The sequence below is a fragment of the Numida meleagris genome, chromosome 2, assembly GCF_002078875.1.
Source record: "Numida meleagris isolate 19003 breed g44 Domestic line chromosome 2, NumMel1.0, whole genome shotgun sequence".
Classification (NCBI taxonomy): Eukaryota; Metazoa; Chordata; class Aves; order Galliformes; family Numididae; genus Numida; species Numida meleagris.
Genome location: NC_034410.1, coordinates 80,046,808 through 80,190,986, shown reverse-complemented (window position 1 = coordinate 80,190,986; position 144,179 = coordinate 80,046,808). Strand labels below are relative to the sequence as shown.

The 144,179-nt window shown below is 35.9% G+C and overlaps 2 long non-coding RNA genes across 7 annotated transcripts; one reads left to right on the top strand and one right to left on the bottom strand.

Annotated features, from left to right (window-relative positions):
* LOC110394852 lies at positions 45,191–51,661 on the bottom strand. Of its 4 annotated transcripts, none has more exons than XR_002435966.1 (4): positions 50,979–51,661; positions 50,079–50,152; positions 49,098–49,293; positions 45,191–48,120 (listed from the first exon to the last, which is right to left on the bottom strand). It is a non-coding gene; the product is annotated as an uncharacterized LOC110394852 (long non-coding RNA). The 4 variants fall into 4 exon arrangements; XR_002435965.1 differs by having other exon boundaries at positions 50,079–50,149; positions 50,979–51,658; XR_002435964.1 differs by having other exon boundaries at positions 49,098–49,276; positions 50,979–51,653.
* Positions 48,117–95,202, top strand: LOC110394853. Of its 3 annotated transcripts, none has more exons than XR_002435967.1 (7): positions 48,117–48,238; positions 48,861–48,960; positions 50,081–50,128; positions 86,287–86,469; positions 91,977–92,077; positions 93,554–93,792; positions 95,060–95,202. It is a non-coding gene; the product is annotated as an uncharacterized LOC110394853 (long non-coding RNA). The 3 variants fall into 3 exon arrangements; XR_002435969.1 differs by having other exon boundaries at positions 48,117–48,309; XR_002435968.1 differs by lacking the exon at positions 93,554–93,792.

The window sequence follows — 144,179 nt, the reverse complement described above, 5'->3', positions numbered from 1 at the left end:
TATGGACCAACATACTCTTCCAAAAGATATAAGAGTGGTAGTACTACTGCGTATCTGTACTACAAACAGCAGCAAGACATAGTGCAGACAGTGACTTCTGACTTTGAAGATAAACTGCCTGAGCAGTAGACAGACTCTTGGGATAGCTCTCATAATGCAACATTAATGCATGGAGATGATTAGGGTTGCCACAGCAAGCTTGCAGCTGTGACGGGAAAAGAAAAAGTTCTACTTTTTTGCCTGAAAGCAAGTCAAGTGCTGTTTGCTGCTTAGAACAATACTCCTCCAAGTGATCTCTGCAGTATTTACTAAATCTTCATTAAGTTTAACATGTAGAATCATTGTGGAGCTTGTATATGGGTATGTTAATTCACTGACACAGTTTGTTTCTGTCGGAGAATACTGTGAGGAGCATCAGTGCTGCGTTTGGTGAGAAGCAGAAAGGTCAGGAGCTGAAAAAGTTCCTCATGACCAAGGAGATAAGTATATTATTTTATCTAAATTTTTGAAGTATGATGAGGAGTTGGGATTAGGAAGTGGAAAAAGTTTTTACTTTCTCAAGCTTACTTATAATACCAGAAAGATAACTTTTACAGGGTTTTCGTAGCTGGCTTAGCAAATTACTTCAGGGACCAGAATCTGAAACCGCGCAGCAGAAATCAGCTGGGTATTAATATTCAAAGGAAGCATTTTATCCTCAAAAGGAAGCTGCGAGTACTCACAAATGACCATGAAAGGAGTGAATTCCATTACTTTTCTCAGCGATGATGATTTCATTTCAGCTAAAAATTATGAAGCATGCACTGCTATTGTTCCTGCTTTTCAGAATCAACAGCATGGAAACTGTCAGACTATATGAGGGTTTCAGAAAAATAAAAGGAGTGTTTCTTTTCAAAGAACTTCAATTGTAATTGCTTCATGGAACAATAAAAGTGCTATTACTGGTAAATATACTGCCCAATCAGAGCCACACACATCTAGCAAAACACAAGAAACACTATCATTTAAAAACTGCAAAAGAGCAAGTATATTGAGTAGCCAGAAACAAAACTTTCCATATAAGCAAGGATTGTGATATCTACTAGAGTCTAAGCAGGATTACACTCATTGCCAGAAATTCAGTCAGAGGAAATGTTCCAGTATTCTGTATCTTCTAGTTATGCCAGCAAGTACAAAAGTCATGAGAAAGACAAAAGTAAAGCTAGCTTAAATAAAATGTTTGTAAATGTCTGCAGAATTCTGTTTAAACTAATGACTACAAGAGGAGAATTTCAAGAAATAAAATATTGTGTGATACTAATGAGGTTGAACTAGTTTAAAGATTAAAAAAAAAAGGATAGCTGTGACACCCATTTTATTTCTGGGAACTTTCCCAAAGCTTTTTATAGTGACTACAAACAATTTCCTCCAAAATCTTTTACCTTCTACTATTTATGCCTAATTAATCACTATCAGTTTATATACAGTGCTTTGTGCAGCAAACAAAATCACCAACTAAATAATTTATTTAATATAAGCTATAAGCAAACGTAAATGTAACTTTGCATACTTAGTCCAGATATAAGCTCTTAACTAGGGCTTTCTTTTGTTATGCACTCATAGCATTAAGGTGGCAGCTGAGGAATAAATGACAATGCAAAGGAGGAGGACTACACATTCTAGTATTTAGTGGAATCACTACATCCTTCTGCTGCAATTTTTTTTCCATTGCAATAATTAAGCGTGCAAACTTAGTTTTAAAGGATATAGCTGAAAACATGATCTAATTCTTCCCTGATCCTGCATAAAGTTTAGCTATCCTACATATACTCACTAGGTATTAGAACTCCTTAGCTGAAAGGTTTGAGTCCTAAAATCACAGTAACGTATTTCATTTCTCTGTAACCAGGAAGCTGATTTTTGCATTGTCATTTTGTCCTGCTGGGATATCCCTCCTGCTATCTTCAGCTTTTCACCAGAGAGGTAGAATTGAGCACTACGTATGCTTCTCACTGTTTCACTCAGCCAAAGTACAAGGGTAAAGTCAGAGCCAGTGATGAGGCTGCAGCCAAGGTGTAGAGGGATCTGGACTCTTCTGTCCACATTTAAAACAACACAACTGCTGAGGCCTCATGAAGTGCAAGGTAAAATTTTGTTAGCTATGAGCTCCTTTATTTTGTCAGTGCCATGAGGAGGGAAATTTTATGCTAGGTCATGAATAGTATTACATTTTCTGTAGCCCATACTATTGACTACCAAACACAGCAAAGTTGCAAAATCAAGCATTGTATCAGAACACCTCAGCTAAAAATAAAATTTGCTAATGCTTAATTAACAGTAATATTTCCAACTACAAATTAAAATATGAAGGGAGAATGAGGATAAAGGGAGGAATTTAAATAAATTCAGACTGCTAGATAATTTCAAGGTACTTGCTGTGAAATCTGGTCCTACTGAGCAAGACAGTATGGTGGGTTCAGAACACAGCCATTCTGTATTGCTATAAGAAACACTGACACCTACATGGGGGATGATAGCTTGTCACACTACTAGTGCTAATGACTTCCACCAACGGATTCTTTACTTACAGGCAATCACAGATGTCATTAAATCCAGTGAGCTGGCCAACTACTTTTTCAGGGCCAAATGGAAGGAGCAATTAAGCCCACAGAGAAGCACACATGACATGTTAGCAGCTGTGTACAAGAAGATATAAGTAAGCTTGCTTCCCTCATCTCTCTTAAAGCAGTGTCTATCTAATGTCAGCTCCCTTTGGAGAAGGTATACGCAATATGTTGAAGGATGAGAACATGGAATTACATTAGAGTGAGCAATATTACTAAGACATGCTGAGAACAGCATATTTTCAGAAACTCTTATGGCAAAAGAAGGAAAACAGGAAGGAAATGAATACATAGTGATCCCAAGGAGCAAATAAAAATGTAGCATCCCAGAGGGACCCCAAAGAAGACAGATTTTCTAATCCTTCAAGGAACCGCTGAACTTTCAAGGAATACATGTCAACAAAGAGTTCTATATCTGTCATTCTAATTCTGAATCATAGAATCACAAAATCCTAGGGGTTGGAAGGGACTTCTAGAGATCATCCAGAACAACCTCTCTGACAAAGCAGATTCCTTAGAGCAGGTTACACAGGAAAGTGTCCACATAGGTTTTGCATATCTCCAGAGGAGACTCCACAGCCTCTCTGGGCAGCCTGTTCCAGTGCCCCATCACCCCAGTAAAAATGTTTTTCCTCATGTTTGTACAAAACTTCCTTTGTTCTAGGTTGTTCCTGTTCCCCCTTCTGTCACTGGGCATCACTGAAAGAGCCCGGCCTATCCAGTTGGCTCTCACTCATTAGATATTTATAAGCATTAATAAGGTCCCCTCTCAGTCTTCTTTTCCCCAAGCCAAACAGACTCAGATCTCTCAGCCTTTCCTCAGAAGAGAGATGCTCCACGCCCCTAAACATCTTTGTTGCCCTCTGCTGGACACTGGAAGGTGAAGGGAAACTGCTGGTTCTATCCTGCTGAGGTTTAAGACACAGATATTTCTTGCAATCCAATCTCTTACATATTTAGAAAATGTGAAGGTATTATATGATAAGTAATATCAGAAAGAGTATACCCTAACTCAAGCTGAGAACGCAAGTATAAGAGAAAGTGGAAGGCTTGCAGTTAATTCTATGCTCTTTGTCAATATCTATTGCTGCTGTAGAGACCTAGTGTTTTCAGAAGTGATTCAGTGCTACTGCTACACATGCTTAGAAAAATGTGGGATGTCTGCTGGATTTTAAGCATGTATGCTCCAGTTTCAACAGGATAAACCTTTCTCTCCTTGTCAACATATGAACATGGTAAATACAACACTAACATTGTAGAAACAACAGCAATCCTGTCAACATTTACCTAGATTAAATCATGCCACTGAAAAGGTGCAGATGGGTAAGCGCCACTTTGGGGAAAACGGTGCTTGTATGTTGATGTAAAAACATCAACAACGGGCATGCTCAGTCTTACTTTGGGATTAGCAACAGTGAATAGAAAAAGAGTGACATATTTGAGAAGGCTGGATTATTTTATTGCTATATTACTAACTGTAGAGAGGGGACCATAAGGCACTAGGAATGAGGGGTGTCCCTCATGCAATGTAGTGGAAAGTACAGGAATGCTGACAGGGCGCAAATGGCTGCTTAGTCAGACAGGGAGCTGGGTCAGAGCACAGAGTGGCATTGCAGCAGGAATGGGAAGCAGAGGCTATAAGGAACTAGCAAGCTCTTGTTTCGCTCAACTTGGTGTCATCTGCCAAGAATTCCATCCCAGCTAAGAATTCCATCCCTAAACTAAGATGCTCCTATTCCTGCTGCCTGGTCTTATTCAATCCCCATAAAGTCTAAAATCTTTTAATGAGATTTTTCAGTGAGCCTATATCACGAAGGATTACTTCAGTGCAGAGGGTAGGTGGCATAAACCTCCTCCAGACCATTCTCACACTACCAATTCAAGGTGCATGTTGGCGGGGAATCAGATTTTCTCCTGATGATAGAAGGGGAAGGGGGAAAGGAATCATTCAAGAGAAGCTGTTAAAATGCTTTTTGCCATATTGAAATTCCTGCTGGAAAAGTCTTCGATAGTACTGCAGTCTGGTATTACTGTTGTATCTCCTTAAAATCATAAGTTATTACAGACATATGAGCATGATTTATTTATTTTTTTAACACATGCCTAATTTATGCTTCCAGAACATTAATCTTTCACTATAACGGAAACCTTGAAAATTGTTGTAATTTTCACAATTTCAGAAATTCGTAATCAAGAGAGGAAATGAGTCGTCGTCAACGGCTCTATGTCCAGGTGGAAAGTGTTGATAAGCAGTGTCCCCCAGGGATCTATTTAGGAACAAATACTCTTTAACATCTTTATCAATGACGTAGATGATGAGATCGAGTGCATCTTCAACAAGTTTGCAGATGACATCAAGCAGAGCGTGGTGAGGCACTGGAACAGGTTGCCAAGAGAATCTGTGGATAATGCCCCATTCCTGAAGGCGCTCAAGGCCAGGTTAGATGGGCCCTGGGCAGCCTGATCTAGGAGGTGGCAGCCCTGCCCACAGCGGGGAGATTGGAGCTCTATGATCTTTAAGGTTTGTTCCAACCTAAGCCATTCTATGACTCTATGATTACATGAAATAATACATATACATATAATACATATTTTAGTTTAATCTGTAAGTAACTTTGTGTTATTGTTTAAAAGCATTATTAAGATCAATATGTTGCATATATTTCGTTTAATATTCATAAATATTTTAATGCAAGGTTAAGTAAATGCTTTTTATATGAAGGATGGAAGTATTTAGGAATAATGATCCTTGCAAATAAATTCAGTTTAATACTGAATCACACTTTTAATAAGATTACATATGCCCAAAATGAAGAAATACTCATTTAATTAGAATGTTAATTGTGAAAATATAAAGAATGAAGTTGAAGATTTTATATTAAAAATACCAACATCAACAATAAACATGCTACAAAATGCACTGAGACTGTTGCTGGTTTTGAAAGTTTCAAATCGAATTCAACAACTAGAGACCTAGATTTCAAAGCAATTATCTTTGCATTAGCTTTTCATTCATTTTTTTTCTGAAAAAAAAAACAAACAAACTCAAAAGGAATTTAGAATGGGAGGGAGAGGGGGCAGGCACAATCAAAAGCTGATGAAAGACAAATAGCAAAACTTTTGAGTAGTGGAAAATATAGAGCAATTACTGACCATTGTACATAATCAAAAATATCACATATAATCTGAAGACTGTCCCCAGACTTGTGCTGCAGAGTGAAGAAAGTAAGAATGTCAGTGACGGGCCTCTTCAAGATGAATGAAACAACAAAATTGGCCCCACGGTTCACAATTCTGTGACCTCACAACCCGAAAGCTTTGCAGATCTTAGATTTTAAAGGATGCCTCTAAGGCATCCCTTAGTCACACTGATCACTGTATATGTAAAGATATTTAACAAGTCATTTATAACATAGATATTTGTTCCTTACTACTATTAAATACAAGGACAATTCTCACTAAAATAAGTGCCATGACATTAAAAGAAATGTAATTCAGGAAGGCGCAAAACATTTTAGCAGATGATCTTAGCTACGAGGTATTTCTGTCTGTTTCAAATAAATATGGCTTTTTTAGCTTTTTTATTTTTGAAAGCTTCTGCCAATATTGATAGCTTCTGCTTTATATGCAAAGCTCTTTGGATGCTTTTCTCAACTGATTACTCACTGCAGGGTAGATATCACCTGTAACACCTGTGATGGTAAAGTAGTAGCTTCATCTAAGGATCAAGAGTTTCCAAATAGAGAACAATCTCAATTCTGAAACAAGTCAAGAATTAATTAACTCCCAAAGAAAACTGGAGAAAAGTAATTGTTCCTCTTTCAAAGATAATTTTTTCCAGTGTTAAATTTCTGAAGGATTTGGGTCTAGTGTCATAAGCACTATCCAGGACAGCATGTGCCTAATGAAGAGTTCTCATCTTAATCTCAGTGTTTTGGATTTGCTTGTCTGTGATCACAACAAATTTTTGTCAACAATACTTCCTGTGGGATAACATTCTCAAATCAGCAGGTAGAAATTCTACTTTTTCAATATTGAATATTAATTTCTTATTAAATTGCGAAATGCAGTAAAAATGTAGGTTACTTTTTTTTAAATAGATCATAGAAAACAGAGATGCAGACACTACATTATAATTCTCAATAGGCATTGTTGTATTTATGTGGCTTCTAAATGAAGGAATTATGACTAATTTTTCCATCACTATATCATTTATATCAATTTTGAAAGTTTGATGTAAATAATTCAAAATTTGACTAAGTTGTATCACATTTAAAAAGGGGATTAATAAAACCAAGCATAGGCAAAAATCCAGGTTTTTTTGCTTGAATTTCTATGAGTCAAAGATAATGATGTCTGTGAGAGTTTATTGTGATGACAGAATTATGCAGGAGCAATAAGGTAATACAATATATACCTAATATTTGCCTATTGAATTCTGTCTAGCATCTTTTCACTTGGTTTTATGTATGCATAGACAAAAGAATGACTGGACTCTAGACCCATCTGAATGGTCAGGAAATCCTCTATATTGTGACAATAGAGGGCCGCAGACTTTATCTTAAAATCCCAGACTCCTATTCATATTTATTATCTACATGCTGGTTTACATTGTGAATTCAAACTGGGTTACAATCTATGAGAAAGATTGCTTCTTTTGCTGTTTGCCACAGTAGTATGCTCAGAAACTCCAGTTTTAGACTATAGAGCACAACAAATTATTCAAAATATTTAATACAAATCATTTCTAAAAGATGATATGTAGCAAAGAAAAAAAATAATTTTAAATAAATTCTGAAAGATTTTTTTCCCTAAATTAGTTCATCCAGGAGTTGTTCTGAGCAACTCTTAAGAAAAGGAGGCATCACAAAAATGTTGTCTTATTACAAAACCACTTTGAAGCAAGGTCTTAATGATAATATGTGACTGACTGAGTTGGCTAAGTATGTGTATACATTTAGTCTACAAATTTTTCCTGAGAAAGTATCTGTTCCAAGGCAGCTTCCCTCTTTTACTCAGTGGCCAGTGTTTAGGATCTTCTCCCTAGAAACACATGTATGGCGGTTAAGGATATGGACATAGTGGCTAGGCAATATCTCTAAGCAGTGGAACAGGACTATTCAGGGATGGTTGAAAGAGGCAACACATTTTAAGTCATCTTATCTACCAATGATTAAATTCAAAGGCAGATATTTGCCATGAAAACATACGTGTTAGGATGTCTCACATAGATGGCCTTACACATTCTTATTAGTATTCTGATTAGTTCGTGGTAGCAGAAATGAAACTGAACATATCACCAATTACCAATTACCTTGTTCTCACGAATTTTGCATGATTCATCTGAAATTCTGTATTGCTCATGAGTTAGCCTGTTGTCCAAAAGACTCAGAAACTGTACTACTAACAGACAGAAGTAAAAGTGATAACCTCACAGAGGCATCTACAGCATAATATGCAGGATACAATTGTAGTTATAAATCTAGCATTTGCAGTATGGAAATGTACCTTTCACCATATCCTCTTGATATCTGTAAATCTGTGGCATAAACTCAACCAAAGAACCTGACTAAAAGTAACTCCCAAAGAGTCATTCTTCATGCAGAATAATTCATAGAATCTTAGAATCATAGAATCATAGAATGGCTTGGGTTGAAAAGGACCTCAAAGATCATCGAGTCTCAACCCCCCTGCCAAGTGCAGGGCCGCCAACCACTAGACCAGGCTGCCCAGAGCCACGTCCAGTCTGGCCTTGAATGCCTCCAGGGATGGGGCATCCACAACCTCCCTGGGCAACCTGTTCCAGTGCGTCACCACCCTCTGAGTGAAAAACTTCCTCCTAATATCTAACCTAAATCTCCCCTGTCTCAGCTTAAAACCATTCCCCCTTGTCCTATCGCTATCCACCCTCACAAACAATCGATCCCCCTCCTGTTTATACGCTCAATTCCTAACCTTCTTCATGGGACAGTGATGTGAAACGTGTTCCCTTTATGGAGGATATACATGTGGGGAATGGAGAAGACATATATTTCCTTCCAGTACCTGAAGGGAGCCTACAAACAGGAAGGTAGTCAACACTTTACAAGTGTTGATAATGACAGGACCAGGGGAAATGGTTTTAAGTTGAAGGAGGTAAGATTTAGGTTGGATATCAGGGGGAAGTTCTTTATCAAGAGAGTGGTGAGGTGCTGGAACAGGCTGCCCAGAGAGGTTGTGGATGTCCCTTCCCTGGAGGTGTTCAAGGCCAGGTTGGATGGGGTCCTGTGCAGCCTAGACTAGTATTAGGTATGGAGGTTGGCAACCCTGCCTGTGGCAGGGGGATTGGAGCTTGGTGATCCTTGAGGTCCCTTCCAACCCAAGCCATTCTGTTATTCCATGACATATTCATGGCTCTGCAAACAGTATTAAACTTGCCTGGATACTGGAGAATTAAAATACTCAGTCAATTATCAACTATCACAGCTTCTGCAGATTTCAGGTTCACTATTCTAGCTTGAACTGGTAGATTCATCCCTGGTGTTTGATCTGACATGAGGAGGTGGAATATTTGAAACATTTAATGCGAGGTTGGAGCAAGCTGCATTTTTTCTGGTTCATCTTTTGCTTTTTGACAAAGAGCAATCCAGGATTGCTGCAACATTGTCTCATTACCACTGCTATTCTTTATACAAGTGTGTCGAGATACCTGAATTTCTTATTTTCAGATGTTCAGGGATAATTTTTCAGAGGGTCATTCAGTGTATCTTCTAGCTAAAGAAATAACACTTCAGTAATGTAAGACTGTTGACCAAAGCCAGTGTATTCTTATTAATCACCTGCCTATCACATGTGAATGAAACTCAATTTTCTTTCTGGTGTTCTCATCTTGTTAGAAGATTACATCCTACAATCATTCACACAATTTTAGATTCTTCAGGCTTCTGAGGAATAGCATTCTTGATTGTGTCATGTTTAGAATGAGATATGGGAAGAAAGAAAAAAGCATTGGAGGCGCTAATCTTCAGAACGTTATTGCAAAGTTTGGACTGTAGCTTCATGCTGCCATTTGACATGGTTTTTTTTTAGATCACATAGTTTGGTATAAAGCCAGTTGTCAACTGTTTGCTAATATGTTTACCACACAGCATGCATATTTATACATACAATTCACAAGACAATTTAGAGTGAGCTCTTCTTGAAAGAAAAAAAAAATCATTGAAAAAGAAAAAAATACAAAAATGAGGAAGAAACAAGTGTAACTGATTCAGTACAAAATGAAGTGGTCGGAGATGAATACCAAAGGTAAGGCTGTCATACAGCATAAGGTCAAGAAGAAATATCAAGGGAACTACATACTGTATCACTACACTTGATGACTGAAAATGACAAAGTTACAAAACAACAAATGTCTCCCCAAAATCACCAATGGTTTTCTATGAAGTTTCTTACTGACTTGTGTAGTTTATGAAACTAAATACAAAAATATGGAAAAAGTATTAAATACCAAATATTGTAAGTGTTCTTGCTGAAGTTGCAGATTGTCACATTAAGTATTTGCAGAACCAATTCAAAAATTTCTGTTTTCTGCATGCATTAAAAACTTCACTAAATGTATAGACATTCATATGATTGAATGTTCTCAGTACAACTCTAAAAGATGCTTTATCTCCCTAATTCTACAGCCACAACTGACTCATGTGTGCCAGCAACATCTGAGGGAGTTGGCTGCAGTTCACTTCAAAGTAAGACCATAGAGCAAGAAATACTGCACCACACTGGCATCCTCATGTATAACAAATGGCTATGGTGGGCATGCTGTATTTTTACTCCACAAGAATAAGGGTATAATGAGGGAGAGACCATAGGGGATTATTAACAACACCTCTTGATTCATGGATTTTCCAGATTTAATTTTCTTGATTTTTCTTTAAAATGTGTTAAAAATAAAATATTTTGTGTTATGTAACAGTTTTCATATGGGAAAATCTTTGTTGTCTTCAGCTTAATTTTGAAATTCAATCAGTTTTCAAAGAGTTACCACCAAAAAATATTCAGCTGTAGTAAGACAAATATGAAAAACTGCCTTCACAAGATGCTTCATTCCAATATCTTAATTCCAGTAGTAGTGTTGAGAGTAAAACTGATTAGCACTTGAAGAAATTTCTCCAGGAGAAGTGGCTGGAAATCAGCAATAAGTAATGTCTTGTATCTTGATTGCTTAAGAGAATAACAGGATCAAACTTTATTTCACAGAACCACAGAATCACAGAATAGCAGGGTTTGGAAGGGACCTTAAGAGATCATCAAGTCCAAACCCTCTGCTAAAGCATGTTCCCTACAATAGGTCACACAGGTAGGCATCCAGCTAATTTCATAAACTTTAATAATTATTTTTAGCCATAAAGTTATTTTTACTCAGTAAGTGACTGTGCTGAACAGTATTTGCCAAGTTTCAAGAAGATTAAGCTATCTTATAGTAGAAGTCACTTAAAATCAATTAATCTACCTAATCAGCTAGTCTTTTGTAAAAATTACAGAATTACAGATATTTGATTGAGTAGAAAGGCACAGTTGGCTGGACTGGCAGTGCTGTGGTTTGCAGATCACGGATTTCAATCTATTTCATAAAGCAGTCCTTCATTTAAAATATACAGCACTTTACGCTTATTCAGCTCATTTGATTTCATAGCTTCTTGAAAGTTGTGTGTTACCTTTTGTTATGGAAATCTTTTCATATCTAGATAGAGGAGGATGCCCTGTACTACCAATGAACAGATACCATGGTATCTGAAGACAATTCTAAATTTCGACCTGTCAAATTTGTTGGGGCTGAAGACAGGACCAGCAATTCCGACAGCTGTCTTTTCCCAAATTTCAGCTGGCTGTCTCAGAGAAGGCAGCAAACATCTCTAAGAGAAATTAAGGAACCGATGGAGGAGAGGCTGGGTGAAAGGTCATACTGGTATTCCACAGGTGAACTTAAAACCCATATGGAAGACCAGGGCTTTTGTCAACGGTTTACGGGCGTTCGGCCTGGTTCCATGACAAATGGGATGGGGGACCCACGGACCCACGCCCCGGGAAAAGGGAAAAGGGGAAAGGGCAAGGAGATGGCCCTGAGAGCAAAGAACAGCGGCAACAATCTGAGGAGAAACAAACTAATTTACTAAATAAGATATCGGAATGCAAAACAACACACTATAATACAATATAATTACAATTTAAGCTGATAAATCCAATACAGAGAGAGAGAATGTCCCAAAATCAAGGTAGGCCTTACTCTACTACCGATGATAAGATGGTTGGAGAGCAAGGTGCTGCCAGGACGAGCGACGGGCGGAAAGAGGGGATGAGGTCTCGTGATCTGCAAGCTTTTATCTTTTCCCTCTGGCCAGAAATGGTAACAGAGGAGCAAAGTACCGTGGGGACTGTAGTAGTCCTTCTCTTCTGAGAACCAGGTACATTCACTACATGATGTTATGATGTGGAATACTAATAACCGAAAATCATAAAACCATGACAGTTTTCAATTGGCAAAAAAAAAAAAAAAAAAGGCAAACTTAGTCTAAATAGTTAGAACAGTTGAGTTAAAAAAATCTTTTCTGTAATTCTGGAGGTAGCAAGCTACCATGACCTATGAAATAGAGGGAATAGACATTAATACTGTATATACCTCTCACATACATTGAGGACAAATGTATCAGGCAGTTGTTAGTAGAGCTACATTTTTGTTATCGTATCTACTCAGTTCACTCTCCACTCTTGCCTATTAGCTCTGCAGCAGGCCTCTCACAGAGTTTTCCTGAATTGCCAAGGTTCAGAACTTGTTTTCTGCTTGGATTTTGAGGAGAAGAGTAAATTGACAAAAGATAAATTCTATGTACCTCTTACCAAGCTCATCAGATATTTATGTGAATATGTATAATTACTATTGTGTTAAAAAAAAAAAAGCTACAATAAGTAACATTTCCCAAAATTTGTCTGTAGGATCTCAGATTAAGATCTACATACTACTGTTTTATAAGTCCATATCTCACACTCGCTCAACACTTGTCATATATTTAGACAAAAGTTTTCTTGAGCAAAAGACACTTTGTTGGAAATTACCAATGTACAACCAAAAAAAAGCTGGTGTTTGATTTGTAAAATATTATAACTTTCACATCTCCTGAACACCATGATAGAAATTACAGATAGCTACTTCATAACATAAACAGAACATATGAACTGAAACAGTAGTTTTAGATCAAAACAGCACATAAACTGCAAATATTTAGTAAACAATTATTTTAATTATTTTAACACCTCACTTACTTCTGGTAAATCCTGTGTTTGCATTTAGCGAGTTATGGTTTTGCAATATTACAGAACATATGTTAAACTGAAAATTACAATTGTTTTGTTTTTATAAAGATCAGTTTAATGTCAGTAAAGTTATGGCTTTAAATTTTCCCAGTTATTTTACTTTTGCATGTGCAGTTGTTTTGGGAAAGAATTACTTCTAAAAAGATTTTGAGTAGACTTGTATAAGAATTTCAGTGAGTGGAATTTTACATTACATGGATGGAGATTTTTGTTTTCCAGTGTTCATTGTGCTCACTGTAATGATTCAAAAAACAAAGGTTCCTTTTTTCCAATCACATTTATGCAGTAGGAGAATAAAAAAGAAATTACAGCGACTTATTCTGAGAACCTCGCAATTAAAAGGATCAGAATACTGCTAGTAACAAAAAGAATAGATTTTGAATTGGACTGTTTCATGAAAAGATTCTTAACATTACAGTAAACACAACTTTTGATGAAGTAAACTAAGCACCCTCTTGGTAGGAAGGATGGCTCCAACAGTTCTCTTTGACAAAATTTCAGTAGAAATAGTGGGTTCAGAGGAGCAGAAAGGGGTTATCTTTCAAAATGAAAATGACAAGTCTAGCCATCAGAGCTTCAAGTTCAGTGACATAACCTGGATTGCCTACCCTAGACATTGCATTATCCCCTGAAATATACACCTGATACATGAGTATTTCTTGCAGTAGCAACAATAAAAATAAGGCAAATCAATTTTATTAAAGTAATATCACTTGTTTATGAAACATAAAACTGTGTTAAGAGCTGACGACAAAGAAGAGAGGTATCTTTTAAAAAATATTCTATCTGCCCAAATTACAATTGAATTAAAATTTTCATGGATAAAAAAAACCATGACATTAAGGCAGGCTTTGAAGATTTGGGAGCAGAATTATTGACCTGGAAACAGGCAAGTACAGAAGAGTAGTATTAGGAACTCTAACACAATAAAACTAAATTGCTTAGGTCAGGAGGGGGAGGAGAGAGAGATCTTGCAGAGGAATTGAGCTGTGAAAGAAAACAGAATGTGTGAATAAAGGGTTTCCCTGAAGATGTAGAAAGACTGAAATAAAATTTCTAAAGCTTTATTTTGGCACATTATAAAGCAGGAAAGAGAATTAGAAATAACTAGGGGGAGATCCCATCACATCTTATTTCCTTTATTAACATAAAACCACCAAGGGACTTCTCGCGAAACCCACCCTTTGAGCAACAATAACAAAACAGAATGAGAAGAGACAAGAACTATCTGTAATAAGTCTAAGAAAACCTTTTATACAAGTTAAGTTGTAAGAGTTACTAACTTTAAAGAAAAGTAGCACGTACAAATTTTCAGCCTCCTGGAGGGCAGACTATGTAGGATATTAATGGGATTTCCTCCTTTAAGCTCATTGCATCAAGAGCAGCAGTAAATCTTAAGGCAATATTGGTGGACTGAATCCCTTACAATATTAAATCTAGTAGTTCAAAAATCCTTCTGAAAGTCAGGAGGATTCAGAATCAAAGCATGAGACAATTTTAACATTTCAGGGTCAAGGTTGGAACAATGTAAATCATCCTGGTCATATTCATGGTCATGTAGTAATAACTGGAGGGAAGGGATAAACATACCTTCCATGAGTCCGAGTAACAAAAGTTTTATTGTGGTGGTAAGGCAGACAGATGTGGTTGCCTGTAGCAAAGAACCCTGGTAACCACGGGTTTTATGGTACAGAAGGTGACAACCAGCAGCTTTCTCCCAGTGTTGCCCTCAGTGAGCATCACATGAAATCCTACTTCATCCATGTCGGCCTGATCCTTTTTATCCTACCTTTTCAAATCTTTGAAGTAAAATCCCAGGGCTTCACCATAAGGACTAGGATACATTGAATTTAGATTCAAAGAAAACTATAACAAACTGCTTTTCTAAATGAAATAAGATTTGGGCACAGAAAGCAGAAAGGTTGAAAATGCAAAGAATATCTGTAAACCCTAAAGTATTGAAATCTCTGTGCACCAGATAAGATAATGAGTTTCTATGTCTGTTACAGGTACGAATGTTTGAAGTATGTGGCCGCTTACTAATCAATTAGAAGTGCAGTCTGAAAAGAAAATGGTTTTAGGACATATTAAGGATGTATTCATAGAACAGTGGTACTGGTGAATCCATTAGATGCAGTGTTAGGAAGATACATTGTGAGAAATGTTGAGAAAGACAAAAATAATTAGTAGAAAGAAACCATGCATCCTGAAAGTTAAGGAAACTGGGGCACCTTCTATTTTAGAAACTCCCAGCAGTATTGCAGGAGTCACATAATTATGACATATATAGAACTGTAAAAAAAAAAAAAAAAAAAAAAGTTAAGACTGCATGTAACTAATAGCAACAGTTATCCAGTTATCTTCCAAATGCTTCCAAATGAATAAGTTCATAGACAGAAAACAAACTCAGTGCATTCATATGAGTGCGGATCCATTCACACTTCTGTCCTGTGACACTGATGCTTCAATTTAAGATAATTTTATATTAAAAGGAAACACAATTATTGCCTGTGCTTGATCTAGCATTCTGCCCTTGAGCCATGATTATGACTTAGATATAACAATGCATAGGCAACAGATTCAAGCTATTAATATCTATCCTTATTAAGAATAAACATTGACTGGAGCCACATGGGAATAATCTTTTCTAAATCATAAAATAATTTATTAAAGAATGAAACACTGGGTTTCATGTCATTTAAACTCCCAGTGAAAGCAAAGCTTTTTGTGCTAATATATTCTATTAGCAGTATTTCATAATACAGTATGTATTTTCCAAATTCAGACTATATTGTCTTGTTAGAAATTGTAGAAGAGAAAAATACGCTCTTAATTCTGTTTGCCCAGTTGTTGCTGTTGTAATAGGGTTTAAATCCCTGACTAGGTCTTCTAGATGCTACGATACACGTAATACATTTCTTCAAAGATAAGTGTATAAAACATTGAAGTCTAGCCCTACAGTGAATGCTCTACCTAATACTACTCTAGATTGGCTACCCTCAAAAGGTGCATAGCAGAATTTTTTTTTACCTCTTAACAAAGAGCAAAATTATACATGCAACTACAAGAATACAAATACCATAAAATAACTATAGTAAATTGTAAGGATAAAGATATTAACATTTCTGTGCAATTAAATTAAACTTAATCTTTAAAGTTCATTTATTTTCAAATAAGTTGTGTAGTGAAATAACAGATCAATGTCCTGGGAATGTTTTTTTTTATCACATTAAGTTAGGAAATGTTTACTTGATTTCAGCAAGTTACACCAGCTTTTAGCTCTTACTATTGACAGTGGCTGGAATGTCCTTATTTGTATTTATTGTTTGTACTTTTTCATCTATTGGTAGTATTATTAGTATTATTAGTAGTATATTCGTTTTATATTTATTCCTCCCTTTTTTGAACTGTTATTTTTTAAACAAACCTCTTCTGAAGAGTTGTGTTTATCTAAGTATATATTTGAAGTGTGATGGGAATTGAAAGTAGTGTACTGCATGGAAGATATCATTTATTATTATTATCAATGTTGTTACAAAAAACAAGAGCTTTTGCAGGTTCTTCTACCATAGCTTCTCTCATAGGGACCAATGTGTTTATCTCATTTGTTTAAGATGGACAAAATTCTCAAATTAGAATATATTTATTTCTCATTTTCTTTCCAGACAGATTGATACGAGCCAAGGTCTGTAAAAAAAAGAACATAAGTGCTTTTCAATATTTTGAAGTGTAATCGAAGCTGAAGTGGAACAGTAACAAAGAACAGCTTTCCTCAGTAGGAAATTTAGAGAACTTCTGCAGTTCCTAATTTTCTTGTTGTCTTGTTTTAACAAGCAGGATCATGTGGGGCAGAGCTGACCAGATTAGTATATATTTCATGCAGAGTCGTATCAGCATCCAAAATGTGAAGAAAACAAAAGCAAATAACTATGACAGGAAATGAAAAGCTGTAGTTAGTACAATGCTGTCTTACAGCAGGTGATCATAAGCTGCCTTCACGTACCTTTTTTTAGTCTAATACTGTTCCAAAGGCAATTTTTCCCAAGAGGAAAAACTGTTCAAATGCAGGAAGAAAAACTGAACTACAGAGAAACCACGTATTTGTCAACGTACACTTGTTAAAACAGATTTCAGACAGAAATTTAGTCAGAGGAAAACATAGTCTGTTCCATATGATTCCCAAAAATCTGGATACTATTTCAGATGCCTAAGATTAGTCTCTGGGCAACTCTGTGAACACCTAAGATAAAAGTTTTTAATTTCATCTGCAACCAGCAATTGCCAAGTGTTTAAATGTATCATACATATTTTCCTGAATCAATTAAGAGGTGATAATTTTGAAACAACTGATCTATTATTTAGTCTGCTTGGAAGAACTTTCTCTCGTGATCAGGAAATCAAGACTTTTTGACATTAGGACAAGTTAAGACATTTGTCCTCATATTAAAATAATGTTTCCGCAAATTTGCTGTTGTAAAAACATCTATTTCATTCTGGTGTTTATCACGAGGAAATCTGCAGAAAGTATGTTAAAAACCCTTTTTATTATTATTATTTTTGCTTGGTTTTGCAGCTTGATGTTTAAGCAGTATATTTTGAATATTTTGAATGTTGCTCTATTTTTATCATGCATAAGTGTTTAAATTTATTAACAGAAAGAATTTTTTTTATCCATTTATTCATTGTTTCTGATACATAACAGAAAAAAGATATTATTACAGTTGTACTGAATAAGAGCAAGAGGTAAAGGTCTTTTACATTGCTGATAGTTTTAACAAACACTACACAGTGAAAATTCCAGTTGCAATTAACATTTGTAGAAGAGCCATTAACAAAAATCAGAAAGATTTACATATGCACCTTCAACTCCTACTTCTTCCTAGCATATTCTAAGCAGTTTTTTGAAGGCAATAAGTTCTAAAAGTTTTCCAAATATTTGTAAGGGAAAAATATCCCAGTGAGGCAATTTTTGTGAAAACAAGAATTATCAAGAATAGAACATGCTGAATGAAAAAGAATCTTAAATGGGAACTTTTCATTAAAAAGCTCATCATGCAGTCAGTAACAGTCATTGAAACTTTTTCATCACAGTGAAGTAGACTATATTTCGTTTTTCAGGAATATACTGAAAGTTCAGTTAAAAGCCTACAATTAAGTTAAAATTTATTATAGTGAGGGAAGGGAGAAAGGGAGGAAAACTTCCAAAGTTCTCTCACAACTCTATTAAACATATAAAACCTGACTCACTGAACAACTCATATTGTGTTTCATGCTAAGTACTTGTTAGTTTGAAAGCAACTGAGTTCCACCTGGCTCACATAACTTCCAGATTTTTTCACACCATTTATAAGTGTGTATATATAGTCAGTAAGATGTTTTGATTCTACAGCTACAGTTTTGAATTCTGAGAAAATTCTAGCCCATCTTTGTCATTTCTCATATATTCCACAAGACCTGTGAAAATTTATCCCAGAGGTTGAATATATGTTTCTATTCTATAAGATTCCTTCACCTACAGGATTTTTCATCAATAACCATGGTTATGAAACAGTGAAATCTCCAAAGTATATTACTTTTGTTTGCATAGTTAATCCTACCGTGAAAAAAGAGCTAACCATTTTCCAGTCCTGCTTGTGCTCTGGAACATTGCCAAACTGTTTTACACATCATGATGATGAATGTGTGTATGTTCATTTAAAGTTTATTTATAGGACAAATGTTTCCCAGAGCACCATCATGCAAATGGTGCTCTACTAAGAGTGGTCTCTCTCTAATAGAAATTAGATGTGTGTTTGTCATTATTCATAACATTTTATTCATTGGCAAACAGCAGCCAAAGGACAGAGTAAATCAATACACAAATTTCAATGGTACTGCAACCAGACATCTTTTGTTACCCAAGCAGTACTATTTCAAAGATCATTCCTTATGGTGTTTTGCATTGGGGAAAGATTACAACAAATCTTTATACATAAACAGAAAGACACCTTTCTTTAGCAGATGAGCCAAGAACACATAATACTCTTCCAGTAGTCTCTGAAACATAATTGCACAACAGTTGTCATTATCAGACAACTGAAGAGTTTTGTTCTTTCATAGTTTGGTAGCATTGCTGAAGTTTTTTAGGCTAAATACTTCCCCATTTAAAATGAGGTAGTGAGGCATCTAGTCAGATCATTCAAGTTCTTGTGTTCTTATAGTTGCAGCAAAAGTCACCAGAGAAAGTGGAAGTTATTTTCAGAACATCTAGCATTTTTGTGTACACTTTTCACTCAGGAAGAAGGCAGAGTTTAACAAGAAAGACTATCTAACCCAAGGTAGAATAAACACAGCATATATCAGTCAAAAACTGATTGCAATACGTTTTTTTTCAGTTTTAGTTCTCCAGTGTTATAAAAGACACCCTTTATAAACTTAACATTACATGAGGAAAAAACAGGTTGTTGTGGTTTAATCTGGCAGACTGTTAAGCACCCCGTCCCCACTGGACGGGGAAACGAATTGAAAAAAGAAAAAAAAGAAAAAAAAAACAACAACATGAATTCATGGGCTGAGGTGAGGACAGTTTAATTAAAAAAAAAAAAAAAAGAGGGGGAGTGGGTAGAATAAAGAAATTAAGTGATGCACAACATAACTGTTCACCTGTTCATCACTAGCTGACTAATGTTCAGCCAGTCCTTGAAAAATGACAGGCCACCCAGGCAAACACAAAAGCTTTTATTGTTTAGCATGACATCATATAGTATGGGATATCCATTTGGACTCTTTGGATTAGTTGTTTTGGTTCTGTCCCCTCCCAGCTCCCTGTGCACCTCCAGCCACCACACTGACAAGTCAATATGAGAAGCTAAATAGTTCTTGATTCTGTGTAAGTACTGCTTAACAAGAAGAAAAATATTGGTGTGCTATCAAGATTATTCTCATCTTAAATGCAAAATACAGGACTGTACCAACTACTAGGAAGAAAATTAACTCAAGTCCAGCCAAAACCAAGACACAGATTTCCCTAGAACTACATAATCTTTCTCAGAGGCTCTGCTGATGTCTATTCTATATTTTCTTTATAACAGTCTTCCTTTTCTGGTTTCTCTGTTTTAATCCAAGTTCATACACCTGCAATTTCCTATTCCTCCTCCTTGTTGGAGGAATAGGCAGATCCTGCAATCTGCCTGACCCTCTTTCAGACAGTTATAAATGCAAGTCTTTTATTCCCATTATATCCCAATAGAAACTCACAGGATTCTACGACTGCTGGGCTAAACAAATGACAGATTCCTTCTATTTTGGGCAGACACCATGTTGCAACAATGTCTTGAATTTGGTCTCTGGCAAACTTTTATTAAAATAAAAACAGATAGATTAAGTAGTAACCAACCCCTGGCTTCCCTCTTCACCTGTGACAGCTATCATCATCCACGAAGTATGAGGATCAGATCTGTACATGAACAGCAAATTTTCATAACTCTTATCAAGCTAAATTGAATTTGAGTTTGTGTTTTAAGGTTTTCAAATAATTCCAAGAAGGCAGACAACATATCTGGAATACAATATTAGGCAGTAAACTGGCCAGCTGAGACTGTAATATAAAGAAAATTGAAAACGGCAGGGAGCAAAAACATTGAGCCTTCTGAATATGAACTGTGATAATAACTCTCTCAATTAGAAACTGTTCGCAATTAAAAGCATGCTATGTTAGGCTAACTATAAAGTTATAAAACATTAGAGAATTTGGACCCTGAACTAAGAAGAGCATGGTGAATGTTATCTAATTAGTGCCTTTTCTCATTCAGAAAGTTCAAGTTCATCCAGTTCTTGAAAAAAGAATGAATTTTCAAAATGTTAGAGAATCAGTAGTCTTTTCTCTTAAGGATCAAGAAACCTAATTTTAATTAAAACTGTGATGGTGCTCTACACTGGGCTCGGTTTTTGAGAGGTTACGTAGAAAGCATTTTGTTTCTGTTGTTAATGAAAAAGCATTGTTTCTTTCCTCAGCTCCACAGAGTTACTGGTTATGTGCATGACAACAATTTCCAGCGGAAATAGACTCAATGCAAGTCCCAGGCTACTTGGTCTTCTTCAACAAGAAAAATTTGCTTTCTTCCAGCCACTTATACTATGGTGAAAAAAAACCCAGAAACACAAAAAAAAATCCATTCCCTTAACCATTTTAGTAAAATCTAAAGCAGGTTCTATCTAAACTCTTCTCAAATCACAAAAAAAATTGCTCTACATTGTCATGTTTGGCACAACTGCTCCCTACTGAGAAAAGATCTGAGGTAAATAGCCCTAAACTAATGCATATGACCTCTCCAAGAATCTCCAAGCAAAGTCACAGATGATAGAAAAACTAAAATCACAAACTTAAATTGAAGTAGTGGTCATAAGTACCTCAAAGATAGGAGATAAAAACTAAAATAGAACTATACAAAATCCTGCAGGGAAAATAGTCACTTTCATCCTTTTTGACAGATTTGGTTAAAGCTGAGAACACAACGCCAAGGGATCCACTGTTGACTGCATAATGTTATTTTATCTTTTGACAGCTAAGACAAACTTAGAATAGCTTAGATTGGAACAGACCTTAAAGATCATCTAGTTCCAACCCCCCTGCCATGAGTAGGGTTGCCACCCACTAGATCCACGACCCCAGCCAACCTGGTCTTGAATATTTCAAGGGATGGGGCATCCACAGCTTCAATAGGCAACATATTCCAGTGCCTCATCACCCTCTGATTAAAGAATTTCTTTCTAATATCTAATCTAAATCTCCCCTTTTTCAGCTTAAAACCATTTCTCTTTGTTCTATCACTTGATCAGCCCATGTAAAAAGTCCCTTCTGCTTTATGAGCTCCCTTCAAGTACTAGAAGGGCGCAATAAAATCTCCCTGGAACTTTTCCAAATTAAACAAGCCCAGCTGTCTCAGCCTTTCTTCATAGGAGAGGTGATTCAGCCCTTTGATAATTCTTTTGTCCCTTCTCTGGAACAATCCAACAGCTCCACATCTTTCCTGTGCTGGGGTCCCCAAGTCTGGATACAGCATTGAGGCTGGGGCCTCACAAGGGCAGAATAGGATGAGGTCCAACACCTCTTTCACCATATTGGCCACCCCTATTTTGATGCAGAGCAGGATATGACTGGCCTTCTGGGATTCATACTCACAATACTGGTTCATGTCAAGCTTTTCATCCACCAGAACACCAAAGTCCTTCTCTGCAGAGCTCTATCGGTGATTTCTTCTCCCAGTCTGAACACATATCTGGGATTGCCCCAACCCAAGTGCTTGGGTGTGATGAACCTCATTTGTTTCTCTTGGGTTCATTTTTCAACATATTACAAAGTATTTTACTTCCTACCCTAAACCAGTCCTATCTACCTCGGCATCATTATAACAAGGATATTTCATGTTTTTGCTTTAAACCAGAAAATATATCTGGGACCAGTCAGGTAGGGTTTATTTCACAAATCAGATTCATGCTACAAGATGAACCTGTACTGAAACAACTTTTCATGTTAGTTAGAGAAAATAGCAAATGCAAACAGTAGTACCACCAGAAAAAAATACAAGGCTGTTTTCACAGAATTACAAGACCATTTAGGTTGGAAGGGATCTCTGGAGGTCCCTACTTCAATCCCTGCTCAAGCAGAGACACCAGGACCACATACAGACAGCTTCTGAAGATCTCCAAGGAGGAAATTCCACAGCCTCTCTGGACAACTCATGTCAGTACTCCAACACCCACATAGTAAAGAAGTACTACTTGATGTTCAGCAGAAGCCTCCTGTATCCATGTTGTGCTCATTGCTTCTTGTTCTTTCACCAGGCAGGATAAAAAAGAGCCTGGCTCTATTCCCTTTGAACTCCCTCTTCAGGTATTTATACATTCATAAGAACCCCCAAGCCTCCTCTTTTCTGGACTGAACAGTCCTAACTCTCTCAACCTCTCTTGCAAAGAGAGTTGCTCCATTTCCTTAAACATCTTTCTGGATCTACGCTGGCCTCTTTCCTGTATGCCCATGTCTCTCACAGTAGAGGACCCAGAACTGGATGCAGTACTCCAAGTAAAGCCTCGGTATTTTTGACACAAATATCTTACAAAATTTAGCACAGTATACGTCGGCGCTTGGTCCCGTTACAGAATTCCCCCAGTCAGTGTGGCATCAGAATAGCAAGTTCTCAGAATAGCAAGTTTTCTTTATTGTGTTTTACACACACCTTATATATCCTTCACTCGCAAGCAGTAAATCCACTCACGGTTAATTATCCTTAAGTTCTTCACAACAACGTAGATAACAAACAAAGGGTTGCTTAACTGTCCCAGAAGTGACCACATTAGCTGTGCATACTAAAGAGTATTCTGTTTACACCTTAGCCCTGTCTCCAGACTCCGGAGGCCTCATAGAGATAAGATCTACCAGAGTCTGTTGGGCTCTTTGTTGTTAAATCTCCCCCACAAGTATACCCTGCAGTACGTACAATATAATGTGGACATGTTCACACTAATTTCACAGTTCTGGGGCTGGTGAATCACAGTTTGCATTACTCCAGGACTCTGATCAGCTTCAGCATCTCTGTGAAATTTTCCTACAAGTCTTTAAATCTGAGAAGTAGAAAAGTCCCTATCTCCCTTTTTGTGGTAGGACTCACAAGAGTTAACAGTACAGAAGTTACTGTATTTATACTTATGTGTGCAGAAAAAACACTAGGCCATAAAAGCATGCCTGTGTACAATTTCAGCTGTAGATGTCCTATCTCACCATCTCCTTTCCCTTTCTCCTTGGTAGCTGCAGTTCACATTACAATAGAAAATTAGGATCTTCCTCAGTAACTGAGGTTTAGCCTAGACTTGTAGCATGATAGCGCTCTGTCATTTGTGGTCATCTGAATGTGGTGTGCAGCTCAGATAAAAGTACATTTCTGGGAGAAAGGAGAAGTTGCTAATGAAAGGCTTAATGAAACTACATGGCAGGAAGCAAGCAGAATCATCAAGTGAAAGAGGTGGCTGATCTCATTAGGCTGTGCACCAAATGCAAACAGGCTTCATATTAGCCTCAGCCAGACTGGAATTACAGGACACAAGAGCTCGCAAACAGGCTTCATATTAGCCTCAGCCAGACTGGAATTACAGGACACAAGAGCTCCTTGCAGTGCTACAAAGCTTTGGCATCAGCTATAATAAGGATGTTGCAATCACCTGCAATTGCCTTGAGCACAGAACAGGAAAAGGCCTTCCTCTTGGCAAGAGGCAAAGGGCTGGCCACAGAGACTGGGTTGCCTGTATGAAACTAACAAATAAACTGATGACAATTCTCCTCACCTCAGTTCTCCCCCTCCATTTTCCACATATGTGTACTCCTGCATCAAACATCCCTAACACTGAAAAAAATACACTATGACAACAGTGGTACAAACCTCTGAGTGGAAGAAATATGCCATTTGTTAGTGGTATTTAATCAGTCTTATGATTAATTAACCATTTCAGGGTTAGCTAGTGACTGGTTATACATGATATAACTTCGTACAACATACAACGTAATAGAGATATTTTAGATAAGAAACAACATAAGCTATTATTTGGAATACAGTATATGTTATGTTGTTTTGAAGTTATGATGTTTTAGTTTAAGGTACACCATTATCTATCAGCATTTAAAACAGTTTATAGGTAGTAGTAGGACAAATTCTCTCTAAAAACACCCATTAGGCACATGAAAATCACAATGTTATGATCCATCAACCAGCAGGAATACTAACTAGTCAGAAAAATGCATCTCCTGCTGACCCCATGGGACTCCTTACAAGGAATATGCTTTGAGGACAGAGGCATGCGGAGGACATCAGAGAATAGTGGAGTGGCTACCTTTTGCTTTTTTGACATGGTTTAGAATAACTTGGCAGTGCTATATTGACAGAAAGACGCTTTATTGTCGTCATCCACATGCTGCATTGTGCATCCACATGTTCCACTAAGGGTTCCAGTGAACTCACTTTTTAAAGGGACTCCTTTACAAATAAAACTAATTTATCCAGGTTAAGGTCTCACCAAGAACTACCTATTGCTATAATGTATCCTACTACTCAAAAGCACAAGTTAATATGGAGCAGTACAAGGCTCATTCTTCCCAGCTGATTCATCTGACCTCAGGAGACATGTATGGCTATAATCTTCCACATAGTTTTAGAAAAGAAAATATTTAATAAATGTTATATTGTTAATCAGGTCTATCAGCATTTTAGAAGATGAAAAAAAGCAGAGTTGCTATGGCTTTTAAAGTTCTGAAGGGTTTCAGAGGCAGTCACGAGAAAGTATTACAGTGTTTATCAGGCAAGCAATGAATCAGATCTGAGGGATAGCTAGGGATCAAGATCAGAAAGAAACAACTCTACCTACAGTGGACCTGATAAAGAATTAGGAGAGCTCAGATTAGATCTTAAATGGAGTCCCTAACCTAATGGGCAGAGGGAGTGAGTTAGGGTCCTAGGTGAGACTGGCCAGCATAACTAAGGTCCATTAATGCCCTCAAAACTCTAATGTCTGACAGGTTTACAAAGAAAGCAGGTATTTAAAACAAAATCATAAAGCTTTTTCATCTTTAATTTTGTGAAAGTTTAGAAAGCAAATTATTTACTCTTTAAAATATTTTCAAATAGTTTCTAAATTGGTGAGGATTTATGTCTGTGTATGCACATTAAAAAGTATACAGGTTGAGATAGTATCAATCTTGCTTGAATTTCTGTATACAGATATGTTATTTTCATAATGAACCCTGCAAATCACATTAGGAACGAGTTTAAGAGGAAAAGAGCAGGATACTGTTTGAAAACAAAAGTTAATTTCCCTTGTATCTTCCATGCTTTTGAAAGTAAATGTAGATTTTCAGCAGCAGAATTTGAAATTGAGCCATATGGGAAAAAGAAAATACACACACATACACACACAACAACAAAAAGATTTCCTTCACAGACAGAAGCAATAGCTGTGGAAAAAAAAAAAACCTACAGAAATGAAAAGTTAATGCTGTGTTGAGAGCCATGAGAGCAATAAGCAGAGTTTGACCAACTATTCTTGTAAATAAAAAAAAAATTTTTTAAGACTGCTGGCAATACAATATTATCATGTCTGAAAGGCAAGTACACCTCTAACAAATGCTGTAAGAAGATATCACACTGAAAAACATAAGAATCAGTAGTTGAAATCTTGGTATTAAACGCATAAATGTATTTCATGTTGAAGGATATTTTCGTGACAGCGACTTATTTTAAAAGCTAGTTTTACCTCACACCCACATATGTGTGCAATCTATAGATGAGTATCATGCCAAGGCATGAACAAAAGTTCTGAGCATACTTACTTAATACTGACCATACAGTAAAACAGCAAAAGAAAGTCCAAATTATACCTAGAAGACCACTGACAAAAGCAAATATAGAGCAGCATAAATTTGGCAATGTCATATCAGTCATGATAGAGGAATCAATATATATCAATTATTGAAAATAATTGAAATTATTTTAGTTTAAATCTTTAATGATGCATATAAAAATTTCATGCAAGTCCCACTTATCAGAACAAAAATTAGAAATCACTTATGCTTTTTTGTGTGGGGAAAGAAGCAGACATATGCTTAAATGGTACAGAATGAATAAAATCATGAAACATTCTATTAAAAAAAGACTTCATTGTTTAACTTTAGAGCTCTTCAAAGTATTTTATCAAGTTTAAATACATTTATATTGTTCATTTAAAAGATAATTTTAGTTTTCTGAATTATTGTGGCAATACCTTTGAATTTTAGTTTCTAATGATACTTGTGATAACGTTTACCTTGAATGTACTAAATAATCTCCTTTAAAGATTCTAAATTAAAGATTTTATAATCAATAGGCAACTTATGTGATGATTAGCTTTCTTTAGAAAACATACTGAAATTCCACTCTGTCTAGAATATAGTTTCCTTTGAAATCTGCAAACTATTTAAGATACAGTAAAGGTTCTTATATTCATGTTGTTGCAGAAGTTCCCTACATGGAAAACATTGATTAAGTTTTTAAAATCCTATTTATATCAATACATAAAATTTATGAATTTGTACCTAACATGAAAAATTTGCAATAAGAGGCCTGGAACCAAATTAAATTGAAAGCTTTTAGAATTGATTTTATAATGGTCAGTTTAAAATAACTTGTGAAGCTATGTCAGCCATCTATCTTATCATCTGATCATGTTTAAATCATAAACAACACAGTTAGTTCCTACTAGCAGCAGGAACAAATGCACATGTGTACATACAACTGTCATTTAAAAGAGATAGGATGTTCTTCTGTGTTTCTTCTGCTGTTATTTCCTTTTACTATGGTAGTTCCTAGAGATGAGATTTCCATATTGCTATCACCCTAAAACGAGTCCAGTATGATTTCAAAAAGAACAGCATAAATGTAAAATGAGAGTAGACATTATTAACATAAAATAAGACTATTACTTTGGCTTTCTTCCATAATAAAATTGTGACCATGTTCTACTTACAAACAAGAAACATAAATAAGAGTTTAATAACAAAGTTATGGTAACAAGAGAATTGAAAATAAGTTTGTTGGTTTTTTCTTTTATTGCCATGCACCATATCAACTGATGGAGGAAGTGTGTTGTTTTAACATGAATTGCACTCCAGCTGTAATGAAATATAATCTCTAATTTCTTCAGAAATTCTTCCTACATCAGGTGACATTAGATAGAATATGCTTTTTTCCAATTTCTTTAATTAATACTTTAGTTTGAGAACAGCATAAACTGAACTTGAAAAGTATTGATATGTGTAGGCTGCTCTGAAAGTAATGCCTCCTATTTATTTCCATGGATACTACAAGATATACTAAGAGCACGACAACACTATTTGATAGAGCAAAGTCTCAGCTACAAAATGCTATTTTTCAACATAGTCACTACCATTAGTTATGCATTTTTGCCAGAGATGAACAAGAAGATGCATGCTGCAGCTGTACAAATCTTCATGCCTATCTGGAATGTGTCTTGGTTTCACAATGCTGTTGTTTCTACTGAAATGCACCACCCACCACCTCACTGTTCCAGCATTCACTATTTGGTCTCCATAAACATTCAGCAATTGTGGCTGAATGTCATTGGGTGCCACGTTTCCTTCATGGAGGAATTCAATGACGTACCTTTATTTCATACACACTTCCATCATTTTGTCAGACTGTCCATCTGCTGCCATCTGTCACACGGCAACAAAATGTGATGGAATATTGGTGGGAAGGTTCAAAATTTACTGCGGTATCACCAACAGCCATCTCTGATATCATGGGCCAACATAATAAAACAGAAGCCATTACTTTTGGAGCAGCCTTTGCATGACACATTAAGTTTCTGACAAAGATGTGTACCATTTTCAAAGAGAGTGACTTTTACAAGCTCTTCCATTTCCCATCACATATCTGGACTCTTTAACCTGAATATTGATTTCTAGTTTGTCCTATTTCACCAGCTCTGCTCATTTTTTCAGTCCAACATAGAATTAGAAAAGACTAAAAATCTATGCATTGCTTATAAATATTATAGAGATATTTCTTTAATAATTTGTCTGCTTCAGGTCTGCAAGAACAAACTGAGAGCCGTGATCCTTGACATCACCCGCAGATCAATGAAAGGTAGAAGAATGATTCCTGAAAATGTGAACTGTGATTTCATCATGAATGTATCTGATTCATAAGTCTGACTGTAAATCTATGAATCCCACACCCTTCAGAGTCAGGGAGAGCACAATTACAGGATTGTCTCCCACCGCACAGAAGAAGAGTGCATGAGGTGGGACCATAATCTGCTGGACTGGACCATTGCCCTATGCAGAATAACATCATGCATCCCTCTCCCTCAACTCTACCTTCTCAAGGGAACCAGAGCAGGACTCAGGTGATGATGTATATGTGTTTGTGAACACGAATGTGAATGCATGAGCAGATTTCCCTGACAGCCCTCATTCCGTCCACTTAAAAAGATTGAATTTAACATGTCACATTATTTTGTATTGCTCTCCCTTCCCTTGCTGACATCCCATGCAAGACATCCCTTTTTGCGTGTGATTTTCTTTTTTTTTTCCTCTTGATTTCCTTCCGTAGCTGGAATATTTCATATTTACAGTGTATGTAATACCTTAAAATACAGATTTTGAGCAGGTACTGCAGACTCACGCTGACAGTGGCAGCTTCCTTCTTTTCATTTGGCACCAAAATCCCAAAGCTGTTCTTTTCATCCAGTAGATATGTGAGATTTACTTGGTTTGATTAAGCATGTGCATTGTTTTATCATTTTTCCTTATATTCATCGTAAATATATAATGCCCTGCATAGATAACTAGCAAGAAAATTTTAACTTGATAGATATATATAGAACAGTTATAGATTAATACTTCCAAGCAAGGATCTTCCATTTTAATTTAACTCAAAACATAAACAAGGCCATATAATCAACATTCAGCAACTGTAACTGCAAGCTAATTCAATTCTTCTAGTTATGACAAATTAATGCACATACTGAGAAATGTGGGAGTTAAAAACACTTCATGTAAATAGTTTTTCATTGTTTCTGTGTTCCTGAGGACATGCTTAGCAAGATCTAGGCTTTCTTCCAAACAATTTTTTTCTATGCTTGACTTCTCTCCAATACGCATTCCTCATTTGCGAATGTTTTCAGATCGGTGCACCAGTTACATAAAACTTCCAAGATAATTCCAAGTTCCTATTGTAATTCAGTGAGACTTAACAATAAATCATATGAATGATGGATTTGGATCATTGGGAAAAAAATTCCTTGAGGCAACCTCCCATGCATCCATGTTTAGCCATGGATAGGAGATGCGCTTTTTTGCCAGGCGAGGTTAGGAGACAGTGATAGAGTTTAGAGATTGTGCTTTGTACTTAGCTCTTAGCCACTTACATTGATTTTCTTTGTTTTTGTGGAATCTCTTCTCTCCCTTTATGACAGAAAAATGAAAGCAAATCGGAGGATCACAGGGGAGAAAAAATTAGATCTAGAAATAATGTATTATTATGCTATTAGAGTACGGGTAAAATGCTTAGGTGATGCTGATGTGAGCTGTCTAAATTAGTTTATCTGCATTATGCCTTCCTCTTTGGTCTAAGCATTACTTGAGACATGAAAGGAGGGAGAAAAGTAGTAAGAAAATTCACTTTGCTCTGTAAGTATGAAAAGAATTTGAGATCATTTTGCAAAACGGCTGACTTTCAAGCTACCAAGCTGAATTTTAAGCTTCCTTTAAAAGTACAACAAAGTTACACATTTAAAAAGGATTTCTACACCCAGCACTATCTAGAGTCAGGAGGATTTACATGTCCTGTTATTTTTCACTCTGAAACTATAAAGATTAGTACACTTTCTTGCACATAAAAAGGAGTGCTCTCTTTCTCTGTTCGTTATGCAAGTTACTCCATGTTCTAGGAGGATCTGTTAATTTTTGTGATAATTGCCAAGAAATATATGGACTGGATGGCTGGAAAAAAAAGTGTTAGTTTTTATCATCCTTATTTGACTTAAATCTTTCCTCTGCTTTTCTGAATTGAAAAAAACCATACAGAACAGTATATACTTTAGTTTTAACTAAATAAACAGAATATCTTCTCAGCTAATGCTTAAGGCAAAACTAAGAAATATGATGGTTTTAAAATAAGACAGGGGAGATTTAGGTCAGATATTAGGAGGAAGTTTTTCACTCAGAGGATGGTGACGCACTGGAACAGGTTACCCAGGGAGGCTGTGGATGCCCCATCCCTGGGGGCATTCGAGGCCAGACTGGATGTGGCTCTGGGCAGCCTAGTCTAGTGGTTGGCAAACCTGGGCTCAGCAGGGGGGTTGAAACTAGATGATCATTATGGTCCTTTTCAACCCTGGCCATTCTATGACTCTATGATTCCATGATTCTATGATTCTATGATGAGTTTCGAATATTTATGAGTTTAAGCCATGCCTTCTTTGTTATGTATATGCAAATAGTTTTGTCTGAGTTTTAATAGTTAGGGTTGGGTTTTTTTGTTTTTTTTTCTGTTTTGTTTTTGATTGGCATCTAAAATCCATATATTTATCTCAGGTAGCTAACTAGTTTATCTGTATTTAAGTGCATGCTTATGGAACTTATTATCCCTCTTCTGCACATTATTACTCAGCAATATTCATGGTTTTTTTGCTTTTAATTTGGTCTTTGATAAACTATAGATATTTTTTTCTATTTAGTCTGTTGATCGGTCTCCCATTACTTAAATTGCACAGGCATATAAACATATTTTCCCTCTGTTGTATGCAGTAGTGCTTCAGATTCAAATCGTGTTTTGTAATATGCTTATCAGTAGTTGGAACTCTCACAGAAGAAACATTTTTTTTCCCCTGGGATTTAAAAGTCCTTTTAAAGGAAGTGAGCCACACTGTATAAGAAACTAGGAGGTAACCACTTGTAAATGATATGTAAATTGTCAGCAATGGCAGGTAAAGTTCCATTTTGGTAATTACAAGGAGCGGATATTGGAAAATACTTGTTATCATTGTATATTCTGACTTCAGAACTGCTTATAACCCATCATGGGGAATGTTTGAGTATACACAGGCACATGAACTGATGCAACAGTGTCAACGGTTTATGGGCGTTCGGCCCGGTTCCATGACGAATGGGACAGGGGACCCACGGACCCACGCCCCGGGAAAAAGGAAAAGGGGAAAAGGGTAAGGAGATGGCCCTGAGAGCGAAGAACAGCTGCAACAATCTGAGGAGAAACAAACTAATTTACTAAATAAGATATCGGAATGCAAAACAACACACTATAATACAATATAATTACAATTTAAGCTGATAAATCCAATACAGAGAGAGAGAATGTCCCAAAATCAAGGTAGGCCTTACTCTACTACTGACGATAAGACAGCTGGAGAGCGAGGTGCTACCAGGACGAGCGACGGGCGGAAAGAGGGGACGAGGTCTCGTGATCTGCAAGTTTTATCTTTTCCCTCTGACCAGAAATGGTAACAGAGGAGCAAAGTACCCTGGGGAATGTAGTAGTCCTTCTCTTCTGAGAACCAGGTACATTCACTACATGATGTTATGATGTGGAATACCAATAACCGAAAATCATAAAACCATGACTAACAGTAATTGTTGCACCTCAAGTGTAATAAGTACCTTAAGACAAAATTTTCAGTTCAGAAAGATTTATTCCAAAACAAGTATTCAAAAATTGAGAATAATAATGAAAAATGAGCAGAAATATTTGAATATTTACATGAGATAAAAGATTGCTAGTATAATTTGTGAAAGGTAGTAAACAATTATTAATGTGTTAGTGAGAAAAATAAATAGAGAGAAAATATACAGAATGTCTTTTCTCTCTGCTTTTAGTCATGCAAGAGTTTGAAGAATGCTTTAGGAAGAGAGGGAATGGAGTTTGTACTGTCCACTAATATAAAGCATCACTGAATTCAAATCAGTTGCTACACAAAGATCTGGAGCATGGGTGTCTAAGATCTTGTCTTGCCTAGGCCACACTGAGAGAGGAGGAATTATCCTGGTCCACATATAAAATATTTAATATAGTTAACGTATATAAATAGCCTATTTTTTAATATTTTTTATTAAAACATTTTAAAAGGGAGGGCACCAAAAAACATAAAACTGGTGGGATATTAGACCTTGTTTTCGTGAAACTGATGCATCAGTCTGGTTCAATGGAAGTGACTGCATTTCTTACTGAGTTCTCAAGGTGTTTGTCAGAGCTTTGTCCTTCAAAATATTTATTAACAAATGTACATACTGAAAAAAAAGCAGTGACATGATTAAGGTGTGGTTGTGAAGTGAGGGATATTTCTCTTTGGTAAGAGCTTATAAAAGTCGAAAAATAAATATGACCAATCTTTTTCTATGAGTTGAATGTTTTCTTGCAAATCTGTTTTTTCTGTGCCAAGATGTAGACAAAGCAGACGCTGTGGTCAATTTTACCCTTCTAAGAATTACATTTGAAAATTCCCATATTTCGCATCATGTTTCATTTCACAGAATCACAGAATCGTAGAGTTTGGAAGGGACCTCTGGGGATCATCTACTCCTACCCCCTGCTAAGGCAGGTTCTCTAGAGTGGATTGCACAGGAAAGCATCCAGGCAGGTCTTGAATAGCCTCAGAGAAGAAGACTCCACAACCTTTCTGGGCAGCCTGTTCCAGTGCTCTGTCACCCTCACAGTAAACAAGCTTTCTCCTGTTTATATCTGTCACTGGATGCTCCTGAAAAGAGTCTGTTATTAGTAGATGATACTGTATTAGTCTGCATTCTGAATTCTTATAGATTGGTTATTTTTTAGCAATTTTATATTAGCTACTGCTTTTACAACAATAAAGACAGGCTTACATGAAAACATTTTGGAATAATTTCTAATTTTGAAGTACATATTAATTCTAAGATTTTGAAAAATTTACTCTTGTGCTCTACTTATACCTCTGTCTTAGATTCTACCATAAAATATTTAACTTATTGTGCTACTTTAATGTGAAAAAAAGTGACTGCTAAAACAAATTTGGCAAATTTACAAATTATGAGAAGCAGTGAATAAACGCAGGTATAATGTACATCATTAATAATTATATAAGAAAACTTAAATGCATGATAACAAAAAATGCACGTTTTCACAGGCGCACACATATGTATGAAGGTTGAATTATTATTATTGACCATCACTGCACTTTACTCACCAAGTGACACAAAAATATGTAACGTAATAAAAGCACGTTTCAGTTTGACTGAGTCTGTGTGGCAGATGCGAGAGGTGGAGTTAGCACTGTGCTACAAACTCCCCTCTACAGCATTCTGTTGTTACCTATGTGGTCCACACTTGTGCTGCACCCAGTTGACACTGGCACTTTGACACTGCCAAAAATCACACCATAATGTTGAACACTTACAGTCTTATGCGTACCCATTAGTAAATGTTCAGAGCCATGTGCAGCCCATAGGCCACAGGTTAGACCTATGATCTAGACAGATTGTTCTGTCAGACAGATTGTTCTTGGAACAAATGTTAGGACATGATAATCAGATCAAACTTTTTGTGCAACATACATGAATATGATCTAAAATGAAAAATGAGTCACTCTGAACCTATTTCAATACATTAGCCTTGGTAAACATAGACACACTTAGAACACTTGATTATATTGAAGTTAATATTAGATTCTAGGCTGCTTTCTAGTTGTTGAATGCTGAGTAGATTATCTCAATTTTGCTTATACCCACAATTGAAGAAAATATTATATTTAGATCTCTGTGTCTATTTTTATAACTAACTGATAGCTGAGAGTTTAACAGCGTGATCTAATCACCAGTATATCTGTACAACAGTACTTTTTAATTAAAATAAACTTTCATTATTGCTTACAAAGCTATTTTATAAAAAAATTCAAATTCTTTGGATTTTAAAATGAAGATTAATCTAAGATGGAGAGCACTAACAATACACTTGGTGATGTTTATGTACTTCTGAGATCTGATATATATTGGTCATTAAAATTCTTACTTGGAGGATGCAGGAACAAAAAGTTGTACATTTAAAAACATAAAGATTATTAATGACATATGTACTGTATGTAAAGTGAGTAAGATTATTAAAGTTATTTATTTTTCTTTAATATTAATTCTGTAATACATTCTTTGTTAAAGGAATTTTTTCCATAAATTTTCCATGAATTTATATGCGACACTAGAGGTCTCATCTAAATGTTGTTGAAACACTTTTGAAAGATAATAAAAAGACCTGCTTCTGTGTAAATGATGAAGATAAAACTATTTTTTTTTAACTTTAGTCATATTAAATACATTTTTGACATAAAAGAACTGGAAAACCTACAGTGCTGTTTACAGATAAAATCTCAAAAAAGGCTGTTGGCTAAATATTGAGCTATTTTTTATTTAAATACATGTAAATTATTTAGTTTTGGTTAACAGAAAAAATGTGCTATAGACAAAAAACTGTGAATAGAATGTTTTTCAAGTTAAATGTAAGAAAAATGAAATTTATGAGTCTGGACATGAATAATTTTAAAATTTTAATTCAAAGTATTGCCAAAGTGTTCATCAAGCTGCCCAAGCTAGTCTTAATATTTTCATTTAAAACTGTGGTCAGACAGAAAAAGAAATAAAAATAATATCTAGGAAATACAAATAACATCTTTCTGTTATTTTGCATTAATCTGAAATTACTTCACTTTATTTAATATTGAAATGAGAAGTTCTGTATGGACAAAGTTATGTTTCAAATCTTGAAATCATCCTTCACATCCTCTTTATTTTGCTTGCTTATGGCTGGGACTTGCTCCTTAGATTGGTGGTAAGAAAGGAAATGTGAAATATGAAGGAAAGATAATATATAAGAGAAAAAAAAGAAAATTTGTAGAGGTTTGGAACTGAAGGACAAATGGAAAGTTACTCACAGCATTTGTTCCCCTATATAGGCACAGAGCAGTTTACAGGTTTACAGTCGTATCTCCTGTTTATTGCATAACTTTCAAATGGTTTGTGCGTACATACTATGTGCCAAACAAAAGGTTTCTGGTACTGCAACTTTACATGAAGTTTTGCTCTATTGGATATATACTAGCATTGGTACTGCAGATTTAGCTTCCTGTAAAGGAATTCAACTGCATGAAGTAGAATTGCTGAGACCTAAATCAGTATGAGACAATTGGATATGATTGGGACTCATATCAAAGGAGTCAAACTGCTGATACAGATATACAGATTGATCCTCCTGGGAAGGAAGCAAAGAGTATGTTAATTGCAGAGGATACTGTTGTAGTTCTGCCAGATTCTGGAGAGGTACATACTGATTACAGTACAAATTGTGGAAATGCGGTTATGCTGCATATACTCTCTCAGTACTCTTTTCAAAAAAGGTTGGCATATTTTTCTGTCAATAAAAAGTGACTCAGCAGTCAAGGGACTGTAGCCGAATGCAGGCAACCCTCTGTATTTCGTCCTTGCACGCTGAGACCAAAAGTCTGGTCCAGGCCAAATACTGCATATAGACACCAATATGATGAACAGTAAAATGGCGTTTATTGGTAAAAGTTACAGAACTATATAGTATTTCTTATCTTTTACTAGACTGTTCCAGAAGCTCACGCAAGCTACTGGCCAATCATATTGAACATCCCGCTCTGTCCACTCACTTCCGAAAAGCCATATGTAGAGTGGTCATACACATTGTTATTAAAACAAAGAGGTACAGCCTCTCCTTCTTACATCACGGGTTCAAGTAAGTAGGTCAACCAATAGCAAGCGAAATGGGGAAGGACCTTTCACGTTACATCCTGAATGCCCCGCTTTTTGCCTAATACAACAAGGGACTGAGCAAACATTGAGTTTAATGTATTTTGATTATCAGCAACTTGTTTGGTTTGAGAAATCCAGTAAGAATTTTACTCACAGATTTCAGAAAAATATCACAACAAGTACACTTAAAATTGCATAAATGAGTACTGAGAACAGCATTGAGCAGTGTTATGGGAAAAAAAAACGAAAATTCCTTGTCCATTCTGAGAATTGATCACATACTGCTGATTATATGAATCAGAAATTATTTTCAGTTTGAAGATCTGATGGGAACAGAAACAGAAATTTCAAATGCATATGATATGTGTTGTGGGGCTAAAATATCTCTTCTCAAATCTAATTAATGTCCAGTGTATGGAATGGTTGCCACCTGGAACACCTCTTCAACTTAGAACTTGTCAGAATGGCTAAAGAGTCATCTGTTTCACACAAAAAAAGTAGAAAGCATGGTAATTTTTCTTAAATTTTGAACTGTGAAATACTTGGTCCTCTTGAAAAGAATAAAAACAGAAAATAAACCAACCAACAAACAAAAACCAGCCATTTCCACATCACAACGAAGATCAAACTAGTATTTTGTGCAGTAATTAGAATCCAGGTTAAATTATTTTTGCTCTTTTCTGAACACAATTTGCACTGAGCCTGGTTTTGGAGCTGGCTAAGCATTTAAGTGTGCTTTGATCTAAGCGAGAGCCTGTAGTAGTCATTTGATGACATCCACATAAAACTCCTTGTAATGTCGAATTAGTTCTAGACTTGATTGAAACCTTTAATTTCTATTTCTCAGGCAATATTTTTAGTGTGTCATGTGTGCTTATAAAGCAGAAGTTTTTGTAAATGTTACGCATCTTGGAATTTGCAAATTGAGTCAGAAAAGTAGTTGGCATGTTGTGGGAAGATTTCACTCTTTCTTTTCACAACACTTCATTATGTGATTATTGATGATTTCTTAAAGCACAAAGGATATAAAAATAATTTTAAAAATCATCTTAGAAGTGAGGTATTCCTCTAGATTTTTTTAAATTTGTAATCCAATAAGGTCATAGTTGCCCCTTTCTTTTCTTTATGTTCTTTTCAATCTTCCACCAGTTTATATTTCTGATACATTTACTCTTTTCAACCAGTTCAAAAACTACTTGTGATAGTTACAGCAATTCCAATATTTCTGTCTGTCTCTAGCCATTACAGTTATTTCCTTTCCTTCATTTAGATCATTGCTGCCATCACTGATAAGAACAAATAGGTGCTTCTTGAAATGGTCCGTAGGTCTATTAGTGCAATTGACAAAACATTTTGTCCAGATGAAGAATTATAACAATGTTACTATTAGAGACCATGTGAAGTTATCAAATACCTGTAAATAGAAAATTAAGTTTTACAAGGAAAACAGAAAACAAATATGTCTCAATAGCTGACCTTAGAAAATATGGTTTTATTCACCTAGAAATACAGTGTGCAAGAGTACTGCCATTCAGCTGAAAATAAAATACAGCTTCTATGAATGGCAGCTGCTGCAGATTTGTGAATCTTTTTTGTTTGTTTGTTTGTTCATTCATTTGTTTGTTTCATAGTGTCCAGTTCAGAAAAATGCATTTCTTCCCATTTATTTCCTTGAATGTTTTTGCAACCTATGTGAATGCTGCTACAGCTCTTTGTGTTGCATAATAAAAGCCACCAAATTCTTGAGTTTGTCCTAAGTTTGCTTGCTACATGTGGTTAAACCATTATTTGCATGATTGATTGAAAATATTTTTAAGATGTAATGCTAAGTGAGAAGACTTGTAAAAGACAAACCTAACTAGTCTTCACAACTGGATGGAACACATTGTTGATGATAGTATCTCCCGCTTAGAAAAATACTGTGTACTGGCCACAGCAGAGCACAGCAGTATTTGTGCTAGAAAACTGTTAATTGTAATTGAAGGAAAGCATAGTCTAAAATCAGTTTCTGGTGAGCTCCTCATGCTTCTATTAGGATGTTGAGAATATTGTTTTATTTTTAAAAATCTCTGACTATATGTTTTCTGCATAATGTTTTGCATTTATCTTGATTTTACCTTAATAAACTCCCACAGTCCTGGAGTGGAATTCCACATAAGCCTGGGCTACATTTTTGTATTTTCTGTGCTCATCATTAAACAGAATATGCCAATAATCAGTCTACTATGAAAGTTCTTCCTTCCCTTTGCTTTTACTTTATTGAGATCATGCTTCCACTGCCGTCCCATAGTACAACTTCGGATTGTACTGGAGAGAGCGTATGTTAGGGTAAAATACTAAAAGGAAAACTAGAAGGAAGGAAATTTAATTATTATTAACATTTCCTCTGAGACTATGTCTACTCCAGTAAATTATGCATAACCAGAAACATTTCTTAGCATTGGAACATGAATATTCCAGCAACCCCTTCTTCTGGAAAAACTTACTTCAGCCCCAGAATTTCCGTTCCAGAATTTCCAGTCCCATTTCTCATTTCAGGAAATATTTCTGTTTATTCTGCAGATAACACTATATTTATTTTGGACTGACGGGCTATTGCTACTCCAGATGGCCTTGTACCCTAGTGTCTGCTATGCCACACTTGAGATCTCACCAGAGGCAGGTCTTGACATCATGCTACCTATATGCTGATTTTTTTTTCCACTTTGCATCTTTTTTATCATCTTTTCATTTATTTTCTTTTTCACCATGTACCCAGTGCATTGTCAGTTAAAAAGGTCCCATGACCTTTTGTCCAGGACTCTGAACAAGTGAGTTTCATACTGCTCATTTTGCTACCTATAGTATAGTATACCTATAGTATAGTATAGTTCATCCCCTGAAAGTGATAAAAGTGTACACGCTGACCACTCAGCTGCAGGGGTTAGATTAAAAAAAAAAAAGTTGATGTGTGCAAGGCTGACAATTTTCCGTTTAGTGCAGGTCTACCAGCATGGCTACGCTATGTAGAACTGCAGTGGGTCCTTCTGATTTTGCTCTGTATGTTGACGTAGATAAGATTGACCAGTCAAGAGCAAAAGATGTAGGAGATGGACTGAAAAAAATCACCTTGTGTGTTGCAGATTTTCTTATATATCGCTGTCTAATTAGAGTTAGGAGTAGCAGTGATTGCAGTCTTCTTTACAATGATGAGGTCCCTGAAGAGTAAGATGTGGTGACTGGCACTACTAGCTGACACTGGTCTCTCAGTCACTGAACCTCTAATTTGCAGTCATTTCATGGCATTGCCACCACTTAGTGATTTCTTGTAATGCAGTCCATAATTAGATATGTGGCACTGTCAATGGAGTTAAAAATATTTGAACTAGGGTTTCCCTATCACCTTCTTCTGAAAGAAGTTTAGCTTGTACCCGCTGAAACCAGACACGCAGACCAAGTCAAGGCAAGTGGTAGATATTTTGAGACAGGTATTTCTGTAAAACGCTAGCATAGGTCTCATCCATATTGTCATTGCAATTTTAATTTCCCTGTAGGAAAAGGGAAACCCCTCCTCAAGAACAGAAACAACACAAAAGTTAGAGTGTACACTTGTTAGCTTCAATAAAAAATTTTGATGTAAAGAAGTTTAATTTATTGTAGTCTGTAGTATCAGTTTGCATCTTTTCAGATAACTAGTGATGATGGGTGGCTGTACTCATAAATCAAAAATGGAAAAAATTATGAAGAACAAAAGGGAATTACTCAATGGAGTTTCTGACTAACACACACACCCAAAAATACTGGTGAAACCACACAGGAAATATCAAATAATATCAGCAAATTTGAGGCTACAGAGAAAGAATAAACAGGTGTGGGAGGTGTGGGGTGTTAAATAAGTTGGGAAAAGGAAAGAATTTAATGGAAATAGAAGAATGCATGCTAGAGCAGAGAATGTGACTGCAGTTGTCTAGGAATATCTTTTTGAGCAAGTCTGCACCTGATGAAGGCAAAGAAACAAAATAAAAAATAAAATAAAATAAAATTGTTCCTTTGACCATGTGAGTCTGCCTTTTATGGTAAAACAAGAGGAGCTTATTTTCCCTAATGTTAATGAAAGAATGCACATAGGGAAAAGACTGGATTTCCTAACAATATCCTTCATATCAAAATGGTGTGAGCTTCATTTGCCTTTCTCAGACAAACACAGGAATGAGAAATAGTGATTGATAGCAAAGATTTTTACAGATGTTTATTGTTTCAGTGCTGTTGTGTGATCAAAAGCATCCACTGATTTATTTCGTTTCTTAAATAAAGTGCTCAGCCACTTACTACAGCCTATTCAGAGTTGCCTAGGGGAACAGAGGGTAAAGTGAGGCATCTAGACTGTGGGTCCCTTCCTTTTTCAGGGATAAAGGAATCCTCTGTTCATTACATAATGATATTGCCTAATGTAGAAAAGAGTCTTAATTTTAGCTCTCCACTCTGAAACCATCTGTGCACTTCTGAGTCAGAAAACAGGACCATGAGCTTTCTGGTTCCTGTCATAGTCCTAATTTTAAAAAGACTCAAATGCCATTCAATAATGATGCTGTCTGTAGGAGGGAGGGATTAAAATTCTGAGCCTCATGGTATTTTCCTATACAGAAATAAGACATTGGAACATCACTTTTGCTTTGCTATACATTTACTTTCAACACCTCTAGTACATGAAATGACACAGTGTAATCTTACACAATCATATGGTACAGTATGTGTCTAGACATAGACAGCTGAGAAGCACAATATTTTCTAGAGGAAAAGAAAACAAGCCTGAGGAATCTGAGAAGTATGAGAGGTGGGAGTTTTATTTTGCAGCAGAAACAACAAACTTGCCTTTATATCCTCTTCCAATTACAGATATTATTCTCTTACATTACTGCTTGTGTAATTATTTGGAGTTTCCCTGTTGGCTATGTTAACTTTCAAAGAGGCTACAAGGTTATTGATACATTTGATTTAGTAAAATAGATGGTGATATTCTGTGTTCTACCTACACTGTAAATTAGTAATTTTATAGTCTTTTTTTTCAATGAAAAAAACTGGTATGTTGGGAAGTATATAAAATGTATAATTCCTGAAGAAATAGCTGCTTTTACTCAAGCTGAAAATAAAAAGCAAAGGTGCTTTTAGACAAGCCAGTAAGTACTTAATACTCAAGTAAGTATCTGCTAAGACAGTGTCACAAGAGAGAAGTAGTGTTTGGTGATTCATTATAATTATTATGAATATTCTATAGAAACTCATTTTTTTTATGCTGCTGCAGCTCTTCTTCATTGTATAAATTCAGCTTGAAAGTATCTGTAATGCTAAAAGTGAATGCTTCACTAACGATTCTTATAAATGGAACTGTAATTAAAGCTCTAATTCTCTTCTGTTTTTAGGTCAACCTGGTGGTAACTGAATGTTTTTTAAAAGGAGCAACTAGTTTTTATTATAGTGATGAAAAATATACTTATTTCCCATCACAGTGGAGGACACTTAAACTTCTAACTTATAATCAATGTCAGTAGCTTTTCCTTAAAGGAAAGTTTTTCTACAAAACTTTAAACACCCTGGCTTTGGGTGTTCTATTTCAAATGTCCAGAACATCATTTTTAAACTGCTGTTTTCTATTCATAAATTTGTGTGTGTGTTTATGTGTGTGTAAATCCTTTTTTTTCCCCCTTTTTCCCGTTCTTTACCCTTGTCTGTGTCAAGGTTTGAGCCATGTTTAGCCAACACCCATAACTCAGCAATTTCTGCAAAACTTCCTTACACAAGAGTTTTATCATTAGCAAAGCCCTCAGCGTAACCTGTAATATCTGTTTTTCTGCTTTATAATATATGTTAGAATTGAAGAATACTAAATACACATTTACTGTTGTTGTGTGTATGGCACTGTTCAACAGGTATGCTCTGTTACCAAGAATGTATTATGATTTTTTGCCTATATTAAATTACATTAATTTTTTTTCAAAATCCCGCAATTACCTCTTACAGAATAAACAAACGAAAAAGCCAAAAGATAAATGCTATAAAATAAATTAGAAATCTACCCTCCCAAAGTTTTTTTTTTGCATTATTATAAATGCAAAATTTCTACCTTATGTACTCAAAATCATTTTTGTGTATACTTTATGTAGTTTTGTGTACTTTTTTTTAATACATGTATATAAAGACTCATTGAACCTATGCAAAATGATTGTTGAATAAAACAACTTCTATTTGTTCCACATTAAAGGAAAATAATATCACAAACTTTCCTTTGGAAGGGTTCTTCTGAATTATTACAACACAAGGAAGTCTGCAAGAATAGCCACATTTTTTATTACACACGATAGTATGAATTTGAAGAAAAATGAAAATTAAAAAACAAACACGACAGACTTAACCTCACAATTGACTTGCTGCCAATGTTTGGCCACACTCCAAAAGAGCTCACACGGTTGCACACTTTAAAACATACATATGCAACCTACTAGTTTTATGTTTTAGTTGCCTTCTATTTTTTATGTTTTAATAATATATATATATAAGTAAGTTTTGTTAGTTGTGTACATTAATTATATGAAGACTGCTCCAAAAGTAATACTTCTTATTTTGTTATGTTAGCTCACAAGGTCATGATGTTGGTGGTGTGGCACTAGAGGATGAACCTTCCCACCAGTATTCCACTACATTTTGTTGCCATATGACAGATAGCAGCAGAAGGGCAGTCTGACAAAATGGCATCTGACATGGAAGAAATAATGATTTTTTGGGGAAGATGACTTTTTCAGTGAGGAAAAAATGGCACCCACTGGCATTCATCAATCCTTGTGGAATGTTTATGGAGACCAAAGAGTGGATGTGAGAAATCTGAGGTGGTGGGTGATGCTTTTCAGCAGTGGCAACAGAGACACGAAGACCAGCCATGTTCTGAACAGCCATGCAGATTTTTACATATGCAGTAAGCAAGCTTGTGTTCATTGCTGGTTAAAATGCACAGCTAATGGTGGTGACTATGTTGAAAAACAGTGTTTTGTAGCTGAGAATTTGCTGTCTCAAATAGTGTTATGCTCTTTATATCTGTTGTAGTTTCCATGGAAATAAATAGGAGGCATTACTTTGGGAGCAACCTACATATTCTATATTTTATAAGCAGCCCAAGACAGTTCCTCTTCACCCATTGTGGCCTAGGCAACCAAAAAGGTTGGACTCCCATGCTTTAATATATTATTTGATCACGAGGTCTTCTGTATCACATTGAATACACTGCTAGCTGTTGGTGATCTAGAGATTTTATTCACAGTGGCACCCTTATTCAAGCAATGGTCATGGTCAGTTCAGGAGAATGAGGTATTGGCTCCCTTTCCTGGAAATGTCAGGTTCTCTCAAGCCAGAACCCATTCAAAATCCTCATTTCCTACTACTGAGGCCTTTAAGGGTGGTCTCGTTGACTTTTTTCACAGGTGGAACTCTTTCAACAAACACGGCACTTTTGTGCAAGAGTGCTCTTTTTTCAGGAAGTAAGAAGTTGCCATCCATGAGTAGCACTTATCTGATGCGATTCTCTCACACCTGTGCTCTGATATCTCTCATACTCACTTATCTTCATTGAGTAGGCAGAATTGAAGTATGTATTCTTACACTACATAAACTATGTGAGGTCTTCATAATGACTTGTCTCTATCCACATATAGTTTTCCCCTGCTCTTTTTTCCAGACGTATAACTTGATTTAGAATCATAGAATCATAGAATTAGCTAGGTTGGAAAAGACCTACAAGATCACCTAGTCCAACCATCGAAATGTGATTTATTTCACTCACATTGACTGGTCAATATCAGTCAGGAAATGCATTTAAATCAGTGCATAAGGGAAATAAGAGGTTTTATGTAAGATTTGTTTTAAATAAGTAGCACAGAAGAAATGGATTATAAGTGTATTCTAGGGCAGCATGTAGTCCCCATTCATCCGGACAAATCTTCAGATGACATCCATGTAAATTCTAGAAAATCTTCATATGGTCATCAGTTGCAGCATCCAGGATAGAATAACAGTAGGAAAAGTCCTCATCAAAATCCACTCAATTAGGGTTCTGAACAATTCCCAAGGATAGGTGGATTACTGTTCTCATCTTCATGATACCAATCTTACTCAAGAGCTGATAGAAAGTGCAATAAGAAAAAAAAAGCAATACTTCTCTCACTTTCCCTGGGTTTTAGAAATAGCTAGCTACCATGATTAATAAGTTATTATGCTTTGATTGAGTATTTTATCTAGAAGTTCACAAGCTGTGTTTGAGAGTTGGCTAGACACAAGACACAGCAGCAAGATGTATTTATCTGGATGACTATTATTGTGTATTATTACTAAATAAGTATTATTTCAATGACAGGTTTGTAGTATTTATTTTTTTATATGGAACGAAGGACTTGGAAACACTAGGACTTTGTCTCATTAGGAACTAAACAATTCTGGTTCTGGAATCCTTCAGGTTGAAAGTCCTGTGTGAAAAGCAAGGTTTGGCTACCTTGCAGAACACATATTATTCGTCTCAAATTTAAAGACCACAAATTATTATTTAGACATCCTTTTGCAAATAAGATTGGTTAAACTTTTCCTTTTATAATCTGTGTACAGTTCTCAGCAGTCAATGTCATTCACAGTGTGTGGAAACACACACACATATATATAATACATTCAGATCAGATGGTTAGCCTACATGTGCTCTGATGCAATCATAGCCTTTGCATCTTGTGAGATATTCCTCTGTCTTTAATCATGTGCAATCGCAGTGAGTGATGTGGGGTACTGATGAGAGTGTTTCTGTGATTATGTGGGTTGCATTCTTGAGAAATGTGATAGCAAGACCAATAAAATATTAATAAATATTAGGAACGTAAATAAGCAACTCTCCCATGTCACCTAACTAATAGTTTTCATTTTTAAAAGGAATAATTCATAAACAAAAACCCCTAGGAAGAAATATGCAGAGCTTCATTATAAACGGCTTTTTTTTTTTTCCAGCTGAATCAAGCTCCTTGTTTCTGAATTCCTTTACTGCTAATTCAGTACTGAACAGCGTCTCCCAGGAGACACCGTGGGTCCACTAAGCATAGGTTTCAAGATGAATTATTCACAGAAACTTCTGTTCACCAGAATTTCAGCCTCCGGTAGGTACCACTTTCTCCACCTGTGCTGAGGTTATGGAATGCAGCAAGCAAATAGACCTCTCTGGACTGTAGACGGCACCATCCTCTAGGACCACACAGTCATATGGGCCTGCTATAAACAGATGTGAGCACAAATTTTTCTGAAGTGGAGCACTGACATCCAGACATCTCTGCCAAGAGTTAATATTCTCCCACTGTCATCATCAGCTCATAGTGTTCCGGGCACCTGAGTCTGCCATGAGGACTGTGATAATTATGCTCTGAAGCCTTGTTTGTGCAGCTATGCTGAATCTGCCAATCAGTAACTAACCAATTTGGGGTGCAGAAATCTACTGGGAAGCTGGCAATTGGAGCCTCTCAGGCTGTCAGTAAGTCCTTGTTTTTCCAAACAGCACCCCTGAAGTACACTGAGTCACACAAACATCTCCCACTCCCCACCTTATCTGTAGCCATTTTCAGGTTTTCTACTCCTGCACTCCGGGTTTTCACTGTATTTACTAAAAGAGATCCTGCTCTGTTGTCATGCAAAGCCTCGTGGACCACTGAGGGAGGTTTACTGACTCCACTGATTACTGGTTGACCACATTACTCATTTTATATGGAAACTGGGAGCCTGACAATATGAAGGAAGTTAATCACCTCATTTCCCACAGGAATCAGGTTTGTTAACAGGTCTGAGTCTCCATATGAGTCCTGAAAAATGCTGTCTACCCCATTTTGCCTGGAAACCTCAGGCAATTTCAATCTTTTGCCTTTTCAACCTGTAAAGAAGTTAATATTCTACCAACTGGAGTTTTTAAGAAGTACTTCAGCAGCAAATTGTCATCCCTCCACTATCTTATTCTAGCAGCCACAGCACCCAAGATGCCATAAACTCCTGTCACACTTTCCTCTTAAAGAATTACATGTTTTACTAGAAAATTCAACCATTTGCCAAATATGTCTCTTATAGCTGTTTAATAATATTCCTGAGATCCTTTCTCTCAGTATGACTAGTGCGGCAGCTCCACATCTTATTAGCAAGCACTTTGCACTTTCTCCCTGTGCATTTTTCTTCACAGCATTCATCCTCTTTGGCTGACCTATTGCCACACAGTCTACACATTCATTTATAGCCTGCTGTTCCCCTATCAAGTTAACTGTTCGAACTGACCATGCATGGCTTACAGTCCCTCACCATCTTAAGTTAGCAGCACCGGGGCAGTGATTAGATTTCTTGTGCCTTTTATCCAGCACTTCTTGAGGCTGGACTGATGGCTTCCTCCTTCTTCTGATCTCAGAAGAGAGATAAGAACCTCAAAGAAGAAGCATCCTGCCCTTCTGGTACAAATCTGTTACCTGATGTCCTGCTTCTGATTCACAACAGAGGATTTGTGTGGTTTCAGGATCACTTTACCACTTTCAGAACACTTTGAGCTTTCCCCTTTGGAAAACTTGCTGATGTGGAACTAACTATTCTTCTGTCCCCATCAAGACTCAGGTCTCGATCATGATAAAAGTGATGATGGCAGACTGAAGGATCTATTCCTCACATCCCACATAAAGTCTCCCCCGGTCATCATGACTTAACACTCCACATTTGTCTAGTAGCTTCACCAAATGAAGAAGAAAGACACAGAAGTTAGCTTCAACTGCTACCAAAGCGGATGCCTGTCTTTTGAAACAATGAGAGTGTCCGCGAGGTGAAACTTTTGACGCTACTGGAGCACCTGCAATTTATGTTATTTGTACTACCATACTCTTTCACCCTTTACATTTGTAAAGGGAAACGAGACAGCGTTTTGCCCTAGGGTGGTGCCTTCTGACTTTTCTGACTGCTTCTGGTCAGCATACAGGAGAATACTATCCTGAGATACCAACTGAGCAGTAATCATCCATCTTTTCTGTCCTGGAGAGCATACTGGCCTCGTCAAACTTTTTATATGACTTGAGGCTTCAGAAGTAAATGGAAACCACTTAAACTGGTGCTGTAAATAACAGTTTACATTCTGCAAAGAGAACAACGCAGAAGAAACGTTTTACTGCTTCTGCATAAAATCTGTGTAACATTTCTACTGACCTTCTCGCTCTAAACACTGTAACACTGTAACATTAAAATTAAATGACAAAGCTATTCAGGCTAACACAAGTTCATATTTCTTCATGGGCTAACAGGAAGAATTCTTCATCCTTTGTTCATTTACAGCATAAACTTTGAAACTTTTCTTTTACTGGATGCTACAGCTGCCAAGTATCTTTCTCTGATTTATAGGATTTTTATGTATCTTTGTGAAATAAAATTGCTATTGATAGGAAAACTTGGATGTGAAGCTAGGAAACATGACCTGAAGCTGAGATGGTTTCGTTGTCTTCCAGATACACTCATCATAATAAAGCTTGTCATGAGTTACCTGCGCGTACATAGAAGCTAAAATGAATTACATGATCATTAGCAAGAGTTTCTAGTGCGCTTGCCTCTGTATTTCACGGTCATCTTGGCCCCACAGAATAACAATTGTAACAGTGTTGTAAAGCGCTGACAATTGAATTCAGCCTGACTCAAAGACTGGGATGAGCTATGCTGCGGAGGACCTTTGTGAGTTTGCATTCAGAACTGTGAGACACACTGTGACGTGCCTGGGTTCACAGCAAGGGCACCTGATGTAGGCTGCTCTTCACACATGCAAATTCCTTCCAGCGGGATCTGGTGGCAGAAAAGAATACCAGTTGTTAGTCTTTTCAGGCTATTAGGGAATGATTGATTGTTGCTGACTAGCAGACTTATCTCGAGAAGATTGTTAGGTCCCATTACGACAATGTAGGTATGTCAGACCGCTGGGAGCCAGACCTTTGTTGATTGTTCATACTTCTTTAGGATACAGAAAAACTCAAGGTAATCAAACAATGCAGAGTGAAATCCACTCTGCACAGAGCAGTTCTGAGAAAGTTCCAAAAGGAAAGGCACTGATTTCTTAAGTTGAACAGAGAAATTAATGATTTTTTTTAAGTTGTACATCACATCAGATACAGTTATATTTAAATGTTGATGGAGTTATACGCTTATATAAATACATATATCAGTAGTCAGTTAAATTTGTAATATGAATTACCGGAAGTCACAAATTCCAAGTGTTAGCAGAAGGATATAAAGTTTGAAGGTGAGCAGACTGGGAAGGCTGAGGTGTGAATATTTTCCTTAAGTTTTCAATAGCTAGACGGGGGGAATGGTCTTTAACCCTATTTCCCTCTGTCTAGCTATTGAAAACTGAAGACAGAGGGAGAAGTGGAGGAGGGTGGTTTCCCCTTACTTCTATGCCTTAAGAATTGTAAACAAGCCACAGAGAAAGGGGGGATATCCTGGAGTCACTCTAGGAAGAGTTCATTACTTCTTTCCCAACAGTGTTTCATCAGCCTCTTATAAGGTTATCAAATTTACTCTTCCAGAGGGTTTACAATATCAGACAGATGGGAAATGAGCAGCAAGGAATAGAAATATGGGATTTCCACAACTTCAAGCAAAGCATGCCAGATCAGAAAAATGCAGGTAATTTTTAGCTGAAACAGATTGATTACAGGGAAAGATTTTCTTCACTTTCCCTTACACTGTTCTTTCTCTGGCCCCAGAAGGTTATTGTTCTTCACTTCTTTCATTACCAAGAAGGGATTTCTTCCCCCAGGTACCTGACAAGTGTTGAGACTCTTATTTTCAGAGCTGCTTTTTCCTCAGCTTGCTGAAGAAGGTGCAGCACAGCAGGTGGAGTTTGGCTGCATCCACATTCTCAGTTGTCTGGCTTTTGCTTCCTGAAGCTCGTAACCTGCTTGATGAATTCTCATTGCGTTTGGAGGCTTTCTGTTAGTAGCTGTTAAAACAAGACATCTTTACATCCAAAGTAATCTGAAATATGTGATACTCACTTTTCCGACAATGTATAATGGAGATAATTTAGTGCATTGGCTAACACTGTATACATATCACTTCTAGGACACTGGAGCATTTATGTACCATAATACATTATCTTCAGAGAATTTATTCTTGTATGTATCTTAGAATGTTCCATGCTAGCACTGTGTGACTTCACTGTTGTCTTGTGTATTTTCTGCACAATGTATGTGCTGAAAATATTCATATGCAAATATTTCAGACTAACAACTTAATACCCTAAAAAGCTAATTGCTTTTGTTACTTCATTAGCATAAACCAAGTCTCTCATGTTTACACGAAACTGTTAAAAGCTTTTTGTAATACTCGTGCTTGTTATTATAAAAAAAAAAAAAAAAAAACAAACCCTACCCAAACCATTAGCAAGCTCCCAGGAGAGTCTAATTGATTTCTATGTGTCTACCTCCCTGAATGCTGCTGCAGAAAACTTTTGCAAAATGAGTAAATCCTTTAACAGATAGCAATACCAAGTTTTAATACACTGTCAGTAAATAAGAGTGTTAAGATGCACACTGATAGGTATGGTGGAAATTGCACTTCAGTCCTTCTTCCATGTTTATCACTCTTTGTGCAAACAAGATAAAGTTCAGGCAGGGGTTCACAGCAATAATATAAATTGAGAATTTTTTAATTTGGGAAAAATTTGGCAAAAAACTGTATGACTTCAAAAAAAAAATAAAATGCCAAGATTCCAGGAAACAAATGTGCTTTCATTTACTTACAGGAAACACTGATGATGTACTGGCTATGATACTTTCAGCTCATGTTCAAGGTAAGTCAGCCTGAAGCAGATCTACTAAAAAATTGTTGAAATGATTACAATACAGCTCCTGACATATAAGGAGAAATTAATAAATTTTATGCTGTGCAACCACAACTTAGATAATCTGAAGAAATATTTTTGCCTGGGAGTGAAAATAGTTGAAAAAAGAATTTTTACTAGCAAATGCAGGTAATAATTTAGATATTAAAAATACCCTGTAATTAGAGAAGAAAAAATCTAAAACATCAACATTAGTGGGGTTTAGATCAAGTTTGTAACAAGGTCAGAAAAAAAGAATAGCATCCAATAGGAGTTTTGTTTTGAAATTTACCAACTTGCGAGTTTGTCCAAAGTTTAAGTGAAGCATATAAGCTGTGCTTATTTCAAAATTTAAGCAGCAGTGATCTGTTAACACAGAAGTAAATGAATCCTAAAAATAGATAGAATGTGTGGAATCAAGCAGTTTATCATCAGCATTCCAAAACACCTCCATTCCCCTGGTCACAGATGGTCCTTACTCAAAATTATATACTATATCAATGAGCTTTTTCAGAAAACACCTCAGAAATCCCAATTTAAGTGTTCATTAGTGCCTTAGAGAAAGTGAGTGTTGATAAATTTCACTCAATCTCTCCATGTACTCTACTGCATATTGTACTTTAGTAACAGATGAACTTATACCACTATGCCCATTTTCTCAACAAAAGGGATATAGTTATGGAAATGTAATAAACTGTGTATTTTGAAATTGGAAGAACTTTCAAAACTGAAGAAACTATTAACAATGAGAAAATTCCCAAGCCATTTTGGGGAAATAGATCTCCACCGTAAATACAGAAAGAATCAAGAATCACAATACCTTGATAGTCAGGATGCTTTAGCATGAGTAGGTCTTCAGCAGGTTTAATCAGAAGAGGGTGGGGTGGGGTGGAGGAGCTAAAGATATGTAAAGTGGTTTTTTGTTTGTTTTCTAAATTGTTTATATTCCTTTTGAAACTGTCCTGACAGGTGGGAAATAGTATATCATAAGTCACAAATATAAGAGCTGTGAAGCTATCAGTTCTGTTTCTATGTCTTCTGCAACGAAAATAGGAAATTCCAAGAGTGTTTAATAGGCAATTTCTCTCTATTACTCAAAAGTTTCATCCGTTATTAGAAACAAAGTCTCTGGAAAACCTATTTTAACTAGACTTTTCAACAAAAGCTGCTGTTCAACTTAGGTATTATATGATTACTCATTGCAATTGAGTCTTCAGCTGAGTTAAATAAAGTGCACTTAAATGTTCCCTCTTCCCTTGTCATTAACTACTCTATGGCAGCCTTTAGTTAGGTCCTATAGATCTATTTTTCTGAAACTGTGGGCTGTAAAAGAACTCAAAGAGGATTGCCAACTGTTAGACAGCAACAGTCAGCAGCAGTTCAGTTCCCTATGTCTGCAGTAGATCTTTTATCCCTGAGTGAAAAATGAGAAAAATATTAAGTACTGACTACTATTTATTACACCGAGGGAGCAGATACTTACCTTCAGCTGTTGGCAGCTTCTCATTTCCTTCAGGGTAAGCAGTATATATATTAACAGGCTCTCACTCCTTTGTCTTAGAAGAAATCATCAGGTTGCTGCAATGTAGTCACATCAGCACAGGATACACATGACTACGATAAGCAGAGGTAAATTCTTCCCATGATCCATGTCTCAGGTTCATCTTTGACTCTTATGTATCAATAGAAGGGAGAAGAGGAATCAGTGCATATCCAGGGAGAGAAGTTAAAGTCTAGGGAGAGGGGCATGACGTTGTGATTACTTTGCAAAGATGGAGTTGTAAGAAAACAAACAAAAAAAATTGCTAGATGGTGTAGGAACTGCTCATTGAGTATACAACCACCCTGCATGCCACGCTGCGGCCACCTTTCTTCTGCCTGAAGCAGCCACAGTGCCTTGCAGTTCTATGCCAACACGTTTGCTGTTGATCCTGCCAGAAGGATGTTGAGCTGCTACTTTGTTATACCTATGTCTGCTGAATTTAGAGGATATGTGTTTACAGGAAAGAAAGCAGACTGAAGCCTTTGGCTCCACTGCCAAGGTGAGAGAGGGTATAACTTTGTGTTCCAGAACCAGATCTAGGATAGCTGTGGGAAAAAGCATCTGCTACAATAATCTTACAGCCTAAACGGAGATCACTTCCATCATCAAAGACCAGTTCCTTCACAAATGATCAGGTTCAAGATATCCAACCTAAACCTCTCCTGGTGCAGCTTGAGGCCATTTCCCCTCGTTCTGTCACCTGTCACCAGCGAGAAGAGACCAGCCCTGCTCTCACTGCAATCATCTTTTAGGTATTTGAAAAGAGCAATGAGGTCTTCCCTCAGCCTCCTCTTCCCCAGACTAAACAGCCCCAGTTCCTTCAGTCTCTCCTTGCAGGGCATATTCTTCAAGACCTTCACGAGCCTTGTTGCCCTTCTCTGGACCATCTCCAGCAATCCACCTGGACTTCTGTAAGACCATTGATGCGGTCTCGTATAGCATTCTTGAACATGGTTGTATTCTTTAATCATTTGTCAATAAGAACGTTGACATCGTTGGAAAGACAAGTGGTGCTTCTGCCTAGAGATTAGCCCCTCAGTTCCTCCTCCTTTCCTCAAACCTCACTCACCTGTCGTATTAGCCTACAGCCCTAAGCAGACATGAAAAAGTATCAGAGATGTATCTTCATCCCATTCAGTTCAGAGCCATTCAGTTTTGGATCAGGATACACTCATAGCACAGTAAAATTGAATTTTAGAACTGCAGCATACAACGCTCAAGATGAAACAAAAGGTGAAAGCAGAAGAGGCAACAAGAAGAAAAAGTATACAGTATATCCTGTAAGATAAATATCTGCTGAGACTTCTAGAAAAAGATTGAAGGAGATGGTCTTTAATCACTGTTACTGAAAGAAGCCACCTGTGGGTTGAACACAGCATGTCCCCATTAGAGAGCAAGCACAGTGAGAGCAGGACACCTGCTTCACTGCAGTCTGGAACCAGATTGTTTGTACCCTGCCAAGACCAAGACCTGAAACAATGTGGGGCAGCTGGGGACAGCAGTGGGATTTGAATAAAGCTAGTTCCAAACAAAGTTATTAGGTTAGACATAGAGTACTAACAGAGTAGCTAACAACAATAAATCATGAGAACTGGCGTAGTCCACCAGAGCTGAGCTGTGCACTCAGCCATACTTTAGGCTCGATGTGCTTGTTAGATGGCATGCAATTGCTTAACCTTTGATGCCCATCAGTCATTGCGCTCAGATGCTGTAGGTGGCAGCTGAGCTGGGGGAGACAGTGCTAGCAGCACCATCATATGGCTTTATTAGAATTAAAGCTAAGGGAAGTGAGAACCAGCACTATGGATTTATGAATGTTAGCTTCACTCTATCCAGGGATTTGATGAATGCTGTAATTATCTCCACACAGCATGATTCTTCCAGGATTCTCCCTCCTGCAGCTCTATAGCTTTCACTGTATTTCAAGGTTTTCAGCTTATTGCTGGAATTTAAAGTTATATTTTTTCCTTTTTTTAAAGATGAGGGCAAAGAATAAAATGCATGCTTAATAAACTCCAAAAGAGGCTCTCTATATATGTTCCATAATATTTCTATTTGTTCTGCTACTAAGGTCTAAGATGGATAACAGAGGTTTATTTGATTTATCCATATTATTTTTTAATCTCCTTCAAAAATCAAGTGTCTTTTCCCACTAAGGCATTTCACCAGTTTGGGAGTAGTACTCAGAATTTTAGCTCAAAGATCTGACCAGTCTCTTCTACAACAGCATTGGAATCATGAACCAAAAAGACTTAGTAGACACAGGAAACATCCTGTCTGGGATTTTTTTTTACATTGTCATGCATAGTATTTCTTGTAATTTATATCTTCTGCATATACTTTATTGTTTTGCAAGCCTTTTTATCTATAATTTTCATTGTCGTATTGGGGTTAGGGCACAGGAAATCATAAAAGAAAAACATAGTCCCTTAAAGGGAAGGAAAAGAATATACTAGTTGTGACTATAGGAGTAAATAAAATACCTTAGTTCCATTATTAAGGAGGAAAATTTTTGTGGGTCTGTTTCTTTGTCTTCAGAAGCCCTTCTGTAGTCATATCTGCAGTAATTTTTAGTTAACGTAGGATAAAATAATGTCATAGTCCAGAGATAAACTTTCCTCTCTTGTAGATGATGTATTGAAAACAGCTAAAGCAAGGATGAAAGTCTGGAAAAAAAGTATTTAGTTTTTCATTTGACAATAGTTTCCACTGAGATTTTTTCCTACTTTGAAGTATAATACCAATATACCACTCTGATTTAGAAAGACAAGTTTTTTTTTCCTGTGCAAAGGTGCAGAATTAGAACTCCTCATTCACAGTTGTTTGGCCCATGTTTGTTCTGACATCTGATTCAACAGAGTACAATGATCATATTTAGTGTTACTAATCAATTTAGGATTATTAACCACGGATCATCACTAATCACTGCTGCTTATTTTGATGGTGTTTTCAGAATCACAAATTTTAAAGTGTTTGTCTATGATAAATATTGACTTCATTCTTGATTCTACCCTTTGACATCATACTGATTAGAGGAACCCAGAAAAGAATAAGGGCCACTTAAGTAGCAGAAAAGGGGAATTAATGCAATAGAGTTACTGTCAGAATGACTGATTTAGATCCTACACCCTTGATTTTTTCTGAAATTGATGGTTCTTGGGTTTCTGAATGGTCAAAGATATTTAGTCACTGTTATTTATCTTTCAGCTACGTCTTTCTTGAGGTAAAGGTCTTCTCCCATTCTTAGAGGCACTCTGAACACTCTAAAGTCCTATCTTGTGTTCAGATTTATCTCAGCAGTTTGCCCTATAAAACATAAATGGGCTAGGCCAGGAGTTGTTCTTTGTTACTGTCACTTAATGGTGACTAGTAAGACAAATCCTATGGCATCAAATATGAAATGTCTTCTTACTCGCTAAAAGCAGTAATTACTTGTTTTGAATTTGAAGTGTGTTTTTGTGAATAACCATCATACTAATGAATACCTTGGATATTACTCTTCCCTTTTTGTAGAAGGTTCATAATGATTTTATAAGCACTGAATACCTGTTTGGTACATTAGATGTATGTGGTCCCAGGCATGATGTCTCTGCATACAGACTGCTGCAGAGTCATAACCACCATAGCAAGGAAGACATATGAAACGTCACACTTAGGATAAAATGAGAACTCTTCCTCACTTCAGCAATTTGGTCATCAGAAATTAAACTGTAAATCAACAAAACATCTGTAGGTAGATTTTTTTCATCTTACTAGAACGGCTGTTATGACTAGAGTTTAGAAATGTGAATTTATACACTGATGAATCAGGGCCAAAGGGGTTGTGGTCATTTGGTCATTGCTTATCAATCTTTATAAGTATGAATATTGTAGACCATGTTTAAAAAGAAAAAGAGGTTAAATTTTCAGAATACAGATATCTTCTTTTGTAGAAGAAAATTTATTATCTGAGATCCTGCAATAATTAATATGTGTATCAAATATATAAGCACCTTCCCCCCCACACACACCTCCCCTTTTAAATGCCTGAACTGGTTAGGCAATATTTCTGTGCTTTAATTAGAGAGTAGAAATCTGAGACTGCCTTTCTTTGGCTCTCAGCTGTTTACTTTGCGTCAGTAAAATCCATACAGTTTAAAGGAGATCTCAACTATAATTAAAAGTCTTACTGAACTGAACAGAGTTACCAATGTTTATCTCATTATGTAATGCTTCTGGCACAAAAAAAGCGGAATTCAAACTTGTTTTCTTTTGGGTATTATTGTTTTGCAGAGCTTGAAACAATGCCTATAATTTAATCAGGTAACAACAATTACTGCTATCAGTCGTTGAGAAAACCCAGTACTAAAGAAGTTCATATGTTCAGCTAAACTCTGGCTATTATAGCATATTGAATTCTAAAATGCACAGAACTGTGAAACTGAAGCCATTGGTATTTTCTCCCAGTACATCTTCCATTTGTAGTTTTATTTCTTTATACCTAAAGAGAATAATGGGTAATTTTCTGGCTGCTAGAAATGCTTCACAGAATGTTGTAAAGATATATATAACATTCCATGATGCGTGAAGTTCTGAATTCCATACACCCCAGAAAACAACAACAACAACAACAAAAGCTTAAACGCTATGCCATATTGAATAGGAGCAAACAGCAAGCAGAAGTCATACTTATGTAATGCTTTACTCTTTCCATATAATGCCAAGAATTATGACAGATAACAGGCATAGGTAAAATAAAGTAATGCAGTGTGTTCTCTAAATAGACAGTGCTCAACTTTAAAGCTAGTTAACTATCTCTTCAAGAGACTGAAAGGGCTAAAATCCAGTGACAGAAGTGCTGTGTACAGGTCCTTTTTCAGGGGACCATCCTGATGGGGACCAGTGAGCTTTAGTGACCAGCAGACTTCCCATCACTCAGTCTCTGGGCCCAGTGCTGTTCTGCTTCACCTCAGGTTCCCCGCACAACTGAGATGTTACCGCTGTGCATTGTGTCCAGCTGTGACCTTTTTCACCCGCAACAGAGCTATTGTACAGCAGCAATTGACACTAGGATTCCAGTGGACCAAAGGTATTCTCCACAAGCAAGTATTTTAGATGCCTTTCTACTTTCTTACTTGGCAGGTGAACCAAGAACACTTGAAAGTAAGTTAGTTGGGAGACTATGGGTCAGACTTTAAGCCTGCAAATTTGTTTTATTTCATGGGAATCTTTTATCAAATTGCATACCAGCACAAACACTGACAACTAAAATACTCTGTCCAGACATGAGAAAAGTCAGAGATAAAATGTCTCCCTTATTTCTCAAAATTACTGCTTTCCTTCAAGTACATGCCAGTTTTTTGGCTGTGGGATTCTCAGACCTGAAGATGTTATATAAGTCTTCACTGCCCTAACAGACCTTAAAGATGATATCCAGCAAATTACTCAGGAAAATAAAGAGCAGTTCATATTTAGTTGTACATGGTGCAGTAAGGACTAGGGATGAAAAAGTATGCTTATTTAATGATACATATCACAATTCCCATTTTTATGGAACAGGTACTTAAAAAAGTCATTGCAACTATTTTGAACTCAGCTGCAACAAAGTAGATTTACTTGATTTAACTGAACGAGTAAGTTCAAAACATTGCAACTTCAAGAAAGATGAACACTAATGGGCATAAAATAATTTGAGAATAAAGGATGGCCTCTTGAACACTTGCAGTTATACACATTGCATAAAATTTCCTCACTAATTATGGACTCAAAAACAAGCAAGTATCTCTGTGCTGTGTTAATGATACTAGGTTTCAAGGACCAACCACTGCATGAAAAATCACTTTTGAGAGAAAAACTATTTTCAGCTCAAAATGTGTAGCCTTGAATTAGAGCAGCTGAAAGATTGATGGGTCATTCTATTTATATGACTAACATATCCTCAGAGCTGCACACACATGGGGGACCTCATTAAAAGGTCTTTGAAGCTGCCATATCTGACTCCGTGTTTCATCATCATCTCCGAAGCTGAAGCAATCTTAGCAACTTATGATTACATGTATATTTGAACAAGTAGTTTTTAAACTATCTTCATCATCCAATGATGTAGAGACAGTTCTTACCCTAGGAGAGTTTAGACACCATCATCGAGATCTGCCAAGCCATCTTCAGATATATTGTGATTCCAGTCTCCTGGAGAAATGCAGTAAGGTTATTTGAGGGGTTTCTGTGACAGAGGATATTACACCTTGAATGCTTCCTGCTAGATCATATATTCCCATGTTTTTACCTTCAAGTGTGGTATTACAATTAGATATTTTTTTAATTTACACAACAAATTTTAGTACATTTAAACATTTTTTTGCAATCTCAGATGTCTTTGCATTGTATTGTGCTCATTAAATGTTTCTGCAAAGTAAACTTGAGAAATTATACAAAGTATTTTATATAAGGGAACAATCATATTTCTCATATTCAATTACATATTAATTATACTAATTTGCAGGTTGATTCTGAACATAGTTTTTTTCAGATCCCATTTAGATACACTACAATTCAGAATGTGAAAAAGGCTCTGATTTATTTTGGGTTCTCAGTTTACAACGTCAGGGTTACCACTGGTAGTCAGTGAAATACGTCATTATTGCCACAAAAGACTCTGGAGTCTCAGAAATTACTTACATAGTAATCACTCATTTGTGGAATAATGGCACTTACATAAATAATCAGTCAGAATGTTTAGAATGGTGCGTCTCCATGGGAAGAATATTATTTTAATGTGCGATAAAAATTGGGGATTATTTTACTACTAAAGCATCATAGGTAACTATTGCTCAGAACGTTAACAGTAATGATTCAGAGAATACTCCATTTGAAATTTAGTAGAGGGAATGTTAAAATGTCAGGAGAAAGCAAAACACATTTAGAATGTGTTTGAAACAGCTCAATTCTTTCTACCAGTTGCAGCAAGTTCTTTGTTACAATAGGATATGTCAAAAGCTGTACGTTTCTTTCCTTCAATTGCAGTACTTTTTGTAAATACTCTCAGAAGCATAACTCAAGATGCAGAAAATAATTTCATAAACCTCAGTACATTGTACTTTTCTCCCACAATACAGGTTTTCTCTTTCCTTAGGTCTCTTAGCTTAAGCCTCTCCACAGTGATAAGAATTTCAGAATGGTGAAAGTTTTTACATTTTATCTTTGGAGAGCTATTTATTTATACAGTGGATTTGAGCATTTGGAGGAGTTGAAAAGAAACACTCCTCTGTGAAGATGTATGAAAGATAGAAAGGTTTCTCTTGAATTTTGAATTTCAGGAAAAAATGAAAAACAAGGAAGAAATATCTGTGGAGTTCTGTTAATTTTCACTTTTTAGAAGTATATAACTAAATTGTGTGCATTTGATAATATTTAAAGTTATATTTTCATAAGTTTTTCCCTTCTCAGTCACAAATTACTACAGTTAAATATGCTGCTTTTAATTTCTCTCTTTTTTTTTTAAATTTTAATTTTTTATCTGCTCCATTAATTCAAGATGAAAATTCTCTCTAAGTCTACTGAGGAATTGTGAATTCATGCACCAATTGATGCATTGATTAGAAACTTCTTGGTGGAAAATGAAAGTTTTTCAGGGTATGGTGTGCAATTTGTGACTGTTTGGGGACTGAAACTGGGCTGTGTCACTTCAGTTTGACCTTGGAAACCAGACAAAAACCTGCTATAGGGAAAAGAAAGCAATATATTTATTAGTAAGTTTTTTATCACATTTTCATTTTACTCACAATACATTAAAAAGCTCTGTTACTCTGTGGAATCTAAAATCAGTATAAAGACTGAAGGAAACAGCACACCAACTAATAGTGAGCAATTTGGCTGCATGAAGGGTCACTGGTCCATTCAGGGTGTTGTTAGCTGAAGGACCATGAGTCTCCTAGTTGGAACTGTGGCCTGAAAAGGAGTATATGGAATTTAGAATGCTTATCCTCCTGTTCTGCCCAAAGAAACCTACACTAAATTACAAGTTGACTCATAGCTGTATTCTACAAGGTATTTGTTTCATTTAGTTGTGTTAATGTCTCAGACCTGTGGTCCTGGGGGATGGCTTAAAAAATGCAGCATCAGATTTGTGTTTAGCCTGCTGACTATATAGTTATTAATGTATTGTGTTAAGTATTAAGTTAATTTGAATAATAAGTTATTATAAAAGAGTTATTTTTTAAAAATACTGTCTTGATTCTTGTTTACAAATAACATTACATAATTATTTTAGTCATCTATTACAGCTCCTGCAGAATTTACTTCTTCATCCTGGCATAGAGTATTTGATTTAGTGGATGTTGTAAGTTCATCTGCTGCATGGTTATTAGCCATGTCCAAATCTTTTGTTCCTTTGCTATATTTCACTCTCATTTACATTGCATATGAGAAATGTGCCTTTATTTATTTATTTTTCCATCCCATAAAGTAACAGTTTCATTTTAAAAGTATGACTTTATAATTATGTTGTGTTAATTTTGATCATGTACTCAAGTATTTTGACTTTTTGCAATTTTACATGATGTTAGCCAAGACCACTGATAGTAGGTAATTTCAAATTGTCTTTACTTTCAGCCTAAGTAGGCTTATTAATGATACTTTCTACACCGATTATGTTACTGTAAGCATGATAAGAAGTTTGCAAAGTCCGCCTTTGTACCTCAGCCATTGTTTTCTATTGTCAGTTTGTTTTACACATGTTTAAGGAATTCAGGTTCAGTTGCACTTAATGCTCTGCAAGTACTGTCAACTGTCTCTGCTCTCAATCTCAGGAAGGCATAAAGAGAAGAAGACATTTTCAAGGAATCTAAACATAATGTGCTGAAACAGCTGAGCCAAAGAGTATGTTTGACTGAAACGTGTCATTTTATTTAACTTTACTGAAATTAGTACATTTTCTGATTACTTCCTCCCTTTCTCTTTGTGGTTTTTTTTTTTCCGTTCTTTCCCATCCTTTCTTTCCTTTTCATTTTTCAGATGAAAAGGATAAGGAAAAATATAATCTGACAGTGATTTGAACTATTCATTTCTATTATCTCCCGAAGTCTGTGTGATGAGAACAAAATCAGCCAAAAGAAACAGCTCCTTCAGGAATAAGTGATAGCAAAGACCAGACTATAACTCTGAAATCTTCAGTTGTGACTTTGTGATGTGAAGCCAAAATAACTGAACTATTGTGTTGTAAGAGCTTGTATGTGCACCATCTCTCATTTGACATGGGCTTACAGGTGGCCTGGCTGGGCCCATTCACAAGGCAGGACTGAGCTTTGTGAAGCTGGAAACTGGCCCTGCTGTGGCCTTGCTGGGACAGAGGTTGATGGCCCTGGGGCTGGTGAGGGGTGTTGGCAGGAAAGAGGATCCCTAAGGAATGGGGAAGAGGGTTAGTGGGGCCTGTAGTGCCCACAGAGCCCATCAAATATCTTCTATTACAGTTTAGGCAGCTTCGTATTGAGCCTTATAATGGAGAGATTGTTCTTGAACGTTTGCACAGATTATTTTTATTCATCTATGTTGTTCTTCTCTGCGCTATTAAAAAAAAAAAAAAAGCATCAGAGCAAGAATCATGTTGTGTTCCAGTTTTAATATGGAAGTCTAACCTCGAGGATTTTTCTACTTTACATGGGATCTTTGCTTTACTTCTTACTGAATAGTAAGTGGCCATTTCAGAGCCCTGGGTGAAACTTTCAGATAATTGAAATTCCTTCATAGACTAGGAAACATCACTTTCAAATTCCACACGTAAAGTGTATTACCAGCCCCAATTATTCAGCTTTAATGTGTCAGATCCCCTAAAGAACAAAGAAGAATCTTAGCAAAATTAAAGTAGCATTTTTTTTAATAGTGTGGTTATATTTGCCATTTTACTATTCAATCTTTAGTGTAACTTGATTCATATTCAAAAGAAAATTCTCTAAGACTAGGGTTAGAGTGGTCTGAGTAACAGTTTTATTTTAAATAAACCAAGATCTTTGTGTCCCTAAAGATACTGTCTATTCAATTGCATTATCTACTGTCTCATAAGACCTGGGTAGGCCATTGCTGTTTTCATTATGAAGCCAACCTCTTAATGTAGGTACAAAGTATTTTTCTTATTCATATTTCAATAGTTCCTAGAAATGTGATAGATATTTTACAACCAGAAAAATGAACAATTCCTGCACTGAAAATCTTTAGTTTTGCTTATTTTCTTTTTCCAGTGGCTCAGGTAGTGAAAACATTCCTTATTAGCTTCGATTTCTGTTCTTCCTTTAACATAAGTGGCTATACCAACTTTGACCTTAGAGGAATGTTTCTGATTTACATTGTCTCATAAACAGGCTCATTGCTGTGTAAGTCTTGTAACTGCATCCATGTGGTGCTTTCTTTAGGGATGCTGCTGCTTCTGTTTATTGCTTGTATCTAACTGTTTTTGGAACACTACAAAGGAATAAAGCTCCACTGAAACCCTATAAAGAAGATGGCAAACTGTGGTTATCAAAATTAGTTGTACACACCTCTATTATCCTGAATAGATCAAATCATTGCTAATTACCAAGCCAGTGACAGGAATTTTACCCCTGATACAGTAGACACTCCATATTCTTCCATGAATTTGTCAGGCTTAGTTATATTCTACTTGACTAATAATTTTGTACTGAAAAAAACAGTATTGATATATTAAAGATATTTTTTAACAGCAAGCATTTGGGTTCTATTCCAAATTTTATGTCTAGAAAGGAATTTACGTAAACATATGTGACAATCTGAAGGGTCTGTACCATCACTCATTAAATGTTTCATCTCAAATAACTCAATAGATTAATTTAGAGCAGTCTCAGTTCTCAAAATTATTTAGAGATATTATTCGTAAATATACTTAGAAATGATTAATTGTTTAAATGGCATGACTGGATAAGCTTGCTTTTGGTAAGGATGGGAATGTAAAATAATGCAAATAGATACTTTGCCTGCACTAAGCTGAAAATCATCATTAAGAAGGTAAAAAAAAAACAGAACAAAAAGCATTTATTTTGTTGCTGCTTAAGTGTTATATAACAATGGAATCTCTTTTACCTTTTGGAATATACATATAAATACTATGGAAGATATGAGAACATATTTGCAGTAAATTGAAAATATCTACCTAATAGTACTATGCCCTCAACATTATTTGATGTCTTTAACAATTTTTCTGAAGACTTTGGATTCTTTATAAATGTGTGCTGCCTTAACCAGAGGGTGTGCTGAATGAAATTCTAGGTCAAATGTTGCTTTTAGTTTTAAATAATACACAATATTATGCATTGAATTAATTCTGCCTTGTGCCTTTGACGGGCTACAAAGTATGAAAAAAAAAGAACAGCACTGGCATCAGAATGGCAGAAAACATCTTTATTTTTCACTTTGAAGAATTAATCAGTGAACAGTTTTTTTTTATTTCTAACACTCCTTGTTAAGCATCAGATTAGGGTATTGCCCTCCAATTGCTTTTAATTACAAAAGAAGAAAGTGAGGAATAATGTCAAGTAATTAAATAACTTCAAAATTTTAGTTTTTTCCAGTTGTAAAAATTATTTATGTTCTTACTGATAAATAAAGTATCTTTCTGACATTTCAATAATTACTTAAAACATGAAGGGCATCTCAGTCCCAGTGAAATCAATTCATTTCTCCTAAACTAAGTTTGGAAAGATGTTCACGTAGGAGAGAAATTGTCTTAAATTAAGATATGTAGGAGATAGCATATTAACATATGTGGGATTATTTGGGAAAGACAAAATAGGAAAAAGAGAGAAACTCAACAGAGCCTAAGGATATTCTTCATGTTATTTTGCTTGTCTACCTTCTGCATAGCCACCTTTGGCATTGCTCTTCAGATCAAATACTTTTCTTTAGCCTGAGGCAGGACTGTTCAGCATGCAAAATGGGTCACCAATACTTGATTTCCATTTTTTTGTCCTTCAAGTAAATCATACAACTAGTAATACAAAACATGTACTATTTTTTCATTAAAAATATTATTAGTAATTCAGTTTGCTAATTTGAATATTGTTTAGTTTTAACAGTAATTTTCAATTTTTTCTTTAATTGCTCATATAACAGATTTCATGTAGTTTCCAGTAACTCCTTCAGAAATATCGTACTTGAAAATAATTACTGGATAGCATATATGTAATCAAAGGCTGTGGTCTATTGTGATAGAAGCAAAGAGCTCTTGAGTGAATATCTGCCATAGAAGACACAATATTTCTGCACTTAAAATTGCACTGGTGGCAAGAAAATCTGAGCTAACAAAAGATTAAGGAAAAGGAAGAGGAAATGAGGATGGAAAGTACAGGTTGCCCACAATGAAGGTTTTGAGAAAGTAATAAATAATAGATGCACCTTCATAGGAAAAATAAGCTTATGTACTCACTCTCTCCAGTGCTGGCCTTTTAGAAAAAAAGATTTTGGCCTGGATTCTGAATGATTTTGAAAACATCTCAGCAATATGGAAAGTTAAAATACTACAATTGAAAAACTTCTAATAGAGCTATTAATTTTCCAGTCCTTTCCATGCTGGCAGGAGCACTTTTGGTGACTTGGGTAGCCAACAGTCTTTTATGCAGGAAATAGACTTTTATTAGTGAAAAGAAATTATGCACTGTTAGTGTGTAGCCAAACACAGTACACATATTTTATTTCAGTGTTTAAATCAAAGTATGTAAATACCGTGAACTGCAGCACCTGTCCATGTATCTTACACCACACTCTCCCATGACTGCCTGCAGCATATAACTGAAAATCTTAAATTAAAAGTATCGTCGTCTCATTTCTCTGGAAAGAAAACAATTAATTTGAAGTCCATCAGTGTGCACAGGTAAAGTCTGGCAAACCAAGAAAATGAATCCATGCTTCAGGGACATAAAATATCTAGAAAACAAAATTGATTATTATTCAGTGGAGCAAAATGCTATACATGTTTTTCTTTCGTAACTACATAGGTTGCTCCGAAGTTAATGCCTCCTATTCATTTTCATGGAAACTACAATAGTAAAAAGAACGCAATAACATTATTTGATAGAGCAAATTCTAAGCTATAAAACACTATTTCTCTACATAGACACCACCATTAGCTATGCTTTTTCACCAGCAATAAACAAGAGACTGCATGCCACACTCACAAATATCTGCACCAGTGGAGGTGACCCACTGTTACACAGTTGCTATGATGGCATCATTGCTGAAACATACCACCCACCACCTCGCTGTGATATCATCCACTCTTTGGTTTCCAGAAACATTCAGCTAGCGTTTTTTTTCCTCATGGAGGAATTCAGTTCCACACCTTTGTTTCATATGCACTTCCATGTCAGATGTCTTTTTGTCGGGCTGACCTTCCGTTGCCATCTGTCCCATGGCAACAAAATGTAACAAGATATTGGTGGGAAGGTTCAACCTCTACTGCCATAGCACCAACATCTGTCTCTGATGTTGTGAGCCAACAAAGTAAAATAGGAGGCATTACTTTTGAAGAAGCCCTAATGCTTTCAGATTATATTTTTGTTTCCAAAATTTCAGTACGGAACAACTGAAAAATAATTTTTAACCCCACAGAAACACAAACACTGTTTGAAAAATAAAGTCGTATAGCCTGTTTTCTTTTTCTTTTTTTCCCCACAAAAAGACACCCAGTATTTGATGGATTTTATTAATCTAAATGCATTTTCCTTTTTATTTCAGGATCCTGTTTCTAAAAACAGATCAGAACAAGTCACTGTGGAGATTATCACAAAACTCCATATCATTTCCTTTCTCTCCACTGTGCTGTGCATGTTATATCTTAAAATCACAACTAAATGCAAAAGGTCAAAATTTTAGTGTTGTTTGTAGTCACTGTTATTTGAAAGAAAATTTAAATGAGACTAAAATTTCACTTAGTAAATCCCTATGGAATAATCACTTGATGAAATGGATATTATGATACCACCAATGCATATTATATTCTCCCCCTAGTAGGAAGAACTCGCTATGAAATCTCAAGTTTTATTCACCATTTTCCTTGCACTGTTATCAAAAAGCTCTCTTGATTGATTCCTGGGACTCTGAAGGAAAACTTGGGCTCTTAATGTAAGCCAAGAAAAATATTAAATTGATTTTGTATAAGGCCTAGGACCCAGAGAGTACATAGAGAATTCATGCACCCAGAGAATGTATAGTGACAGAATCCCTGCCAGAGGTGCACTCTGTGTTGGCCCTCTTGCAGATTGCCAGAACTCAAGGTACTCTCTAGAGTCAGGGAAATGACACCTGTGTAAATTACTGTGAGGGACCACCTTTAGACCCAGCATTTATGGTGAAAGACAAAGCTGTTGGCAGGCTAACCATAAGCAAAACAGCTCTGCTGATTTTTCAGGAGGCAAGCAATTAAATCTGTGGAAAATATGAAGCAGTTTTACTGTAGAAGGTTAAAACATGACAGAGAAAAAGATGAAACAGAGCTTGGAAAGGCAAGCATAATTCTGCGTCAATTCCTAAATTCAAACTGAGCCCTTCTGTTCCAAAATTTCTCATAAATATCTTATAGAAAATGAAACTATTTGCATTTATCTTATTGGAGTAAAATACTGTCATTCATATCTTCTTTTAAATGGATCTGTTTGATGAGGGAAAAATTCAAGTCGAATAGTTATGAAAGATACGTTTTTTTTGTTATTAATTGACAGTGGTATTTAATATGCTCATTTAATTTAAAATATTTTTGTATTTTTGATGCAAGTACTAGAGTGAGGGAACTTACTGAAATAGTAAACTGTTTCAATACATATATAGTGTTTGATTTTTTGTTTTGTTTTGGGGTTATTTTTTGTTTTGTTTAAATAAATGAACATATTTGGTCTAACCAGCTCCTTTTCACTTGGAATATTGCTACTGGTAGTTTGAAATTACACTTTTGAGAAAGTCAATAGTTAGTGGCTCCCTGAGTTCTTTTAATGAGCTATACTGAGCCTTTGGTACAAGTTTCTGTTTCTTTTGAGGTTATGATCCTTTATAATTAATTATGAACTAGCTTGGAATTGTGTTATAAATTAATGTAGTAAAGTTTACCCTATGAAAGGCGATCCAAATTAGATAAAGACCCTTGAGTTTTTAGAGAAAAATAGCCTCATCAACCTAAAAATATTTGATGTCAAAACCTAAATATTGCTACGGAGCTTGTAGGACAAAAGTCTGTCATGAATTCCACTTTCTCTTACTCTATGTGGCCCTTGGCATTTTCTTGATTAATAATCATGGCATGGGAAGAATGTGTGGAAGATGGTAAGAGAAGCAAAATATCCCTGTATTTGCTGTTCCTCTGTGTAATTTCAATTGTTTTTTTTTCTTTTTTCTTTCTGTTTTTAAGATAAATGTTACATGAAGTAAAACTCCTCTATCCAAGTTAAAAGTCCTTTAATAATCATTTCATTTAATCTCAATTGAATATTGTACCTAGTTAACTACCATTTAAGTGTTGCCAGTGTGGACATATGCCTAGTGCCTGAATCCAGTCACAATTTGCCTTTGGCTGATTATCAGTGAATCCTATCTCACAGTCAATACCAATAGAAAGAGGAGATGTTGATTTCAGGTAAAGCTTCTTATTGGTCACAGTGCTTTGGAAAGTGTATGAACAGAAAAAAAATCCCATTCTCAAACATTTTCATCAATAAAAGTTTGAAGATAAAGGTGAGAAGATGACAGGGAGTGTAGACTTTTCAGCCAATTTTCTTTGTTGCCTAGCCAGTAGGACAACAAATTTTCACTCATAAGCTCTCAGAAGCATGAGAGCTTTGATGTCTGTTGTTTGTAAAGCTTTTTTATCTTCTTCCATTCAATTACCCTTTATTTTCGTGTTATTTTGATTTTGATTTTTAGCTTGAGGTTTATTGAATAATAAACATGTGTCCTGCTAAATTAGATCCATATTTTCAGTGCACTTTTCAATGGTGTAAATTGAAGTTTGTTTCCAATAAGATTCTTATGTCAAGAGCACTAGTCTTATCATTATCAAAAGCAGAATAAAAACAATACAGTGGAACAATTTCCACACTTTAAAATAATGTCTTTATCAAGTTTGAAAAACTTTCTCATCAGAATGATGATCAAATGATGTACTTAAACATGTGGCCAGAGGTTGTCAGTTTCCCTGCCCCAATTAAGGGGAAGTGCAGAAGTAGGTATGTTAGAATTCATAATTAACTGTATATCACTAGTTGTACATTTCCCATCATTAACTGTATATCACTAGTTGTACATTTCCCACTTGAGTTGCAAAAGATTTAAGATTCACACTTAAATTAATCATAAGGGTATACTTTTTATTTTAACCTGAAAACTGCAGGATTCCTAAGCAAAGAACCAAAGATATGAATGGGTCTTCATGCCCTGAAAGGGGCAGAGAGAACAGGACAACATTGGTGGCTCTTGATGTTGAAAGAATAACACCATGATGAAGAAATATCCTTAGTGAAGCAGAGGGAGCAGACATGAGTTTTGGGGAACAGGGTAATGCAGTATGGTATGAGCTGCTTGTTACAGCCTCTGTAGGAGGCCTGAGATCAACAACATTATGCCATCAGCTGAAGGTCCCGGAAATTTGCAGTTGTCCTACTAGATAGGGGCCAGGGTTGGCCAGAGACAGAGCAAAGGAATGCAGCATGTTACACACCTCTGTGCAAGAATTCATGGCAAGTACAGTACCACAAGATTAACACTAAAAAGTTGAGTGCGTTTTTTCAAGCTGTTACCAGAAGGGAGACATTGCAAAGGAGTTTCTAGAAGGAGATATGGATTTGCCCTTCGCTGGCCTTATTGGACAGTGATATTCAGTATAAGAAGGAAGAAACTGGTTGAACAAGTGTCATTAATTTATATTTGCTGGAAAATAAATAAAAGTACCATATAAAATAACATGCAGATATCTTATTAATTAACCACTTCAAGTAAATAGTGCCTCTGAGGTTTTAGGGTGGGGAGTTGTACCACATTAAAGGAAACACAACTGAGATTTATTTATTTATTTGCTTTGGAATTCTGAATACAAATTCCATGCCTCTAAGCATGACTTTTTAAAGGTCTAGTCACAAGGTTTACATATCATTGTTATTATCATCCTGAAAATGTATGAAAATTTGGACAGAGTAGGGCTCATTAAGATATAAATCTGTTAGCTCTGTGATATCTGTGCATGGGTCAGAGATCTTGCATACAGCAGGAGCAACATATCATTCAGAAGCTCAGGGCAAAGTCTTCTGCTATATTTCTCTGACTAGATTCCACAGTTAAAAAAAAATTTTTGATCATCCTGCTAACAGAAAAGTTCTGATAGAACATAAGGTGTTTAAGAAAACATTTTCACTTAATTGTTCTTCAAGAATCTAGACCAGAAATACTTGATTGTATGCGATCACTTGGAAACTTGACTTCCCTGACTTACCTGAAGAACTTCATGAGATATCTTAAAATTAAATTTAGAATTTCCCACTAAGAAATGGATTGCATTCATTATTGACTTGAAGTCTTCAGAGAATCTAAATTGTTGTTTTAACTATATTTCAGGAGCTGACTGAGAGTAACTCTCCTCTTAACCCTCTCTTATCAAAAAGCATCCTTCAAGCAATAAAATATCTCATAAAAGGACATTATTGATGTTAGTTGACATTTTAGGATTAAGAGTAAAGAAAGATATCTGCTATCTATTCTTGAGCATGAACTGTGCAATACAGAAAATAAAATGCTAAATTAATTACCTATACATTAAGGCTTGGCATCAAACCATTCAGCCTTGCATACTTCTGGGAGGTTATAAATGACTAAGGTGTTCTGTATGTTGTAAACAAAGTCTTATTCAAAACTTCTAATTTTTTTTCAAAGGTAATGAAGATACACATAGTCATTAATTTTGTAATAGATTTTCTTAGAATTGGGTATATACACTTTTTATACATTATACACAATAACTATTTTTCTACAAACCCTTTCGTGTATTATGATTATTTTACCCTTTCAAGATAAAATACAGCCTAGAATTTCAGTGGAGGTTCTCCAGGCAAATATATTCTGAAGAAATTTGTTAACATATCCTACCTTCTCTAAATATTCTGGGGGCCTGTGGCAAGTTTGATCAAAATGTGTAGTTGGGGCATGTCTTTTATTTGCATTCCCTGAACTTTAAAAATATTTTCTTTCTACAGGTGTTCTTATTCTGCCTAGTAAATCCCAGACTAAATCAGCTCCTGACAACTTTGGAATATTCAGTTTCCTGAATATCATCAGAAAATTCTTAAATCAAAGCCTTATTTTTTATACCCCTAACATTATCTATCTATCTATCTATCTATCTATCTATCTATCTATCTATCTATCTATCTATCTATCTATCTATCTATCTATCTTCCTGAACTAACATAATTAATTATGATAATTTCAAAAGGATTAACTGTATATATGTATTTTTTTCACGTGAATATGTGAATATTCTATATTCTACTTAGATTGCATTTTTAAAATGATTGCTTGAAGTCTTAGTTTTTAAATACCTCGCTTGAGATATATTTTTTACATTTGATATTAAAAATTGTTCAAAAAAGAAACAATTTAAGTGTCTTCCACCTAATAAACTGGTCTGCTTATGCAAATTCATCTTACATTCCAGTGAACTGCCATTCACCAATACACATTACATGTGCAAATCCAAAATCTATCAATTTTGACAGCCTTCTCTCTTAACTAGTGTATTTTTTCCCACATTTTTGTGGTTGTTTACCTGCTCAGTCAGAAACAATCATGGTTGAGAAGAACAAAGTAGACTGTCATATAACAATGGTATAGAGTTATCCTTGCCAGATACTTTGGAGTATGTAAATTTTACTGTGTACCAACTGAAGCAAAGTCGTTAATTCTATAATGTTTTTCAGCCGAGTAATCAGACCACAACAGAAGTGAAGTGAAGTGAACACACCGATGCCTGAATGTAGAATTTAAGACCTGTGGCCTCTGGGCAACTGGAAAGTTTCCAGGATGTGTGCCTGGTGTTCTGCTTTTTGACAGACTCCATTATCTAGTATTCAGCTGCATCACACCAACAGCTCTCTCCCTCTCATCTCTCTTCTTTTTTTTCTTTCGTTCTTTTTTCTCAATAGCACTTAATGCATTCACATTTTATATATGTAAATTGCATAACAGTCTTGTAATTAGGAATTGGAGAACTAGATATTACTTGTAGGAATTTGAGTAAAAAGCTCATACAAATATTTGGGTAACACTACAAGAAAGTGACATAGAAATGTTTTAAACCTACAGATAGCTGCACTTTTTTTTTCTTTTTCAAATGATTTATTAAAAAAAAGTAGTTATTCTGAACAATGGAGGGTGAAAACAAATAATTATAGAGAAACAATCTTAAATTATTATGAGAAAAGTTCATATTGCCTGGCTTAAACTCAGTATGTCATATTGCTATTTTGATAGAAGAGGAAAGAGAGAAAGGGAGAAAATTCAATCCAGAGGGTAAATAAGCCCTGCAGACTGAGCAAGTATTGTGTAATATAAATATAAAGGCACAAAGAAAATAAACAGAAAAAAAAATGCAGGTAAATTAAAAGTGAACCAATGTTTCATCATTACTTTTATCTCTGGCATTGTGTTTGAGGCAGATCTCAAGAGATTAAGAATGAATTCAGTAGTCCATGTATTTTTCGTATGCATCCAGCCTTACAAGTGACTGAAGGACCGGTGCAAGATAAAGAACTACATATTTTAACATCTTTACATTATTAAGAGCATTCAGAGTATGAGTTCAAAAGAACTTACCCAAGTCTCATTAGAATTAGACTTGATCTTTGTAATGGATTTAACATTCTGTGTTTAAAACATTAATCACAAAAATAATTATGGTCTGAAATTCTTCTTTCCTGTTATCCCTTCAGCTCTATTTCAGCCTTCTGTGCTGGACTGGATTTCTCCTAAAAAAATGAGCAAGAAAAGTTTGTCTACTTACTAGAGGAACTACCAGAAACAGATAGGCTTTTTTTGTATTATAGTTTCAGTCACTTTTTTTTTTTTCCCTAAAAATGGTATTTTCTTAGGACCATAATTAATCTATATTTTTTCTATAATTTCTACAACAAGAATTTAGAGGTTGACATATCAGAAACATGCAAAGATGTACAAACTTATTTGAAAGGGAGAGGATGGATTCTTTTTCCGGCAGGAGACTTCATACGCTTACAAGAAATGCTAATAATCCACAAAGGAACACAAATCATGATTCTTTTCTCCAGCCCCACTGAAATGTATACTTAAGTTATTATACTTAAGTTATTGTAAGAAACTTTTATTTAAAAAGCATGAAACACGAAATGAACTCCCAAGTTTTGACTACATAAAATGACATTTTTTAGTCAATTAAGCTATTCATATATGTATATTCTGCTGTACTGCTTTAGTGTTACAAATATGTGTTTGTTACTTTCATTATCTTTTAGTGCTTCATAAGAGAGAGAAAATAAATGATATTCTTTATCAGTTCATTCACTGCCAACATTTGTTAATTTAAATCCTGCCAGTGTGTTGAATCAGCTAAGAATAGTCCACTTTGAACTAGAATTCTAGGTTCAGACTGTGGCATTGGCTTTTGTTAATTTTTTATGCATACAAAAATATAATATAAAGATCTCACATTACGGAAGCACAATCAACGTATGACTTCAGTAACATTTTAATCACCATTTTAACAGACAAAACAATGACTTAAATATTTCATTTCCTATATAGTTCCATAGAGGTCAGCCACTGTAATACCTTCATACAAAAATCTACTTCTTTAAATTCACTTAAGGCCAGCTTTTGAAAAACAATTTTTTTCTATCCTTTTTCTTTCTGTCTTTTCATTTCAGTTACTACCATAGAATAAGACACATTCATAATCATTCTGATTTCTGTGATGGATATTTTTCTTTGATTGAAATTATTCACATCAATCTTCTTATGTATCTCTGAAATACATGTTTTTTGTTTTGTTTTGTTTTGTTTTGTTTTGTCTTTGTAAAGGAATTTTGTTTTTTTTAAAACAAAACAGAGCTTTAAGCTCTGATTTAAAAGTTCAATTGCTCAAATACTTTTTCACTGAATAAAAAAGCAGTATTCTATGATATGTGCACTGTGAAGTTTTGAAAAAGTAACTTTCCTATTCCTCATATATGTGTAAAACGACAAGGACACTTTAGAGGCTTAGCAAGGAGACTGCAAGAATCTGTGATACTGAAATACGTAGAAGCTCTTCCAAACCTTGTTAGTGGACAAATCTTCAAAGGTATCCTACTTTGGTCTTGGTCTCTCTCAGAAAACAAGAAAACATAACAGTATTCAACAGCCTCTTTCCCTTCGTATACAATAAAAAATATAAAATATAACTTTTCCACTTGCACAATAAAGCTTATTTTTGAAACTGGTTTGTCCAAGTATTTGAATTTTCAGACACAAACTTAGTCCAACTTAAAAACTTTTATTTTAAAAATAGTTTATAATCCAGATCACAAATTCAAGTTGTAAGTAAATTTATTTCTACCTACATATATTTCATTATAATCTTATAGTATTAATCTTGAGAATGACTAGAAACACTAAATTCTGTGAAACTATTTTTACAATGTGAAAACAATTTGTGATAGCAAGTTTTGGAATAATGTGATTTTATTTGTTAGGTATAAGTGAAAATAATAAGTTGATGACAAAATAATAGCCTGTAATTCATAGCACAATAGGCTTTCTAGTTAGATCACATGCTGAACTGAAAATATTCCATAAGATCAAGATAAGATGATGTCCATAAATAAATGAGCCTAGAATTATACTTGTGAAAAACTCCCTTTGACAGTGAGCCTTTTTCTCTTACTGTACCTCCACATCTGGGAAATTGCCTCTGTTTCAGGAAGCCTATGAACAAAATAGGCATCCGACAATTCCCACTGTAAGACAAGTGTGTCACAATTAATATATTCCACCCAATAGGACTAAGAATGAAAAGCTGAATATCTTTCAGTTCTCATTTTCTCTTCCCTTTATTTCACCCTGATGATATCAACCTCTTGTTTACTTTTCCCTAATACCAGTTTTCTGGAATCCTTCCTAACTGGCTGCAAAGTCTCAGACAAATAAGCCATTTCTCCCTCTTAGATAGTGGTTGCTGGAGGAAAGTTAGGATTGTTCAATCACTGAAATGGAGGACAAAAGAGAAAAAGGCTGAAGGTTTTGGGTTCTTAGACATCAAAGATATACGAGATACTAATGATTTTCCTGGAGGTACATTTCCTAGTAGGGTGTTGTCACACACCATGTTGCACTGTGACTCAGGACATTAATTAAAGCAGGATTTCCATTTTATTTTTGCCCTAAACAAAAAAGTTAAATCCTCTTGCTTTAACATCATTCAAGAACCAAAAGAGAATAAGGAGTATGGAGATAGAGAGGGTCAAGTCCTCAAATTATTTCTTGTTTAAACTTTATACTGAGATATAAGGTGAGAGTCTAAAGTAAATAAAATGTTAGGCAAAAGAAAGTTAAATATTTGAATGAATGATCTATTTAATTTTTCATCTTTTGGACACACAATTCCCACTCCATAGGCTCTCCTAATCCTAAGACCTTTGTGTATTTAAAAGAAAACCCTAATGAGTTCCACAGTGTCAACGCAATTAAAGCCCATTAGTACGAGTCAAGCATCAGCTAACCTAAATACAGAAAAGTCCGCACACTTAAAACAAGGACTTTTGAACTACATATTTTATGTTCAAAATTGTACACTTTTTGTGTTCAAAATCTACTCCTTTTCATCATTATAGTTATCCTAAACAAATTGTTAACTTACGATTGAGTGCAGTGCTCTTCTGTGATGACTGGAAAAACATGCCCCTCAGAACTGACTTTCACTATGATCACAGCATATGAAATATGGCACATTACATCATTCTAAAGAGCACTAGCTCACTTTCTACAGCTTCAATTTCTGCTAAAGGGCAATTTTTCTGAGACAGTAGAGTGAGTTCAGACTGAAAATGAATAGTAGTAAAGTAATATTCTGGCCAGTTAGAACATAGACCTGATTCTTTGAAAAGGGCAATTTCACATAGTTGAAAACAGTTATGTGCAAAGTTAAGTGGGAGGAAATGCTGAAACTTAAGTATATGAATGATGATGAGGAATTGTTTAAGAATATTTCATGAAATGTCAAAAGCTCCCATGATTTTATCCTCATGAAAGACTGCTTCACTAAAATAATCACCTCACTTTAAAAAAAATAAAAATGAAAATGACACTAAAATTTTCAAAATTCCAAGTTAAATTATAAAGAAAACAGGGAAGCAGTGAGCAGAGAACAACATATCCATAACGAGAGAACAGTTTAGGAACATTGTAGTACCACCATAGGCTGTGTCATTTACAATTAAGAACATAAAGATTTTAAAAATAAATGTACTCAAATGAAATCTAAAGATTATAACTTGATACTTGCTGCAAGTACTACTGTGACTAAGCAAATGTTTTCAAAAAGTAGAAATATTTCATAAGCATTCTTACTTCACATTAAGAAGGATACAGAAAGGAAAAGCTTGTGTATCATTGTTAAAAAACTCACAATAGATACAAACGACTAAAACTGAGACCTAGCAATGGGACATAGGTCTCTATCCATTAAGCAGACACCTGAATCACATAAGGGTTCGGGTAGCTCTGAATAAGGCAGCTAAGCTCTCTTTAAAGCACAAACACAGGTAAATCACTTCAGAATAAAAATCAGAACAGCCTGAAGTCTGAACAATTAGCTGCCTAACATTAGCCAATAGGGAGCATTTGTCTCAACGTGTCTTAACCCTTCTGACATTCAAGGTATTGTCAAACATCGCCAGAAAATGCCTCAGATGTCACTAAAACAGTACTTCTGATGGTTTTGTTCACTTGCTTTTTCTATTTTGCTTGTTTCGTTGTTCTTGTTTTTGAATATTTTTCTAATCCTGGGAGAAAGGAGTTTTATTGTTAGATCAGGCTTGGAGAAGACATGACTACAGTGAGAATTAGATGGTGTTATACAACTATTTCCCAAACTGTGAGTTTGTTTAATGTAACTTTTGTGCAAAAGTTCTGAATAACTTCTGGAAAGGAGCTTGAGTTAAGTATTCTGCTTTTCAGTGAATCTTCTAACCAGTACAGTCCAATTTTATATAATTTTCTCTCATCTAATGCTCAGTGGGCCTGTTTACCATTTCCAGCAAAGGAAGCTTCGGCTAGGCATATACTGATTAATAAACTATGCCTTGCTACTAAGATCAAAGAGGTGTCTTGAATTCACATTCGGAAGATCCCTTTCACGCCACTTTCCTCCAGTGCAGGCTGGCTATATTTATGGCTCTGTGAATATTGCATAGACTTTGTATCTATGTGGCTACAAAGTTACACCATGCACAGATTTTGTGCTCTATGTGCAATACAGTTAGGACATGCTGCCCTTGTTATTAACTATCAATCTCCTCTTGTAGCAGGCTGGTGCTGATACTTCTGATACTTCTGGCACTTTTCTGGCCTTTACTACTAGTATTCATGCCGCAGGTGACTTTTAATGCTACCTTGGCCAGTTCTTTGGACTTCTTTAGGGTGTAACTGGGAGGCCATTACCTACTGTGGATAGTACTGTGTGAAGAACGTGGACTTCTTCTAGGAACTGCAGGATGCTTTAAAGATTACTAACGTGTCAGTGATCCAGGACAGAGATGTTGGCTTGAAAAGCTGTCTTGTTTGAAATTCACTTCAGACTTTTCATGACATAAGGAGATTTTGGAGTACAAGTGACAAAACACCCTGTAGAACAGAGTGCCATGCATCTGAAAGAAATAACAGTGGCTTTTAGGTGCAGATACCCAGCTATAATGCCCTCTGTAAGGGACCGGCACCCTCCATGCAATTCAGACTGGTGGAAGAAAGATTTTCTATGGATTCTGGAACTACACTGGGCCTGACTTTTGTTGGTCAGTATGGAATCAGTTTGAGGTCAGAATTATCATGACTGTGGCAAAGACTGATGAGATCATCATCTACCCATGAATGACTTAGATCAGCAAAGTTTTCCAGATCAATGAGGGCTGCTGTTCTTTGTGAATTCCCCAGTGAACACTACTTTTAGGACTCTGATGACATTCACATCTCATTGTATCTCATGTGAGGTCTCTCCCTGCAAGCATTCGTACTAAATCATCCATGCAATCCTAGTAGATAACCATGAACACCTCATGCATGTCATCTCTGGCACTGTATCTTTATTTTCTATTAATCCAGTAAAGTTAGTTTTGTTTTCTCCAGAAGCAATGAATGCAGCTACTTGTGATTTGCCAGAAAAATGTTATATCCTTATAACTGCCATCAGATCAGAATGAACTTGCCTCAGCATAGCTGAGACTGTCAGATCTTCTGCTTTGGTGTATACACTGGCTGTGGCATTTTCAGTGAAGAAAGAAATGTAACAGAGATATGAGATTTTTTGGTATATCTAAGAGCAGGTCCAGTTCTGAAGACTGGCTGGGCTTGGCTGCAGAGTGCTTTTAAGGCTGGAAAGGGGTCAGTTTTGGAAATGCATGCTGTAAAAAGGTGGCTGTGGCCATCACACATTTTTGCCATGTCATCTGCTACCTGCTCTGTTGATGTTGTACAGACAAGGCAATGCCTTGGAGAGGACTTGAAGGAATGTCATCCCCATTTGTAGTGCTGCTTATTTTTCCAGCATAAGTACATTTTAGCTATACTTCTATGGACTACTGCTTATAGATATGCATATTCTGGATATATGGTTTTAATATGCTTTGTAAATTAACAGAAATTGATGGAACGATTGGACTGCCTCTTTTTCCCACTACCTTTCCTTTTGTTTTCAAGAGAGCAGTTATTACTGAATACACCTAAAACAAGCCTGTTAGCTGTTCTTAGCACACACTGATGGCATAAAATCACCAATGTATAAAATAGAATGCAGAATATATCTCTACCAGGTAGGCTTAGACATATGATGGTGACTCAGCTGTTCATCACTGTCAAACTGGTATTTTTCTGAGCATGCCCAGCAGGAGATTTGTAAGTGCCTCAGGAAGATAGCATAAAACGAACAAACAAACAGACAAGGTGTCCATGAATTTCTGGAGTCACAAGTTTTTGGGCATGGGAAGGATACTAGACAGTATATAATGCAAGATCTAGACCTTAACTGGTGCATAAAATCCTTAAAAAAATTATGAATTGGTAATGAATCAAAAGACAGCAGCAAAAGCAACATCAAACATAACGAGATGCAAATCTTAGCACAAAAATTTCATATGTATTCAAGTGGAAAGCTTTTTTAATCTATTAATACCTTTTTATTTTTTCAAAAGACGCTATGCAAGAACTCAGAATGAACTGTATTAAAATGATATTTTTTGCCTAAAATACATAATTTTTGAGCTATGTTGGGAAAATAAATAAGAACAGCAGAGCCGCACATGATTTTACATGTTTACTTGTAAAAGTAAACACTTTTCAATGAGTTTACAGAACATGAGTTTGTAAAGTAGTTTAGAATGGGTGGGATCCACTGATAATGTCTGTGTTATCTGTAGTCAGTTCAAAATGTGGCTCATTCAGCTGAGTTATGACTATTTCCAAAGAAAGAGATTCTATGACATCTCTGGACATCTTTCCAATGTCTTTGAAAATATCCATGATGCTTTTTAATTAATATTGAATCTGAATTTTTCTTATTGCAGCAGTTGGTTTCCTCAATCTCCACATTCTCTCTCGTACACCAGAGGATGATCCAGGGATAAGTAAATGCTGCTCCATCTCTCTGTGACTCCACTGTCAATTTGTGCCTCTCATCAGTCTTGGGCGTTTAGAAGTGGTGGAACTTCATGTGGCTCACAACTTTTGAAACAGTACATATTTCACTTCCTCACCGTTTTTTTTTTTTTTAAATAAATCCTCTCACTTGTATTTATAATAACATTAAGTTGATTCAAAGCTACTGAAGATAATAGCTGCTTCCACTTGGATCATGCTTAAAATTGGATTGGTTTCATGGGTAGAAATGTTTTTTCTTGTGTTTCGGTGTCAGCTTTTATTCAGAGTCTGTATTCAAGCATGAAAACTTCTGGGACGTAGCTGAATATCTTATCTCCAAGCAGATAAGTGATTTTAGAGTATTGCAGATGATTGGTGCATGTGCATTCTTTTAAGCTGTGCTTATCTGTATGCGTGGTGATATAAAATAGAAGCTAATTTCTGAGGTTCAAATAGGAGTTCACTATATATGATATCAAAATGCTGCACAGCCTTGTGGCTGTGATTTCATGGCTTTACACACATCGAGGCCAAGACTATGTTTCTTTCTGAAATAAAAATCAATGACAAGTATGCTTGTCAGTATGACCACTTATTTCAGGAGAACAGCAGCAAATACCTTGCCTGTAAGGTATAAATCCAGGTATAGAGCACCTCATGTATCACCTCTCCAACTGATGGATTTAGACCAGCTAATGATTACTTTGATTTCCATCTTCTTCAGTCAGCCACGTTAGTCTGGATGCAATCCTGGAAGTCTTGTTAGAAATGAAAAAGATCATAATATGTGATTTCCAGAAATAAGCAAGTTACATTGCTCCAACTTGCTTTCTCTTTTCCTTTTACCTACCAATACAAAACAAGGGGCTGAAAGCCAGTTTGGAGTACAATAACATTAACCAAAATGCACAGCAACATCTTCAGTGCTGGAAATTCACTCTCAAGTGAAAAATTCTTCAGCTTGCTTACTAATTGTACAACAAAGTTTTCTACCTCAAAGTGTTTGTTTCTTCCAGTAACCTCAGCTAAATCTTAATCATTTTTTTTTTTAATCATTTTCTTTTTGCATTAACTGGGGGTAATTCTCCAGGTCATTCTAGGATATATGCACAGCTAAGTTATACTACAAACTCAATCCAGAAATGTAGACAGTGTGGGCCTTGAGAATGAACTTGAAGGATGCTTCATTAAAGCAGTGACCAGAAATATTTATCATCTCTGCCCCTCTCTTGTCCACAAGCTCTGAGTTCAAAGGATAACATTGACATCCAGGGGATACTTAGCCATTGCCTCAGAACTGTAGTTGAAGAATTACTCTTCTCTCTTGTCTAATAATGCTGCTAATACAAATTCACAATAGCATTCAGAATAAAGGACAAAGGATAAAGTGAAAATGTTCTGTTTACTGATAGATGTATTCTGGTATCTTTTACAAAACTGGCATTAAAGAATTAGGTTTGCAGTCACATCATGCAGAACTTACTGTACTCTGATATATTTTCGTAGACACATACTTCATAAAGGTGAGAAGAAGAGAATATTTGAAATGGAATTGTTGGAACTTTTCTGAAAGGCCAATATCTAAGAAACTACATTTCTCTCACTTTGGAATAAGACTTGAATTGCTTGTGAATTCTCTGATGTCAATCTCATATTATGGAAATCTGAGAGATTGAAAGAAATGTGGAAGGCATGTTGGAGGAAAATAGATGTTCTTCTCTTATATATATCGCTATACTGTAAGGTATTAATCTTTTTCCTTTTTTAGTTGTTGTTATGATTTTTTAATTGTTTTTGTTTTTTAAATCAATCCCCTTCATGTTATATAAATACTATTTTGTTTTCTATGTTGTTCTTATTCCAAAAGACATTTGTAAGTTCATCCACTGATTATTTGGAATGTCTATTTTTAATTTAACTACTTTTGTCAGTTCACTCTGCCAGCATATTCAGGGCATGTCACACTTCTCTGTTTGTTTTCTGTTATGAGAATGCAGTAGAATAAATGAAAGTGCAAGCGAGATATGTTAGATATCACTTAGCTGTGTTCTATTTTTGAAACAAAGATAAACCAATAAAATGACACCTGTATTATAAAAAATTACAAGGTATAGATTTCCAAGGTCTGATTGTTAATCTATTAAACACCTAGTAAGATCTCCAGTAGTCTTGTTATGAACTTAGTAGTCACAATATCTTAGTATGTGTTGTTAGCAGAGGTAGTTTTAAAGTTTAAATAATTCATTTGTTCTGGTTACACCACTTAAGAGCAAAGCCAGCTTGAAATTATATTTTGGTATTTCCTCTACCTCTGTGAATTGCTCTAACAGCAATTTAAAGATGAATGAACCACACAGGGCAGCTAGAAACCAATGGTCCATAAAAACTTTACTATACTGTATACACAACCATACTGTATATCCAAATATATTTATTTTCTGTTCTCTCAAGTGAGGTATTTCTGCATTAAGCAGAATCTAAATCAGATGTGTATACACATACTTGAAAATAGGCACTTTTCACATAAGGCAATTAAGTAGAGGCAGTGTAGGTAAGACGTTGAAAGTGCAGCTGTGAACTCAGAAGCTACTAAAAAAAAACGAATGTATTAGTATAAGATGCATAAAGACTGCTTATTTGTATTCTTGCTTTCTGCCTTAAGAAAGAAATTTCAAACAAAGAGCAATATATCCCCAAACACAAATATCTCAAAGAATGCCAAGGAAGAGTAGGCCAAAGTTTAACTACAAATAGTTAATTACCTGTAGGTTTATCAAATCCCTGAATGTACATTTCTCAGTATCTGCTTCAAAATCTATCTGGCATTCAGATCCAAGATAATAGTGTCAGTGGAAATATTAAGACTTTGAAAAAAAGCAGTTCTGGAGCAGACTTATCTTCTTTCCAGAAAAGAAAAAGACTTACATTTTGGTACAAAGAAACCCTGCTAAAAACTTGGGAGAGAATTTAATACACAGCCATCCTAACCCTGAGAAGTTTTGCATAATTTAACATATGCCATTTAAGAAAATACAATTTAAAATACTTTACAAATTCTATGATATTCCTATCAGTATGTATGAGCTTATTGAGGCAGATAATATAAATTGGAGTTAATATTCATAATAAACAAGTGTTCTGGAAATGGAAAGGAATTAAAACTTCCTGAGGAAAAAACATTAACTGAAACGACAAAAAATAAACAAGTGTGGTAAGTGTGTAAGCTAATATATTCATACCATTAGACAATCAAGATTTAAGAGATTTCTTACAGAACTATCAAGGCAGATAGCCAATAATATGATAACATTTAAAAAAAAAATGATTACATGTAGAAGAGAAAGAAATATCCATGGAGTACCTCACAACAGATGTCTGACACAATGCAACTCTGCATATTGAGTAAAAGTATCACAAGTTAGTAACACATAACTGCTTCTAGCACTTCTGAACCCACACAGAGTTGAAAAAAATTGAAAAGTAGCAACTGTTTAAAATAATTTAAGAATCCACAAAGAAAAACATAACAAACAACAAAAAAAAAACAAATTTCAGAATAAATAACTATGAAACACTCAATAGTGGGTTGAAAATATTGAAACACTGAAATAAGGGATACTGAAATTTCTACCTAAGGCTAGGAGATTTATAATGCTTTGTAGCTTCCAATATTGATTTTCATTTTCAAAATCTCCTCCTAATTTGCACCTGCAAGACTGATAGAAGCACAGGTTGATGTTGGTGTTCAGGTTTGTGTGATGACTGCTTAGTTAGCCTACAATGTGAGTCACTGAAGGTTGCCATAAAGAATAAAGCTCCCAGAGGGAGAGCAGTCCTAATACTAGTGGTAGAAGAGGGAAATTAAAACACAATGATAAGTAAAATACATCTTTGCACATGCAGAAGCACAACTGTTTGTAGGTATTGAATGAATAATCACACAAACAATTGCCCATTTTTATATCATTTTTCCAATTATACTATTGCACTCTGTGTCAACACAAGACTTTAAACTGTAATTTAAGCAAGACTTCCTTTTCAATGGCTTTATTCTTTTTTATTTCCTAAGGGAAACGTGGCATAATGCAGCCAAGCATCCAGCATCCATCTGTTTTGAAGTATTTTCAAGAAAAAGAAGATTTTATTTCATTATTTTAGCGATAGTTTAAGGCTGAACTATTCATTGGTTTTAATATTGCGAAGAGTTTACCTACATATAAATTTCTACAATGCCTTTAGCATATAGCTGCATAAGTGAACCATGGAATTGGAAAAAAGTTATCAGCGTATAAAGGACTGTATGACATAAAGAAAATTTTATTTTAACATGTGAGGTACAATAAGGAAGGAATTTTTTTGCCAAAAAAAAAAAAAGAAAAAAAGAAAGGATTTAATTTCCTTATATCTGTGAGTAAAGAGGGTGAGATATGTGAAAATGAATCAGTATGGTTTTCTTTGTGTTTTTTTTTTTTTTTTAAATGTTATTTTCATCCTTCAAACACTGACGTTTCATTCCAGCTGAGTTCTAAGTGGCTTTTTGCTGGTTAGTTTAGAGGGAAAGAAACATGTGATGTAGATGTATTTAAAAGCATTAATATCCAGACAATTAAGCTTTTACAGACCATTTTTCATCTGAATACTAGAACTGTTGCTGCTGTTGTAGTTGATTCTTTTTCCTTACTGCATTAGAAAAGCTGTTGAAAGCTCTGAAGAGTGAGGAAAAGAAAAATAATTTTTGGGTAACAGTTCATCTTTGAGGAGTAACTTCATTAAAATTAACAACACTTTTCAGACAAACAATATTTAATAGGATCTTATTAGCTGCAGGGGAAAATAATACGAAAGAAGTTTTAATATTGGATATCTGTGTCTGTAAATCAGAAGTACTTCTAAAATCAAGAATAATTTTGTGCTTAAAATTAAATATATTTGAGATATTTGTTGGCTGTAAAACCAGAAAAGTCTACACACACACATACATAAACATACACAATATGTTCTATCTATATGCAGATGGTAAATAAGACTTCCTCCCTTTCCATAAACTGAACATTTGCCATCAGATATTCTCTAAAATACCTCCAACAGCAATGAAATCCTGAAGTCAGTGAACATTTTTCCTGCTTCTACTAACACTGAAATTAGGAGTTTACATCCGAAGAAGCTCTACGCAAATCTTCACTCTTATCCTTGCTTGTGAGCATTTACTTCTAAGTAAACTATACTATGTCAGTCATATTGGCAATTGATTTTCTCAAGGCTTCATTTTTAATGGTGTACACTCATTTTTGAATAGAATAAAATAGAACAGAAAAAAATGAAAGCAGGATGAGTATGGAAAAACACCTCTATACAGTCTGTTAAACAAGTAAAGGAGTGGATCTGATATTAAGTCTTCTGTCTGAGATTTGCTAAAATACTTTTTTCTGTTAAGTAAAAAGTATATTGACCATGAATGAAGAATAATATGTCAGAAGTTCTATTTAGTGGCTATTTTTTAGGAAGGAGAGTGTTGAGTATTTTTAAAGAGTAATAATAAAAACTATTACCCTACAAATTGGAATATTCTCAGGGTAATAGAAGACACAAAACATCATTTAGTTAATGTTTACAGTTCATCTTTTTTCTTTTTTTAATTCAAATTTCAGTTATAATCAGTACATGCACAAGCCTTATCCTTACCTTACATACGTCACTCTGAAAATAATGCCTCCTATTTATTTCCATGGAAACTACAATAGATATAAAGAGCACAATAACTTGGAAGGCTTCAGTTTCACCCCTTTGCGTCACACGCTTCCATGTCAAACGCCATTTGGTCAGATTGCCCCTCTGCTGCCATCTCTCACACAGCAACAAAATGTAATGACGTACTGGCAGAAAGGTTCAGCCTCTACTGCCATACAACCAACATTTACCTCCAATGTTGTTGACCAACGTAATAAAATAGGAGGTATTACTTTCAGGGCTTCCATTGTAATTTATATTGGACAGGAGGGAGAAAGTTTTAACCGCAATACTGAGCGAATGCCTCAGATTTAAGGCAGCTTTCTGCCATTATAATGCATTTTGCATTGCTCTAGTTTTCATTTGTTTGTAATTCTTTTCTTTATATTCCAATCTGTTGGAATAATAATACATTCAATACATATTATTTTTCTTACTTTCTTTTTCAGATCCTTTCAATTGCCCTGCAAATGTAGAATATATCTGAAAGGGAACTAAGATGATACGGAGAATGCCGTACACTGGCTTCTTCCTTTTTAAAATTTTTTTTCTAAACTCATTTAAAATATAACAGAGCAAACAAAAACAAACAGAGTAAATTTCTTCTAGAAGTGAACTATTATTCTCGTGTTAAATTACCCTTTTGTAACCTTCTTGTCGGCAGCTGTTTTTCAGACTAAATCTCAGGATAACTGTAGCCAAAAAAAAAGCAGTCTTGTTGAAAGGATGAGCTCAGCAGGATCAAAAAACAATGGCACAGTTCAGCCTGACACCAACCTTGTGGAAAAAGACTAGGGCTGAAGTCAGATTCCTTGGAAATTAAATGGGGAAGAAGAGCACATTTGTTCAAATACAGCAGCCCAGCACATCTTTAGTATCAGTAACATTTTTGGTGTTGTGCTACATTCCTTTCAGATATGCAACTGGAAAATGAAGGAAAGTATGGTTGATAAGTATTTGGTTTTAAAAAAGTTTACGTATGACCACTACTGCTTTACATAGCTGTAAATTTATTTTCCACATCTAGAACACAAAATGTTTTGCATGACTTTTTAATAGAGTCTGACCTGTTTATACACAGTTCTCAGCTGTTCCATATTTTTACTTTCATTTTAAATAAAATGTAAAGAAATTAGATTCTCATTCCTTCTGTCTTTCATCTGCATTCTATTCTTTCAGCCATTATGAACTTCAGAATTAACCCGAGAGAATTTCACGCAACAACTCTAAAATATGAATGTCCAGATACTCACTGCAGTTGTCTGAGTTCTCAATTTCTCAGAAAGTGCATAGGCTGCTCCAAAAGTAATGTCTCCTGTTTTATTATGTTGGCCCACAATGTCAGAAGTGGCTGTTGGTGATACGGCAGTAGAAGCTGAACCTTTCCACAAATATTCCATTACATTTTGTTACTGTGCAGTTAAGTCAGTCAAATATAGTTTGATTTTTTTTTTTTATGTCTTTCTGCTTTCCAGGGCATGGAAACATAGATTTGTTTGTTTTACAGCAGTAAACACATCGGGCTTACTATATTATTAAAATATTTCTGATCCACTTATATCTCACCAATCAAAAATGACAAATGAGATATGACAAAAGCAAAACGCAAACAACATCATTTCGTCTATTTTGGCTGGACTTCAAATATTATTCATATTAAAATATTTCAAACATGCTGTGACCACACTATAAGTGTACTCTTTGATGATTATTTGACTAAATTAACTTTTTGTTGGTTACAGTATAGTATACAGTATATCTTTCACATGCAGGATGAATGTTCAACCAGTATGGTAGAAAGGCTGTCCTCGTTGCTTCCCAATATGCCCAGCTCAATATACCTTTTTTAATGGAAAAGGGAAAATCAACAGAAAATATCAGCCGCCATGCTACGTCGGTGCTAGGAATAAGAGCATGGAAAAGAGAAAGATCAGCTTTAAACTTTGTTGTTATAAGTTTTATTAAAAATATGTATTTTCTTAATCAGGACACAGCTTCAGTGTACCTCAAAGGACTACAGCAGGCTTTCTGACCTACTGATAGCACAAAAGGCAGAGAAAACAAGTGAGAATAAGAAGGAAACATCGTGGAGAAACTTGTCCCTGGAAAATGTACTGCAGTTTGGTTAGCTCATTTGAGAGATATACAGAATATACAGCAATAATGAAAGGTAAGAAAAATTACCCAGCTGGTTAGTGCAAAGGGGCAGGCCAGTGAATTATTCAGTTATCAGCCTGTAAGCTCAGTAGAGCCACTAGATTTTAAATGTTCACTGCACATAGAAGTACTGGATTCATGTGTACTTGATGTCACTTTAGACCTAGAGATGCAAAATGATCCGTCAACTGCTTCACTTTAACTTTCATGTCTGTGCTTAGTCATGGTTCTACCTCCAGATGAAGAAATCAAATCCATCAGTATCAGAACACAACTAATGTAATTTTTTAATCCATTTTTATTTTTCAAAAGTTGATTTAGCTTTCTACTTGGTACTTCAGATTTGCATTTTATTGCAGATTTTATGACTAATATAAACTGGAAATTTGACAAATAATGAATGATGCTTTTTTCTCTAAACTGAGTAAATTACTGCAAAACTAGGTATGAACATTATTACCATCTTTGAAAACATACCCATTAATTGTAGATGATACCCAACAAGGAGAAAGAAATAGATAAAAATTCCTACAGTTACACACCTGAAGATACTGCCTATTTCTTTTTTTATAAAGTAGAAATGCTTTATAAAAGAAGTTAGCTTGCAATTGCAGGATTTAAAAGACCATGATTAAGATGCTTATTTCAGTCCTTCACTTTGTTGGGCAAATGAGTCTTTCAGATGTTTGCCAAGTATGCAGTATTCACTTAAAAAAAAAAAAAAAAAAGTATTAACCCTACAATTATGCCTTACATACATTTCCTGTCCTCATTATGTAAGTCATTGTTGACAACTGAATTTAGTATTCTGAAAGAAAAGATTTATCAATTATACCTCAGAGAGCAACTTAAAATATTAAATGGACAGTTTTACATGGGAATTGTAAATACAATGAGAAATTGAAATGTGCTGAATGAATATGTTTTATTTGGAGAAAAAATAACTTCTGCAACTTTCTCTCAGGTTACCTAAGAATAATCTTCAAATAATTTCCTTTTCTGTAACTGTTGATTTTTACGATAAATCAATTTATGATATTCACCTGAGGAAATGAGCTAGACCTAAAGCAAACAATTGTACTGTTATCTTCCCTTTTGCTGTTTTCCAGAGATAAAGCTGAAGCTTCTTTATAGAAAAGTATATTGTAGAATAGGCAAATATGGAAAAAAATTAAATAGAAGGAAAGCATTAGCACATTTCCCTAGCCCTATCAGTAATGTCACCATAGCTATTCAGCTGATGGTTTCAAAAGGCTAAAAAAACACTTTTTTACAAGTAAGAGACGTATGCTAATAAAAGCTCAGAAAATCGATTGATTAGCACTTCTCTGAAATACAAAGAATATACAATAACATGTATTTGTAATAGAGGAACATAAAGAACAACTTTCCTACAAAGAATAGTTGAGGGAGCTGGGCTTGCTTAGCCTGGAGAAGAGAAGGCTCTGGGGAGACTAAATTGTGGCCATCTAGAATTTGAGGGGAGCTTACAAACAGCAGAGGGACCAAGTTTTTACATGGTCTGATAGTGATAGGACAATGGGGAATGGTTTTAAAATAAATGAGGGGAGGCCAGGTTGGATGGGGCCTTGAGTAGCTTGAGCTGGTGGATGGTAGCCCTGCATGCAGCGTGGGATTGGAACTAAATGATCTTAATGACCCCTCCAACCTAGCCCACTCTTTGATACACGTAGATACGTAAAACAACATACTCCAGCATATTGTAGATATATAGTTTTACGTAAGTTGATTTCCTTATTATTCTATTGGTGAGCATACAAATCAATTATAGCCCTTGAGTACAATCCCCGCATTTTAATTTTCATGACTTCATATCTAGATGTCACAATTTCTGATTTTAGATGTATAGAAATCTTAAAGAAAGTTATCATTACCTTAAGTTATTTGAATATGTATATATTACATAGTTAAGAAAATGTACATTAGAAACCATCAGGAGAATGACAAGAAAAAAAAAACATTCTTCAAAACTTTTGATAATGACAGCAGATATTATAGGTAAGTGGTAGTGGTGTTTCTGTTTTTTTTTTTTTGTCATATGCAATTTTGTCTAAAGAACAATTCTCATTTCTATAATCCGTTTTAATAAGCAGTTTAACCTGTCAAACTCACACATTTGTTAAAAAATATAGGTATGTATATTCTAGTTGTATAGACTAAGCCTATATAAAGAGATAGAGTTCTTATATTTAGTAATACAAACTATTAGTGCAGTTGTGTAAATGTGTAGCTATATATTTAAAAGTTTAGAGGTACGTACTCCATTTCTTTGTTTACCTTTTCCTTGAGGTGTGTATGCACCTAACAGGTGATCTGATTTTTTTTTTATAACATCTCCTGCTTATGCACTTTTTTATTTAATAGTGTAGACAAACAGTATATATTATAAATGGTTTAACTCTTTGCAAATCCATTGGACTTGAAAGGACAAAAACAAGACAACAATAGCAATAACAAAGAAATGCATTCTTTGTCAAAAGTAGTATATTCTTTTTTATTATTATTTAATTCAACTGAAATAGCATTCAGTTACTCAAGAACTTAAATTTCAACACTGGGGATGTTGATTTAAACCTATTTAGTTGGGCTGGAGGATCAGACTGGAATAGCTTTCTGTTCCTCTACCCAATGTTTATCTTCTACGCAAAGTTAATATGAGAGATTTTACGTTGAACAAAATGTGTATGGAAAGAGGTTGGTTTATTTGTTTGTTATATGGAAATAAAAAAAACTTTCTGTGAGAAAGAGAAAAGACTTTGTAGGTTGATAGTCTTTCAAGATGCCTAGAATAGATTCAAAGAAAAAAAAAAGACATTTTGAGGTGGAAAAATAAAAGGAAAAAAAGAAAGAAAAAGAGGGATTGAAATCACAGAATTAAAAGCAACTTGTCCATCCAATTAGCTGAAATATTCCGGAATTTCAGTTTTGTCTTTAGCTCATTTTCTTATTCTTCAAAATAATCAGTTTTCTGTTAGAGTTCTCTTCATAAGTATTTTACCATTTCTCCCTCTTCCTTTCCCCCTCTACCCCCCTCTTGTGCACTTTTTATGCCGTTAGGTCAAAAACATTTGAGCCATCCACCAGATTCTAAACTAAAATTTCCAGAAGCTTCTTGTTTATGCTGGAAGAGTTTTGTTTTGGACATTTCTCCAATCACTAATATAAAAATACATATTTAATAATGAGCATTACCCTAGCAGTCCACTCATTAAATACAGGAAAGGGAATTTAATCTGCACTTTGTAAACTTCAGTATTTTTCCACACACTTACAAGCTATTTATCTCATGGTTCATTGCTATATCTAAATCACTTCCTTTTCCTAGAGAAATCTTTAATTTTCCTCATTTGAAAGGAGAAAAAAAAAAACGGATTAACACATTACACAGTAATTTGTGATTAATGGCTATTTCCTATACTATCATATCTGTTGCTGTATTTGCCATCTTTTTTTTTTTTTTTTAGCTTTATCATTGAATTCTCCAGTCTATATTGATCATAAACAACAGGCAGCATTAAGACATTTGCATACTGGCTTGCACACTGGTTTTGCAATTAAACACTTGTAAATTCATGTAAAATAACTTTATAATTAGAGATGGGAGCACTCTCCATAAGCTATACAGATCCACTCATATCAATCTCCACTTTTGAGGGCTTGTAAGATGACAAAGCCATTACCAACTGATCAGTAAGACTCCTATGATTCACCAGTAGTTTAATCCCTTGTGCAAACTCTATATGAAAATGTGTGAAAGACTGGAATTTAACATTCAGTAAGAAAGCAAGGTTGCTCTCCTTCAGTGGTGACCTCCCTGACCTTCTAGAGAACATCAAAAATTACAATGATCCATTAGAAAGATTAAGACAAAGACAATAATAACTTCCATGATTTATCTTTCTATTTTTATGAAAAGTTCAACAGTTTGCCAAAAATGATAGACAGGAATAGATAATCTCTTCTTTTTATCACCCAGATCAGACAGACTTGATGTTACCGCAGTAAAGACAAATGCTGTGCTTCTATTTGTGGAGGCCAAACAAAGAATAGATCATTTATTTTTCCCCTAGGAAACATCAAGTTAAAGTTCTTTACTTTGAGGACCAGAGTTATAATTCAAATGACATTTGGAAAGGTTAAATGAGTAGACAATTATTATTACTAACGTACATTTATTTCAATAGTTGACACAGTCAAGGTGAAAGAGCATTGACCATTTCCACTACAAAACTATTCAGTAGGCTCTCAGGGTCTGTGACACTTAATGAAATCTCATGACACAAAAGATTTTATAGCTAATACTAATGACAAATGCAGATGAAGTTTTGATTATGTATATATATTTTTATACACTTCATTTTTTTTTATGTCAAACCAATCAGGACTGATTAAATATTATCTACTGCAATTATCACATGTTTCTGGAAGGTCTCATTTGAGTATCAAGAAATAGCAAAGCTGAGCAAATTATGTATGTCTGTTGTTCTGAAGGTTATACCTCCTATGTATTACCATGGAAACTACAATAGATACAAAGAGCACAATGATACTATTTGAAAGATTAAATACTCAGCTACGAAATGCTATTTTACAACACAGTTGCCACCGTTAGCCATACATTTTCACCAGTGGTGAACAAGAACCTGCACACTGCACTCATACATATCTGCACCATAGGAATTTTAACAGCTGCTATGACAGCATTATTGCAAGAAAAATGTTGCTCATGCAGCCCATCCTTCATTGGTCAAAACAGAAAGGAGTCAGAAGGCACCAAAACCACACTATGGAGTGGGTGTGGTAGGACAGTCCAGCCAAAACTTGCAGTGTGCTCCACAGTCTTTGAACTGGTATGGGGCCTACCATTATCATGTTCCAAGAGAAAGGTTGTCTTCAGCTTAGTCGGGGTCATGATATAATGGTCAGAGTGAATAGTTTTTCAGGGCTCCAGAAAACCCAGAAGGATCACCCCTTTCCTATCCCAAATGATAATGCACATTGGCTCCCTCACAGAGGGCTGCATCTTGAACTTTTACTTCAATGGGGAATTCATTTGTCCCAAATCTGTGAATTTCCATTTTGACTCCAGCTCATTGCGGTCACACTATGTCTCGTTACTGGTAAAAATGCAGTCCAGGAAATCATCACTTTCAGTCTCATATTGGTTCAATAGGTCCTGACCAACTTGCATACAGTGTTCTTTCTGTTCCTGCGTGAGCATTAGTGGGACCCACCCAGCACAAACTTCGCATTATTTATTAATAATATTAATATTAATAGAAAGCAGTATTTCGAAGGTAGCACTCTCACTTTGAATGCACTGAAGCCAGTATTCAGCTGGTCACAATCCATCCATTTATGTGGATGAGCTGGTCAAGACACTCTTCATCATGTTTCAGCAACCAGAGAGGTTCTCTTAAATGATGAGGTGTTGGACTAGGGAAGTCTAAGTGAATTTTGGCTGAACTTCTACCTGCAGCTCATTCACATTTCTTTCAGATAGCCCACTTCTGGTCACACTGAAGAAAATTACAAGAAAGTACTATTGTACCAACAAACCAGATAAATGACTCAATAGCGCAGGATCAGCAGGAGCAGAGGTATGTCTAGAAGGCTAAAAACACAATGCATTGAGCCTGATATATACACATATATCATTTATTCTGCTCATGGAAATTGTGTCTTTTTTTTTTTTTTTTGCTTTATTCAGTGCTGTTGCTGCAAAACTGTACAGTACTTTCTGACTACGCAGAGTTACTATATGTTGGAAAATCAAAACAATCTTATTTATAGATTACATTATTCTATTAAGCAGAAAAATTTTGCAAGTAAAAGAACTCTAAAGAGGTTTATGATAGAATTTTAGAACATAGAATATGAGAAACACGATAAAAATACTTTGCTTTTTCAAAATGGCACAGGTGTCAGAACCTCTTTTGACTTTCCAAAGAATGCCAATACAGAACTACTGCAGGAACAAAAAAGGATTTTTTGTTTACTAGGATAGGTCTTAAGTGTTGGCTGGAGGAACTGGTGATTCACTTGATTAAGGTTGGGCATAACATTTCACACATGCTTTACAGATGCAAGAAAATAAAACTGAACTTCTGTTTTTCCATATGCAAAATAATGTGAAAAATATTGAAGAAATTGGCATTGACGCATTTGTGTGTAGGAATCGATCTACCTACATGTAGTAATCTAGAAGAAGATTACTGTGCATTGCTTAAATAATGAAAAAGAGAAACCAGAAAGAAAGTAAAAAGCACTTAATTTAAAGAATGTTGTTCCTCCATTTATTAGGACAATTATTTAGTTATAACAAGACTGAATGATTTTTAGAGGGATGGGATAGAGAATGTAATTGAGGATCAGGTAGAGCAAAAATATTCTTAATACACTATTAATGCACGAGAAAATCAAGCCACAGGACACAGTTCTACATAGTGTGGTTTTCATAGCCCTGACTAGTACAGATGTGGAACAGGACAAGGAGAAGCACAGTTTTGCAGCAGCAAACTGAGATGACATATTAATTCTTGCTACATTTGCTAGGTTCCTAATGAAGGTGATAATATTTTATTTTAACAAGATGTTAACTTTTTTGTTTTGGTTTTTGTGTGTTTGTTTTCTAATTTCAGCAGCATCATACTGTTTCTCAATGATTAATGCATTGGCAGAAGTTAGAATAAAAAGTTATCTTGGAATTAGAAGAAATTCCAGTATTTACCTACAAAGTAAAACTACAGGCAGGAAAAGGGTCTAAGTAGAGTGGTTTGAAGCAGAAAGAATTTATTAAAGATAGAACAGAGTCAAAGGGGAAAATGAATTCAGTCACAGGATGACACCTTAGAAGGACTGCTAGCAGGCACCTGGTTCAACAGCTGAGGCCAATTGAGCATCTACCCCATAAACACAGACCTGGAAAAAAGCAAAACCCTTTAGCATTCTTGAATGTTTCAACAGAGGTATAGTCTGTGGAGGGGGGGTGGGGGTATGAGGCGCTACCTTGTTTGTTCTCCCAGATTCATTTAACAGGCAAACTTTCTGAGGACGCATTCTATCCCTTCATGCAGGTCAGTGTTGAAGATATTGAGCAAGACTGAACCCAGTACAAGTCCCTGGGGAAAGGTGCTAGCTACAGGCCTCCAACCAGATTCTGAACTGTGGATCACAGCGCCCTGAGCTCAGCCAGTCAGACATCTTGTTCCATTTTGGCAGCTGACCACCTGGCCAGTATAAGTAGGGCAGGATTTGGTACCTGAGTAAATGGCTGCACACACTGGAGAATATGACTTGCGTGCCACAGGACCAGGTTGGCCTCTTACTAAGTAACAAATATACAGTAGTACATAGTAGGCCTTGATGATCTTGATGGTCTTTTCCAAGCTAACATTTCATCCTCATGTCCTCTCCAAGGAATAACTTTTGACAGTGGAAGAGTCTTTCAGAGAATAAGCCAAACGGTTTACAAAAATTACCATTATCACTGCTTGTATCTTAAATACAGAAATAAGGGAAGCTATTCCCAATTGCTCTGAATATTCCAGAGAAAATAAAGAATACTGAAGGAGAAGAGGGTATCTCAAATTATTCTTCAGACAGGTTTCTTGTAGGACGAGCAAAATCTTTTAAAGATCTAGCAGGAAGAGCACAGCCCTCCTGCAAGAACATCTATATTTTAATTTTCAAAGCTATATAATACCTCTGACCTACTGTCTGACCCATCTCTATCCCAGATATCTGTATTATGGTATTAACTACAAATCACCTCTCCATTTTCATTGTGGCTGGCTTATCTCCACCATGGCATCCTCTTGCCTTCTACTCTGTTAGCTATTTACAGCTGTTAAGAGGGATTGATGCAGTATATCTTAGAATAGGACCAACTATGCTAAAAAAAATCCACAGAAACCATCAGTACCAGAATTAAGACTTCAATGACAGTTTATCATTCTACTTGTTCAAATTTTATGCAGACTCCACAGGTAAGTACATTAAGACCTTTCTCCCCTGAAAAGAAAGCTTTTGTACAGACACTGTAGTGTTAAACCCTTCAAAATCATGAGGGCATAATCATGTTATTACTGTTGAAGGATAATTCACTGAAATCTAGAAATACTGTTTTCAGAAAAAAAAAAAAATAACAGAAAGCTTGCACAGTACTGAAAGGAAGGATTTCATTATAACTCTACATTATTCCCAAGGCCTGACACCAAGCATGTAGATAAACAGGATAGAGGCTTGCAATACACTGACCTAGTATTTTCAGAGAGCAGTGAGTGGGAGAATGTTTCTCTAGAGGAAGAGTCAAAATGCTCGGAAGACAGGATGTAGTTACTTTCCTATTTCTCTCACCCTTTTGTCTCCAAATCCACATGTTAATATGAATTTGTGAACACACAGAAACATACACAAAATATAATTTACTCTATGTCTTACCTCTATGTGATAGAGTAAAGCTGATGATATATACTAGGTGAAAGTACTTTTAAATCTCTATTTGAGCCTGGAAGTGATTAATATAATCCATTAATTTGCACATAAAAATACTTAGCAAACAAGTTATCTCTCTTTTACAGATGTGGTGAAACATTACCATTCCTGTCTTTCCAACTGCAATAGCACCTGCAAAAAGCACTGCATCTTTGAAATCATGGGATATAAATCTTTTTTGTGATAAGAAACTCTATGGATTACAGGTCACTGCAGTGAGTAAAAAGCCTTCAGAACCTTAAAACATCTTTTCATCCTTTTAAAAGTAAAGGTGTTTTTTCCTGCTTGTAAAAGATTTAGCATGAAAATGTTAGAAAACTACTGTTAGAAATACTTTTATTTATCTGTACAAAAGAGATGGTGCAAGAAACATAGTTTAAGCTTTCTTAAATTCATCCACCGAGGTTGCTTTAAGATCTTCAGTGGATCAATGTGTGGAAGCATATACTGATCATTTGAACAGACTGCTTGTAAAAAGAAGAAAAAAATCAGCTTGAGGGCTACTTGGCTTATAAAGCCTATTTAGGAGTCAGGAGATAAAGCCATAGTACATGTACCTGGCTTTATTTTGTGGCACTGGAATAAACAGACCTAGTGGTTTTAGTGATCTCTAGAACAAACAAAAACTCAGGTGAGACTTTGAAGTGGAGCACTTGTAATTATTAGTTACTTCTGTTGTGAAGTTTAGAAACATTTTCTCTATTTCAAATACCAACATTTTTTTGGAGGTGAGGACCTATTAAGACTTACAAGAGCCAGCCTTGATGTCAGCCTCTTCAGTATGTGTATGAGAAAAACTCATGGGCAGAGGGAAGTAGTTTTTAAGCTACATCCATGGATGAAGGAAAATGTTTCTGGCATCTTCCTAGTCATTTAAAAACATCCGTTAAAGAACTGAGTGGCTGCTACTGTTTACTTAACACTTAGACGCACATCCTCTAGGACTGAGTTCAATCATTCCTGTAAGGAAAAAGTGAGCACTTCAGCAGGCCTCCATTTGCAAAAATTATTCACTTTTTCTCTGTAGGCACAGTGCTGCTATTCAACAAAATCTCTGCTGTTATCACTGAGCTATCTCTCAGTTTTTTTCTGGCCTCGACAACAGTTAGCAGTTGACTGACTTGTGAAACAAATATTTCTGCCTTATTACATTTGTCATATTGAATACATTTGTTGACTACATTAAATTTTGTAACACTACTCACTATGGAAAATATAAAAACAGAAGTCAGACAATTAGATTTTGTAACTGTTTGCCTAGCTGGACAATGATCTTAAGACGGAACCAGAAAAAAAATTATATTATAATCTTAGGAGATACATTTTAGTCAACTATATTAATCAATTAGTGTGAAGAATAGGTTTGTATTGCATTTATCTATTAGTTTTTTTTACTTTTGTATTTTTTATTTACTACGCAATAATGCTGTTTTAACAACATCACCTTGTACCTTGCAAAGACATCAGTAAAGCCAGATTATATTCTTCAGAGATACTCACATGGGTAAAACTTGTTGACAAGTGTTACTCAACATTAAAAAAAAGGGGGGGGCTTTATCTATGTCTGATACCCTGCAAAACACAGGTCAAATTGTCACACGCAAGGATTTTGATTGAATGGAGAAAAAAATAATAAAAGCAGTAAAATAATAAAATGAGTACTTAATAAAAAGTCATCCATTATACTTCTTGTTCCTCTTGCTTCTGTAGAATTCAGGGGTTTATGAATACTTCAAGTGTAAGATCCTTAAAGGACTTATCAGGTTTCAACTTCAGTAATGAAATGTCTCAATATCTATGACACATAAAATGAAAAAAGAAGACAAATGCTTCTGCAATAGCAAATTATTCTTTTGCTTCCTTTCCTGCAGAACTCAGTAGCTCAAAGTTAGACTACCTGGCATCCAAATCAGGTTATGGACTGTTTGAAATTTTCCCTTTTGTATTCTGATTCTTGTTTGGGCCACAAATGTTTCCAAAATATGAATCCTTCACATTAGTCTTTAAATCTTCCTAGCCTGTAATAAAATAGACTTCTTGTCAGTGGAAAGATGAAGTACTCACCACATGAAGTCAGAGATGGGAAAAAGATCCTGAGAACTTCATTAAACCTAAGACAGGAACTTAGCTAGAACTATTCTTGTAAATCTAAAGTATCCTGGGTGCAAAGCAGTTCATTGCCATGATTCAAAAAATCACCAAATCAAAACAGATTATTGGCAGGCAATGTATGTGTAGACGACATATTCCTCTGCTGTTTCTGATGAAGTTGTTTGTCCTTAGGCACGTCTTCATGCTCACGTAAATTTTTTCTGCCACATGCCTGCATGTCCAAATTTGTCCCACAAATCAAAAAGATATCATTTTAATTTGGAAAAATATTTCCCAAACAGAAAATTCTTGCCTGATTTAAATTAATAGTTGAAATGTTTTATATTTGTATGAGGATATGCACATGTATAAATTTATTTACGTAAAACACTACATAGGGGACACAAAAAATTGAAATATCCAGTAATTTTACTCAGGTATTATCTAATATAAGAGAACAACAACAACAAAACTAAACAATCATGTCTGATTGCAGCACATAATTACATTTTTATAACAGTTGCAAACTTCATTACCCAAAGCTTGCTTCTAAGCACTTTTGTCTCTTGAGATTATCAGTGAAGGCTTGGCGTATATAAATAATATATTCTGTGTCATATAATGTTTTCAGAAAATGCAATAATAATCAAAGAAAACAGGAGTTCTTTGCTCTCAATATAGCATATTAGGGTGTGTTCCAAAAAAATCTAACATACTGGTCAGAACTACAACATTATGAAAATCAGAATGCCAAAAAATGGGAGGTTACTGTACTGTAAAATTCTTTGGTAAAAATATGAAAGTATTCATGTGGATTTAGAGATGTTGATACTAACCTGGTTTTCTTCATTAGTGTCAGTTTTTTTGGTTACATGATCACTTGTCATTGGTCTAATTTAGATAAGAGACTCAAATTGTTTTGGGGGAGACAAAAGTCTCAATTTGCACACGTTTTTATATGTCATCAGGACAAAACATTCCTTTTCCTTAGATATAAATACAAGAAGATGTTTGACTCAATTATAATGTACTCTACATAAAAATTACAGCTACCAGTGGTTGGATTCTTACACCCAAACTTGTTTTTACTGGTGATTACCAATGGTTTTACATTAACACCTTGCAGCGTACATCAAATAAATTAACACCGTCTTGGAATGAAGACATAGGGAAACACAGATATGTCAGGAATTTTTCACTTTCAGGACAATATGTAGAGGCAGATTCTTCTGACCTTCTTGGGTCTCTTCCTGCCTATCAGAAAGATTTTTATTTTATGTATATCTTTATTTATTTTCAATTTTTTAAATTATTATTTTTTTGTCCTACTAGTATTTCAAAGGTATGGAATGTCGCTTTTCATATAGTTGGGGAAAAAAAAAAAGACATCACATTTCAAAATTGATGTTGATATATCAGATAACAACGTAGACTTGATTACAGACCTAGCCAAATGCAGTTATAGTGGAAGATTGTTCAGTAAGATCTTGCATTTGTTTCCTAAGGGAAAAGACACTCATAAGCAAACTTGCTGTACACCTAGACTTTTAAATGATGATTACGTTGGCTATACTGTAGGTGTCTTTGAAGAGAAAGTGCTTCTATCTACCAGTGCTGTGTTCCACAGATTTGAGGAGAGTGATATTAATTCTAGCACCACATGTAAAACTTGATGTCTGATAATAACTAAGTTACAGTTATTTTAATACTACTATTTAGGTAACTATAAGTGCAATCTGTTCTATATAATCTTTGCTGTCTTTAGCATTGTTGTGAGAAAGAAAGGCCAGTGCAGGGGAGCTGTTTCTTGGACATAGAACATTCACAGTCATACAAATTTTGCATGGGCCAAAAATTTTGTTTTTAGAAAAAAAAATTTAAACAGAACTTGCACAAGCTAGATTGAAGTTAGTCACAGATTTAAATTTATCCAACGTATCTTTCAACTTACCCATTGCATTCAGAGTAGGAAATCTTACCCACTTTCTAGAATGCATGGCTTAATTAGGAAGATGTCTGAAGATTGTATCTTCTTTTTTTAACATTGTTCTCACAAAAGACCCTTTCATTATATGAACGGCTAAGGTGACCATCCGTCTCTGTACAAGTCATAGTCTGTCACTTAAATCCATCTTCTAGGTCCTGTATTTCATTCTCTGAGCAAGTCTCTTTCACAGAGTTCTTAAGGAAAAGTCATCAACAATACCATTAATTCAGATACCATCCTTCACCTTCACTCTTTCTTGTTCCTGTTCATATGAGGAAGATTAAAGGCAGGGGATGAAAAAAGGAAAAGCAAATGTAAGCCTGGAGAATAAACATAAAGAAGAGTATTGTTCAAGAAGTTTGAATAGTATAGGGGTTTTGTTGGTTTCGTTTTTGTTGTTGTTTGTTTTGTTTGTTTTGTTTTGGAGGCACAATGTAACCAGAGTTTGGAGAAATAAATAGGGAGGTCAGTAAGACAGAATTTTAGTGCCCCCATTTCAGAATAAGAAACCTTGAGTAATTGCTTAAGCAGTCAAAAACCTCAGCAGGGGAGGCTATGATAACTGAACCTGCCATTGAGTTCTTTTCAAATAAAGAGAAGACAAAATTATTTTGATATCTTTCAACAAGGTGACTTCAGGAATATGCAAAAAAAAACAAAACAAAAAAAAAAAAGAAAGATCAACAGAAACAAGGATAGATAGGAATTTTTGGTTGGTTGGTTGGTTTCTTTGTTTGTTTTAATTTACAATATGGTTTAAAAGACTATTGTGGCTACTTGGCTCTTTGCATTTTTCTGCTACTCCTAACAGAAACTTTAATCTTTAGAGAGTAAACTGAGATATGTGCAAAGGAATGAAGAAAAATGTAATTGGTTACAGATTAGATATTGTAAGAGAAAATCAAATTAAGTAGCACGTCCCTTTCTTGGATTAATGTTATCTTTCACACTGTTTATTCAGAATACAGTACAAATTTACACTCAGTTCACTCATGTCAACTAATGAGTTGTATCTGCACACATTCGTGAAATGGCAATGCCTATACTGCAACATGAAGCAAAGAGTTTTGTCAGGTATATAGTCAACCAAACAAAGATTAAAAAAAGATCAAGTTGGAGGCATCTTCTAGAGGGAAAACAATATACATTCTTTGAATAAAAATGACTATAATATCTTCAGCTTGGAGTAATATTGTGCTATACTAGATACATCAGAGTAAAACCAGTCACTGTGGTTTTACATTTTTATAACAAAATTCAGTTGATTTATCACAATAGATTTTAGGAAATATTAATACTAGTGGCTTTATTGCCTTGCTTTCTATGAGGATTAGTATCCTACACCAGTAGTATTTTTCTGAACTACTATCTGAGAAATAAATTACAGCTGCTCCTGTAACACTTTCAGGCACCAAGTGGTACCATGACAGTTTATGTGATGTGCAGGCATTTCAACCCAGGTACTAATACTTTTAGTTTACAGATTTCAACATATATTGTCGTGGAACTCAGGGAAAGCATGCCTACCTTTTTCACAAAGGAACTATCTCCAAATTTCTGCTTGAGATGCAAAAGTAGATGCTCTGTTTACTTAGAACTTAATACCAAGGTGAGTAAAGGTGACTTAGCAAATCCCACTGGTTCCAGGTGAGATTACCTGTGACCACAGTGTGAAGAGGGAACTATACATCTGTACAGTTTATTTGTTAAATAGGACTGTTTCCTACAACTTTGTGTTTATTAATGAGGGAAAGACAGGTCCATTAGCAAATTCAGTTATATATCAAGTGTAGAATATCAAGTTAAAAGAATCTTTTAAATCTCAAGATATTTCAGTGAAATACTCGAAGAGTTAAATCTCTGTTTAAAACTTTTATGTACTAGGCATGTCAGTTTATAAACCCTTTCTTCAACTATACATCATGGATATGCTATACAAATAAATTACTGTTGTGCAATTTTCAAAGAAAAGAAAAGCTACATAATTGCTTGATCAAACAAATCATCTCTATATTTATTACTGGTGTGGCTTCTATAAGGTGATTTTTGAAACGTAATGTTCTTTAAAGGGAATAAATGAAGCACCATTTTCTAGATCTATGAGGAATAAAAGAACCTTTGCTCATGGTATCAGAATTTTTTCTAGCCATTGCTTACACTAGATATTAGGAGGAAATTCTTTACTGTGAAGGTGGTGAGACAATGGAACAGGTTGCCCAGAGAGGTTGTGGATTTCCCCTCCCTGGAGGCATTCAAGGCCAGGCTGGATGGGGCTATGAGCAACCTTGTCTAGAGGAAGGTGTCCCTGCCTATAGCAGGGGGTTGGAACTGGATGATCTTAAAGGCCCTTTCCAACCCAAATCATTCTATGATTCTATGATTGCTTGACCTTAAAACCACCCTATGTTTTCTCTCATGAAGTCATAATAGAGCAGATCCTTCTTTGAATGACTCACTCTAGGGCTGCCCTCTCCATGGTGTGTGGGATTACTCTGTTCTCTTTGGTTTATGTAATGCCCTTGGAGACTACCAAGTCCTTTGTAACTGCACCCACCCTCTAAAAGAAGTCCTGAAAAACACAATCCTCTCTCTTCTAGTCCTGTCTTATACAGGATGATTTTGGCCAAGATCATCTGTTTGAACTATCAGTACTTCATAAGGAAGCTTAACTCCTTTTCACTCTTTTCCACTGTTTTTTTAGGAGTAAGCCAACTGTGCACCATAGGTTTCTCTCCCAAGAAGCCAGCTAATTATAATGGAAACCCTGTAAGATCTCTGAAGAATCAACACAAATAACTCTAAAGAAAGGTATAGACCTGTTGTAGTAGGCGTGTTACGGGGCATTCGGGTTGTAACGCGTTAAGGCCCTTCCCCATATGCTTACTATTGGTTCACCTACTTTACTTGAACCCGTGTCGTAAGGAGAGGCTGTCCTTCTTTGTTTTCATAACAAGGTGTATAACAGCACTGTATATGGCCTTCCGGAAGTGAGAGGTCAGAAGCGGGAGATTCAATATGATTGGCCAGGAGCCTGCATGAGCTTCTGGAACAGTCTAGTAAAAAGATAAGAAATACTATATAGTTCTATAGCTTTTACCAATAAATGCCATTTTGCTGCTCATCATATTGATGCTACGAGCAGTTGCTGGCCAGGAACCAGGTTTAGGTTCTCTACGTGCAAGGGTAATACGAAGAGGGTTGTTGGAGTTCGGTAACAGACCCTGCACAGGATTTTAGGGCTTCCTTCTGTACAGTATGCTCCTATTACCAGAAACTGACATAGGTTAATTTAAAACATTTTGGCAAGGTACCAGTAATTACTTATAGAATATAGACATATATATCTGTAGAAGACATTTTCTGATTTATCAAATTTGATGCACGCAACTAGTGAATGTGTTGAGCAGTGGCAGCCCCCTCAGCCCAGTCATCTGCTCCCAGTTTTATAGTTTTGTATGATGTCATATGGTATGGAATATCCCTTGTGGCCAGTTTAGATCAGCTGTCCTGGTTCTGTCTCCTCCCAGATCCATGTGCCCCCCCAGCCTCCATGCAGGCAAAACAGTACAAGAATCTGAAACTTCCTTGGTTCTGTTCAACACTGCACAGCAACAATTAAAAGATCAGTATGTTACTGATATTTTTTTCTCCTAAAGCCCAAAAGATAGCATCATACCAGACACTGTGAAGAAAATAATTGTATCCTATCTGAAACTAGGACAGCATATAAAAAACTATAAATTTTCTATATATAATCAGATATTTTAGATGTTATTTTTATACCTAAAAATGGTATTTTCTCCTCTGAGCTATGGCTATACCTATTTTAGATGAGTACTATATAAGTAAGCTTATTTCCTGCATTCTAAAAGCTTTTCTTCCTACACCTTTATTTTTTATTATTTATTTTTCAGTTATTTTTCAGTGACACACGCTAGATTGTCTCTTTTTCCTCAGTCAATGTAAACCTTCCTTCCTGAGAGTCAATAAAGTTCAGCAAGAATAATTGCTATTTTTGTCCATCTTCAGTATTATGTCTTCCTGGAGTATCTTCTACTGTCAGCAATTCATTTTCAACACTCTCAATCCAATCCTGGGCCTGTTTTTGGCATTTCCATAATATTAATAATCCATTGATTTTTATTCTAGCATCAGCGAGTCACATGTTTGTATGTGTAAATTCTGGGTGAACATACTCAGTTTTACAAGGCTTCTGAATCAGAAGTGATTATGCTGTAATATTCCACAAAAGACTGGGAATTAAATAACATGATTCTGGAACTACACATAAAGAAAAAGTAAATGACAATGTTTTTACCACTGAATAAGACTGTATTCCTTGAATATTCAAATTCTTCAGAAAAGATTCAGCTATAATATATAATAAGAACAACACATATAATATAATAAGAACAAACTTGAAAAACACAAACAAAACCCTTTGAATATAAGCAAGGTGAGACTCCATATTTCAAAATGTATCACAGTGCTTTTCTGAGCATATTAAACATTTAAGTCACTCAATGTGGCTCAGTTTAAATTAGAGATTTGTATTTGTTTGGAGCCAGTGCTTTCATAATAGCCCATGTGTTAAAAGTATACTTTCAACATGAAAATAAAATTAATACTCTTGAAGTTATTAGTTTTGTATATTCCAATTTCAAGAGAGATTGCTGATTATTTTTCTGTGGTGATCTTATTAAATGTTTTCAGGAATATCCTTTATTAATTTTAAATTTCAATTTATGAAATTCAGCTGTCTGTTTTAGACGTGTGAGTGGTTAGTAAGTGACAGAGATGCTCCAGCTGCAAAGGACCTACCTAGGGCTTACTTCTCCTTATCCTTTTCCTTTAGTAAGGATTGATGTTTTAGATTAACTCAATGAAGCCTTGCAGCTCTGATTTCTCTAGCTGCAGTCATAAAAGTTTCTAGATATAAAAGGTGCTCCAGCATGGCCCATTGGCCAAATTGAAGTACACCCACCCTGAAAAGTCTTTATACAGTGCTTTCAGTGATTGCTCATTTCTGGTCAAGAGTACAATCAGCCTTAGGGCAGGTAGAACTATGACTGAATGAGCTCATGAATTTGAAATGTAGAAGGATCTGAACAAAAAAAACCTAATCAGATTCTGTGGAATTATTAGGACACAAAAATTCTGGTACCAGTAGTGTCAACTGAGTGATCTAAAACTCCGTTTATGAGAACAGTTAGTGCTGTAAATAGATCTTCCTTCTTCCTTGTTTTGTACAGATAGAAGTCATCTGCTATATACATCTCAGATTGATTAAAGGTATCTTGTGAAAGATGGTTTGACACTTTGGTTTGCTGTACTGTGAATAATAGGACAGACAGATACAGACTTATTACTTTTTCTCTGCAACTGAGGATTTACGAAAAGGAAAAAAAAAAAAAAACCCAAAGAACAAAAAACAAATACCTCAGGATTTTTTTATTTACATGCATTCTTTTGATTTTACATGCCACTCTGCTTTACAGTATCAAGTCCTTTCCTTTGCCACTTAGTCATTCTGATTTTAAAGTACTTCCATAATAAAATAAAAACAAATAATAAATAAATAATGAACAAAAACAAATGTCATAAACTGATTCAGAGTTATTTTTTTTTTAGTGAAAAATCAGTCTGATCTTTGAATAATAAAAGTGTTTCATGAGTTGTCTACAGGGAAGTTTTGTTCCTATATAATGTAATAAAGAACATAAGAGGTTGAAAACCAATTCTCTGTAACATGCAGTGGTTCTGTGAGTGAAAATTCATAACAGAAATGTTATTCAAGAAGTCTAGTTTATACAAAAGTAGCTTTGGGATGCTGTTTCTTTCAGATTTCTAGACTATGTAAGATGATTCAAATAAAAAGTGCACAGTAGAATCATCAGAGAATTCATTAGTGTTTTAATCTCTATTTTTTATTAAAAGCAATATTCAGACTGGCATTCTTACTTTTTCTTATTGCTTCTTGCTCAAACAAACAATCTCAATTATGCACAAGAGAGTACTTTCATGAGCTTGGTGGATAATTAGGTAAAAATGTCATGAATGTTACTCAGAATTTTTTTTTTCTTCAACTTACTCCTCTCAATATGCTTTACACAACAGTTCATATCCCAGTATCCTCATTCAAAAAAAAAAAATACAAACTGGGACAAGAGAAGTCAAAATATGGTTGCCTAAAATGATGATTGGGCAACTACAACTATTTTTTGAGCATGAACAAATGCAAGTGACTGATAAGGCAGTGCTCTGCAATCTACTCCTGAATTTTTATTTTCCTGGCAAATAAGAAACATCAATCCACACACTAAGCAGAATGTAATGCTATTTAATTTACAAAAATAATATTTTGATTGCCTTCATGTCTTTGTTTTGTGATCCTTTTAGTCATTAGCTGAGACATATAGTATTTCCCCTGATGTTCCTACTGTTTCTTAAAGTGGGTTGCCATTACCATACTAGAAAAAGTGAACAAGTGTAGACCCATCCTACTTACTCCATCAGTACTCTAGATCATGTTCAGTTACGGCCTAGGCCATGGAAAATGGATGTGCTGAAATTCAGAGAGACCTGGACAGGCCAGAGAAATGAGTAGAAAGGAATCTCATGAAGTTTGATAAAGAGAACAGAAAACTGGGAGGAGTAGCCCCAGGCATCAGTACATGCTGGAGGGCCAAGGAACTGGAAGGCAGCACTGTGAACAAGCAGGATGTGAGTCAGCAATGTGCTCTTGCCACGAATAGATCCAGTGGCATTCTGGATTGTGTTAGAAAGAGCATTATGAGTAGGTCAGGAGTCTCACCTCAACTCTAGTGAAACACTTTGTGAGTGCTCAGGACTGTTCCAGGCTTCCGATGCAAGAAGGATAGGGCTTTGAATGAGTCCAGAAATGGTCAGCAAAGACAATAAGGGACTGGATCATATTTTATACGAGGAGAGGCTGAAAGGCAGGACTCTTCCACCAGGGAGATGTTAAATGGATATTAATTATCAAAATAAGACATTACTTTTGGAGTGACCTATTGATATATTTTAGAAAAAATACATTGGTATCTTCAAAAGGAGGTATATTTTTATACATAATGCTTTGAATTCAGCTTTGTGTCTTCATACTGTTACTAAAATATTTTAGCAGAGAAATGATACCACCTGTTATAGGAAGGCTGCAAGAATACATTCATTATAAAACTTTCTTTTTACACACATATAACTTTCTGAAACATTCAATTTTTTGAGTTACATATTGCCCAAAGGAAATAAATGAAAGATTGTTGAAATTGATTGTATTTAATAAGGACGAACAAAAATACATTCTGTGGGCATGCCATGCAATAGCCGTAAATTTATGAGTTAAGCTTTTAGCGATTTTGACCCTAGGTTATCTGAGTAAACTGATGTTTAAAGATTGGAAATCTGGTGGTTTGGTGTTTCTTTAATTTACTATGAAATGCGTCATGACGATTCACAGTTAAAGCTGCTAGGGAGCACTAGACTATGCATACTTAATAATTACATTGATGCATTTTTTAAAAAGATAAAGCAGGAAGTTTCTTCGTTGTAATTATTTCTTGTGGAAGGTGTTAGTTGTGGTCTTGAGACACTGTCCAAACAAGAGATCACATTGTTTCTGAGCAAAAATGTGAACTCCTAAAATATATTCCAGTCTTTACATATTTTTTCAAAAAGAGACTGCCAGTACTCATGTCTGCTGAGAATCAAGAATCATTGGACCCAATAGCTCTGGACCCAGCAGATTTGATTTCATACCCACCTAGCTTTGCAATGAATTTCAGTTTAACAAAATACAAGTAGCTCCATCTCTTTATATCTCAGTTTTCCTCACTTGTAAAGAGGGTATACTAAAAGGCGGAAAATATAAACAAAAGGCGGAGAATAAGGTTCTGTGATAGTACATATGGAAATATTTTGTTGACTGAAAGCTGTTTACTCCAGTCACATTCCTCTAGATGGAAATAAGGCCATATGTCATCTTAATTTAACAAAGTACTGAGGTACCCAAATAGAGGACTTCTGAATACACACAAGGCTCTATTAGGCCACAAAATGGTAGATATAATCTGCAGACAAAAATGAGAAGGAAGCACCGAGAAGAATTTCATATTTAATAAATACTTAAGGCAGAACAGTTGTCTTTTGGAAATAAAGGCAAACCACAAGGCAAAATTGTAAAAAGAGAAATTATGCCTAAATTAAGAAATATAAAAGTGGACTAATAGAACAAGGAACTGACTGCCTAAGTTTCTAAGAAGCCAGACTTCACAGTGTCATCAAAAGGGGAAACATTTGTTAGCAGGAAGAACTAAAGAATCTAGAAAAATAAAAGCACCAGTTTGGTTATTCAGCACAATTTCCATGACTTCTTAAGATCCTGTGGACACGTTCACCAGGAACAATTTCTGCTTCCCTAATATTTATGAGATTGTCTGTGTCTGTTCTCCCCTGCTCTCTTCTAATGGCATATTTATGATGTTTTTTATGTGTTTGGTCTTTTGTTCTAAAGGTCTTTAAGCTTGTTGGGGCAAACAAGATTTTTTTTGCAACTCTAGCGGGTGGAGTGAAGATTTTCTGATCCTAAGGGTGAGATTTATCTTGCTTAAATTGCTTTAAAAGCTCTAAAAGTTAATGGCTAACCTAAGCCTGATACAGGGGCTCCTTCTATCACCAGTGATGAGTGATTCACCTAATTTTAGCCAGCGTACTGAAAACAGTCGGATAACTTACCTTTAGGAGAGCTTGCTTGCTCACTGACCAAAGAGAACTGTGACTAGATGACACCTTAGATGGTATGTTTCATTTTCCAGAGGTTTAAGTTATGACATTCTAAATCTAGAGTGAAATTATTAAAATCTTGCTATGAAGCAGTCTGAACACCTAGTTGTGATTGTAAGCTCATAAACGGAGAGGCAAATTTGTACCAATATTCTAAATATGACAGGAAATGGCCTCTGTGTCTTAGGTCTCTTCTACTGTAAAGTTCAAATTCAAACAAATAAAATTCCTACCCATCAAATCACATGGTCCTTTACCCAGAATTAGCATGTTCGTTTTTAAAGGCCCGCTAACCCCCATGCTCCTCTGACTCCTCATACAGCCTTTTTATCTGCTGGGCACATAAGACGTCATCACTCTGCAGCACTGCCAGTATCTAACACAGACATGAGCAATCTCAGATGAACACTTTGTGCTACATCATGGTTCTTGTCTCTTATGTAGCTGTGACACAGCTTGCTCACACTTCCCATCCTGCTGTTTGCGCAGCTACCAGGAAACCTTTAATTCCTTACATGTCCTAGCATGGAAATGGAGAACTCTGTTCCTTCTGCAGTCATTCAGCAAAGGTTTAGTCTTGCAGTCAAGCATGTTTTTCCGTTACATAGCGTTACATGAGGAATCACAGAGTCCCAGAATTGTTGAGTTTAAAAGGAACCTCCAGGTCCATCTAGTCTCCCTGCTCAAGCAGAGACATCTATAGCCACGTCCTCAGGGACACAGATGGCTACTGAAGATCCCTAAGGAGAAAGATTCCCCAAGCTCTCTGGACAACGTGTGCCAGTGCTTTGTCACTCACAGAGTAAAGAAGTGCTGCCCAGTGGAGCCTTGCTTCTTTCTGTTTGGGCTCATTGCTTCTTGTCCTTCCACTGGACATCACTGAAAAGAGTTTGGCCCCATTCTGTTTGCACTTTCCTATCAGGTGTTGAAAAAATCCCCTAAGTCTTCTCTAGGTGTGACTGACCTAACATGGAAAAATGTTCAGAAGAGACTGGCAAGGACAAGGTGCCCCTGAAATTCAGGAAATGGTGTAGGGAGTGACTGGTCACAGTTGTAGCAAAGTTTTTTTTTTTTTTTTTTTTTTCCCCTCAGCAAAAAGGGGACCTGAGAGAGTGGCTTTTTTTTTAAAGAGAAATAGCTATGAGAAATGAGTGCAACATCTTGTAGTGGAAATGTTTTTCCCAGAGTTTATTAAAAGAGGGTCATCCAGACAAGCATGGAGGGAAGAGAAGGTTATGTATGGTTCAGCCCAACAAAGAGTATGAAAATTAAACTAACAAAAGAATTTCAAAGAGAGCAATGGACTTAAACTGGCTTCAAACTAATTTTTCCTTCCTTTCTGGAGACTGGGAACAATGTGTCATGACAGTAATTATATAAAGAGTTGTAATGGGGACCGAATTATTATTGTGACTGCCCCCCTTTGCCAACCTCATCCATTCCCCCACACAGTCCTCATCAATAGCAGTGGGTGAGATAGAGACTCTCCTAGAGTCACAGAGCCTTGTCTGTGACATCATTTCTCATCACAAAATAAAATATTTGAGATTTAGGAGACACACAGGCGCTACTAGGATGACAGCGTGTCACTTACATGCAAGGATAAGCAGAGAGTGCTTCAGCATTTAAATGACCACCTTAGTAGATACCTGAGTGGAGCTGGTAGAAAACTGCCCAGTACTCCCTTCAAGCTGATCCTGGTGGGTTGTTATTGTTCCTTGACACCATGCTATCTGTCTTTCACTCATGCTAGTCTGTGGGCAATCAGCTTGTATCAGTAAGTCTACAGCTTGTAGGATCATGCTGGAGGCTAGTGAGGCCTCCAGCCAATCTGCCTGTTCGTGTAACCTACATCATCAATGCTGGCTATGTTATGGAAACTTCTATTCAGAGCAGTCCTTCTAAGTGCATACGATGAAATTTGCATGCCTACTTGGTGTTCTCTCTTAGGTCTCTGTTAACCACCACCTATACTCTCCTTTTGCAGGCTCTTAAGATCATTGGATGTGGCAGTTACAGAATCCAAAAATCTTCACTGCCAAAGAGTGAGAACAGTCTGGAGAAGAGGAGGTGCAGGGAAGACCTTATCGCTCTCTATAACTACCTGAAGGGAGGTTGTAGTGAGCTGGGGGTCAGCCTCTTCTCTCTTGTAACTAGTGACAGGACGAGGTGGAATGGCCTCAAGTTGCACCAGGGGAGATTTAGGCTGGACATTAGGAAGTACTTATTTTCTGAGAGAGTGGTCAGGCACTGGAATGGGCTGCCCAGGGAGGCATGGTTGGACTGGATGATCTTGTAGGTCTTTTCCAACCTACCTAATTCTATGATTCTATGATTCTATACCACTTAACTACTTGGATGTTATGCCACACGGCTTTCCCAAGGGCAACTATAGACTACGCATTGTCCTTAACCAGTACTCTCCAGGCCAGGAGTTTCTCAATCAAATCTATGTTTGGATGGCTGACTACACAGCGATGAATTTGACAAACCAGCTGGATGCCACAGTCATAAATCAATTGTATGCACAATTGCTTTCTAACGCACAGCTTGGGCTGAGGAATCTAGCAAATCATTTCATTAACAGTGGATGTGGTAGACTCCTTTGTGCTCAACCTGGCCTCACTCCCATCTCATGTCCTGGTAATAGATAAGGGACAGACGTGTGAGTCCATCTGTGATCACTGGGCTCAGAAAGTGTTCTGCTTCAGTGTTCATAAACAATTACGCTGCCCTAAATATCCTGTCATATTTATGATTGTGCAGAGAAGTCCTTCACTAGACTTCAGTGTTTATCGCGACATGATGTTGCATGTCTGACATACAGATTATTCAAGAAAGGCTTCAGCATGAGAAAGTGAGTGCGTATACATAGGAGTATTCTGTTTAATTGTATGTGTGTTAAAATTAAATTGAATTGTAAATCTGAATTACAAGAATTAAAAGCACTGCTTTTTAATGAACAGGTAAGGTAGCTGCATTTATTTCATATAATAAGAAAACACCAGTCTCATACCACTTATGAAGTAAGAAATAGTATAGTTTTGATAATAAGTGAAGAATTTTAATTGTGGGTAACCTGAGTCATAGCTTGTGTAGATGAATGCACCTGAAAAGTCTTCTACCTTTCCTTTTTTTATAAGTAAGGGTTTATTCACAGTATTTTTTTTGTAATTGTTGTACTGATTAAATTTAGAAAAATTATGGCTCTGTATCAGCAATGTCCCTCAAAGATGCCTAAGAACAATGAAATAACAATTCTGGATAGTATGAACAGGCAAAGTTCTCTAACTTACCAACTGAAAAAAAAAAATATGTTGATGTAAAACATCCAGATTGAGATTAGATGACTTGTAGCTTTATTTAACATATTACCACTAGATAATTGTGTCATCTTCTTTGCCTAACCATATGAAAATTCACAATTATCTGTTACTCATAAGAAAAGATTTTAATCTATATTTTGACAAATAGCAAACCTTCATCACTGATTATTAACGTATTTCACAGTACATAATAAAAGAATATTAATAGATTTGATCCTGGAAATGACCATGACAATTTTGAAAGTTTATGCTGTAACTGCTCTACCTCAGTATCCAAGTCAATTTTTTTTTCTTTTCCTCATCTGAAGAAGTAGATTAGAAAAATTGTTTTCCTGTACTATTGATCCAGTTATAATTATTTATCAAGGCGTAATGTTTTTAAAAATTGAAGCTTGGACTTAAAGCAGTCCAGTAAATAATACAAGACAAAACACCAAAAATGTAATTCCAAACTTTGGTTGCAATCAACGATTTAATTCTTTTGCTTAAAAGGATAAAAAGAAATAGGGACATCCTTAAATCCCTTTCCTAACTGAATATTTTATAATGGAAAGCATGGAAAATTGGAGGAAAAATGGTAAACTTGAGAACAAATTTTGGGAGAAAGGGATTAATTCAGAGAGGATGAATTAATGAAAAGCAGAAATTCCTCCAAAACTTATTAATGAGATGAATCAGAAAAGCTTCATTTACACCAAAAATCTTTGTTTCAGTTCAGTGGATCATGGCACTAAAAGGCAATAATTAGTGCAGTCACTGCATTCATCCCCTTCTGACGTTATGAGTTTTAGGTCTGTTAAATACCAACTTTAGAGAAACTGAGGTAACAAATAGCAACTGTACTAACAATATATGCCCAAGAAAACTTAAGTACAAAAAAGCAACCATGCAAACAAATAAAACTCAAAACCTTTAGTAAATGGAAAGGATTTGATTTAATTATAAAGAAAACCTTAATAATGTAGGTTCATTTAGGTGAACTGTGGTAGCAGAGAATGTTGCAATACTTGGTCCAGCAGTTTCACCTACCCAGGGTAGTAATTCAACTGGAAAGAAGTTTCTTCTTCCCTGTAAGTAATTCTGTACAAGAGAAAGAACTGCAGTTATTCTGCAAGAAGTAAGAGGAGATAGGATTTTTTTTCTCATTTCTACTACAAGTTACCTTACACTGCCAAGGTAAGTACATGAAATTGAGATTTTTGGAAATGAATAAGAATCCTCTCTGAATCATGAGGTAGGATAGAAGACTCGTAACCTGGAATCACTAATTGATGCTCTGAGTACTTAAAAGAGCCAGTACTAGTACAAGAATAGCCCACAGCTGCCAGAAGAAATGTACATTAAAGGCCAAACAGCACAGGGAATAGGAATTCCAGAGCAGATTGCAAAACAGATGTCATAAAGTGGGGAGAATGCATAGAGTCCGTACACCTGGAGAAATTTCAGGATTGCGCCATGAACGAGAGAACCAATAGCTTTTAAAACTCTAAGTGAGTCCACAGCTTTGAGGAGATATTATGGACCCTCCAACAGAGAGGAAATAAAATCTTAGGAAATCTCTATTCAGCATCAAAGACATACCATTATATTTGAAACTACTAAGCAATACTTTGGGGAATAATGGATTTTTCTTTCATATGCCTTGATTGTCTTACTTTCCAAAGAAGAAAACAATAAACAAAATCAGCTCAGAGGTTCTCAAATGCTATAGGTAGCAAAATGATGAATGCAGTATTAAGATTCAGCTTTTTCAGTACTCAGCTGTATGAAATGCTGATGCTCTAGATATCATTTTTACTTTGCTTTATTGTGACAGATTTTTTTTGTATGTGAGTACTTACAATTCATCAAACCCAATGTGATATAACAAAATGTTATTTTCTGTGGAATAAAGTGTAAATCTGTCTAAATTAGTTTATAGGGAAGAAGAACTTTTCTGATTTCCAAGCTCACAGTTTCTTTTTGAAGTACCATCTATATGAAGAGGTTTTGCTTTGTGCTTTATTGTTGTTGTTTTGGTTTGCTATCTTACCTACATGATTATTCAAAAGCCAGACAGGAAACATAAAACCTAATCTGTGTGAAAATAAAATAAATGCTTAGAAAACACAATTATTTTTTTTTGTTGAGAAGAAATGTAAACTAGAAGGAAGAGATGAGCAGATTCAACTTATTTCCCCAGTGACTGGAAGTAACGAAGCAGGAAATCAAAGCAAAAAAATAACCTTCTCATTTTATGTTATTCCATACATAAAAATTGATGGATTTTCATATACCTGTCCTTTAGAATAGACACCAATACATTTTATTTTTCAGACAACATAATTAGAGGTAAAAACTTTCTTAGCATCCTGATAAGAAAGCGAAAAGCATTGTGTTTCTAAGCAAACTATATTTATTCTGTTTTCCTGCATTGTGCAGAAGTGGCTTCCAAAATTTCCCATTGCTAATCATAAAGATATTTAACTGACCATAAATTCGATGGCTCGGATTCTATCTTCTTTAAAGTCATATGTTATATGAAGCATTTTCAGTTTGTGGTTTACCATGACAAATGCAGTATCAGAACAGCTTAGGGCTTCTCTAAGATGTCACCTGTACAACTACTACGGTTCCAGTGAGTAGGTTTTGCAACACTGAGAAGCTGGTTGGTCTCTTCCTGAAATGTTTCCACTGACAGAGGGAACAGGAATGTCAGTACAGAAAGTCTGATCTTGTACTTTTCCTGTAATGTACACCAGCAAGGACATTAAGAATTGAGCATTTGGAAGAATTCCAAAATATAAGGGTATTCTCCACATTCTACTGCTGTTGTTATGAGCTCAAAGTTCATCACAAAATGAATACGTAATACTGTGTAATACAGTGATATGCTTAAGAAAAGAATGTAAATTGATAAGGGAGGTCTCCCTTGGGACTGTTTGAGTCCTTCTTAAGACACAAATGCCGTAAGTATTTCCTCTTCACATCTTGTAAAAATGGTAGAAAAAGCTATTGAGAAGTTCTTGATTAGCCAGAGTTAGAGGAGACTCATTGAATACAGAAGCTTTGGAAATAAATACTGGAAAAGGGGAGTAAAGATCAAAAAGCATCAACTTGCACTGTCTGGGGCTTCTGCTGTCCTCCTCTGCCTTGACGAATGTTATCCACGTGTGAGACCCAAGCTCTCTCAGCACTCACATAGGCAAAGAGTAGATGAGGAAATAAGAGTGACTGATTCTGATTTCTGTGACTGATTCCTCTTTCTCTAATGTATAGAAAACTTATTAGAGGGGGTAGATTCATTCCTGGGTCTGTAATTCAAGCTCCTCTTTTTGGCATCCTTGTTCATCACAAAGAGTTCCATGGATTGCTGTGCTATGTTTTGGAAGAAACTTTCTCCAGAAAGTATTATTGAAGAATGCTGGGTGGCCTTTTTCTGTCTTGTTCTTGACATGAACAGGGTTTATATGGGAGATTTACGTTCCAGTGTTGCAATTCTGGCAGATGATATTAGTGATTTAGGAAGGACCTGTTGGAGACCTTAAAACTGTTCACCTTTATACTGAAAAATCAATGCTGGTGCAAGTCTACTGAGGATTCCTAGGTGATTTATTCCTACTAATTAACACAGTTGAAGTCTCTGTTTCCAATTGCTTTTAAGGTTGGTATTTCACATAGTGTTTCTGCATACAAAGATACATAGCTAGTAGGAAAATAACTGAATGAGAGTGCTGCCTGCTTAGCATGCAAACAATGTGAACAGCAAATGTGAAGAAATGAAATGTGCACGCACACAAAAAGGCAAACCCCAAATTAAAGGATAAATTTAAAAAGGATAAAATAATAATATTTAACACTTCCTTAATTATTAACCATGATGGTCTGTGACTGTGTTCATATAGATGAACACTGCTCACTATCAATAAGCTTCATCCAATTTATAGGATATTAGCTGGACACATCTTATCAGCAGCTATAGAAAAAATGCAAAAGAAATCATTACTCCTTGACATTAATAGCAACAAAATACAAATAATTTAAAGAACACAGCCTAGTACTTACTGATTCAATTTACTGTATATTACATTCAAAATTATGTGCATTTCCAAAATTGCATTGGAAAGCTATAATATGCTATCTTTTTTTTTCTCTTTATACTTCAGAGACCTTAATTCATGGTGGTTTTTTTATGCACGTGTGTGTGGGGGGGGGAAGGTTATTTATTTAAAGGATACAAATTCACACTGAAATATCTTAATAGATTATCTAAAATGGAAGCCTAGGAGAATCTATAATTTAATACTGGATTGTATTTTTAAAAAACTAACCTCTGTAATTTTTTTAAATGTCAATCTCTAACAAAAAAAAAGGAGGTTTTTTTTTTTTTTTGTGTGGTCTTCAGAGAGAGAACCCCAAAAACTTCCATCCTAAATTGAACACAGACAATAGTGATCAGGAAAAAAAGTAAATTATCGCGATGCAAGGTGTGTATTACTGTATCATGGCATATGAAGAAACAATGTATTACAAGGGAAAACTGTTAATTTCACATCATTAAGATAAAACAGACACACTGGATTTAAGGATCTCAGACATATGAAAGTTCATGGGCCCATAAGTGCTGAAGGAGCCAGCTGATTTCATTGCAAGGCAAGTCTCAATAATTTTTGTGTAAATGCAGTGATGGGTAGAGGTACCTGAGGACTGGAGGAAAACAACTGTCTCCCCTATCTTCAAGAAGGGCAAGAACGAGGACTCAGGAAACTACAAGCCAGTCAGCATCATGTCAGTCCCTGGGAAGATGATGCAGCATCTAGTCCTCAAAATCACCTCCAGGCACATTAAAGACAAGCAGTTCACCAAAGGGAAGCCATGCCTGAAAACCTGATGAACTCCTGTGATAATATCACTGTTCTAGTAGGTGAGGGAATAGCACTGAGTATTGTCATTGTCATCATTGGATACGACATCAGTAAGGCTTTTGATACTATCTCCCATAAAAACTTATGGAATGTGGACTGTATGAGAAGATAGGGAAGTGGACTGATAACTCCCTTAGTAGGTGGGCCCAGAGGGTCATGGCAATGACATAAAGTCTAACTGGAGGCCAGTAACTAACGATGTACCCCTGGGTCCAATCTTGTTCAATGTTTTCACTAATGATCTGGATGATGGGACAGTGTATCCTCAGAAACTTTTCTGATGAAACAAAACTGAGGAGTGGCAGATACACCAGAGTGGTTGGCTGCTATCCAGAAGGACCTTGACAAACTGGAATTGGGCTGATGGGCACCTCATGAAGTTCAGCAAGAAGTGCAAATTCCTGCAACTAGGAGAGACAACTCCCGGCATCAGTACAGGCTGAGGGCCACCCAGCTGCAAAGCAACTTGGCAGAAGACTTGGGGGTCCTAAACGGCACCAAGATGCATGAGCTGACAATGTATAGAAGGCTACTGGTAACATGGTATACATTAGGCAAAGTATTGCCACCAGATAGCAGGAGGTCACTCTAGCCCTCTGCTCAGTACTGACAAAGCCACACCTGCACTACCGCATCCAGTTCTGCCTCCTCCCAGCACAAGCAGTACACGAACTGGAGAAAGTCCATTGAAATGCAACAAAAATGATGAAGGGACATAAGCACCTCTCCTCATAGGAGAGGCTGAAAGAGCTAGGACTGTTCAGTCATTCTGTGATTGCGTGACAGAAATGTCATGAATTTTTAGTAACACAAAATTAATCATCAGTCAGCTGTCAATACTTTCAAGCTCAATATCTGCAATAGAACAGAAAAAAAAAACAATAATGGACGCTTACAAAATGTTAGTAAGCACTTAAGACTGATGATGGCTGTCTTCCTCTTCAGCTTTACTCTAGGGCTGGCTCTGTTCAACATTCTTATCAATGAGCTATATGCAGGCATTGAATACATCTTCAGCAAGTTTGCTACTGATAATAAACTGAGAGGTGCATGCTGCATACCATACTTCAACTTTTGGCTATACCTGAAGTGGTCAGGCACTTGGATTTGATAATTATTGCAGTTCCCTTCCAACTGTTCTGTCTTATTCTGTTCTGTTCTAGTCTATTCTACTCCTATTCTATTCTATTCTATTCTATTCTATTCTATTCTATTCTATTCTATTCTATTCTATTCTATTCTATTCTATTCTATTCTATTCCATTCCATTCCATTCCATTCCATTCCATTCCATTCCATTCCATCCCATTATCTTTGGGGCATATATCCCCCTGGACTGTTCAGCCTGGGAAGACTGAGAGAGGACCTTATCAACCCTTCTAAATATCTAAAGGGCAGTTATCAAGAGGATGGAATCAGAATTTTTCAGTGTTGCCTGGCAACAGAACAAGGAACAATGGGCACAAACTGAAACACAGGAAGTTCCATACAAATATGAAAAGCATCTTATTTACTTTGAGAGTTACCAAGCACTGGAACAGGCTGCCAGAGAGGTTCTGGAGCCTCCTTCTCTGGAGATATTCAAAACCTGCCTGGACACTTCCCCGTGTAACCTACTTCAGGGAACTGACTTTAGCAGGGGGTTGGACTAGATGATCTCCAGAGGTCCCTTCCAACCCCTACCATTCTGTGATTCTGTATCAGACAGTATGGGGTGTTACAGTCATGAACAGAAACATTCTTGTTCCTGTCATATCATGTGATAGTACTGAGTTCATGTGGACAAGGTGGGCACAACTACTCAGTGTTCACTCCTTACTGCAGCTCTATTTTACTGTGCCTAAGCATATACAGCCCAATCAAGGTAACTTTTCATACAAGTGTATATTACTCAAATATAGCATGTGATCATTTTACAATTTCTTCCTAAAAATAAATGTCATGAAAGCATGTTACAAATACTTCAGAACTTGATGATCCTTGAGGTCCCTTCCAACCCAAGCCATTCTGTGATTCTATTATTACTGCAAGTAGCAAACAGCAGTAGAAGTAACAGAGACAGCAGCTGATTAGATGAGGTTTCAGCTATCTGAAACTCTTGCTTGTAAGATCCAGGATAGTAAGGTTGCAATGCATTTTCTGAATTGCTCTGGGAATAGAAAGAAGACAAACTCTCAGGGACAACGCAGAACCAGCTTTGATCATCTATCTCCCTAATGAGGATTTCAATGAAATATTCTTTGAAAAGATATGCCTGAACAAACAAACAAACAAACAAACAAAGAAATAAAGTCATCCTTGTACTTCCAGAACAAGCTCATTTTTTGTATGTTGCCATTGGTTCTCTTATATCAAAGCAATGCGAAGCCACAGTTGAACCTGCCCCTGTACCCTTGATCAATCAGCTCAAAAAGAATCTGAAAGCAGTGAACAGTGTCAGCATGTAATTTCTACCCCACTGGAACACATCAAGGCCAAGAGTGTGTGGCTTGGGATTCAATCTAGTAGGACTGCTGGAGGGACAAGTTAATTTTGAATGCTGAAAGCCTTGGCTATAAAGTACTGCAACACTTAACTACTGAGTGTGTGCCCGGGCACACTATGTCTGAGGATAACAGTCACATCCAAAAGAGATCTAAGGAGCTGCATCTGGGACAGAAAGCAAAAAGGGATTAATTGCTGAGGACTAATGAGTTCTTTGTATCAGTCTGTTTTGGGAGCATATGTACCTGAGAAAGAACCAAGCAAAACTTTTTGAGGAGTCAAATTCCTGTTCCTCACATAAGGGCTCAGGCATGAAATAACATTATTTTTTTTTTCTTTCCTAAATCAGCTCTTTAGAAAATGGAGATAATATGTTCTTTTATTTTTTTCTTCCTACAATAACTGAGGCTGTTATATTCCTTCATTCAGGATATGAGACAACTAGATGTAATTACTCTTTGAAGGTCCATTAATGCTCACAAATCTCCCGAATCAGGAATAGATATAGATATCAGTAAAAGATATAGTGGGGAGAAGGATAATACAGGCTTTTAACTTCAGGATAGTTCTGGAAGCAAGGAAACTCTCTTGTTTCTGCTGCTATCAACACAGAAAAAAGAATTAACATTCAGCACAGGCAACCTCTGCCTTCTCCTAAGCTTCCATTTCCATATTAGAGGCTTAAAGTATGATCCCTATACGGTTAAAGCCATAATGGCACAGGTGAGGACTCTTGTGCCACTCATCACTTACCATATCTGCCCTCTGATGCTTCAAAGGCAGCTCCAAAAAGAGAGGAGGATGAATATTCACACACAGAGCTCTGAGACTGCTGGCTGCATCTCTGTATGGTCTTCTAAACTGCAGATGTTTTTTAGAAGATTTAGGTCTCAACCACTTACTCTAGTCATAAAGCTTTTGAGGGCAATGACAGATGCAGAAGATGTGCCAGTGGTAGACGTACTTTTACCTGAACACTCAAGTTCTTGCATCATAACAATCTGATTTTCACGCTTGAGAAACCAAATTTTTTGTGGAAAATATGCTTAAATACATATAAAAACAGATACATGATGGCAATCTATTCAAGTTGCAACCTCCTCCCTCAAATATATTAGAGGTCTAACAAAGCATATAAGGTTACTGGGTTCTTTCTAGATTTCTTCAGAAGACCTCATAGATAGGTTTATGTGTCAGAGTTTATATCACTCTAGAGACAATTTCATTGTGTAATGCCAAAATAGGATTGTGTAATCACAGATATGAGTTTCATTTTAAAAGCTAAATGAAAGGTTGTATTACAGTAGCCTGAAATTTTGAAAACAATACATTCCAGAAGTAGAAAGCTAACAGTGTTTGGCGAGAAGTGTTAGGTTAGTCTGATAAAACGTACCATTATTGGTTTTAGGAAATAGTACAAATCATTTAATCCTCCTCAGTAAAATAACAGACATTAACCAAATATTTCTTGTTGATAGCTATCTAATCTATGGTTTGCAGAAGCAAGTCAATAAAGAAGTAAATTTATTTCTTCTTAAATATCAGTGTCTGACAAATATATTTTAAAAAATACCTCAGGAAATAATTCTGGCAAATATTAAGATAAGACCAATACTTCCTTTGCAATTTAGATAAATATTTGCCACTTCATAACACTTCTGGCTGACGCTGGTACTGCACTGTAACCATGATGGATGGTAACTATCTATTTATCTATCCACTGGGAAATATAGTCTTACCAAATTATCGTCTTGGGAGGAAGAAAGGAAGAAAAATGAAAACTCAGCCACTTTTCCAGAAGTCAAAATGTAAAATTATAAATTGTAAAGTCTGTTTTATTTACAACTTTATTGTGACATGGGGAAAATAGAAAATGTATTAATAAACTTGAAACACATATAGTTTATCATTTTTTTTGTAATGGATCAATCTGTCAGTCATAGTTTCCCCTTAAAGAAGACATGCTGAGCATAACAAGCCGCAAAAGGTGCCATGCAGTTATGACAGCTTCAAGTTCTGTAGCTTTACAATCATCATTGCAATGTTAAAACTTGGAGTACAAAATGAAAAACAAATAAATCTTTCTCCCAGACTTACCCCAGAACACTTCAGGACATTAAAAGAAGTAAACAGTCAACATTAACAAGCACAGAAAGCAAGATAGTGTTCCTGTTATGTGCGTTGTCCAAAGCACACGGAAAAAGGAACAAAAGGTTAGGAAGACAATGGAGAGCCTACCTGCCAGACTGTTATGTTGCACAGTTTACATATACTAAAATAAAAATATTGTGTACTTCAAATTCTTCTATGCTAACTGCAAGGGTTTAAAATTAATATCAATACTTACATGTTAATAATATTAATTTTAATTATTACTTATTTTATATGTTTTATTTTATTATATATATTATTATAAACATTAATTTTTTTAATTATAATCACCAAGTAGACAGGGTGAGATTTCTGGGGGGAATATTTCTAGTATAAACTTGTTAGTAGCGATCTATGATGATGACTAAAAAATATGAAAAATCCAGAGAGAGACCTGGGGTTTTGGTACATTGTATAATGTCTAAAATTTTCTTATTCTTTACTTTTTATTGTACAAGCTAATAAAACTTGTACTCCAAAAATAATTTTCACTTCAGCTTTGACTACACAGGGTCTTGGTAAGTATCACTATAAAGCATATATAAAGTTTGTGGGCTCTGGACTACTCTGATTTCAGTGAGAAAAAATGATTAATGATTTTCTCTTGTAAAAGTATTTTCATTCTTATCATTAACCGATCTTTTTTTAATTAATGCCTGGCAATCTCCTTAAGTCCTTTGTTTTAATGTATTAATTATTCTTCAAAGGTTTCTTTGTCACTTACCCAGCATTTTAAAAAAAATCCACATTTTGCATAATGAAACTTCGTAATCTGCTGTCAGCTTAATTGAGAAATGGTCGTTTTTATCATTAAGTGTGCATTAGGGAAAGTTCTTCTGAAGTATCAGTTCTGAGGAGAATATGTTTTAGTTCTTTGTCATATTCTGATTTATCATGGCAATTTAAGTCTTGCATTAATTGTATTGACTTAAAATTAGAAAAAAAAAATTCTGTGGATGAGACAGTATATCAATTCTTGTACTCTCACTATGCATATATCAAAATTTAATATCTGATCTCATGAGAAGAGAGTATACATGAGTTACCATAACCAAGATTACTTTCATTATTACATATTGCAAAAGGAGAAAAAAATCAATTCTTTGAAAAGAACAACAACAACAAATCCAAGCTTTGCTTATTATATTTCATGGCATGTAGCTATGTTTTTGGGTAAAAGCTTGCTGCAATAAAGAATGAGCACATTTGAAAAAGAACTTTCAGTGAGGTAAATGCATACAGAAAAAAAAAGGAAGACTTAAATAGTATCTTTAAATTTATCTTTTTTAAAGAATGAGACTTAAAGTAATTAAAATTCTTTCTTTCTACCTGGCAACTTACCCTAATGTTGTATTTGTTTTTCATTCTTTCTAGTATTCCCTGCTGTCTGGCTAGTTTTAACATTGTCATTTTAACAATGGCAGAAAAAATTAGAAGTTCTCACTGTATTCAATTAACAGTATTGTCTTCAAAGTCAAATTATTAACTTAATACTACCTGTCTGCAGCTCCTCCTTCCTCTGTTATTGGAACTTCGAAGTTTTGAACAATAAAAAAAAAAATCAGAAGAAAGACCTGCTACCACCAAAGAGGTGAGCAAGAGGGTAAAAACAAATGTTTTTTTCTGTATTTGAGAACCGCATTCCTCAAAATGCTGAGGAAATTAATCTTATTTAAAAAGTGGAGAGCTTAGTAGGGGAAGTATTCGCATTGCCTACTTTGGATGCCTCAGCTTAAATGCTCTGCCCTGAGCATTTTCCTGGCACCTAAGTGTTCTGTAGGTGTATAATGCACCAAATGGAGAAAATCAGATAGATTATTACCTTATTTTGACATTTGGACTTGAATATGACTTCAGAAATGCAACCAACAGTACTCTTATATGGCTAAGGACAGCCAGGTGAAAGTAGTGCAAAGAGTATGTGCATGATGCGGAGGAACAGGCACGTCCTTGTATACATGTTATTGTATATGCAGGCTACCCCCATGGGAATGAGAACAAAGGTCTTCAGTCCAGTCTGGCCAAGGCCAGGTGTTACTATATCCCAACTAATAAATGTCATCTTTAGCAAAGTTATAGCAGCTCCCTGAAATATTCAGCCACAGGATATGGCTCCATTCAGAGGTACTCACAGAAACTAGGTCTTCTTTTCTTCTTCTGGTAATGGCTCAATTAGCATTTTTAACGGGAAAATTGATCAATATTCAAGACTATGTCTATCTGTTTGAATTTGAATATTAAATTATTTCCACAATCTAAAACCAGAATGCCAAGAATCCTCCTCAATAAACCCACCCAGACATACACAGAAATTGATGAGACTGGGCTAAAAAAAGAAAGAAAAATAGAAAGACTCCAGATGCATTCAGACATTAGTGAAAACCACCTGGAAACATGTTTCTTTGGATGTGTACTTATAAATCATTTGCCTAAGAAACTTGTTCCGGGATAAATAAATTTTCTACTTTTTTGTTACAACAGAAACCCAAGCAAATTGTTTTACACTTTCCCATTACGCTATGAACTACAAACGTGTGTCCAAGTTACATTTTTTTCTGTTTTTGTCTCCCCTCATATCTGCTAAATATTTGCATGGATGCATTCTCCACCATTAACATCATTGTGAACATGTTTGAAAACTGAAAAAAATCTTGGGTGGCTATACTGCTTTCTCCCTTTTTGCTTCCACTTCTTAACGTTGTAAGCTGTTTCAAGGAGAACTTGAGCTATTCTGAATTGAAACAAACCCATTTGAATTAGCCATTAAGTACCATCATAACACAAATAACAACACTGTCGTGTGTATCACGTCTTTACTTTCATGAGAGGACCAAACACAATAATGTGTAATTTTTTTTTTTTTTGTAGAAACTCCAATTACAAGGTGAGAGGAATATCTGTGAGGAAAGAAAGATTCCGCAGAGAAAAATCGTTCAACTGAGAATTTCTGTGAGAAAATATTTTACATTTTTTTCTGTTGTTAAAACTCAAAGTTCTGTCCTCAGTCAGACTGTGTAAGAAAAACATCAACCATGCTAAAAGACAACCAAATATCAGTTAAATTTTCAGTAATATTTTAGCAGGATAGTCTAGAGCTAATGAAATATAATCATAGTAATTTTCCCATAATCTCCATAGAACTAAATCCTTAACATAAGTAATCATTCCCCAGATTCCCCCAGGCTACTCTGAAAGTAATGCCTTCTATGTTATTATGTTGGGCCACAACATCAGAAGCGGATGTTGGTGGTATGGCAGTAGAGATTGAACCTTCCCACCAATATTCTGTTGCATTTTTTTGCTGTGTGACAGATAACAGCAGAGGGGCAGTCTGACAAAATGGCGTCTGACATGGAAGTGGGTATGAAGCAAAAGTGTGTCACTGAATTCCTTCACATGGAAAAAATGGCACCCACTGACTTTCATCGTGGTGCATTTCAGCACAAGTGACAATGATGTAAATGACAAGCCACACTCTGGACTGACATGCGCAGCTGTCACTCCATGAAATGAAGAGTGTCTCAACCAAATAATGTTATTGTACTCCTTGCATCTGTTGTAGTTTCCATGGAAATAAATAGGAGGCATTACTTTTGGAGTGACTTACGTACATTACAACTTATTCTTTGTGCAAAACATTTTGTTTTATCGAAAGATGTTTTGAAAGGCAGTAAGCTGAAATAGAAAATCTCACATCTCAAATTAAGGCTGCAGATAGACCCCCTGTGATGACTGTAAATGACTTTCAGACAGTTTTACATAATAACTTTCTTACCAGTGGGTTCTCAGAAATTAGAATAAAATTTACTGTTTCTTTTGCGTTGTTGAGTAAGTAGATATGGATTAAGTTTTACTTGACGCCATATGGTCTGTTTCTCTAAGAAAACTTACCAGAGGACAGGAGTTAGGAGGAAGTTAAAACTTCAAATACAACCCCGACTCTTTCAATTTTGTAATGAGAATACATTCCTGACCACAAAAAGTACTGGCATTACAGTATCTGGTTCTACAATGAGGAACTGCTGTCTAAAACACTAGCTTTAATGTCGAAGACAAAAATCAATGCGATGGCAACAAAACAGAGAGAAAGGATGACTCTCTGGCAAATATTAGAGAACCAATAACTAGAAAATAATGATAAACCAAGGTGGAAAAGAGTGCAAAATTAGTTTTTTTAATAAAAGATATCCAAACACTTCTGAGCAATGCTTCAACTCACTAAAGCTTGCAATACAAGCAATCATCTGCTGCTGTACCACTGCTGATAATCACTGCATAGCCCTTTTTGTGGTCCATTTTGTAGTCCAGCCTGTGCACTGTAGGGTATAACAATAAGCATTTCACTGAGAAAATGTGGATAAAAGAAAGAAAGTGTATGTACAGGAAGCAAGGGGAGAACTGTAGGGACAGGAGGGGCACTGACAGAAATAACCCTTATGCTGCAAATAAAAGCCATAATTTAATGACTCAGATTTCCATGAGCTTCAAATAAGTTAATTGTCATGGCGTTATCTAAGGATCTGTGTCCATGACAGGGGGACAGCAGGCCCACAGGCCTGGAAAAGAGAGAAAGGAGAAAAAAAACTGCCGGCGGTGTAGAGCCCGGCCCGGAGCGGTCCGGCAGCTAATGCAGCAGGGGACCCGGCCTGAGGAGGACAAAGGAAAAAGGGGAAAGGTAGGGAACTCGTAGACGGATCTAAAACAAAACAGCGGCATCAATCTGAGGAGGGACGTCAATTTACTAAATATTATATTGGAATTGAGGCCAATAAATCAGAGAGAGTTACAAAGCTGAGATTCTTATTCCGTAAGATGCAGGGGAACCACGTGCTTCTCCCCCGGGTAGAAAGGAAGAAAGTCCTGGTCAGCCAAGCGACATCCACCCCCTCCAGAAGCAAAGACCCCTGGGGAGTGCAGCTCTTCCCCTCCCCCTCGGAGAATCAAAATACCCCCAGAAAGGCAGTCCGCGGAAAACAGGGCATTAACTCTTCAACTGCGAGTATTTTACATGATGTAATGACGTGGAATACTGACAACCAAGAAAAAATCACAAAACCATGACAGTTAAATAACTCAATTTTCCAGTTTCCTATAATAAAAATACATTAAATTAACCTGAAAGGAGTAGGAACATTTTTTCCTGGATGTAAAGTCCCTCATGGTCTCAAGAGAGTGTATAAATTTGAAATAGCATAAATCTGCTTCTATTATAGGTATCACAACCCTTCTATTCTTATGACATTGTTTTGAAATTATTAAAAACATAGCTGTTTAAAAAAATCTAAGGAAAGAATAATAATAAAAAGTTTTATACAGTTCTAGAGAGATCAGATCATTATGCACCTTTCTTTCATTTTAATTTTTTAAGTGATCCTCTCTTGCATATGAAGTCATCACTTTAAGTAAAAAACTTTTATTCAAATGTAGTTCCTTACATGATACTATGCAATTCATTCCTGTTTCCTCCTTTAGAGTTTTACTTTGGAAAAAAAAAAAAAAAAAAAAAAAAAAAAAGAGCAAAGAACAATCTCTTTTTCTAAATATTCCTGGAATTTACACTGATATTATATCACAGACCTCTATCTGGGATCAATCTTCCAGTGAGACACCGTGTTCTTAGGACCAGTTAAAAAATGAAGAATAAACGAGGCGTAAGAAAATGGTCAGTAAAACAATGAAAGGGACAGATGATGTGTCAGAAAAATGTCTGCACTGATTGCTTAACTACGCTCAGAGAAGTTTTCAATATTGCAAGAGAGAGGAGAGAAAAAAAATTAATATATGTTCATATGCTCTCCAGACTGGAACTTGAACACAGAAATTCAAATACATTCTCTTCTGAGAAACAGGGGAAGAGGAAAAGTGGTTGAAAGTGCTCAAGATATTTTCTGTCAGTAATGGCCTATGCCCTTTTTGCTAACCTGTCTTGCCCTAGTACTTAATTCTGTTCTTCCTCAATTTGCAACATATAAACTTGCAGAAAATAAATATACCGAGGTCGTGATCTCTGGAGAGCCCTCTCTGAATGCAATGACTGTGCTGATTCAGGAACGTGAAAGCTGTTTCCTCCCGCAGCCTGCATTTTCCTATCACTCAGTCCTTCCTCTACATCTTCCCCATTCTTCGTGTGCAGAACTACAACTGTCAGTGCTGACAAAAATCTGTGGGCAGGATTGCCACTGCAAACATTGAAAACCGTGATCTAGGCACCCCCTTACAAAAACACATATGTCACAAAGGGATTAAATCAAATTGGGGTTCCTTTTGTTGGATCTCCAGTGTTTAGATTTTCAGGATAGGCCTGGGTTACTTTTTTATTTACAGGAAGTGATACTTTAGAAAAGGGCTTTGTACAGTATTCATGAATTGCATTGTAATGTTTTGCTCCTCTCTGTGTGAACACCTTTGACATTTTTGTTGTCAGATCTGGTGAGCTGAACTGTTTCACTGAAATACTTATGTAAGAATCCTATTATAAAAGCCCAGTTGTCTTCAGTGCAGCTGGAGCTTCCATAGCTGTGGTGGTTCCATCACATTCCCAAAGGCAGCAAGGGAAGATCCCAGGCACCCACATGCACAGCATCAGGGGGAGTCTCAAATGGGTGTAGAAACGCAATTCTAGGTTACATTCCATCTTTTCTTAGGTGAAGTTCTGGCGGGTCTTGTTTCCTGATACTCCTGGTTGTGTGGCTGTGGTTTATACTGATGAACAAATTAACTTTATCCCACCCAAAACCATGTCATTGTTCCAGTGGTACACCATACTCTCAGAAAAGAACTTTTTTCCTTTTATCTAATCTAAATCTACTGTACTATTACTCCTTTTGCTGTCATTATACTCCCTGATAAATACTGTAAAGTTGCTATAGGGTGTCCCTGGCACCTTCTTTTCTCAGGCCCTGCTCTTTCAGCCTTTCTTCGTAGGAGACATGCTCCAGAACTCTGATCATCTTTGTGGTCTTCCTCTTAGCCCACTGTAATATATTCCTGTCTTTTTTATGCTGCAGGCCCCTAACATGCTAGCATCTCTCTTTTGGTTACTTCTGCCACTTCCTGGGTTCTGACTGTCTCTTATGAGAGTGGCCAAATCACCTCCTTTAACTTGTTTCTTTTAACCACACTTCTCTTCATGCAGCCTAATAGCCTAATATTAGGTTATCTTTCTGGGCTGCACAAATTGCTGATTCATGTTGAGCTTTTGGTCCATCAATATCCCCTAATACTTCACTGAAAAAGATGTTAAATTGTGACATTCTCCATACAGACGAGGTATACCACTCCTCACAGGTCTCTACCTAGACATGGAGGCAATGACCCCCACAGTTTGAATGCAACCATCCAGTAAATTCCTTATCCACCAAGTTTCCATTCATCAAATCCATGTCTCTCCAATTTGGAGACAAGAATCTCATACAAGACAGTCTTAAATGCTTTGCACAAGACCAGGTAGTAATTCAATAGTAAATTCAGAAGTAATTTGAGGTCAACTTCATTTTTCTCTGAGGATTTATTTATGTTTCTGAATCTTACCTATAATCTGTTCCAGGCAAAATGATCCTCAAATATTTTATAGCAAACGCAAATGATAGTAATCTCAGACTTTTAATGTTTTTAAACTTTTGTCTTTGTTTTTCTTTTCCAGGATGGCCTCTCCTCATTCCATTTTCCAGTATAACTCCTCAGCCACCTGTTATGCCTTTCTGTCCATCATATATATCTTAGTAATATAGAGCCAGTTTATTGCTGTAACAGAACTATTAATCAGATTTATTATGACAGCACCTCCCCTGTGGCAGGCAGTGTACTTACTAAGCAATAGACAACTAATATCTCATACAGTTTGCTATCAAGCTTGAGAAGAGTGCAATGTTAGGAAAGAGCACATTCCAAATTTTTGGTGAGAGAAGAATAGTTTAATTACAGTGCATCACTGTGAAAGAAGGAAAGCAGTTGGAGAAGATGTAGAGAGAGACAAATACTGTAAGGAAGAAGAGGAAAACAGGAGAAAGATGAGTATAATTGTAGGAAAAGAGTACAAAAGGAGCAAATAATAGGCAACAGAAGAGGAAACAGGACAGGTCTGGAAAGAACAGAAGCCAGCTCAAGGCAAAAAAAACCCCTGAATAGTTAAAACTGTAAATTTCCCTAACATGCTAGCATCTCTCTTTTGCTTACTTCTGCAACTTACTGGGATCTGATGGAGCTTTTCCTTATCACATCCTGCATTGCTTGGTCTACAGGGCCAAACTAACCTTTCAACTAACCTTTCTATATTCAATAGATTAAACACTATCCCATCTCCCCACTGCCATATGATAACTTCTCCTGATTTGACTTACAAGCAAATTATTATTCCCAGTAAAGGGAATCCAGATGCATCATTTAAGTGAAAAGCCTTCATTGGGGAGCAGTGGTTTTGCCAGTCAGGTGATGCATGCTGGACACTGACAAAACTAAGAGAATGCTGTGTTTCTTGCACAGTGTTCTTAAAATAGGTTCTAACACTGACTCAATGCATAGTAAGAAAGAGGTAAGACCAGTAATTTAACAAAGGATGTTCTCCCTACATTTCCATGCAATTCATCAGGAACAAATGTTTTAGGAAGGTAACTTGGTGAAAAAAAAACCAACTTTTCAAACATTTTTATTTAACTATTCAGATTACACTTAAAAATGTTGCACAGCTCTCCAGCAAATACTAATTTATAAGAAGATCGGACAAGTTAGGCCTTCATTACCCATGTGAAGATTATCTGGATTTGGATTAACTGTGTTAATTCTTCTTATCATATGGCATGTAAGAAGTCACAGCTTTGCACGCTTCCAGAAGTAATGAACAATGTGCAGCATTGTCCAGTCAAGCTTTACTTGCAAATGTTGTAATACTTGTGTGCTTAGCTAATCCACCCACGGTGCCCTTAGTAGTTTGGACAGTACCAAATTTAATCTTCTGAATTACATTTCTTTTACATTAGCCAATCAAGACTGTGAACTGGGGATATTGTAACAAAATGCAACAGATGCTTTTTGTGACGTATGTAATATAAATTTAAGCAGTCTTAATTGCACAGAGTGGTAATGACTACGATTTGATTTGAGTGTTCTCTGCAGTAAAAAATGTTTTGTGAATTACTCAGTGAATAATGTATGCCACTGAGCATATTCTAGAGTTCTGAGTTCATCTCCAGAACTGTATAAAATTCAGCCACACAATTACTCGTTGTAAATTATTTGTTCATCTTATTTACAGGCACTCTAAATATTGAGAGCTTAATATTCTGTAAGAAATTTATTTTTTAATAGTTTTCCATCTTCTAATTTAACAGAGCATTGGAAGTTTTTCATTCTGTTACTTACAATCTATGCTGCAAATAAGAATGTGGAGAGAAAAGTACAAAAGGATGAGATAATTCTGGACAGAGTGACATCATCTCTGTCAGTCCCTAGAATAAACTTTGCCTGGCAATCAGTGGATACACAAGTGAGAAGAAAGCTGCTTAATCTTATGAATTTGCTTGAAATGACCCTTCTAAGGGATGTGCGAGCAAGGTGGGGCTAACACTGTATTTCTTCCCCAATAATTTGTTTAGAAAATATGTTCTGAAAATTGTAACAGTATAGAAATATTCTGGGACTTTTAACTAGTAGGTAATGTTCTTTAAAAGCAGTTTAGAGGAAACACTCACCATCCTTGGAATGAAGTATGAACTTTGGTCAGTACAACTGATCTAGTATACAATGTCATTTAGAAAGATGCCATAGTCTGTGGGAGAGGAGAGAAAGCTTCCTTGAGAAAGCTCCTCTACAAATCACATTCACTGCTCAAGGAGTAGATAATTCCACTGCATCTTCAGGACTTCAGAGCTAGCGGAAAAAATACACATCTAGCAGTGCAAAAGTCAGAGACACATTTTGGTTTATTATATAGATTTAAAGTGTTAAATATTATTGCTAATATATAATAAAAGACCATAGAAATAAAAAAAAATTCTTAAAGACAAACTAAAAAGAACTAGCAGGGAAAAATAAATAGACCAGAGAGATACTGTGGGTGGATGTGTCTGCTAACCTCACAGGAAAAATCCCATGCACTGTCTGCAGACCAAAAAGGGCATTCCAAGGAACCTTTTTCCAGTTCAGCTTCAAATGACCTGTAGCTGTCACAGCTGACATGCTTTAGGTCAGGCAGAAGCTGTGTCTAAAGCGCCCTTCTCTGCAAAGCTGTACTGAGCATGTACCATTTGAGGAAGTTTGGCCTGGCAGAGGACAATTTGTTAAGCTTCACACAACTGCTAGAAAACTTCTGGAAAGAAGAGGAGGCTTTCCTAATTCAAGAAGCAGATGTATGAATAAGTTGTAGAGACCACAGAGAGGATTAATCTCTGCTGGCACCAAGGGCCATTTCAGGGAGGAATAGATTTAGAGAGACTATACTAGAAAACAAGACAAAAGATATGTCACTATAATTGTATGTGTATAATGAGCATGGAATAGGATTTTTAAGTCTTTGCTCTGTTTTACCTAGAGGAAGCAAAGCTTTTTGGTTATGCAAAATTGTCACCTAATTTGTCATCTCATAAAAAAAAAAAAAACCCTCTAGAGCCTGGGAGCCTTTTGATTCTCTTTGTTTGCTTGTTTCATGGAAAAAAAAAGTGATGTAGATCCATCTCAAGACTGACCAAATAAAAAGTTCACAGTACTCAACATTACAAAGCAAATGGACTTGAAATACAATTTGAAACCTGAAATGTACATTTAAAACTGAAAAATCCAGGTCTTATATATATGAAGTGTATATTCTCAAGTATCCATATTATGTGAATCACAGACTCACAGAATGACAAAATGACAGAATCACAAAATCATAGAGAGGTTGGAAAGGACTTCTGGATATCTTTCTGTCTGCCAACTCTGCTAAAGCAGGTTCCCTACAGTGGGTTGCAAAGGAAAGCATCCAGGTGGTTTTTATTATCTCTAGAGTAGGAGATTCCACAACCTCTCTGGGCAGCCTGTTCCAGTGTTCTGTCACCTTCAAAGTAAAGAAGTTTTTTGTCATGCTTGTATGGAATTTCCTGTGTTCCAATTTGTGCCCATCACCCCTTGCCCTCTTGCTGGGCACAACTGAAAAGGTCCTGGCCCCATTCTCTTGACACCTGCTCTCTAGATATTTAGAAGTGTTGATAAGATCCCCTCCCAGTCTTCTCTTCTCCAGGCTGAACAGTCCCAGCTCTCTCAGCCTTTCCTCATAAGGGAGATGCTCCAGGCCCCTCATCATCTTTGTAGACCTCCACTGGACTCTTTCTAGTAGTTCCCCATTTTGATACTTACTCATGAAATTACAAAATTGACTGAAATATTTTTTATGCAGTTCTGAATCATTATGCAGAAGTGGGAACAGGTGGTCAGGTGTTGGAATGGGCTGCCCGGGGAGGTGGTGGAATCAATGTCCCTGAAGGTGCTCAAGAAATGTTTAGATGTTATACTGGGGGACATGGTTTAGTGGGAAATACTGGTGATAGGTAAATGGTTGGACTGGATGATCTTGGAGGTCTCTTCCAGTCTAGGTGATTCTATGGTTCTATGAATGTGTTAAAGAAAGCTTCCTAGATGGTCTTGAAAAGAATGCAAAATTTTGAGAGCTGTATATAAATATATTCATATGATTGAGATATTTCATTGTACACTCACAAATGATCTGAGAATCTGAATATTAAATCAAAAGTATATGTGCTGTATGAAGAAGAACCAGTTAAGAGAATTGATGACACATACAAACACATTAAAAGAAAAAACTGATGAATGAAGAGTCAAAGTCTACAAGCATACCAATGAATAAGATGTATTTTTTGCGTATTTAAGAAAAGAGAACTAATAACGAACTTTAAGAAAAAGATTTTATTTAAACAGTCTCCAGTCACATGAGGACAAAAATCCAAATGGATTTTTTAAATGAAAGAAAAATTATCCTAGATGAGATATAGAGTCTAACATAATAGAATTCTTTTTACATATATAAAAGAGAACAACACTATTCTAATAAGACTATATTGTAGTTTTTATAAAACAAATTTACAGTACCATAGGAAAGTAACCAAGGCAGATCCTTTTATCTCTTTTTTTTTCTTATTCAAAGTCTGAAGCAACAGATAAAAACTTGAACTCTCCATTGAAAGCCTTTAATTAAAAAATGTATTGACTATATTTCAAAGGAGTAGCATGGAAAACAAAGTTAGTATCATTATCTGCAGGCATAATTGCCATTCTGTAATTCAAAACAAATTCTTGTGCTTATATTTATTCATTTTTGAAAAAATTTTATTTTCACCAAGACTCAACAAACATTTAAGAAATAAACATTTGCCGTATTCACATGTTAGCTTAGTAGCATGATTTATGGTAAGACAAAGACAAACTCTTGATAGCACAAATAAAAGCTTGGAATAAATGTAAAGTGTTTCTCAACTCTTTTGTTCTCTCAATGAGTGTAATTGGCATAGGATGCATTAGTAATGATGCATAATCTCCTTGGACTATTTCTGCTAGCTTGATTTTTTTTCATATTCTTACAAAAAGTAGCCAAGTGAAAAAATTTTAGATATAGTGTGCAATTATGTTTTATTTATCCTGCTGAATTATCTAGGACACTAACAGTGAGTGTTTGTGTATAAGTATTTATGAGTAGCTATGTATGAGATCAGCATCGTCAGGTGAGATCAAACATTCAATATGTTTTCCTTCACACTAGCATAAACTCTAAGTGACCAAGTATCACCCAAAATTGTACTACATAACTAACGAAAAATTATTTTTTTAATCAAGTTAATGACAGATATTTGAAGTGCATCTACAGACTTTTATATTTCTGTAGTTATGTTGATGTCCATAAGTAAAGAATCTCTGTTTATTCCTTTTTCAGTGGTTAAAGGCACCCTTCGATGTACCCTTAGAATGGCAAGAAAGAAAAGCATCAGTCTCTGAAAAGAATGTAGAAATTATTTGTGTTTTTCACTCCAAAGTCTGGAAATAGGACAAGATCTAAATTGCACTGTGTACGCAACTGCAGGATGTCCCTGATCCCCAGCACCGGTCCCTGTGATCTGAGTGTCTTTCAAAGCTCCAAAATATTTCTTTCTTGAAAAAAAAAATCATAATCTGCAAAAAGATGGTGCACGAATGTATTATCTTGACATGGTGATTGATGCAAGCATCTGGCCTGGGAAAGGATCAGAAGAGCTTTTGTGCCCCAAAGAAATTGCAGAAGTTAAGGAAAAAAGGATAGTTTGCACTTCGAAGAATAGGAAGAAATAATGGAGAAGAGCAAGTACAAGGACTGTCATTGTCTTCTCACTGTTCTCAGGAAACGAAACAAGGTTGCACTATATATTTATTAAGTAAAACATAATATAATTTGTGTAATATATACCTATTTTTACAGTTTCTAGAAGTTATATCTATGTGCATATATTTACATTTGTAATATATTATCAGCAGATGGGAACAGAAAATACACCGCTGTTATTTTGTTGAGCATAGGTTACTTTTTTTTTTATGCATTTGATTTCATCATTATTACTCTATTTTTATGGGTGGATCTTTTTTCAATTAATGGGAAAGGACTCTCAACAAAAGAACAGATGTACATACAAGATGGCATATTTAAATAAAATCAGTTCATAAAAATTTATAAATAATTGTCCTGTATTAAAGAAAGACAGAAATTGTCAGCCTGATCCTCTCTGTTGTTTTGGTTTTTATTTTTCTTGTGGCATTTCTATATAGAAACATACTTTTCTATACCTGTATGATAAAGCAGAGTAAATTATAGAAACAGAATTAACAGAGCTTTGTAGTGAATATGGGCAGGTTCCGAACATTTTTTGTTGTTGTTACTGTTATCTAACATTTCAAGTAATTGTAAAGTGATGCTGTCAGAATTCTTCATAGCTGTTCACTCCGTCTGCCTTCAGTATCTAGGATCAAACTGTCATAGCAGAGTATGTTCCCTCTCTAAACTGTGCTTACTTCATGATGGTGCACAAAATACAAGTTTTAAAGTTTTGTAACAATGTGATTTTAATTAGTGTAGTTGTAAATTAGGGTAGTCATGTAGTATTTGTAATTAGAGCATCGTTATCCCTCCTTTATTTACTACCAGCTTGATGACAGAATATATCTCTTACCAAATGCATATGACAAGCATTTACATCCTGCTTCTTCTGGTGTAAATGCCATCAAAGGTGATTTTTGTGCAGACTGAAAATATAAGTTTTCCCAGAGAAAACACATGTCTCAATTTCTGTATCTTTTAGAGGAAGCGAAGATATCCTATTTAACAAGAAGGTAGATGAACCTCCTATGGGGAATTCTATTCCTTTAAATGTTGTTTTCCTACTTTCAAAACATAGTTCTATCTGTCCTTGTGCTGATGGAAATGAGAGATCCATGGAGAAAGGATCACATAAACCGAAGTTTGGTAATATCTTTTAGCAATATGTTGAGGATCACATTCTTCCAAGACCTGGTCATAATTGCAGCAATGTCTTGTGATCAAAGACCTGAATTTCCCCAGTTTAAAAAGAATAAAAACTAAATCTTTACCTCTTGTGAGCAAGAACAGTACATGGACGCATAAGCAATTTTAATATGCATCTTGATAAAAATAAACTTTAAGTAACTTTTGCCATCTAGTTTTTTTTTAAAAAAGGACAATGCATGCATCTAATATTTAAAAATAAATACTTTTTATGTTCAGTGATCTGAAAATTTCTCACTAGCTGTCTTTCCAATCGTATTTCTAGGATAACATTGCTTCTAACACGGTCATTTTCATTTAAAGTACAGTCAAAACCTATTATCATATGCATGCATAGATCACTGTTTTCAGATCTCCAGACCTCAACAAAAAACATTTTGTCCCTAAAATAAGACTTTGGATTATTATTCAGTGAGGTTTATGCCTGTGACAAATTTCAGCTGCCAGATCACAGACAGCAGTTCCACATAATCATGGATAGTTATAAATATTGGGTTGTTTCTTTCATTTATCTATTTTTTCTTAAATTCTGAATCATATGTGTTGAAATTCTTAGAGGGAAAAAAATGTAGGAAATTTCAGCCCCATTAACTGAAGTCCTCCATGAGGTTATAAATATCTGAGGGAAGATTTTAATGACAAATTTTACAAACAGTATTATGTCAGTTACGAAAAATCCTGGAATTTACTCATAATCCTTCTGTTTTTCCAGGAATAATTTCTCTTAATTTCTGAGGACAGACCACAGCATTACTGCACTGCCACTGGTAGTGTGATCTGCAACTGATAATGTTACATGGCACTTGACTCTATCACAAATGATATATCTGCTGTAGATTATAATCTAAGAATAATGAACACATGTGTACAACTTCACTATCATTTTATAATATCTAGGAAGGAATTTACTTGCATAGAGATTAATTTTTGCTTAGAGATGAATTACTACATTTCTCAAGTAGTAATATGGTGCTTGCACTTCATGAAGGAAAATCATTACCAAAAATCATTAGCACAATAGCTTCATCCCAAGGTCTTACTCCTGCTTTGGACATCCAAGAAAATATTATGTTTCCTAATGATAGTGGTATAAGGGATATCTATTCCTTCTTCTATTCTAGACATTTTATTTTAGGGCCTTCTCTGAAACACATTGTGGGTTTACTCTGTCCAGAAGCCAAATGATCACCCAGCCTCTCATTCATTCATCTCTTCTGAGATGGATGAGATGGTGAGAAAATATAAGGGAGGTGAGAAGACTGATGGATCACTGTCAAAGCATTTGACACTGTCCCACATGACGTCCTGGTCACCAAATTGGAGAAAAATGGATTTGATGGATGTATCACTCACTGGACAATGAATTGACTGGATGGTTGCACTCAGAGAGTTGTGTTCAGTGGCTCAATGTCCAAGTGGAGACTGGTGATGAGTGGCATTCCGCAGGGATCGATGTTGGGACTGATGTTATTTAATATCTTTGTAGGTGACATGGACAGTACAATTGAATGCACCCTCTGCAAGTTTGCAGATGACACCAAGCTGAGTGGTGCAACTGACATGCTAGAGGGAATGGATGCTGTCCAGAGAGACCTCTACAAGCTTGAGACGTGGGCCCATGCCAGCCTCATGAAGTTCAACAAGGCCAAGTGCAAGGTCCTGCACCTGGGTCGAGGTAATCCCAAGCACAGATACAGGTTGGGTGGAGAATGGCTTGAGAGCAGCCTTGAGGAGAAGGATTTGGGGGTGCTGGTTGATGAAAGACTCAACATGAGCTGGCAATATGCACTTGCAGCCCAGAAGGTTAACAATATCCTGGATCGCATTAAGTAAAGTGCAACCAGCAGGTCAAGGAAGGTGATTCTGCCCCTCTACTCTGCTCTCATCAGACCCTACCTGGAGTAGTGCATCCAGGCTTGGGGCCTCCAATACAGGAAAGATGTGGAGCTGTTGGAGCAGGTCCAGAGGAAGGCCATAAAGATGATCAGAGGCCTGGAGCACCTCCCATATGAGGACAGGCTGAAAGAGCTGAGGCTCTTCAGCCTAGAGAAAACTCTAGGGAGACCTTATAGCGGCCTTCCAGTACCCGAAGGGGGCCTATAGGAAAGCTGGGGAGGGACTTTTTAGAAGGGCAGGTAGCGACAGGATGAGGGAAAATGGTTTTAAACTGGAAGAGGGTAGGTTTAGACTAGATACTAGGAAGAAATTCTGTACTGTGATGGTGGTAAGACACTGGAACAAGTTGCCCATTGAGGTTGTGTATGCCCCCTCCCTGGAATCATTCAAGGGCAGGCTGTATGGGGCTTTGAGCAATCTGGTCTAGAGGGAGGTGTCCCTGCCTATAGCAGGGGGGTTGGAATTACATGATCTTAAAACTCACTTCCAAACCAAATCATTCTATGATTCTAAATTTCAATGCATTGACTAAGCTTCCCCTTCCCCCCTTTTTTCTTGAGCAAGTCATTCTGGCTTGCTAAACCAATGCATGACAGCATGATGTTATAACAATAATTTTCTTTTTTTTTTTTCTTTCATGCTCAATTATGGAAAATACTATGAGAGTACAGTAGTGTCATGGTTTTATGATTTTGGGTTATTGCTATTCCACATCATAACATCATGTAGTGTATGTACCTGGTTTTCAGAAGAGAAGAACTACTGCATTCCCCAGGGGACTTTGCTCCCCTGTTAACATTTTCTGGTTAGAGGGAAAGATAAAAACTCGCAGATCACAAGACCTTCTCTCTTTCCACCCATCTCTCATCCCGGCAGCATCTCACTCCCCAGCCATCTTATTGTAGGTGTTAGAGTAAGGCCTACTTTAATTTTTTGGACGCTCTCTCTCACTGTATTGGATTAAGAGTTTAAATTGTAATTATATTGTATTATAGTGTGTTATTTTGCATTCTGACATCTTATTTAGTAAATTAGTTTGTTTCTCCTCAGATTGTTGCTGCTGTTTTGCTCTCAGGCCCATCTCCTTACCCTTTTTTTTTCCCTTTTCCCTTTCCTGGGCCGTGAGTCCATGGTCCCCCGCCCCATTCATCACGGAACTGGGCCGAATGCCTGTAAACCGTTGACAAGTAGTTATTATTATATATCATTAAAAAAGTTGCAGCCTAACTGTAGAAGGCTGTAGGAAACAAGGGGAGACTTGTCACAAATTATAATGTAGAAGGACTGCTGCATGGTTTGCAGTATTGTGTTTTTGTATGAGAGAGGAAACAATGGCAATCAAGTAGGGTGAAGTGTGTTTTAGTCTAGGTGACAGATAATGAAGCTTTGCACTGGATTTTCCACGGCATCTTATTCATTCTTAAGGCTATGATCTATCCTGGAGAACTGATGTGTGATTACAATTACACATCATGAGAAATGGTTTGAAGTTTGCAATTGTTTGCTTTGTGTGTTTGTTGTTTTGTAGCTTTAATTTTCAAAGGCTGTGCATTTCCAGCGACTGTTACACTTAGATTGAATTACATAGGTGGAACAGAGGCACAATGTCACTGCTCCTTGAAGAGTAATTTGCCTGGTATGGATTCACAATGCATTATCTTACAATGCCACAATCAATCAATCACCTTTTGGCAAGTTAGAGTCAGCAGCAGAATAGAAGACTTGTGTCAAACTCAGTAATCTTCATTAACTGTATAAAAACATTTAAGATTGCAGGGGCAGTCTGACATTACTTAACATAGGTTATGCTCCTATATGTACCTACTCAGTTGAGGAGTTCCATTCACTTCAAGAAATCAGCACATTGTGGTATTAGCAAAAGATTCATAATCTGGTCCCTTAAGTCTTAGTTTGTTGTTCTGAAATGCATGGTGGGTCACGAAATGGAAATTTTAACTCTCTTTCAGAATATTAAGTATTTATTAGTGCAGACCCGTAAATTACTGACAAATGTAATTATAAGAAATATATCTCTTATTAAAAAAAAAAAGGTGGTTGAATGAATCATCTGCAATTTAAATTGCTGTGCAATACAGAGTGATATTTATTGAAGATTTTTTCAGCTCAGTATACAACTGACTGTATTTGACCTGGTGTACATTCCACAGCAAAATAAGGAGGGGTATTGCCAGCAGATACTTAGCTGTGAAAATCACTCAACAGCAGACTATTAATTCCCCTGAAAAGAAGGCAATAAAATACAGAGTGCAAACAGATTTTGCATCTGCAAATAGATGGACAGGATAAAAAAAAAGTAGTGATAGAAAAATGACTGCCACTGCTTTTCTGTTTTCTTGAACAGACAGAAGTAACAAATGAACTATATCTTGGAGAGTCTAAGCTTCGTCTTTGCTCTCTGATTTTGAATGCTTTCATTTTCTCATGTGCAAAAAGGAGAATCTTGAGGGGAGCCAGTAGCCAGCTATTATAACCTCTCTATGATGAATGCTCAAATCTTCAAAGGAATATTAAATTGGATCTATAGAATGCAAATATATGAAATCAGAATATATTTTCAAAAACATTTATCAGTAGATTTTATTTGGTTGCTAGTTAATCACTAGGAGAATATCTGATTCTTTCTTTCCAATTGTGCTCTTGTCACGGTTAGCCCTGGTTCAGACTGGTTCCATAACAGGGGGTGAAGGGAACCACAGACCCATGGCCTGGGAAAGGGAAAAGCGGGAAGGAAAAAGGCAGGGAGATGGGCTGAGATAAGGAAAACAGCAGCAATGAGCTAAGGGAAAAAACTTACTTTCCTAAATATAAACATGGAGTGGGCAAGCAGGGGAAGCCATGATGGAATACTGATCCAAAAAAAAAAAAAGAGAGAAAGAAAAAAAAAAAAGACAAGCAATGTACTATGTAAAGAGAAAAATAAGAGAATTAAATCACAGTGAGGTAAAAGTGTTCATTATTTGTGTTTTCTTATTCTCATAAATGCATACATCATGGTAGTCTTTAAATTCTGTCTTTTATTCTCTGTTGGATCATATTTACACAGCCATTAAGAAAATGTCTTCCAGTACAGCATATGGATCACATACAATAGCTATTAAGAATGGTACGTATCACTTGTGGGGTAGTGTCATGATGTGGCTAATTTTCTTCATAGAGTCTTATATGATGCTGTGTTTTGTATCTGCTGGTAAAAATAGCAGTGGTAACAGACCAATGATTTAATTGTTGCAGAGCAGTGTTCACACTGAGTCAAGCTCCTCATGATGCCCTATGCTCTAGCTGTGAGGGGGAAGGGGGAATACCAAAAATGAGGAAGGTACACAGCCAGGACAACTGACCCATGCTGGCCAAAGTATGACCATATGCCATGCTTAGCTATAAAATCTGGGGATAAGAAAGAGGAAGGGAAGGGAGATGCTGGCAGTAATGCCATATGTCTTATGAGAAAAAAAAAAAAAAATTGTTATGTATTCTGAGCCATGCTTTCATGGAAGTAGCTGAACATCAGCCTGCTGACAGGAAGTAGTGAATGATTTCACTCTTCTGTTTTGCTTGTGCACATAGCATTGTGCTACATCTAATAAACTCTCTTTATTTCAAAATATCAGTTCTCACACTTGACCCTTTCCAGTTCTCTCCCCATCCCACCAATGGAAAGTGAGTGAGCAACTGTGTGGTGCTGAGCTCCTTGTCAGTTTAAACCAGGACCAGGAACATCAGGGAATAAACAGGACTGAAGAGACCCACCAGAACTTCACCTAAGAAAAGATGGAATGTAACCTAGAATTGCGTTTCTACACCCATTTGAGACTCCCCCTGATGCTGTGCATGTGGGTGCCTGGGATCTTCCCTTGCTGCCTTTGGGAATGTGATGGAACCACCACAGCTATGGAAGCTCCAGCTGCACTGAAGACAACTGGGCTTTTATAATAGGATTCTTACATAAGTATTTCAGTGAAACAGTTCAGCTCACCAGATCTGACAACAAAAATGTCAAAGGTGTTCACACAGAGAGGAGCAAAACATTACAATGCAATTCATGAATACTGTACAAAGCCCTTTTCTAAAGTATCACTTCCTGTAAATAAAAAAGTAACCCAGGCCTATCCTGAAAATCTAAACACTGGAGATCCAACAAAAGGAACCCCAATTTGATTTAATCCCTTTGTGACATATGTGTTTTTGTAAGGGGGTGCCTAGATCACGGTTTTCAATGTTTGCAGTGGCAATCCTGCCCACAGATTTTTGTCAGCACTGACAGTTGTAGTTCTGCACACGAAGAATGGGGAAGATGTAGAGGAAGGACTGAGTGATAGGAAAATGCAGGCTGCGGGAGGAAACAGCTTTCACGTTCCTGAATCAGCACAGTCATTGCATTCAGAGAGGGCTCTCCAGAGATCACGACCTCGGTATATTTATTTTCTGCAAGTTTATATGTTGCAAATTGAGGAAGAACAGAATTAAGTACTAGGGCAAGACAGGTTAGCAAAAAGGGCATAGGCCATTACTGACAGAAAATATCTTGAGCACTTTCAACCACTTTTCCTCTTCCCCTGTTTCTCAGAAGAGAATGTATTTGAATTTCTGTGTTCAAGTTCCAGTCTGGAGAGCATATGAACATATATTAATTTTTTTTCTCTCCTCTCTCTTGCAATATTGAAAACTTCTCTGAGCGTAGTTAAGCAATCAGTGCAGACATTTTTCTGACACATCATCTGTCCCTTTCATTGTTTTACTGACCATTTTCTTACGCCTCGTTTATTCTTCATTTTTTAACTGGTCCTAAGAACACGGTGTCTCACTGGAAGATTGATCCCAGATAGAGGTCTGTGATATAATATCAGTGTAAATTCCAGGAATATTTAGAAAAAGAAACTTAAGTCAACTAGAGATACAGATATGGAAAAGACAATACAGTGCTAAAGAAAAGGAAGGCTGTGAAACTCCCTTGAGGTTTAAATCATAGATCAGATAGTGAATATACAACCTATCAATGTTGATCAACATCACTATCTTTACAGATGAATCATATTACCAGAAGAGATGTTTTAAAATCTGCAGCAGGTGTAAAAAAAATACCAGAAAATTCCACGAACTCAAGAAGACAAAATGAAATAGTTAGTAAAGATAGAAATTTTAGATCTTTAGTTTTCTAACTACATATCAGAAAAAGAGCACAGCAGGAATATCACTCAAATAACAATGCATTTGACTGGTCAGTAACCTAACTTCTATCTCACATTTGATATAATTTAGCTTTTGTCTTGTAAATTTCATAACTAAATAATGTTGGTGGTAGCAGTAGCAAAATAAATAATTACATTTAAATATTCTCTTTTGACATTATCTGGAAATTAATTCATTTGCACCACAAAATATCGAACATCTTAAAGACCCTTGATTCCACTAGAACCAGAAATTAGCCACTGTGTGCATCAGTGACTGCTAGTCCATTAAATGTTTTTGTGCAGAACTCCTGGACCTTGCCCAAGCTGAGGCTGGGCTCTGCACCAAAGTGAAATCTTCTCCATTGGATTGTCTAATTAGGTTGCTTTACAGTCTGTATACCATATGACTAAAGCTTTGGAGAACGTGCCTACAGGTCCAAGACAGATTTGTGTTTTCGTATAAATTTGATTTATCTGAAAAAGCAGCTTTCAAGAGCTATGGCAGATGAAAGAAAGAATGATTACTTTGACAGCTCCTAATTGTTTCTGTCAGCACTATGGCATTTATAGGCCTGGATGCTGTTGCATCTGAAGGAGCTGTAGGAGATAGGAAACAGTGGTTTACAAATTACTGATCCTATATTGCTGTGGAATTTTATGAAATTGAAAGTTTCCAGTTTCAGGAATGAAACGAGGAGTGATTCTGCTTTCTTGTAAATGTCATTTGAAAGCTAGGATGATTCATGCAGATATTCAAATGATATAATAACCAGATAAGCTTTTATGTTAATAATAATGAGAGCAACACAGATCCATGGGCAGCAGAACAAGCTCCATCTAGACTGCTTCACAACAGAGATTCTCAGCCATGCAGAGAACTGCATTATAACAGTGGAAAGGTATTTCCTCTAAACAAATTAATGAGAGTGGTTGACATAGTGGTTATGAAAAGTAACTCTCATGGAAAGCATAAGATATTGTATGAGAAATAAAATATCCCAGTTTGATCAGTTCTGGCATTATAATTGTTATCAAGATCACAAAATGTAGTTACATTTAGTGTGGTGGAAACTGCAGAAAAGTTTAATCTCTACAGGAAAGTTTATGTGAATTTCTCTAGCAAATTCAAATCATGCATAGTTTCCTGAAGGGGAAGAACTGAAAATATAACTTTTGGCTAAATCCTTTTCCAACATTGTACCTTGCTTTTGGTATCTCCTGCTTCCTGCTTAATACCATTGTGGTTTAACCCAGCAGGTGGCTCAGCATCACACAGTCATTTGCTCACTCCCCCTCTTCCCAGTGGGATGGGAGAGAGAATAAAAAAAAAAAAAAGAAAAGAAAAAAAAAGGAGAACTTGTGGGTTGAGATAAAACTATTTACTAAGATAGACAAAAGGAAAAGGGTAATAGTTACGACTAGATATATTTATATAAATGTTTATAACAAGTAGTGCACAAGCAATTGCTCACCATTCCCTGACTGATGCCCAGCTAGGCCCTGAGCAGCAGAAGAGAACTAGATGAATTCCCACCCCCTTCAAAACTCCTTCCACAGGGTGTCAAGTGGTACAGAATATCCCTTTGGCCATTTTAAGTCAGCTGTCCTAATTCTGTTCCCTCCCAGCTCCTTGAGCCCTTCACTGCAAATGGCCTTGGCTCTGTACAACATAACTTAGCAGAAACTAGAAGCATTGATGCGATATCAACACTGTTTTTCTCCTAGACCCAAAACAGCACATACCAGACACTGAAGAAAACAATTCCATCTCAGCTGAAGCTAAGACAAATAGTAAGAATCCTCTTAAAGAGTTATAGAAGAAACAGAAAGCATTTTCAAGTAA